General features: G+C 32.0%; 7 protein-coding genes across 8 annotated transcripts; 5 read left to right on the top strand and 2 right to left on the bottom strand.

Moving 5' to 3' along the window:
* Nucleotides 1-3,287: 3,287 nt before the first annotated feature.
* LOC139500278 (uncharacterized) lies at nt 3,288-4,473 on the top strand. The gene is made up of 2 exons (XM_071289020.1): nt 3,288-3,311; nt 4,132-4,473. Exons 1-2 carry the CDS (start codon nt 3,288-3,290, stop codon nt 4,471-4,473), a joined length of 366 nt encoding a protein of 121 aa, XP_071145121.1.
* A 4,076-nt stretch (nt 4,474-8,549) lies between these two features.
* Nucleotides 8,550-20,239, bottom strand: LOC139500711 (solute carrier family 25 member 35-like). Of its 2 annotated transcripts, none has more exons than XM_071289536.1 (4): nt 20,170-20,228; nt 14,286-14,727; nt 12,718-12,936; nt 8,550-9,194 (listed from the first exon to the last, which is right to left on the bottom strand). In XM_071289536.1, the coding sequence occupies exons 2-4, from the start codon at nt 14,676-14,678 to the stop codon at nt 8,841-8,843; spliced, it is 966 nt and encodes a 321-aa protein (XP_071145637.1). In that variant the 5' UTR covers nt 14,679-14,727; nt 20,170-20,228; the 3' UTR covers nt 8,550-8,840. The 2 variants fall into 2 exon arrangements, with proteins under 2 accessions (XP_071145637.1, XP_071145636.1); XM_071289535.1 differs by having other exon boundaries at nt 8,551-9,194; nt 20,136-20,239.
* A 7,501-nt stretch (nt 20,240-27,740) lies between these two features.
* LOC139501336 (neuronal acetylcholine receptor subunit alpha-6-like) lies at nt 27,741-29,169 on the top strand. Its single transcript, XM_071290381.1, has one exon. The coding sequence runs from the start codon at nt 27,858-27,860 to the stop codon at nt 29,118-29,120; it is 1,263 nt and encodes a 420-aa protein (XP_071146482.1). The 5' UTR covers nt 27,741-27,857; the 3' UTR covers nt 29,121-29,169.
* Nucleotides 29,170-32,369: 3,200 nt separating this feature from the next.
* Nucleotides 32,370-33,980, top strand: LOC139501011 (neuronal acetylcholine receptor subunit alpha-5-like). The gene has a single exon (XM_071289956.1). It carries the CDS (start codon nt 32,400-32,402, stop codon nt 33,630-33,632), a length of 1,233 nt encoding a protein of 410 aa, XP_071146057.1. The 5' UTR covers nt 32,370-32,399; the 3' UTR covers nt 33,633-33,980.
* Nucleotides 33,981-37,626: 3,646 nt separating this feature from the next.
* LOC139501361 (solute carrier family 25 member 35-like) lies at nt 37,627-40,940 on the bottom strand. The gene is made up of 3 exons (XM_071290402.1): nt 40,255-40,940; nt 38,932-39,150; nt 37,627-38,312 (listed from the first exon to the last, which is right to left on the bottom strand). Exons 1-3 carry the CDS (start codon nt 40,642-40,644, stop codon nt 37,995-37,997), a joined length of 927 nt encoding a protein of 308 aa, XP_071146503.1. The 5' UTR covers nt 40,645-40,940; the 3' UTR covers nt 37,627-37,994.
* A 2,614-nt stretch (nt 40,941-43,554) lies between these two features.
* LOC139502100 (putative leucine-rich repeat-containing protein DDB_G0290503) lies at nt 43,555-71,273 on the top strand. The gene is made up of 16 exons (XM_071291462.1): nt 43,555-43,712; nt 49,480-49,800; nt 52,312-52,443; nt 52,990-53,165; nt 55,840-56,025; nt 56,748-56,829; nt 57,356-57,433; nt 57,909-58,042; nt 58,724-58,793; nt 59,329-59,422; nt 62,689-62,775; nt 64,356-64,433; nt 67,066-67,231; nt 67,841-67,974; nt 68,693-68,801; nt 69,529-71,273. The coding sequence occupies exons 2-16, from the start codon at nt 49,487-49,489 to the stop codon at nt 69,948-69,950; spliced, it is 2,262 nt and encodes a 753-aa protein (XP_071147563.1). The 5' UTR covers nt 43,555-43,712; nt 49,480-49,486; the 3' UTR covers nt 69,951-71,273.
* An 18,479-nt stretch (nt 71,274-89,752) lies between these two features.
* Nucleotides 89,753-98,338, top strand: LOC139502238 (uncharacterized). Its single transcript, XM_071291668.1, has 3 exons — nt 89,753-90,357; nt 95,412-96,319; nt 97,272-98,338. Exons 2-3 carry the CDS (start codon nt 95,697-95,699, stop codon nt 98,230-98,232), a joined length of 1,584 nt encoding a protein of 527 aa, XP_071147769.1. The 5' UTR covers nt 89,753-90,357; nt 95,412-95,696; the 3' UTR covers nt 98,233-98,338.
* Nucleotides 98,339-110,969: the final 12,631 nt, after the last annotated feature.

Below are 110,969 nucleotides of genomic sequence, written 5' to 3'. Positions count from 1 at the left end.
GTCAGTTATATTATCTCAATTGTATATCTAGTGCTGCTGATGATTTTTGCTATTTAAAGTATCTGTCCATCTTATTCTACCTGTCTGTCCTTTTATAACAAATTATGTCCACTCTATATCTTGAGAACTGTTATAGTTTCATACTTTAAATTTGACATGTATATTAACCAACACCAGATGGTGTGTAATAATGTTTGTACAACTTCCTATGTTAAAGGTCAAGGTCAAAAACTTTGGTTGCAGTTGACAACCCCCATGTCTTATGGTAAAGATTGTGTCCACTCTATATCTTGAGAACAGTTATGATTTCAAAGTTTATACTTGACATGTATATTTATCAACACCAAAGGGTGTGTCATAATGTATGTACAACTTCCTAGGTCAAATATCAAGGTCAACAAGAATGTGTCCCAAGTAAACGGATGCCCTATCCGCACTGTCATTTTCTATGATCAGTGGACCGTTAAAATGGGGTAAAATCTCTAATTTGGCATTAAAATTAAAAACATCATTTCATAGGGTATATGTTTACTAAGTTTCAAGTTGATTGGATTTCAACTTTATCAAAAACTACCTAGACCAAAACCTTTAACCAAAACTTTATCCTGAAGCAGAACGAAAGAAAAAACGGAAGGACAGACAAACGAACAGACGAACGGAGGCACAGACCAGAAAACATAATGCCCATAAATGGGGCATAAAAACTTTGGTGTTAGTTGAGAACCCCATGTCCTATGGTAAATATACAATTTTTTTACCACATATTATTCACAGCGGGGCCCACAGAGATGGCAGATTCTAGAATATCCACAAAAATGACCTTCCAAGTGAAAACCAAAAGTCTTAATTTTTATTAAGGAGCATTCTGAAGCTAAGAACAGAGAAGATGGACATAAGGTTTGCAAGATGCCTTCTCTGGATACTTAAAATTTCAAAAATTCAGTCCATCAGCTACTTCAACTTGAGTCAAGTGGTCTTTCTCTTTCCAAAATCCATTTTCAAACCAAGTTGGGTCAAGATATTTAGTAAGGTGTGAAAGATTTCGACCAGAAACCAAATTTGAATATCTTGACAATCAGAAATAATTCATTATCTAAGCCAAAAAAATCGGTTTAAAATTTCTGGTTTGTTAAAGTGGAATTTTATCCACTTTTTCCTTTGTTAGTACTTCTGGCATATGGTCAACAGCCATAATTTAAGATAACCAACATGCAATGCAATCTTGTTCCAATTTCAGGGTATATTTGATAAACACTCCTGGATCCTGGGAGGAAACTTGAACATTCATTTTGAGAGTTGCATCATATAGATTCAATACTGTGGATTCATTATAATTCGTTGGATACCAATTTTCGGTTTATTCCCGATTGTCCCACTTTTTAAAATTTTAGAGTTCTGATTGTCCCACATGAAAAGTTCTGATTGTCCCACATTATTTTTTTTATGTGAAATGTTCTTAAATAAACAGATGACTTTGTGTTGATTTTGTTAAAATAACAAGAATTAATTATTAACTTTTATATATAGTATTATTTTTGGATTATATCCATTTTATTAAGTATAAGATATGATTTTTTTTTAAATTATGAAATTAATGCACTTTTCATTAAATAATATAACATGTCGTATCTAAAAACATATCTAAAATGTTACTTTTAATTATAAAACATATACAAATAACATCATTTATAATTTTTGTTTTGTTAAGATTCTAAATAAATATCAATATAATGCATACATTTAACATACTTTCTTCATAGATTACGTATCTGCTGTACAGAATTCTGCCAGATCATCTTTTCCGGGAATTACTATTAAAGGCTGTTTTTTCCACTTTACATAATGCATTTGGCGTAAAGTGCAATCATTACAGGGCTCGTCACAAACTACAAAGGGGAACCAGAAATCCACCAACTGATACTCAGAGCAGCAGTTCTTCCACTCGTACCAACAGCAGAAGTAAAAGACGTCTGGTTTCATGCACTAGAAGAGTTGGAAAACTCAGACTCAACTGCAAATATTACCCCTTTTACAGATTACGTCACTACACTGCAAATATTGCAGACGCCTGACGCGTCTGGACGCGTTCCAATTTTAAACACAATATGTTCAGTTATTAACATTAGTGTTCCACATTGAACGCCAGCGTTAAAGAATATAACACATTGTGTTCAGTCTTTTAACGCACATATTCAAGACAAGTGTTCTAAATTGAACACTAAAAATGTTCTTATATTGTAATGGGGAGTGAAAAAAAAATTCATCATTTCAGAGTCAAACAGACGATGAATAAGGGTGATTCGTACTATGATTTGACGATAAATGTATTTTAGCTGTATCGGCTTTGTAATTAGTAATTCATTTTAGCAAATGTCCACCCTTGTGCACTGCATTCATGTATTGTAATGTATTCCTATGTTACTTTTATAGGGTACAAACCCAACTATACTGTACTTAAGGGTAATTGTTCGTGCATACCTCGAGAATAAAGAGAACATGTTGCAGTTCAAGAGATGACTACTTATCCTGCACCATAAAAGTACTATATGTAAGTTTAAGAATTTTGAATAGGAGTGCATGTCCATTGACTTCTTACAAGTGTTGTTATTGCAGATTTATCAATAAAATGTGCACCATTCACTTGTTTACATTAATCAGAAAGCTATTTGAGCTAAATTTGATGCAATTACATCATCCGTCAATTATCCGTATACAGATCATAAGTGAAAAAATTACTAAATATCTTTCAAAATAAAGGCAAATGGTAATTAGTTTCTTGAAATGTTAGCAGTTAATTTAGTGACAGTTCTAAGTTGACGATAAAGTTTTGCCTAAAAAACATAATAGCACTTGCTGGACACTTTCTATCATTTTTTTAAAAAGATATAGAACACGAGAGCACATTTGACCACTCAATTACCACTCATTGGCAAATGCATCTTATCTTATAATGGTGACAAGTATAATGGAATTACAAAAACGAAATAAGATTTTCTAATATTCTTAAGGAATGTCGACATGATGAATAATTTGTTTACTCATACACTTCATATTTCACATTTTAGAACTTACGGTTGATGGATAACAAGGTTAAAGAATAATTATAACCCAAGGAGACGAATCCTCTAGAAATGGAAGCTCAAAATCAGTTGTAAACGACTCAAATCATGTTTAAAAGTGTCCAAGGAAGCAGTGTTACATGAACACCGACTCGACTACTAGCATCATATACACAGGGTATTTTATGTTTGATATTGACTATCTGAGTGCTATGCAGCCAGTGGATTATGGAACATTTTGGTGATAAAAGAGTCAGTGGCATCAGTATTTTGTAAAGAAATTCAGAACAGTTCTTGACTTAGGAAGTTGCAAACGATGAGTTAAACATAAGACACTTGACCTTGTTGTAACATAATAATTTTAAATATATGACGAACATTTTGTTTATGAGTAAATATTTGGACACATTTTGCAAATTACAAATGTTATATTTCTAACTTGTCTAACTTGTCATTTTAAAGTTGCTTCAATATTTCACATTTTATTGTACTTTTTTTTTAAATGTTGCCTTTTTTAATCAATTAAAGACGTTTTTAATCAATTAAAATATTTGTTTTACAAGACCACAATAATGTTTCAGAGAATATAACACTTTTTCTGGAACATGTAAAATTGTGTTCCAGTAATATACACTATGTGTTCTGGATATTAACACATATTTCTGGAACACAGTCCGAGCGTTCCAGAAGTGTTACAAGGCTTAGAACGCGTAACGGCATACAATTTTGCTCACAAGGACATGTTCCAGATTCAAACACTAGGCGTTCAAGAAGTACACGCTATCCGTTCAAGAATAACACATAGCGTTCGAAAGATGCACACATGATGTTAAAAACTGGAACACGAAAGTTAATATCTAGAACACTGTTACGTGTTCCAGATTCTAACACTTGGTGTTCAAGGAGTACACACTATCCGTTCAAAAATAACACACATAGCGTTCGAAAGATGCACACATAATGTTAAAAACTGGAACACCAATGTTAATATTGAGAACACCGTTACGCGTTCCAGAAGTGTTACAAAAGGGCGTTCAAAAAGTGTTCAGATTCTTAACACTTTTATTTACAGTGTACTTACTGGGTTGAAGCAAACAGACAGCTGTGGAATCACTACCAAACAGAAGGACCAAGAACAACAAACCACCTAGAAGGTTGGCACAGCGGCTTGAAGAAAGTGATCCAAGTGCCACACCCAAAAATATATACACTACTAAATTACCTCAAAGAAGAACAGGCATTTAACGAGATAACTCTTATCCAGTACCATGCCGGAGGAGTAAGACCTACAAAAAGAAGGAAATATACCCAACTGAACCAGCGCCTTCAACAACTGAAAGATCAACTACAGAATGATGATATTACTGTATTTCAGTTTGCAGACACTGCCTCCTATTTGTTACATTTGAACTAGATTTGTTTAATGATATTTTGTGCTATGTATGATTAAGCTTTAATGGTATTCTTATGTATTGTGTATGCTTTATTGTTGAACCTTCTACAATGTGTGTGCTTTATATTATCAATTGTGTTCCAAAATGCTTGATTGAAATCCATTATCATACATTAATGAAGAAATGAGTAGTGCTTGATGTATTATATTTTATGACTTTGCATTATTTTCTATGTTTACTGCTATTTCATATTAATATGTGCAAAATAAAATATTTGATAATCATTTTATCTTCTTTTTTTTCATATTTTACAAGTTAAATTATTAGTTACCTGTAATTACCTACTTCACACTATAAAACAGATTAATCACAATCAAAACAATTCCCGATTGTCCCACAATTAAACTTCCCAACTGTCCCACAAACATCTTCCCGATTGTCCCACAAAAATTCACTACCTTTTTACCTGTAATTTCAAAAAGTGGGACAATCGGGAAGACACCCAATTTTCGTAGGTGTTGTGGGTTTCAGGTGAAGCACAAATTCAAATGTTCAACCGAATAACATATTTTCAATAGACTGTATACAGAAAGTGACAAAACCACAAAATCAAATATCCATGAAAATGCAAGTTTTCAACAATCCACGAAAATTAATAACCACGAAAATAACTGAATCCATAGTATTAAGTAATAAAAGTACAAGCTGATTCATAATTTTATTATACAATACAAGATAAAGTAACAACTCTAAATAACATTTAACAAATAATTCATCAACAGATCTCTGTGATTAAAAAATAGAGATTATAATGAGGCTGTTTACGGTTTACCACACATGGAATTAATATTGGTACACTCAGATCATATACAAAATACAACAATCATATTTGGCATTAGATTCGGTATAATTTAAAGCATATAATTTTAATTCATAGATATGATAGAGGACTACCGTAACAAAATAAAAGATAATTTAGTTTCTCAGACTGAGAAATCCACATTCCTTTAATATTTTGACTAAAAAAATTTGCACAAAAAATATTACCATTTTCAGGCTTTACTTGAATTTTGGTTCATACCTTTATACAAGTAACTGAGTTTTCAATATCTTGGATGATAAATTGTTTTATTTCTACAGTATAAGTCACCAGATAAAGACGGAAGTTCTACCTACAGACAATCTTCAGACATTTTAATAGCATTAAAGTTTAAACACTCTCATACATTTTGAATGTATGTTTCAACACCAATATACAAAAATATTATATGTATTATTATTCATCATTTTAATAGGACAATTATAAAATTCTTGTATTAAATATTCTTTGAAAGATATTTGACCACAACAAATATAACAGTTTGATAGAAAGAAAGATTCTGTTCTAACAACAGTCCCTGAAATTATAAATACAAACAACCTTACCAAGGTACTACTTTGATTGTTTCCATAATTTTAACAAATAAAGTCATGACTGTGTACTTATTTATTTTTTGTCAGTTCTAATATTTGCGGGTTATAGGGAAATTGTTAACAGTACTTTCTTGGATATTTCTTAATTTGATTACATATTTGTCTAAAGTCTGCATACAAATCTTAAGAGAAATTGTACATTATTGAACACATAATTCAAGGTTAATCTATACCCACAAAATAAACAACAATTGGTACCTAACAAATATTAACGAATCATCAGTACATGTATATGCATTTCTGTTTAACATAATTTCATTACTTGATACAATCCATAAACATCAGATACAAATAACAAAAATTATCGCTATTTTACGAAATTTTCCTTTGATCTTACTGACTAATAGTTTCCTGTCTCAGAACAGTAGAGTGATATGAAAAATTGTCGCTAGAAACTAACTGTGCACATGCCCTATGTAATGAAATAAACAACAACATCGTCATAAGTAAAATAGCGATAAACAGATTATCATTGGTCATCTCAACTTGATTGCTTTTCTCACGTTCACCGTACCGGCCATGCGCGTAGCTACGTTTACGTCAAAACGCCCGGGCGTACACTTGAATTTTGAAAAAAAACAAATAATCGACATAGAATAAGAAAAACTGGTCAAAAGCACATCAGCCTTGTGCTTCTTTTTTCAATGGATTGTAATTTTGAATAAAAAGGGACTAAATTTACTCAAATAGATCATTTAATATATTTATTCGAATCTTTTGTAAAAGTCTGAATCTACTATGAATTCTACGTACTTTTCTTATATTTAAAGCAATTCACTATCTGCTCAGATTCAATATGCTGTTTGTATTTTTGTCGAGCCTGTGATTTATGTCCCAAAAGCGAGACAAAGCGGCGTCAATATTTTGGTTCCGAATGTGGATAAAGTCTTTTGAATGACTCTCCGTGAAATTTTACGAAAGTTGAACAGAAACTGTTTATGATCAAAAGAGTATTCAGAGCAATATAATAATGTACTTATCTTTTACTTTCCCGCATTTTAAGGACAAAATGTATTCTGCATTTAATAAGTGTTCGCAGTTTGGGCTTACACTTTGTTATTTCTCAATTACATTAACAATTGTCGAACCTTCCTCGAATTTTATGAAAATGCTGAAAAAACTTTTTCTATGACTAATGTCTACAGCTAAAATTTTGAAAGCATTTGTTTTCGTTCATTTTTCTGTTCTTTTCTGATAGACAGATAGCCGGACTCTTTTTTACGCAATTAATTGTTTTACATGCTCAATTTATAAAACCTTCATAGATTGTGAAATATTCCAGATCAAGAAAAAAATATCAAAAGAAAATTTTAGATTATTTTTAAATCCCTTTGAAGGAATGAAAAATTGATTCACTTTTTGTGGGAAGAAATCCTAGGTGTTCAAGAATTTTTTTATATTGCTCCTCTTAGAAATATTTTTTTTTTGTGCTTTTCTCGATTGTATGCTCACTCACGGCACCCTTTAAACTTATTTAAAAGTAATATTGGTTTGGACGTTTTCTCTAAAACCAATGCCCATTAGGCTAGCTACCAGTTTAACAGTTGAATACATTAAGATATTACAAAATTTAACCAAAACAAATAAACCATTTAGAATCAAAAGTATGTTGCTATCAATGATTTTTTACTGACAGGAATCATTATAGTACATTCTCGATAGCTTTCCCTTTCGAACCCACTACCAGCAGATGCTTTAACATTGAGCGGTTGGAACCCCTCATATCCCTCGCCAAGGTTCGGGCGTACACGTAAAAATGACCCAGCTACTCCACTGCCGGCTCAAGCAAGAAAATCAATCTCATTGAGATGATCAATGATAATCTATATGTAAAATTGAAGTATTTTAACATTGATTGCAGATATAACAAATATAACAGTACCGGTATACACTTATTGACTAGTTATGAGGGAAATATAAAGTTTGTTGTCCCTGAGATAGCAACTATTGTTTGAGGCAGGGCAGAGCAGAGTGTGATAGTTGTTACCAATCTTTCTATTACCCTCATAACCAGTCATTATTAAAATATTATACATGTATTATACTGAACAAAACAACTTCTAAAAATACCTAAAGTCTACTGATTCCATTTGGGAAGAACAAATAGTCAAATATACTTTCACAAGATGAATTATAAATAATTAGGCCAATTAAGATTGGAGATGAATACAACTGCCATGTTGGGGATTCAAACTCACAACCTCAGTGTTGACAGTGTAGTTGTTTGACTACTCTAAATTCAAAAATTATTGCATGCATTTATTATTGCCATTTTGTCATTTTAGACTAAAATGCAATTTTAATTTTTGCGATATGGATAAAAATACTGTTATAATTCATTTAAATAATTTCAAAATGCGAGTTTAAATAATTGCTTTTATAACTCGGTCACAATAATAAAAACATAGCAAAAACATAGCAATAATTTCTGAATTTACGGTACTTAGAATATTCAGTCACAGAGGCCACTTTATCCAATGGAAGATAAAGGTATAAATATAGTAAAAATATATGTTTTCATGGGACACCATGCCCTGCTCACACTTGCATTTCAAAGTTGAGTAGACTGCAAAATGTAGGTAAAAACTTCAATATATATCATCTATCATTATTAACATGTGGACTAAGTTTCAAGTTGATGTGACCACAAGTAAATAGTCAAGTACCTTGACCAAAAATTCTAACCTGAAACTCAATACTGGCTAGATGATTGATTGGTTGGTGATTGCTTTATGCTGCAATACCTGATAGACAATAATAGACAATTGCACAGATTAGACAACACAATACCTCCCCTCTTTTGTAGGCAGGGCATAATAAACATATAAAACCAACAATTAAGAAAATAAAGATCACCCGTGTGTAAATATCTGATTAATTATACATCTTCAAAGTGCCACCAGTTTCAGTACATCTATTCAGATGATTTAACAGAATCTGGAATATCAATTTCTATATGTTTATGATAACATTTTTCATATGTTTTTCGCAACTGGTCCCAAAACATCAAACTAAGAACAGAATGAGGAGCAATCCTTAAAAAGGATGGTCCCCAGCCTTTATAAAACCCCCATGGTCCTTCCTTTTTCATGATTTTGATGCCACAGTCTAGAAGGTTTTTATAATACAGTCCTTTTCCATTAGCGTCCACTCCTTGGTTATATAAACGAGTACACATTACATCAGGCGGAGTCATAAACACTGTCAATACGATACCACTAACTATACTAGAACAGAATGGAATGAGTATCGATGTGTCATTGAATACCTGAAAGGTAAGAAGTATGTAGGTATAGTATAGTTCACAATCATAATTGGCAAAATCATAAGTATTTAAGGCCACACCAATTTAATTCCTTGTTAGACTGACCCGCCCGCACCTATTTTTTTCAAAACAGATTTTTAAATTTTTTTATATTCCCGCTTCCTGCATCCGTAAATGTAATCATGTCCAAAAGATATAAACGTTTGTCTTTACATCAAAGTCTTTTAGACCTGTATAAATATAATGATTTTAAACCTATTAGCACCCCACCACACTGTACATATCTGTGAAACCAATTAATCCCAAGTTGGAGTGCTCCGAAATATAACAGCGGAAATACCTATACAGAACAAAACATAGGTTTCTTTCCCCCTGACCTATATTCCCTATCACAAAATGTTCGTTGTTAGAATAAAATACAAGGAACTTCTTAAAGAGTTGCCTTCAATGACAATTATATTGTATGCTGGCGAAACAAAACTACCCATAGCCGCTGTATGTTTATGCACCTGTCCTGATTGATCCAGGGACATGTCGTTCAGCAGTTGTCATTTGTTGATGTGGTGTATGGGTATTTTCCTGTTTGGATATATAAATTATATCATTGGTTTTCCTGTTCGAATTGTGTACACTAATGATTTTGGGGTCCCTAATAGCTTGCTGTTTGGTATTGATCAAAGCCCTGTGTAAAAGGTCGTACTTTGACCTGGGTTTGTTATTATCAGGTTGGGAACAATACCTCCCCCCCCTTTTTAGACAAGGAGTCATTTTACTGTTGTAGAAAAGAAAATAGAAATACCAAGGATTTGTAAAGTGCTACTATACAAAACCTTTGATAACTTAGAATTTTTTACTCAAAAAGAGGTTAAATACAACATATTTTTAACAACTTTTCTAAAAGAGGGGCCTTATTTTGAATAATATTAAACTGTTAAAGTAAATGTGTTAACATGGTTAAAGTCCAGAAATATTACAAAATTCTTTGACCATTTAATACCAGATACATATATAGTTCTTTGGGAAAATATGAGCCCTTAATTTTGTACTAAAAAGTGTTTTTTACAAAAAAATATATTATAAAGTTATATTGACCCCTCATTAAAAGGGATATTTATAACATTAAGGGGTTGTTCCCAACTTGATTATGACTTGGATGGGGAATTGTCTCATTGTCAGTCACACATACAAAGACCAGATTTAATTATTCAATTATTTCTTGGTAAACAGGGGAAAAAATACTTCATAAATTAAAGAAATGTCAAAGTACAAGTGATAAATCAAGTTTTGATATTGTCAAGTCCTACTATTTTATTTTTACAAAAAATTATTATAATCGCTCACCTTTACTTTTCAAGCTTCGCCTCAAAAATTTGCAAATTAAATATTTTTCATTAAAATTTTCAAATCGCTCACTCGCCCCAATTATTGGACAGAACAAGAAATTAAATTGGTGTGGCCTAAGCTAAGAATGAGTGGTGATTAATGTAAGGGCTATTCCAGAAAAAAATGAATGGGGGGTTGGAAGGCACATTATATTACCGTATATTTTCGAATTTAAAGCGCATCGTTTTATAAGCCGCACGGCCGTTTTTAGGGGGGAAGATTGTTTTTGTCCTTACATAAAACGCACCTGAATATTAAGCGCACACTGAAGAAAACGTATATTTATTCTACTGACCTGATAGTGTCATGAATATTTTCTCCTTTTGTAACTCACACCGTAATTTGTTTCATTTCTATTTTCAGATTGGTGAGAAAGTTGAGAGTATTTTTGAATGTATTTATTTGTGTCATATTAAAATAAAAAATCTTAATAAAATAATTATACTTTTCTCATTGTTTTAATTATGCCAGTTTCGTTTGATGTTTTTGTCAACAATGGCCATGTGTTGACAGCTTGGGTGTCCATTGAACCTTGTTGTTTTGATTAAAATTAGTATGGTATTGATTGCTTGTTTAATAATACATGGGTGATTGGTATCAGAGCAACTTTTCACACTATAATGCACTATAATTCTCAAATACAATTGTCTGGGTGGCAGGTGCTGACAAAAACTGCCTTCCAACACCCCCATACATTTTTTTCTGAAATAGCCCTAATGTATATACATGGTATGTGTTTTACAGTAAGTCATGAGAGTTGTGTCCCTTTGTATAGCGATGCATACTGTAAAAGCAGAAATTTTCGTGGGGGATTTAATTTTGTTTATTTCGTGGATAAGAACTATCCACGAAATTAAAACCCCAACGAAAATTTAACTGTAGATTTACATTATTTTATGATGAGACTAAATCCTATTGACATTATATAGTTGATGAACAAAAATGCAGACAATGAAATAAATAGGTTAATTGATTAGACACCGATATTCAAAGGTTTTCTTAAAGTCAGATGATAATTCTAATCCTTTGTTTGTACAGTAATTAATAATCATGAAGAACTGTCAATCAATAAAATTGAGAATGGAAATGGGGAATGTGTCAAAGAGACAACAACCCGACCAAATAAAAAACAACAGCAGAGGGTCACCAACAGGTCTTCAATGTAGCGAGAAATTCCCTTTATGTCCTTTAATAGTCTAATAATGCGTCTGTAATGCCCTCAAGTCGTAATACATTTATTACACAATCATTGTCCTTGGATAAAACATCAAAGGTGTGAAAAAGTCAATTAGTGTGTGCAGGTTACAACCCTTGATTACTGTTACTATGAGATGCAATTATTGATTTTTCCCATCGGCGAAAGTTCAGATCAGTTTTATTTAGTATTGACAATTATAAAGTGACATTTATATAATTTTTTTCTAAACTTAAAAACCACGAAAATTAATCCCCACGAACTTATTTTTGAATACAAAACCACGAAATTTTAACCCCACGAAAATTAATGTTTATACAGTATTTGTAAAGTGATGTATTCTGTCTCTTTGGAATAAACGTGCCATGGTAATAGATGTTTTTGTTGCTCTATAGCAATACATGTATAACTTTAGTGATATGCAGAGGCAAGTATATGTTCCCCCATGTACATAATAATAATACATATAGAACAAGAATAACCAATAACTGATCTGATTTTAAAAAAAAAGTTTTACATTTTCTTTAGAAATTTTAACATTAATATTTGCAGTTTCAGGCTTCCCTGTCAAAGGATTTTGTCACTGTGAATGCTGATGTAAAGAAAAGTTATGTGAAAGTCATGCCTTTATGTTTAAATTGACGGAATGACTATATTGCCTACTAGGTGTCTTTTGAAAATGTGTTTTTGTTCCAATTAACATAAATTAATGATTTCTATATACATGATATACATGATATATATTTGTGTATAACAATGATGTCAATTTTTCATGTTAAGATGTGTACAAACATTCAAAAGACAGCAAACTGGATATCTTTGTCAGCAGTCTGTTATATTTTGGAATGGTTAACTTAACAGTATATGGTATTAAGAATATTTTTGTGTGGTAACTTATCTTAAATCATTAGCAAACCAAAGTACCCTTCAAACTTATCTTTTACTTACCTTCAAACTAAGTATATATTCTTTGGCAGTAGAAAAAGTTGTGAGTTGAGCAGCAGATCCAATCATTACCCTGAACATGGCACCAGTTACTCCTCTCCATAAGCCTCCTATACCATGCTCCTTAAGGATACCAGAAAATCCTTCTATCATGCTTCCATGTCCGTGCTGGTATCCTACAGCAATAGAACTAGCGGATCTACTCTGAAGTTGTGTTTTAACCTGAAAAAGATGGGGAAAAGACAACATTAGAAGATTTGTTTTGTTTGAACAAAATCTTCAACCTATCAATAATAAATTAGCTAAAGCAGCTGTTAAAAATTATTGTGGATCTATTTCCTACACAATTGAAGGAGTGACAAGGGCATAAAGGAATATTATATAAATAACACATAGCTGAGAGGGTGATAGAGGAGATTGTTACCCCGAAAAAACATTGTCAACTGCGGCGAAGCCAAGGTTGACAATGCTTTTTTGAGGGGTAACAATCTCCTCTATCACCCTCTCAGCTATGTGTCATTTAATTTATTACACTGAATGTCCTATCATTATTGTCTTTTACAGATGAATTTTATTTAAAAGTAATTTCTATGACGTCACATACACAGCAACGTTATTGGTTTAGAAAAATACTAAACAGAAGTGGAACCAGATATTTTACTTTTTTTTATTTTGACAGTCAAATAATAGAAATCTGAGCAAAAAAGTAGAACCTCATCATTGCCTTTAATAAATTGATGTAAATTCAATTCTTTGTCTTTTAAATTACGATTTTTAATTGGTCTGGACGAGAGGGTGATATTCAAAAAAATTGTCACCCGCTCAGCCATGTGATAGGGTAAATTAACACCCTCGTATAAGCCTATCAAAATATGGCATTTTAACGTGAAGTATAATCAAAGGAGTAGGTCCGGTAAGGACCGATTTTGGCCTCAAATTTCAGTTTCATCTGACGAAAGATTTTGACCACTTTTTTAACACTTAAGTGTCTATTTCATATGATTCAATTAAATTATGTGATAGATTTTAACTTATTTAGTCCTTAAAAACGATCCGATACAAGCTCAAACATGATAAATCTACCAAATATGCGAAAAAATGTCACTTTTCAGATGGTTTTTGTCAAAAACGAAAGTGGCCGCATCCGTGTTCATCCTCGATCTTTATATATGTTATGTATTATCATCAAATACAACTTCCATTTCAATATTTTGGATGAACACGAATGCGGCCACTTTCGTTTTACACGGAAACCATCTAAAATTTAACTAAAATGCTGGAATTGTGAAGATTTCAGTAATTTAGCATGACTTAATGGTGCTAGTACCCAATAAATGTGCCTTTTATTGTCAAAAACAGTCCATATTTATGTAGCAGAACCATTCTACTATCCAATAAATAACTAAAAGTTAACATTTTAACAATTTTGTAAAACTGCTATATTTTGGGGCCAAAAAGGGGTCTTACTGGACCTACTCCTTTAATGTTATTTCATAATTCTTAAATTCATTTAACTTCAGCAGGCATGGCAGGGGCCAGTTATTTTGAGATATTTAATTTGTATATTTTACCATATAAAATGGACTTCCAACTATTGCCCCAACACAGCCAGCGGAAGCTCCACCTAATATACTCTTTAAAAAACTGACTTTACCATCACTTCCATTTAATAGTCCTAAATTAGTCATGATCTGGTATGATCCTAACCTCATCCCATTCATAAACAACTGGTACCACAGGGCAGGAACCAGTCCACTCTGTAGTCGAATGATTCCATCACTTTTGAATATTGTGTAAATGGCATGAAGAGAGTTGCGATAATGAACAGCATAGTGTCCTCTTGCTTTAAGTTCACCTTGCAGTTGCATACGTGTTTTTACAACTTCAAGGGGATTGGTGAAAAACCCTGCTCCGACAGCTGCAAGCCCGCCAAGCAGCATTTCTTCATGGGGCCTTCCAGGCATGTTGTATGGGCACTGGATGTTCTGTAACAATCACTTTGTCATTTTGAACCTGTAAAGTTTCAAACATACATTGTAATGTAATGGAATATATACATGATATATTACAGTTAGTCTACAAGTCACTGTGCTTAAACGGCCGTGGGTAACTTAAGTCTCTTATCAAATGGAAAAGTCCAAAGCTCAACCGAATGGATAACAACTGCCATTTTCTTATGTAGAAAATTGTACGGCAAAATTAATGCATCTTACATTCTACTGGCTTTATAGATTGTTAACTGCTTAAGTTTTAGATGATAAATCATGACATGCAGGTTATAAATCTCACCATTTCCAACTGTAGAAATTACATTATAGTAAACATATGTAAATCACCTTAGGAGAACAAGTTCGGAGGTCAATCCTTAGCAGAAAAACATAAATGAATCAATCCAAACCTCTAAAGAAGATATGTATGATTAGATACCCGATCTTATTGAATCACTGGGGTCAATGAAACTTTTAGAAGATTTTAAATCTACCTTTATTGCTATAATAAACTGACACCTGTTCAACAATATAGCCTTCCATCTACTCCTAGATATTGGGATTTTTTTTCTCACAATCAACAAAACATCACACTAGATATAGTGAAGAGACCATATTGTTTTGGCTAACAATTCAGAAATCATTTAAAGGAAAGGATATCAATTTTTTCCGCGGCTACACAGGCCAAGCACTCATCAGTGAACAATCTAAAAAGCTAGAAGAATGTTAGATACATGTTGCTATCGTCAGATCCCGTTTTATCCTGGGAATAATTTTTTTTAATTTAATGGAAAATCTGTGACACTCTGGTTTGCTTTTTTCTCTTGTTTAGTTTGAAGCATATCGTTATTGTATAAATCTGTGTAATAATTAAGGGGTTTGCTAGTGTTTATTGTCCTTTAAGTGTTGAAATTGCTAATCTTACAATTTAAAAAAAAAAGTTACCCACATCCGAAAATAAAGTTACGGACAGTCTGATTATTTTTTACTTATAAGTTACGGACATCTTATGCATATTTTTTAAAAGTTGGCCTTGCGCTAAAGTGAAGTCAAATTAACAAATTTGTAGTGATGGTAAGTGATTTTAAAACATAAAAAAACAATTCAATTTTTTTGTTACTTAGTACATTCATTTCTTGTGCATGTTATAGTTTACTGCTTATGTACATATGTACAAATAAGAACAAAAAGTATGAGTTTTGATCATTGATGAAGGTTGTACAGAATTCTGCAAGTGTACACATTTTTGTTGTATGGTCTTGATGAATAGGTTCCTAATTGCAATCATTACTACATATTACTATTTTTATACTGTAGGCCTAAATAAATGTTGAAAAAATATTGAAAACTGATTATGTCATCATAATTATTTTTTTCCTAACATTTTATCAAGTTGTATAGAGCATAAATTGTTAACATACTTGACTTTTATACTAATGATATATGATGTATGCAATGTATAGTTTTGCATTTTGTTTATGATTTTTTATGATGAGGGCCTCAGGGAAGATTAGGTATATAACTTACTGTGTAACCCTCTTAAAATAAAATATTGTTGTTGTTGTTTTTGATTTATAACAAATATGAGATTTAATATGAGGCAGGCATTACCTGTAAATGGGGACGAAGTCTGTATGAATTATTTTTTTGTAACTTAAATATTTGTTAAAAAAAAGAAACGGAAATACCATAACGTTTCCGATTTTGGTTCTGTTGTTAGGGATTTTAGTTATGACGTCATATGCAATGTAAACAAAGAAATGCTATCATCAGGTAATGTTTTTTCATATCAAGAAATAATTAAAAATGAAATTGGTATTGCGTTCCTTGCTATTTTATACTAGACTGATAAATATATATTTTACTCAAAGTTTCATACATACGAGACCGGAAAAAGGAAGTACATTATAGATTTCTGCGCAGATGCGGAAATTTAAATCATGACATCCAAAAAAATTTCCTGATTTTGAGTTTAATAGTACAATGAAAATTTCGGGAAAATTTTCCCGATTTTTTTAAATTTTTTTTTATTGATTTTTCTACTGTTATTGGGGACTTCGTCTCCATATTAAGATTTAACAATGAATCAGGAAATTATTTATACATAACTAGTATTAATGATTATGTGATTCATTGCTAAATCTTACATCACAAGTCTGGACCACAAGGAACAAAAATATCAAGAACTCTGCACCGATGCAAAGATTTGGAATTAACCCAGGGGTTGAAGTCATAAAACTTTGCTCAGTGCTCAAAGCAAAAAAATCATGCTCGAAACACAAAATCCAGTATTTTGATTGGTTGATTCTTGAGTCTGAGTACATAAATCGTGCTCAAAAGTTTTATGACCGCAAGGCAAGAGTTTTAGAGAAAACAACGATTTTAACCTATTTTTTTTATACTTATTGTCACCTAAAATGATAGTACATGCTGATGAAAGAGGGAAAATGTATGAATGCCCTTTATTGTCAAATGTCAAAAGTCTGTTTTTCACTAGCGTCAAATGAGCCTTAACTTTTTATCATTATTCGTCAAATCTCACTTTGTAACCACATCAAAAAGAGTAAAATGTGTATTGCTAACATTATACATTAACATTTAAATGTTTCACCCTCATTGGTCATGTGGGGTACCCTATTCTTATCATCACGAAATGCCTAAAAAAAAATTAATGCTTTGAACTATAATGTTTTTCAGCTTAATGTGCTTTAAAGGGTCACTAGCTGGCATGAGTAGTAAAATGAATCCATGACAAATCGCCCCACTGGCAAATCGCCCCACACCTAATCGCCCCACTTTTTCACAAACTTGCCCCACTTTTTAAAAAATCGCCCCACTCTTGTTTACCAACTCGCCCCACTTATGAAAAAGGCTAAAATCCCTTTGCAAATAGGTTGGATAACATGCCCCACTTATGAAAAGGCTTAAAATCCTGCTGACATGATAAGGTCTGTCAACTCGCCCCACTCTTGACAAAGAGATAAAATCACGATGATTTTTTAAGTGGATACTCGACCCGCTTAGGAAAAAAGATGCAATCCCATAGTAAATCTATGTCCCTGCCCCACCTCAATACCCATGAAAACCTTAGTGAGGCCAAAAAAAAAAAATAGGTGTGTTTCCTGTTGCATGCCCCAAAAAATTAGGGTCGGTAGGTAGGTATTTTTTTTTTTTTTTTTTTTTTTTTTTTTACTGGCCTGCTTCGGTTGTTTTTTGTGTATTTTTATAATCAGTTTGTTATTCTTTCAGGTTATTTTCATCAGTTCATTGTATAAAGTATACAAGATATGAATAGTCCATGTTCAAAAGTTGCAGAAGACTTGCATGGCCAGGACTTCCAGCTTATAAAATTTTCAAACTTTTCAGAACTGATATGCCATCTGTACGGGTCAGGCTATAGTCTTACACAGAAAGCCCATCAAAGTCTGTCTCAGCAAAGACCTGTTTTATAATCAGTTTCTTTCAGACAATTTAGTTCACAGAACTGATGCCAGCTTTTCTACAAATACCAAATATTAATAACATGATAGAGGGATGGGTGAAAATCTTTGAAATTTTGATTATATACTAGCTGTTTAAAAGAAAATCAATTACAAATTGAGTTTTGGGGCTATGGTTGAGCAAATATCAGATATTAAAATTAAATTTAATCCTAAATTGAACGTTTGGCTTCCCTCTTATATTAGAAAAGACTGTCAGAAGTAAATGCCAAAACATTGTAAACTTGTTATACTGTCAATTTTATTCCTATAAAATTCTGAACAAATTATAAACATCGATTGTTATTGATAACACACTTTGACTGATGGCCATAGCAGAAGCCATGCCGTTGTTTGACTTCAATCTGTATCACACAAATGCTTACTGTATTAAAATTTTATTTGAAATCAAACGTTTAAAAGATGCCATTCAAAGGCTATATTAAACAAAAACCGTTTCCGGAAAAAAACGAAAAAAATCCAGATTTTTTTTGTTTTTTTTTTTCTGGGAAAAAAAAGTTAGGGTCGGCGCCAAAAAATTAGGGTCGGTCGGGCGACCGGAAACACACCTATTTTTTTTTTTGGCCTGAGGTACTTTAAATCAAATTGCTGTTAATTGTAATCCTTTAATTGTACGATTATGATTCAATTAACAGGTTTATTTTCAATTGTTATACAAATAACTAAGCTTTACAAGTATAAAGTTATTCTCCAACAATGATACGAAAATGTATTTGCATTTATATTCTAAGAATGTAAAACATCATTTAATTTAAAAAAAAAAAAATGGTTCAATAAATTTCAGTTTTTTTTGCGTATTCTGTTCAGTGTAGACTAGTTTTCATTTAAAGTGGGACTAGTTGGTAGGCCTGGAAATTATATATTGAAGTAGATTTTACCTTTATTCAATAAGTGGGGCGAGTTGACAGGTGAAACATTAACGGGATTTAACCCTTTTCACAAGTGAGGCGATTTTTTTAAATGTGGGGCGAGTTGGTAAACCAGTTTGGGGCGATTTTTTTAAAAGTGGGGCAATTTGGTGTGGGGCGATTTGTCCTGCTTCCTAGTAAAATCATGAAAATGTGACAATTCACAAGAGTGCGCAGAGGTGGAATGCATGTTAATGTAAGACGCAGAAGAAGAAGAAGATTTAAAAGCTCAATGGATCTTACGTTGTCTGTATACAAATTATAGTCTTATAAGTTATATAAATAAGGTTCATCATAACAAACGGACAAATATGGCTGTATTGACATGCCAAAAATTACTCAGAGTACAGACTTACCTGTGAAGTTGGAAAAGTTTTAATGCCTGGCATCCACTAGATATAATAAAGTTAAAAGCATTTTGTGTTTCAGACAGATAAAATCTCTTTTGGATTTTGATGGGCATTTTTTTTCCTTCATGCAAAAGGTGTGAAAATTAACTAAGTTGTGGTACAACTATGAGATGCTCCCTTAGGTAAAAAACCGGTTTGTATTGTTTTGATTGTCCTTAATTGATATGGACAACAGGTATCTTCACAACTATAGGTGAGTTAAAGAGTTTATCTAAGTCAGTGAGTGGACAGTATCAAAGTAATTCAGGTGTTTGTTTATTTTTAAACCTTCTTCAGAAAGGAAAAAAAATGCCCATCAAAAACCAACAAAGATTTTATCTTTCTTAAACACAAAATGCATTTAACTTTTATATATCTAGTGGATGCTAGGCATTAAAACTTTCCAAACAGCACAGGTAAGTCTGCACACAGAGTAGTTTTTGAGGTAAAAATACGGCCATATTTGTCCATTTGTTATGATGAACCTTAAGCTTTTGAAAGTTGAGATGTTGATCTTGGGATGGCTTTTTCATAGGGACGTCACGACTATGGGTCAGCTCGAAAATCTTGGCGATACGACCCGGATCCTTAAAGACCTTCGTGTTTAGAAGAGAATTAATGACATATAATATTTACCACACAATGTATGAAAGCGCAATAGAATTACTACCGGCGAAATCGATGGTTGTCCATGCCGGGAATTCTACCTCTTATGCGTGTTTTAATGCAAAGCAACTTTTTATCAAAGCGTCAATGTGATTGTTGTCTATAACTGACAAAACCCATACGGTACGCGATAGGGATTATGAAAAACGGATTTTTTTATATTTTTTTTGTTGCGGTAACCAGCTCAGCTTGTTGCTAAACTGACATGTTTTCATATAATTTACCAAAATGATATAAAAAGTAAAAAATCTCTTCAAGCTACCAGTTTTGCAAAAAAAAAAAATAGGTGATTTTTACTGAAATAGACTGTGAATTTTGTCTTATTCCCAACTTGAAAGTTTGATTTTTATTAGAAGATAAAGTCTTGAAAAAATTCTTTTGAAAAATAAAACAATGATACCAGTGAGTCTATGGTATGATCAACTTAAAAAAAACGGCGAATGCTTATACTGGATCATGCTTATTGAGACGTTAGATTAATAGATATACTGACTTTTTATGTGTCTTTGCGGATCATTGGTACATGTCGTTGAAACGAAAAGAAGGCTTAATAAAACGTATGTGCGGCCATAGACCAGAAATCAACAAAATTTCAAGCTAAATTGCCTCACCTGCATTTTAATCAGCTTGATCTTTCAATTATGTCTAACGTGACGGTACCCAAATTGCACCTATTTTGACAGTTTTTTCATCTACATTTTTTTTATGATAAAGACAAAAATGTCCATTCTGTGTTTATTTTGTAGCCGTATCCTTCTTTATTATAAAGGTAAACCAATTTGATTTTTATTCCATATGGAATCATAGAAAAATTGGTCTAAACTGACCTCCAAACCATCAATGATTCTGAAACAAGGACGTATATTAGACTATTATATATGTTAGTTATACGTCCTTGTTCTGAAATGAGGAGTACCCAAATTGCATCCATGCCTAAATTCACATCGTCAAAAGTTTAATAACAGAGCTTTTGTTTAATTTCTTCAAATATTTTGAACAATTGGATATTAGTCCATGCTTACTCTTCATTATTTTTTAAATGGATACTTCACGGTAAAATATTGTATTTGCTCATTTTAAAAAGATGACGTTTTGATGACGTCGCATGGCGACGTTTCAGTACATTTTGCTTTTCAGTAAATACTTCATCTGTTGATAAATACTGTGAACGTTTTGTGCATATTTAAATAGTTTTACCTATGTTAAAAGATGTGCTTAGTATCAAATCATAAAAATACAAATTGTTTAGTCTCTATGAAATCTTGTAAGATTTTCGCTGCTACTTTTGCTAAATAGGTACAATTTGGGTACTCTGTGCAATTTGGGTACCGTTACGTTATGCAAATTCAAATCATTGAAAATATATACCATAGGACTAACATCTCTCATCTTGCAACACATCTCCGTAGACAACAGGAAGACCATCGAAGAATTGGGAACCTTCGACGCCACAAGTATGGTTGCAATGATAAAGTTTATGATAAAATTATTAGATCTAGTCCTTCCTGCAGCTCGGTGAATGTTATGCACATTTTCAACTAGTCTACTCTTCGACGTAGATGAAGTCGTCACGGATAATCGTCATTATACACCATTAAGTCTTCATGATGGTTTTCTGCCATTTAAACAACAGCAGTTGGCTGTTCTTCATAATTTGCACGAACCTTTTTTTTATGAACCCTTTAAATACTTCATTCTCACCCATTTATCCAAACAAAAACACTCGGATATTGCCAGTCACTGACTTTTCAAACCTATATATAAGCATTGGAAAAGAAGAAAAGGAGAAAATATCCGGCTTTCTAAAATTTGTTTGCCAACAAAGGTTCGAAGTCATCAAGTTGGGCAATATCCTTCATCATTAGTCAGTTCAATAGAAAATAGCTCCCTTTGTAAAAGTGTACTCTGTACATCACTTTTTTTATTGTAGTGTACCTATACCAAATCAATTGCATCTTAAATTTTCATTTACAAAAAAGCATCATTACTTGATTGACAACATATTTGTTACATTTGGAAGACGTGTTTAAAAAAAAGAATTGGCATTCCTAATGCAACAAACAGTGCTCATTTTCTTATCGACTTGTTCCTATGTTCATATGAAGCTGACTTTATACAAGAGTTTCCAAGAAAGAAAGAAGAGAAGTTGGCATTATCCTCTAACTTGACTTACCACTATATATCGATGCTGCCTTTACTAAATAATTCGAAGTGTCACGGTGACTATGTTGAACGCATCTATCCTAAAGAACGTAAGATAAAAGATACATTTAAAATTGAAAATAAGGGTGGGTTGAAAACAAAACTTAACGACAAAAAGAGTTGATTTTAGTTGCCACATTGTGAACTTTCCATTTCTATGTAACAGCATTCCAGCAGCGCCTGCAAAGAGTGTTCATGTATCTCCTAGTTCGTACGATATTCCAGGGTTTGTATGTCCTATTGTACGATTTCCTTGTTACAGGGTTGCTGCTCACACGGAAGCTTTTTTTTAAGATTTGAAATTGAAATCATCCCTTCGTAATTTTTACGGATGTTTTTACTAGTCGGTTGACCATTATGGAATAATATTCTGTTTCATAGATGCCAATGGACATGTTCCCTTTGTCGAAACAACGATTCCACCTCCCCCGAGTTGCATAAAATTCCATTATATTGACAACGATGTGTGAACAAAACAAACAGACATAATAGGTTAAAATGTCAATAATCATTATAATAGGGATACAGCAGTCAACATTGTGTTATCATCTTATTCACTGTAAAAACAAACAAATATATTAACAATCATTAACAATGGAAAAATAATACAACGACGGGATTTATCTGTATCTGTATTTCCCACTTCTGTAATATGGATGGGTACGTCACAGATTCCTTTCGAGCCACTTCATATGAAAGAAAGAAACACAAAAAGGCATACAGCTAGGCATTTGCATAAAAATGAAAGACAAGAATACATGTACAGAAATTATAAAAAAGTTACAACAGGATCTGCATACCCGTCCCGGGCACCTGAGAACCTCAGCAGTTTTTTGGTTGGGTTCGTGTTGCTTAGTCTTTAGTTTTATATGCTTTGTTTATATGATGTTGTTTGTCATTTGGTCTTTTCTTTTATTCAGTGTTATGACGTTGTCAATTATTTTCGACTTATGGGTTTGAATTTAAATTTGGTAGCTATGGTCTCTTGTGAACTTGCATTAACAGAATCACGTACACTCCCATATGTTTTGTTTGAAATTGACCAAAGAGTAAATTTTTGAATTTAAAGATACCCCAAAACCATTAATTTTACGCTTTTAAGGTGGTATGGGAGTCTAAAATAAAAATGATAGAATTTGTTCATACTTTGCCAAAACGTAGTATCTATTGATACATGTTGGAAAATATAATAAAAATGATAGGTCACCGCGCATTTTCTCAAGCTACAGGACCAGATAAAATGACACATTTTGTATGGATTATACAGGAAAAAAAACCATTTTGTGATTAGAAACTAAACAAAAAGATAGAATTGTTAAATACTTCAGGAAAAGATAGCTTTCAGACACTGCTGTGAGAATATCAAAAGAAAAGATAGGGTCACCGTACGTTTTTCTCGGCTAAAATACATAAAAGGAAAATTCCATGTAGAATCCTACAGAAAATGCACTGTTTTAGAGTTACCTCCCCTGGAAATGCTTATTTAAAACAAATTAAAAACAACCAAAAATAATTAACATTTGCAAAAATATTAATATTTATAAGTTAAATTCTTATAAATTGGTTCTTATAAATGAAAATTCACATTAAATATCTGCATTCCTGCATCAAATTTTGCTAACTTGATGGAAAATCTGGACCTTTGGTTCTCTGTTTTTTACAATCCAAGATGGAGGAAGACATCCATACCACCTTAAGCTAAAGACCTTAAAAAGAAACATTAAATATAATTTGTATAAATATTTCGGATAACAGATATCCTTAATCAGTATGATTTTGATATAAAATGAAATATATGATATATTCTGAATTTACTATAACAATCCTAAAAGTTGATACAATTTAGCCGAACCCACCAACTCTTGTACAATTTTAAATTTCAAAAATGGCGTAGGTTAGGTATTTACAACAGAGACTGCATAGGCTACTTACAAAGACAGTAATGTGCATTTACATTCTGACGTCAAACACGCTACTCTTCACTAGAGTTGATGTGAACCTTGCCATTCAGTCACAGGACTTCAAATATTTCAATCTTTTATGGGTTGATTTAAAATACATATACATGTATAAGTAAGCAATGGATGTGGTTGTAAAATTTGATAGATGCTTTTTTGTGCTTCTTTGTTAAATATTTGTTTGTTTTTGTTCTAATTGAGATTGTGACACGGAGATGACTACTTTACCCCTTTATTGACAATCTTGCATATTATGTCTGTTTTGTTCACGCATCGTTGTAAATTTAATGAAATCTGATGCGACTCTCATACAAGTAAGAGGTTCAGCGCTATAAAACCAGGTTCAATCTTCTATTTTCTACATTTGAAAATGCCTGCACCCAGTCAGAAATATTACAATTGTTTCCGTTCGTTTGATGTGTTTTATCATTTGATATTGCCTTTGATTAGGGACTTTCTGTTTTGAATTTTCCTCGGAGTTCAGTATTTTTGTGATTTTAGTTTTTTCTAAAATTTCTAACATTTGGAAAATGATAAAAAAAAAAATTAAATAGTAAGATAGAAAAGACGGTAGCAATCTCCTTTAACTATACTTTCAGCTATTTAGATGTTTTTTTCTCACTAAAAAATTCAAAATTTGGTGCCTATATGTTGAACTCATCTATCCAATCGAACTAGAGAAAAAGAATAAAACAGATATAGTTAAGTCTACCTTATATCTTCACTTACATCTATAAATTGACAATGAGGGTATAGGTTGAAACCAAATCTCAACGACAAAAGAGATGTTTCAGCTTCCCAAATGGTGAATTGTTCATTTCTGTGTAGCAGCATTTTAGCAGCGCCTGCAAACGGTGTATATCTCCCTTTTGATACGATATTCCCGGGCTTATTTCCAATCATGATTTCATTGAAAGAGGATTGCTGCTCACATAGAAACTATTAAACCAAGAGTTCCAAATGGTGAAGTTGAAATCATCCCTCCCTAAATTTTAAGGACGCCAACACGAGTTGGGTGACCGTTACGGAAAATCCGCGTTTCACGTATAGATGATATCGGATATATATATTCCGAATGTTGTAACTACAATCCCGTTCCCTTTCCATGAATGTGACCAGCTACCGAATTAGAATATTTATAATAACATGAGCAACACGACGGATACGTTCCACATGACCTGCAGGATGTGCTTACCCTACCGAATCACCTGAGTTCAACCCCAGTTTTTTGTGGGGTTCGTGTTGCTTATTCTTTAGTTTCCTATGTTGTGTCTTGTGAACTACTGTTTTCTGTTTGTCTTTTTCTTTTGTTACCATTGCGTTGTCAGTTTAATTGATCTATGAGTTTGAATGTCCCTCTATTATCTTTCGCCCCTCTTTTAAGTATATAAGGAGGACATACTCAATTAAAAAAACCTTTTCGGAAGTTAAGCTTTTAATTTTTTTACTTTCTGACACACGTAAGTTCATTTTCAAGTTGATTAATTGATGTCGACATCCTTAGATGCAAAATTTTACAAAAACACGTCGTGAAATTGTGTTTCAAACAGCTTTATAACAGCAACATGTAGTGTTGTATAAATCATTTTGATTTTATCAAAATTATTTACAATTGCTTAATTTTTTTCAGTATATGTTATAGACCATTTGATATTCAATATTCAAATTCCAGTAGAACCCTTTAGAATCAGTTTAATCGACACACTGCCAGGGCCGTAACTAGGGTTCGAATTCAGGGGAGGCAGGGGTTTGGGGGCCGCCGAATGAGGCCCCCTTGATAGGGGGTTGGGGGGCGTAGCCCCCCGCCGATTTTTTTCTCCCAGTCATTGGCTAAAAATTACCCGTTTCCCTTCGATTTCCTTACTTTAAGAAACATCAGTATTGCTCCGCAACTTTTATGCAAAAACAAGTTGAGATTGCTGTTCAGAGTGAGCCAAGGCTCTGTCTTGAATGCTGTACTTTGACCTATAATTCTTAACATAAAATACATTGTGATCGCGGATTTTTTTTTCAAAAGATATTGCTAAAACTACACGTTTTCTTTCAATTTTCTTACTTTAAGAAAGGTCAGTTTTGCTTGATCCTTGGAGCAATTTTTATGCAAACAATTATTATCTGTATTTTCAGTATTTAAAGAATTTTTTTTTAGAAACTGGTAAGTTTAAAAGACATATAATATGGATAAAGCAAGATTATAGAACGCAAGATATTTATTTTATTGAGGATCTTTCAATATTGTTGAAAGCTGAAAAGACATGTATATAATCATATGACTACAACCAGAGACTTTCTATATATATATATATACACTTTTCCTCAACTCTTGTATAGATTAAGCTACATAAATATTTTTTTGTCATGCATCCGATTTCACCTTGAGAGATGCACACGCCTGATAAAGTTAATTTGTTTAGCGAAATATTGCGTATTTCTATTTAAAATCTAACCGAACTTTTAATGTATTAATTATCGTGTTTAAGTTATATTCTTCGACATTTATATACTACTCTAGTATAAACTTAGTATAGAAACCCCCTGCTACAACGAATGGGAGTGTTTGACTTCTAAGGCATTGACCATATTGTTCTCGTACGATTGGGAGACTTAAAAAACGATCCAACAGCTGATTCAGCCGGTAACGAATTTCCGATATCTTAAAAGATTCACAATACAAAAGGAACTTCCTCTGCTTAAATAAATGAGCCCCAGCACAAATGTGAATAGTTAAGTTTTTATTCAAAATTTTCGAAAGCCGATGAAAAGTTTCATATTTGTTCTCATACGAATACTGACCCCCTGAGGGCCTCAATACTGAATAACAGACGGACGGCCACACGAAAAAAAAACAAGTACTGAAACGGTTTACTTTCGATCGAAAATCCGAAAAATGACAGACATAGGCTATCACGTATCAAGATAACAGTGTTAAAACTGTAAACTTGTGTTGTTTATAATATAAATTCAACTTATTCGTGTAAATATTGTCAATATTTTATTTTATTACTTCAAAAAAAAAAAATTGGTGTAGAAAATTCAGGGGAGGCAAACTCCCTCCCCTGAGTTGCCTCCCCTGCCTCATAGGCAGTTACGGCCCTGACTGCATATAATGAGATGACCAGAGCAGAAGAAAATTATGAAACGATTCAATATAGCTTATTGTGCAGTTCTATCTATATATCGACAAGACAATTCTTTTTTATTCAAAGAAAAACAAAAAAGTCAATGAAATAAAAAAGAAGATCGTTACAGGTGAAATTACCTCAAGTTGGGTTGAATTTAAGGTAACGTACGTCATACACGAATATCTTTTACGTTTTATACCTATAATGTTTATGTTTTTGAATCGGAACAATAAATTTCAATAGAGGTCAAGTATATTTAAATGATCGTTTGTGTATTTCATGGTTTAAAAACCTTCATAATAGGTAAGTTAAAAAGTAAATTGCAACCAAACTATTAGCAATCTATTTTAATAAATTCAAACAAATTATCTTCGGATTCTTGTTTATCGTAGTGAGTGAACCTTTCAATCATGAGGTTTTGTGAACTAGCAGTAATTTATATAACGTTTATCAGTAATATACAATTCAGCCTCACTGCCTCACATTCGTCCGTAACCTTGCTGTACGACCGATTGACTACATACAATTACAGTTATATCAGACCAGAATCAGATCTTAATACAGCAACAACAGTTGGGTTCAAGTTCTTTCTTGTGAACCTTCAAGATCTAGATGACAACAACAGCAAATTTTCTGTAACAGGGTTTTTTGAAATAAATTGGAAGGACAATAATTTAACATGGGATCCAACATATTATGATAACACAGATTCAATCCGTATTCCGTCGGGATACATGTGGAAACCTCATCTGCTTATTGGAAACCCCTATGCAGATGCTATTGTGATATCCTTACAGCAATCTACAATCCGTGTTTACTCTGACGGTTCAGCGTACTGGTACCCTGCCGATAGTTACCAGATGTCTTGTGATGCTGATGTGTCTTATTTTCCATTTGATTCTCAGACATGTGAGATCTGGCTGCTACCATGGGAGCACGATGCAAGTGAAATAAATGTGACCTTGAAACAAACCACAGTAGACTTGTCTTCTTACAATCAAAATCCAACGTGGGATTACGTTTCATCAAACGTGTATACACAAAGTAGTACAAACGGTGTCCATTTTACCATGAAATTCAAAAGAAGACCTACATTTTTTATGATTAACATTATATTTCCGATTATACTACTTGGAGTGTTGAATATGTTTGTGTTCGTGTTACCTGCTGACTCTGGAGAACGTGTCGGATTCAGTATAACACTCTTGCTGTCAATTGCCGTTTTTATGACAATCATAGCAGATTCACTGCCTAATACGTCTTCTCCAAGACTATCATCAGTGGTCGTTAAATTGAGTGTTGACCTAATAATCAGTGCATTAATGATGGTTTGCACTATCTTGGGACTAATTCTTCATCATCGAACTGATAATGTTCCTGCAACAGGATTCTGGAAGTGTTTTGTGAGGTTTCGGCAATGTTTCTTGGATTGTAGAAAGTCTAAAACGAATGCTGTACATGCCGAAAAAAACAAAATCCCCAATGGAATAGCACTTACAGATTTTGCAAATAAAACTAACGAGAATACATATGGTAAAGATGAAAAACAAGATGACGTCACATGGAAAGACATAAGAGGATTCTTAGATAAATGTTTGATTGTCTTATTCAGCAGTATTTTGATAATAGCTAATATTGGATTCTTTATGGATATCGTTGCTGGTATCAATTAGGTTCCTTGCTTTCGTTATTACTAAGTTAATAAAATATGTATTTTACTTTTGTTTGTACTAAATATGCAATGTTACACTATTGTTGTAGCTGTCTAAAATGTGTTGGTGATTTGTTAATTAGACTTTTACAAACACACCAATTCTCACGAGGGACGAGTTCATAAGAGAAATGATTTAGTTTAAATAAAACTGAACTATTAACAACTGTCATACAAGTGGGAGTTTTAGCTAGCTATAAAACCATTTTCGACCCATGCATTCTTTTCTTCGGTAAATGATTGTACCAAGTTTGGAATATAATAATTGTTTTACAGACGGATAGTCTGGAAAACAACTTTCATATTCCAGTTGGTTGATATAGTCGGAACTTGTTTTATTTTACTTCCCCATAATAGGATGTATCTTGGAGGTCAGTACTTTTGTAAGTAATTTTTAAATGTAATGCATAAATAATTCATAAAAAGGAATGATAGGAATTCAAAACTTTGTTCAAGCATCTTTGTCAATATAATGGAATTTGATGCGACTGTCGTACAAGTGAGAGGTTTAGCGCTATAAAACCAGGTTGAATCCACCATTTTCTACATTTGAAAATGCCTGTACCAAGTCAAGAATATGACAGTTGTTGTCCATTCGTTTAATGTGTTTTATCATTTGATTATGCCATTTGATTAGGAACTTTCCGTTTTGAATTTTCCTTGGAGTTCAGTATTTTTGTTATTTTACTTTTAATTTTACAGTACAGAATGGGTGTATAATATTGCTATGCATCATTTAAATTCTATGGTACATATCAGACAACAACAGCGATTCCTACGAAGAAATACTAACAACATACAAGCAATTAAAACAAAGATAGTCTGACTGTTTACAGTCATTAGGTGGTGAATATAAAACAGAAGATGTGGTATGATTGCCAACGAGACAACTGTCCACAAGAGACCAAAATGACACATACATTAACAACTATAGGTCACCGTACGGCCTTCAACAATGAGCAAAGCCCATACCGCATGGTTTACAAAAATTAAGAGGTTTTGGTATACACAAATAACTGACTGACATGCTTGTTTAAAGCCATAATATGATTTTATGTATTAATAATGTTCTCACAAACTATACCACTTTATTGTGCACACAAATCTCCCCTTTTCACTATGAACGATTATTTCTTTATCAGCTTGAGACGTAATTTTGTTACAAACTGGTCACATTTAGTTTTACATTCATATAATTTTGTTTCTTGTCCCATTATAAAATCCACTAACAATAACTATTGTTATTTTTTCTAAAGTTAGCTACCAAAGTAACACTGACTTCGTGGTTTACTCTGCAAACATCAAGCTTAGTCTTTATCATATGTACACACTCACGTATATATACTGTAAAACATCACTTCCCGCTCGTATTGTTCGATGCCGTAACGTATTTAAGAGGATACAGAGGGTGATTAAAAACAGGCAAACAACACAATTGATTCAGAATAGATTCTTGAATAATGTATAATATCAGGCTGATATTGATACAAAAAGAGGGGCGAAAGATACCAGAGGAACAGTCAAACTCATAAATCGAAAATAAACTGACAACGCCATGGCTAAAAGCGCAAAAGACAAAAGACAAACAGACAAATAATAGTACACAAAAAACAACATAGAAAACTAAAGACTGAGCAACACGAACCCCACCAAAAACTGGGGGTGATCTTAGGTGCTCCGGAAGGGTACGCAGCTGTAAGAAAGAATGGCTTTATGCAATTGATACCGCAAACATAAAAAAAGAACACAGAAAATACATTGCGCATACTAGTAGTACTATATACAATAAAATAGTTAAAGAACAAGCAACAATTTTAGGTGATTAAAAAGGTCTTTGTCGATTATTGTTCGTCTTTCGTTTGTAATGTCTTTGTCGATTATTGTTCGTCTTTCGTTTGTAATGCCTTTGTCGATTATTGTTCGTCTTTCGTTTGTAATGCCTTTGTCGATTATTGTTCGTCTTTCGTTTGTAATGTCTTTGTCGATTATTGTTCGTCTTTCGTTTGTAATGTCTTTGTCGATTATTGTTCGTCTTTCGTTTGTAATGTCTTTGTCGATTATTGTTCGTCTTTCGTTTGTAATGTCTTTGTCGATTATTGTTCGTCTTTCGTTTGAAGAGCCTTTGTCGATTATTGTTCGTCTTTCGTTTGTAATGCCTTTGTCGATTATTGTTCGTCTTTCGTTTGTAATGTCTTTGTCGATTATTGTTCGTCTTTCGTTTGAAATGCCTTTGTCGATTATTGTTCGTCTTTCGTTTGAAATGCCTTTGTCGATTATTGTTCGTCTTTCGTTTGAAATGCCTTTGTCGATTATTGGTCGTCTTTCGTTTGTAATGTCTTTGTCCTGTTTTTGTTGTTTGACTGTTCTTATTACCTCTTGGTATCATCCTACCATAACGTGTTGATGTTTGACAGCATCTCGAGAAAAAAAACATTTTAATCACACGATCGTGTGGCTTGTTCTTTAAGGATCGTATTGTATGTACCTTGTACAATATCTTCTCTGTATTTTGGACGATAGTATACACTGTATAGAATATATGCTGGTCCAATTACCAGGCTCAACAACTTATATTTCAATAGCTGTTTTGTAATCTAAAACCATCTTTCAAGGAAATCATGATAGGAAATGAAAGCTCTGAAATATCGTATTAATTCCGCCCTTCGATTAAATATTTTTTACGGTGTTGGTTACTGTACAAAAGCGTTTCAGACATACTGATTCATCTCATCATTTTAATTCACTTAAATTTATGATATACTTTGAATTTAATTTTTTTAGCCCCCTCCCCCCCCCCTAAAAAAATTAAAATTGGTAGGTTTGGTCATCCGATCATTGAGTGATAATAATAAACCGAGTTCAGTTATATGTGCATTGATACTAGTTTTTAACATTTAATTTTTACATAAGCATTTATATCTTTAAAAATAAAGAATACCGGTAACAATGTCAACTCTAACAAGCCTGTTTTTAATAATTTTATATATAATATAAAAACAAAATACACTTGAAGGGCAAATTTTTTTTTTGTTTGGTTTTAAATTATGATATATGAGTGCATTTAATTGAATAATTTATTTGGGAATAGTCAATATTAGTACGGTTCAAAACAGTTGAATAAGAAATAGAATACATTTATAACAAAGAACTCAAATCAGGTGGTATTTAAAATTTTTATTTAAAATATTTAAATGTTCAGTGTAAAAGTAAACGTTTTCATATCTATTTTCCACAATAAAAAATGAAGTATTATACACTGATTTTCTCATTGGTAATTTTTGGAACGATTAATCCTGTATATACGGCTTCGTTTGCAAATGTGTCTTCACTGTACGATGATCTTGTAAGCAGAAGTTACAAATATATTCGTCCAGAAACAGACCTTAATACGGCAACATCTGTTGGATTCAAATTCTATCTCACAAACCTTCAAGATTTAGATGAAAATACAGGACTATTTTCTGTCGCAGGATTTTTTAATATCAACTGGAGAGATAATAATCTTGTTTGGGATCGGAATTCGTACGGGGGTGGTGATATACATATGCATATGCCCACAAAACACATATGGACCCCACATATTATTTTAGGAAATCCGTACAAAGAAGGAGTTGTTATTACTTTGGAAGGTTCAACGGTATCACTTTATGAAAATGGCGATGCTACCTGGAGTCCAGCAGACAGTTTTCAGATGGCATGTGACGCCGACGTGTCTTATTTTCCCTTTGATTCTCAGACATGTCAAATGATGGTGCTACCGTGGCAATATGACGCAAATGAAATTCGTATACTTATACAATCTTACACAGTTGACACAACCTTCTACAGTGAGAACCCACAATGGGATTATGTTTCCTCTACGTTATATAATGGAAGCAGTGTCAATGCCTTGTATATTTCGATGACTTTCAAAAGAAAACCAACATTTTTCATGATCAATGTAATATTTCCAATCATTCTACTTGGAATTTTGAACATTTTTGTGTTTGCTCTGCCGGCCGATTCAGGGGAGCGTGTTGGTTTTAGTATAACTCTTTTATTGTCTATTGCCGTTTTTATGACGATCGTTTCTGATTCGTTACCATCGACATCATCACCACGATTATCGTCAGTAGGAATAAAACTCGTCGCCGATTTGACCATAAGTTCGCTGATTGTTGTTTGCACGATTTTAGGTCTTGTCATTCACCATAGAGATGACGCAAAGCCAGTCACATCGATGTGGCGACGTCTTGTTAACACATCAAAGAAATGTCGGCCCTGTAAAAAGCGTCAAAACAATGGGATTCAAGTCGGACATGCCGAAGGCGTCAAGGAAACAGAAAAACTCGGTATTCCTAATGATGATAAGGATGACGTTTCTTGGAAAGATGTCAGTAGATTTTTGGACAAATGTTTTATTGTAATATTCAGTGTCGTTTTATTCCTTGCTAACCTCAGTTTCTTTATGGACATCGTTGCTGGGGTAAACTGATCAAATCTACAGTACAATTGTGATATGAAGCTAATATCAATTATAGAGTAAGCGAACGTCATAAATAAATTATGAAGAGACATAAAATGAATATGTTAAAAGGAGAAGGAAAGGAATAGTTTGGTCTCATTCAAGCCTTAATATTTGTCAAAGATTAGTTATTGTGATAAACCACCAAAAAAAAACACCTTATATCTAAAAAAAAATGAAAAAAAACAATCTTTCTCTTTTGAAATATCAAAAAGTTTTATTTATTTATAATGCTTAATTAACACAAGGAATAAGTTCAAATGTTGATTTAATCTTTTGAAATGTTCACTAATAAAATACCGTTATAATTTCTTGTAACCTTCTTGACTTTCATCTTGAAAACATCTTATATATACGTTCAGGCATTTCACATCCAATCTTTTATGGTAATATTCTTTTCAAAGCACAAAAATGTCAGTATTAACCTCAAAAACTTACAAAACCTTTAAACAGACTTATAGTAACGATACTGTTGTCAGGTCATTTAAGATTGCATATTTTGGCTTTAATATTGATTCACTTATAGGGTCTTTGCATCGGAACAAAACACATTTATTTATTAAAATACAGTTGTTGACATGACACGAGTTATGTTCTTCTCATATATTTTATGATAGTATGATACTAAACCCCTAACGGGAGGGATTGTGCCTGATATTCATATGATGAAGACATAATCTTTCAATCAGTTGAATTGAGGTCTGGAGCTGGCATGTCAGTTAACTGCTAGTTGTCTGTTGTTATTTATGTATTATTGTCATTTTGTTTTTTTTCTTTTGTTACATCTTCTGACATCAGACTCGGACTTCTCTTGAACTGAATTTTAATGTGCGTATTGTTATGCGTTTACTTTTTTGCATTAGCTAGAGGTATAGGGGGAGGGTTGAGATCTCATAAACATGTTTTACCTCGCCGCAATTTTGCGCCTGTCCCAAGTTAGGAGCCTCTGGCTTTTGTTAGTCTTTGTTATATGATTTTTAATTTTAGTTCCTTGTGTATAATTCGGAGTTTAGTATGACGTCCATTATCACTGAACTAGTATACATATTTTCAAGGGGCCAGGTGAAGAACCCCTCCGGGTGCGAGAGTTTCTCGCTACATTGAAGACCCATTAGTGGCCTTCGGCTGTTGTCTGTACTATTGTCGGGTTGTTGTCACTTTGACACATTCCCCATTTCCTTTCCCAATTTTATGATAAGAGATAATTTATCATGTTTAGAGAAACTGTACACAACAAAAAGAATCAGCAGCTTGAGATTCACAAATAACTTAAAGTCATAAGATCGAAATCGTAATTCGAGTCCTTATAGGAGTAATTACCCTTACATGCTGATTTCCGTTGTACTCATTTCGTTGGTTTTATCTCATTCCTCGAATCATTTGATAGATAGACTGACATTTTGAACAGAAACACTGGATCTTCAAATAAGTCGAACAATTAAAATCCCTGGAGATAAATATTAAAGTTTGTTTTTTCACTTTTTTTCTGATATCTTTGGGAAAAAATGTCAGGAAAAATAATCAGATTTTTGCCCACACAGGTTCTATTCAACTTGCATATTCCTAATCGCTGGCATAAATTTTAGGCAAATTTAAGCAGCAATAAGCGATCATTCAGAGCAATACAAGTACAGAGACCAAAGGCAAATCAGATTGTTTGAAAAAACTAGGAAAAAGAGAATGATACATCTGTTCTTAGAAAATTGCATCAATGTCAATTGATGATTGAATATGTTTGAAATGAAACGAATAGTACAAATTCTTGTTCATGCGTACATGTATTTATGGCGTGTTAAACGTTGCAACTTTCACAAAAAAATAATTAAAAATGTATGTTTTGATTTTTTTTAAATACATATACGACAATTAACATAATCAAACATATTTTCAACCTTCTTGTAATTGAAAACCTCTTTTTTTTTTATCAGCCATAAGATTTAATGTAACTTTATAAGATAATTCAATTGTATAGCTCGATATAAGCAATACATGAAATTTTTTTCAGGTTTAATTTTTTGGTCAGGTGTTTTAACATATTGTAACATTAAAAGGTCTGTCTTATGGTCGTTGTCAAAATATTTACTCTGTTTATTAGCAACATATCACGATGGACAAACAAAATGTCGTCAAATACTTTTTAAATAAAGAATGGCACTTATTTATTTGGAAAGCATGAATAGAAACAAATTTGTACTGATTAACAAAATGGTTTAACTTTTGAAAAAATTAAGAAAGGGTTTCAAAATATTGTTTTTGTTTCTTACTTTGGATCCTTGAAAGATCTAACATCTGTTATACAAATAAGTGTGCATTAACACTTTTTATTGAATTGTGATTACCCTTGGTTGTTCATTTGTCACAGGGATAGGAATTTAAAGAATACCTTAGACCAGTGAATTAAATTTAATCTCGGAAGTTGCTATTGTTCGGTCTCGGTCCGTACCTCATTCGGGGCGCCGAATGGGACTCTTGTGGTTTTGTACTCAAAATTCAATTTTGTACGGACAAAAGTGTCTTTTGTTCAACAAAAATAAGTTCAGTTTAACAAAATTTGTATCATACTACAAATTTAAAATTTTGTCATACAAAATTATCTATCAGCGGACAAAAGTCACTTTTGTCATGACAAAATTCATTTTTGTTACACAGACTTGAATTTTGTTACCTAATTTGAAAATTGGGCGACAAAAGTCAATTTTGTATTCAAATTAGTTTAGTTTGGTTTCTGTGAACTAATTTGCATACAAAATCGACTTTTGTTACACAAAATTGACAAAAATGAATTTTGTCTCAACAAAATTGACAAAATTGACTTTTGTCTCAACAAAATTGACAAAATTGAATTTTGTCTCAACAAAATTGACAAAATTGACTTTTGTCTCAACAAAATTGACAAAATTGACTTTTGTCTCAACAAAATTGACAAAATTGACTTTTGTGAGACAAAATTGACTTTTGTCTCAACAAAATTAACAAAATTGCCTTTTGTCTCAACAAAATTGACAAAATTGACTTTTGTCTCAACAAAATTGACAAAATTGAATTTTGTCTCAACAAAATTGTTTTTGTCTCACGAAAGTCAATTTTGTCTCATAAAAGTCAATTTTGTCGTCACAAAAATGAATTTTGTCGTCACAAAAATGAATTTTGTCGTCACAAAATTGACTTTTGTCTCAACAAAATTGACAAAATTGACTTTTGTCTCAACAAAATTAACAAAATTGACTTTTGTCTCAACAAAATTAACAAAATTGACTTTTGTCTCAACAAAATTGATTTTTGTCTCAACAAAATTAACAAAATTGACTTTTGTCTCAACAAAATTGACAAAATTGAATTTTGTCTCACAAAAGTCAATTTTGTCTCACAAAAGTCAATTTTGCCTCACAAAATTGAATCTTACCTCACACAATTGACTTTTGTGATTTAATTTCCATATCAGGTAACACAAGTCAATTTTGTATGCAAATATGTTTATATTTGCATACCTTTTAGACAAAATTGACTTTTGTCATGACAAATATGAATTTTGTCTACAAAAATGAATTTTGTCATGACAAAAATGAATTTTGTCTACACAAATGAATTTTGTCATCACAAAATTGAAGTTCTCACAAAACAAGTCTGTAGCACATAGTTTTGTAAGACAAAAATTTAAAATGATTTTGTTATGACAGAATTGAATTTTGTACAAAACCACAAGAGTCCCATTCGGCGCCCCGTACCTCGGACATGTAAGAAATGAAAATTAATGATTAAACAAAATGCATAATATTAAGGACCGATGTCCGTGTGATGTAGGCAAAATAAAGACGAACACAAGTAATGAAAAAAAACATTATATAATTCGAGGGGAAGCTAAAAAACCGAGGAACAATCTATAATCGAAGATGCACAGAATTGTTTATATTTTTATGATAAGATCATTTAAGTATTGCTCTACAGTTCGACATAAAGATAGTTATTCTTAAAATCATTTCATTATTGTCCCCAGGAGTGTCACATAGAAAGGTCGAAAATAACAAATAGGTAAAAGGTTACATATATAAGTTACACATGTAGCAATTTTAGTGCATTAAATGCGTAAGTTTATCCGTTAATGACGTACACGTGCTTTATATCTAACAAATGCCACTTGGAAGTAGCATTTTAATGAAACAGACAGTTCAAACATTATCTAACACTTACAAGAGACTATCCAACACGATTGCATAACTGATGATTCGTTCCAGTTCTGTAAGCATTAAACATTCAGAAACATGTCATAACAGTGTTCTTTTTCATAATCGTTTAATTAAAAGTGACTTACAAATGGTTGACTCTTACAGTTTTCTATGATCTTGATTTATTCCATTTGTAATATGTGTCTCGAAAACAATCCCAAAATACTAAGCACAAAACCGTGTGTGGCCATATTCGTATCAATGATGGTTCCCAACCTTTATAAAGTCCTGCTATTCCTTCACTTCTATATGTTTTTCTAAAACAATCAGAAATGCCTTTATAATACATTCCTTTTCCAGCTTCAGTTGTTCTTTGGTTGTACAGTCTAATGCAAACGACATCAAATGGGGTCATGAAAAATGCCAAACTAATTCCGCCAACCATACTTGCTAATATTGATATCATTATACTGTCCTCATCAAATATCTGAAAAGAGTAAAGCTCGAGATTCGAATGGTGGCAAATTGTAAATAAGTTACTGCAACATCGTTATTTGAGCTATTATTTGGCAGAAATTTAAAACAAATGTTCATTAGATTTTACTTTAACCAAGTTGAAATGATCATAACTTTCTTGCAGGGTCTTCATCAATATGTTTCCTTATCTTTACATTGACCACTTAACTGACACTGACCCCTGAGCTTGAGGTAAAATATCATACCACTGAGACAACACGACGGGTACCACATGTTTAGCAGAATCTGCTTACCCTTCCGGAGTACCTGAGATAAGTTTTTGGTGAGGTTCGTGTGGCTTATTATTTTTAGTTTCCATGTTGTGTCTTGTGTACTAATGTTTGTCTGTTTGTCTTTTTCCTTTTTAGCAATGGCGTTGTCAGTTTATTTTTAATGTATGAGTTCGAATGGTATCTTTCACCCCTCTTTTAAGAAGTTTTAAGTATGTTTCTTTTTGTTATGCCCATGTATTTAAAGTCCACGTATATTGCTCTGATGTTTCATGTTTTATCCTAGCTATACTGTTGAATCTACACATCATCATATTTTTAAAAATCTATTTATTTATAAATATTCGACTTATTTCTTGCCTGTTTAGAAATTAAATATTTTTTTGTTGAAGTGAAAGCTCCGAGTTGTGCCGCTGAGCCGATGAATCCTCGCAATGTTCCAGCATGTGCTCCTCTCCAGAGCCCCTTCACGCCATCTTGTCGCACAATTTCTTTGACTGCATGATACATTGTTTTATGAGTATGTTGAAAGCCTACTGCTATCTTTGAATCGGTTTTACACTGGATATGAGTTTTGATCTGTGAATGGATAAAATATTGAGATAAAAATATACAACGACCCATATGGGTAGTAAATTAAGAAAAACAAGAATGGGTCCATAGTACACGGATGCCCCACTCGCATTATCATTTTCTATGTTCAGTAGACCGTGAAATTGGGGTCAAAACTCTAATTTGGCAATTAAATTAGAAAGATCATATCATAGGGAACATGTGTACTAAGTTTGAAGTTGATTGGACTTCAACTTCATCAAAAACTACCTTGACCAAAAACTTTAACCTGAACGAACGGACGGACAGACGGAAGGACGGACGGAAGGAAGGACGGACGGACGGACGGACGGACGGACGGACGGACGGACGGAAGGAAGGACGGACGGACGCACAGACCAGAAAACATAATGCCCCTCTACTATCGTAGGTGGGGCATAAAAACAAAATACCAGGCTTATGATTTGGTACGCCAGACACCAGCATTTAAATTGACTCTCAAACATTTGTTTTTATTCTGAGACTCTCTCTTAATTTTGATTAATCATCTGCGGTAGAATTTTGACATTTTTTTGAGAAAACCGCTTATGCTAGAAAAATTCATTGGTATAAACCTGATAATCAAAAGCTAATATTTGTTCTTAATCTTGGGTGAAATTCATGAGCTCCTTTAACCCCATGAGAAATAAAAAAATAACCTATATATATAAGAATCTTAATTTTGCACATGCAGTTATTGAGTAAAATAAAATCGACGTTACAACAGGAAAGATGTATCTTACCTTGCAAGAAGACCTATTTGTGAAATTCTTATATCAAAGTGAAAAAGGACAAAGTTATTATCGTTGTCGGAATGTAAATCATATAAGCTCATGTAATTCATGCATTAAAAAAAAATGAATATTCAAGAGAAAAGCGATGTCGAAATAAAACAACTGTCAAAGCATGTCTCATGATGTGGATCCTTAAATATACGAAAGGCAGCAATCCATGACAAACATAATAGAAAAGATATAAGTTGCAAAACTTTCAATGACAATTGATAACAGTTTGCAACATCTAAACTGTACCACTTTTATAAAATGCAATACGTACGTACATGAAATTCCAAAGAAACAAATATTTACCTACCATGAAAAATGGGCTGCCGACGGCATTACTAACTGCCCCTGAGAGTCCCGCTGCCAGCAGAGTTCTAAGAAACCCACAGAAAGTGCAGTCAACACTGTCTGTTAGTCCCATGTCAACCATAATTTGAAAAGAACCAAGTCTGGTTCCATTCATAGATATCTGGTACCCCAATGCTGGGGCAAGACCACTCTGTATTCCTCGTAATCCATCGTATTTAGCCACTGTATATAACGCATGGAAAGTATTCCGATAGAAGATTGTATATTGACCTCTAGCTTTAAGTTCGCCTTGTAACTGCATTCGTGTTTTCACTACTTCTAAAGGGTTTGTGAAACAAGCTGCACACACTGCTGCCAGTGCACCAAGACTAAATTCAGTTACGTGGTTCATTTCTCATATCCAGCTTTCAATTTATGTCTAGCTAGGTAACTGCTAGCTACTAATACCAGATAAGATTTTGAATATATATATATCACGCAGTGATATATAACTGTTAAACGTTTTTATAGTCACAAATACTACATGAACATTGAGGACATGCATATAATAAAGTTGAGTCCTCTCTAGTGTTGTATTAGACAATCATGTGATGGCGTCTATACAACTGTTGAAGGGATGATTTCAACTTTTCTTATAGGAACACTTGGTTTAACGCGGCTTCCTGATGAGCAACGACCTATATCAACCTATATAAAAGAAATTATGATAGGAAACGCAAGCATTAGTATAGCTTATCACACCATATCTTATATTTTAGATCTTTGAGTTTGAAAGTCCCGCTGTTATCTTTCGATCCTCTCATCCTCTCTTTTCAAATGGGAGCTATTTACTGCATATATGCAGAAATAATGCACAGAAAACATGAAAGTTGACAATAGGAAAATTGAAATCTTATATGTGTTGTACAATTTAGTTCTAAGATAGTTACTAGTAGTCTAGAGGTAAGTCTTGATGTTAAGCAGACTTTATATTTTTTTTTATTAAACGTACGTCAAATTGGATATATGCAATGACGATACTCTTCAAACACTAACCAAATTAGAAAATATCTATATATATAGTGGAACGTAAATTTAAAGGTTGCTGATAGCTGATTTTCGTCTGTCTCGTGAAAATCCTGTGTGTATTTTATAATATAAAATAATTAAAACAAGTCGGTAAGAAGAGGGGCACAATTGGTTCCCATAGGAGAATCGATTGTCTGTTAGAAAAAACACGTCTTTCAAACGTAAATAGTTATCAAAGGTACCAGGATTATAATTTAGTACGCCAGACGCGCGTTTCGTCTACATAAGACTCATCAGTGACGCTCATATCAAAATATTCATAAAGCCAAACAAGTACAAAGTTGAAGAGCATTGAGGATCCAAAAATTAAAAAAGTTGTGCCAAATACGGCTAAGGTAATCTATGCCTGGGATAAGAAAATCCTTAGTTTTTCGATTATTCAAAGTTTTGTAACAGGAAATTTATTAGAATGACCACATTATTGATATTCATGTCAACACCGAAGTGTTGACTACTGGGCTGGTGATACCCTCGGGGACGAAACGTCCACCAGCAGTGGCATCGACCCAGTGGTGTAAATAGTTATCAAAGGTACCAGGATTATAATTTAGTATGGTTACTTTTCCCGTAAAAAATACTGTTTTAAATCAAGAATCAAGCAGTAGTTGTTTTGCAGTTTGTTCTCCTCATACTATTTGAATTTTGATGTCACGATGTAAAAAAATAATTTGTACTTATATTTAGGTAAATGCAGAAGACAAAGCAAAAGGTTTCTAATTTGACAAAATATATAAGGAATCTGCTTTTAGATATAAAAAAAAGCACAAAAAAAAAAGCGAAACATTGTCCATTGCGTTAATTCGTTATCAACGCTTTATCTCATCAATTTTATTTTGTTGTATAACATTTTGTTTTATCATTCATACCTTTTACCATAAACAGTTTAAAAGTGTGTCTTCAAGTAAAATTGATATACATAGAATAAATACGATAATTTGAAGACAATATAGAAGAAGAAGATGTGGTATGATTGCCAATGAGACAACTCTCCACAAGGGACCAAAATGACACAGAAATTAAGACAAGTTCACTGTGTAAAAAAGTTGAAAATTAAAAATGAATGAAAAAATGCAGAAATATAATAGACTCATAATAGATCATGAATTAAAACCGAACAATTCTAATCAATATTGACATACTTGGTATATTTTTGTTGTTTGTTAGTTTCGCCATGATCCAAATCTTGACCTGACAGCTGTACATATCTCCGAGTCGTTATCTATTCGTACATTATATATGTATAAGCATGTTTACATCTAGGTAAATTAAACTGACCAGTAGCGGTATTTCATGTAAATACGTACATTTTTTTTTGTCTAAGATTTTTACTGAAGCCATATGGAAGGGGAGTTTCCCGAAACGCCGCTTTCCTGTTTTATTTTTGATGCATTAGTAAATGTTGGATACTATTCATTAAAATGCATTCCATTGTGGTTAATTGGTGATGATTTTTTAAATAACATATTTTTTTTAAAATAAAATGATTTTTCAAATAAAAAAATATGTCAGTTGTAAATAAAAATGATGATGCAATTAGTAATTCCAAGGATTTGTATAGATATACAAATCCTTGGTAATTCGAATATCTATATATATACCGCCGTGCGTTGTAGCCCAGAAGGTAAAAGAAAGAGAGGAAGACCCAAAATGACACGGAGAAGAACTGTAGAGGCAGAGGCTAGTAAATACCAACAGACATGGGGCACACTACAGAAAACTGCCAACGACAGACAAAAGTGGAAAATCTTCGTTACTGCCCTACACGCCAATGGCGTATAAGGGCAATAAGTAAAGTAAGTAGTGCGTTGTAGCGATGTTAGAATAGATTACCGATTCTGCTTAGTGTTATGAAAGCCATGTCCATAATTTCAATATGAAGTTTTAGACAGTTTGCCCTGTCCCATGATGTTTTCATTTAATAGTTACCGGTATAGTATAATCTTAAATTATGTCCTATAAATAGGACTCTAATATATAGGCCGCCGGTTACTGAACAATAAAAATATTTAGAAAAAAGAAGGGACTGACAGGCTTTTTAATTTACTGGAAAGGTTAAAGTTTCCTTTTGCGGTTTGGTCACTTCTGATGTATGTAAATATAATTATCTATAATTCCATTCTCATCTTATACTAATATCTGACATACCCTTTTTTTTTTTAGAAATAATTGATATAATTGATTTTTCCGGAATATTTCATTCTAATTCCGAAATCGACTTCATTTTACAGTGGCCAAGTTCCCCGGATGTAAATGTTTTCATTGGTTTCAAAATGGAGTCATAACAAGAAAATGCATGAAATGTAGATGCTAAAACCACATTTACTATTGAAATATGCAAATAACTTGTTGATACATTATAAAACAAGTTCCAGTTCACCAAGTTACACAAGAGTAGGTGAACCAAACAATAAACTCTAAATTGTTGCCACTTTAAAATGCTAATCTGCATAAAATTAACACAAATTTTAGTTTGTACAGACCCTGCCTCATGAAATGATGAATCCCTATCTCGAAAGTATCATAGTTCAATACTGATGGCAGACATCTCCTTCTTCTTAGATATAGTAGTTAAACTCAATAATGAGAACTCAATCATAGGCGGATCCAGGGGGGGGGGGGGGGGGGGCCCTTTCGTGGGAAAAATTTGGTTGATTATATAGGGAATCATGGAAGCATGACTGGAGCGGCCCCCCCCCCTTAGGAAAAGTTCTGGATCCGCCACTGTCAATACTTGTGCGTTTTCAGATTCAGTTATTATATGACTAAAACTTTATCACCGACAGCCTAAGAATGAAAAATTCTAGTCAAATTGGCACCTGGTTAAATCAGCGCATGATATAGTCAATTCGAATTCGGCACCCATGTTAGATTTGTTTAATATATACTTTTAACAGTATTTTATGCAAAAACAGTAAAAAAAAAAAGGAATGGGCTGTCCAGAATTTTTCAGTAATTATGCAAGAGGAGTAAAATAAGGAAGGGGTTGTCCAGAAATCTTCACATTTTTTGGGGTTGATGTATATATTTTTTTCTCTCAACTAAATGTGTATTTTTTTTTTTATATATATAAGGTAATGGATATTTTTTATGCATTTTTAACCAGTTGAGCATTTTGCAGGATTGTTGGTTTAATATTTTATGCTGTTTAAACTTTCCTGGAAAACACTAATTATTTTGCATGATAAAGTAAAGTAAAGTAAAGTAATCTTTATTTAAAGTCGGGGTTTCATATATACATAATAACAAAGAACATGAGTTCTTAAGAGCTCTTTAACCGACTGATATTAATAAACAAAACATACATGTAATAACATTAGATACACATACAACACAAACATACAGACATCACACATATATATTAATACATAGATAGCACATGCAGAATAAAAGCTAAGCAAGATATATTAAAACAAATGTCTAATATCAGCACATATATAGTAGCACATAGTATTTATATAAGAGTAGCACATGCAAACTTAAACACTTTAAGCACAAACAAAAGACTGCATGCAGCTATAGCAAAGGTAATGCATAAGCAAAAGAAATAAATGGCTAAATAAAAAATAAAAATAACTGCAAAAAGATAAAACCATAAAAAAAAGCAAACAAACAGCAGGCTTCGAGATCAAGTTATGGGGCAGCAAGTAAGTACATTATTTACAAGAACTGCATGTACATTTTTCTGAAAAACACCAGGTGGAGATAAAATTTTTGAACTGGCCAAAAGTTGATAAGCTCCTTGCCTCATTTGGCAAGGAGTTCCAGAGTTTTGCTGCCTCATAACTAAAGCTTTTCTTACCATACCTTGTTGTTTTTGGCCGTGGTATATCTGCTATGCCTTTGTACCTGAAGTGATAGTTTGAATTAGTGTAAGGGACTCATAGTTATCCGTTTTATTGCTTCTAATTGTCTCATTGTTAATTAAACAATTAACACCTTGGGGATCGAAGGGCTTTGTTGTTTCTTGTGAAGTTTTTGAAGAATAAAACATCAATAACTCGATCTACCTGTAATACTGTTGAGTTAAAACAACAAACATATTAACTATGTACATGTACTTGATTAAAGTTATTAATTAATTGGAAAGAAAACTTATCACAACTCAGTCCTATAATGTTGGAAAAACTTTAAATAATTAACTTTTGTATTAGCATGAATAGTACTAGTTTTAGCTGGCATGTCAGTTAACTGCTAGTAGTCTGTTGTTATTTATGTATTATTGTAATTTTGTTTATTCTCTTTGGTTACATCTTCTGACATCAGACTCGGACTTCTCTTGAACTGAATTTTAATGTGCATGCGGTATTGTTATGCTTTTACTTTTCTACATTCGCTAGAGGTATAGGGGGAGGGTTGAGATCTCACAAACATGTTTAACCCCGCCGCATTTTTGCGCCTGTCCCAAGTCAGGAGCCTCTGGCCTTTGTTAGTCTTGTATTATTTTAATTTTAGTTTCTTGTGTACAATTTGGAAATTCGTATGGCGTTCATTATCACTGAACTAGTATATATTTGTTTAGGGGCCAGTTGAAGGACGCCTCCTGGTGCGGGAATTTCTCGCTACATTGAAGACCTGTTGGTGACCTTCTGCTGTTTTTTTTTTTCTATGGTCGGGTTGTTGTCTCTTTGGCACATTCCCCATTTCCATTCTCAATTTTATTATATATATAGACATTATTTTACAGTCTCCCATAATTCTAAATAGAATGGTACATGTATTTTATATTTGAATATTGTCTGTCTTATATTGTGTATATGTTACAGTGAATTTGTATAATCAGTGATTATGTAGAATCCCTGAAATTTTCAGGGATTATGTAGAATCACTGGCTAGTTTAGGGATTATATATAATCACTAAAAGTTTCAGGGATTATGTATAATCACTAAAAAAAACGTCAGGGATTCTACATAATAACTGAAATGAAGAAATAGTTTTATTTATAAACATTTATAAAACATCATTATAAAGTAACATACATTGTAAAATGTTAAGCACAATATATCAAAATGATAACCCCAATTTTTTTAAATGTTAGGCACACTATATTAAAATGTGAAACACAATGTGTTAAAATAATATGCTTGACATCTTTTTAGCTCACCTGTCCCGAAGGGACAAGTGAGCTTATGCCATCACTTGGCGTCCGTCGTCGTCTGTCGTCCGTCGTCTGTCGTCGTAAACTATTTCAAGAATCTTCTCCTCTGAAACTACTGGGCCAAATACTTTCAAACTTTAACTGAATGTTCCTTAGGGTAACTAATTTATAAATTGTATCCGAAGTTTTGATCTATTAAAAAACATGGTCGCCATTGCTAAAAATAGAACATAGGGGTCAAATGCAGTTTTTGGCTTATAACTCAAAAACCAAAGCATTTAGAGCAAATCTGACAGGGGTAATATTGTTTATCAGGTCAAGATCTATCTGCCCTGAAATTTTCAGATGAATCAGACAACCCGTTGTTGGGTTGCTGCCCCTGAATTGGTAATTTTAAGGAAATTTTGCTGTTTTTGGTTATTATCTTGAATATTATTATAGATAGAGATAAACTGTAAACAGGAATAATGTTCAGCAAAGTAAGATTTACAAATAAGTCAACTTGACGGAAATGGTCAGTTGACCCCTTTAGGAGTTATTGCCCTTTATAGTCAATTTTTAACCATTTTTCGTAAATCTTAGTAATCTTTTACAAAAATCTTCTCCTCTGAAACTACTGGGCCAAATACTTCCAAACTTTAATTGAATGTTCCTTAGGGTATCTAGTTTGTAAATTGTATCCGAAGTTATGATCTATCAACAAACATGGTCGCCATTGCTAAAAATAGAACATAGGGGTCAAATGCAGTTTTTGGCTTATAACTCAAAAACCAAAGCATTTAGAGCAAATCTGACATGGGTAAAATTGTTTATCAGTTCAAGATCTATCTGCCCTGAAATTTTCAGATGAATCAGACAACCTGTTGTTGGGTTGCTGCCCCTGAATTGATAATTTTAAGGAAATTTTGCTGTTTTTGTTTATTATCTTGAATATAATTATAGATAGAAATAAACTGTAAACAGCAATAATGTTCAGCAAAGTAAGATCTTCAATTAAGTCAATTTGACCAAAATTGTCAATTGACCCCTTAAGGAGTTATTAAAACTTTTTTCACAATTTGTTCATCATGTTGACTTACTTTAAAAAATCTTCTCCTTTGAAACTGCTGTATCAATTTCAGCCAAACTTAGGCTAAATGAGTTTCAGAGTATCTAGTATAAATTTTATATTTTATTTCCTTGTATGTCAAGAAACATAGCTCCTATGGCTAACATAGAACATAGGAGAAAATGATTATTTTTTTTGGCTTTTGAAGAAAATAGGACGATCCAAAAAAACATTTAAATAAATTGAAAAGCCAAAATAATCATTGATGAGAGATTTAACCAAAAGAATTAAGGTGAGCGATTCAGGCTCTTGAGAGCCTCTTGTTTTACCACAATATCGACATTTAAAAAACCTTTTCCTGCACATATGGAATCATATTTTAACAATACGCCTAAGAGAAATAAAATGTTCAGTAAAAACATCTGAAGGAACCCCCCCCCCCCTCCCTTACCAAAAAAAAAAGAAGGATTTTGCAACCTTAAACTGGTTCGAGCAAGAATGATACCATGTTTTGTGGCCAGGCAATATCCTTTTTCAGACTTTTTTTGAACAATTGCTATTAGGTTTTTTGGATTTCCCGTTCTTTTTTTACCCTACATGGAATTACTATAAGAATATTACACCAAATGCAAGCTTCCTCTAAAACTTTGTTCTATTTGTCAATCTGCCTCTTTTTCTATACACTAAGAAAAGTCTAAGATGCCTAAGTTCTATTAACAGTTTGTATTTCTTGTTCATTTGAGAAAAAAACCCAACACAAAACAGATGTTCCATAATCTTCTTCACCATTTGCCTTACATGTATCACAAATAACATGCTTTGTGGATTTACAAATAGAGCATGGATATCCTTTTGACGCTGGCTTTTAATAAACAAACAATACATGTTAAACTATCGCTATAAAGGGAATGTTGATATTATTAATTTTGAAGTCTTCAACTTTATCTCGAAACCCTGTGTTGGTTATATCTTTTAGATCATCCTCTGTGTATAAAGGCAAAATTATTTCATCTGGCAAGGAATATGAAAGAAAAAAATATAATTTGTCTATATTAATTTTTTTTATCAAACAACATGAACAAACAACAAAGGATTATTAAATTGTTCATAATCCCTGAAATCATATTAGGGAATTTGTAAAATAATTATTAAAATGTTCAGTGATTATGTAAAATAGGTGCCGATTTGACTAGATGCCGATTTAACCAGGTGCCGATTTGACTTGTACCTAGAATGACCACCAACCCCTTGTATCATGAAAACTTAAGTACAGTAATATTACTCAATGAAATGATAAAATAACCAATTAACTCATCAACTATGTAAAGTCTTATCATTGTTATGTCTTAACTATCAAGTCAACCCAATTTTTACAACTTCAAACTTTTACTAACTCTCTGGTACTTTGGAAAGGTAGCATAGATGATAGGGGACTATATCATAATCATGATAATATAAGATACATTGATGAATTATGTAGTGATAAAGCATCACACATCAGCAGATTTGTACTAGACTTTTATCCATCCTTACCAAATTAATAATTAACCATCAGGTGAGTAATTAATGTTCTCACACTGAAACTTTACAGACTAAAGATTTGAAATAGAAACACATTTTTCATAACAGGGACCTAGTTGTAGGTATAGAAAAGACTTTTAGCCATATTAACAACACAGGGATTGAAGAAAAAAAGCACAAAGAACAACAAAAAACCCTTAAACCAAAACTAGGAGTGATATCAGGTGCTTGGGAGTGGTAAGCAGATCCTCCTCCACATTTGGCGCTATGGCCCTTAAGGAGGCTCATACAAGAACAATATAAAGAATATTTATTTTTGATTACGGTATACAAATTGAAAAAATAATAGATATGTTGATTTCAAAGTATGATTAAAAAATATATTTTAATAATAAATCATTAGTCTAAGAGGATAATAACCTTCCGGGTTTATCATAAAACAAACATAATATAAAAAAATAATAAGACATATGATATGTATTATATTTAACAGAAACGGAATGAAAACAGATGTGAATATGTCAGAGAAAGAAACCAACAACCAGGAGATGTTTGAACACTATAACCCACAGTATCCTCTTCCCGAAGAGATCAACAAAATGGAGAGAGACGAGACAGTGTGTAAATACTGTGGTGTCAGTTACCTCATACATAATGAGATTAAAAAGTTAGAGGAGAAACTGAAAGCTACAGAAAAGGAACTGGAACATTTGAGGGGATGTGAAGTCAGGGAAATTCAACTAAAAGAACAAGTTACTCAATTAAAGTCAGAGATTGCAGATCTACAAAATATTATTAGTGATAAAAGTTTAATGTAAGTTTTAATAATTTTTTCATTTTTTTCTGCAATTGATATTGCTGGTAATTTGATGGACATGCCTTTTGAGATTATATTTTGTTTGATTTTAATTGACAAATTAAATTTCAACTTGATATTGATGTAAATGTAGATAAACATGTTTTAAATTAGAGAAAGATATCACCATTAAGAAATTGAAAAACCTTTTTGAGTCCTTGCAGACACTTTTTTAGAAGGCTCAGAAAAAAACCAAGTTACATACTTTTTGAAAAGATTGAAACTGTTATTCCAATTGTTTTCTAAGGCCATGAAGGCACTGAATTTTATTTTTTCATTTTTGTATTTGTTTAAATTTAATTTTATATTCTTTTTTCAACTGTAGCAAACATTTTTTACACATGCCAAAAAAAATAATCTGCTACAGTTCATGTTGATATAGAAATTAACAACAGCCTAAACCAGTGATTTTGCTAGCGCTCGTCACTTTCGTATTTTACGAAAGGGTTTTCTCATTGACGAAAATATTTCAAATCAATTTCGTCACTTTAATTTTGAAAGTGTAAAAAAAAATTCGCAATAAAAACTATAAATCTTCATGTTTTTGACAAGTTTATGACCTCCAGGTAATTAACATTTTTAACAGGTGTTACAAGTTGTGATTACAACTAATCCGCTTATCGCCATCGGATGGGTCACTAATCCGTTAATTATTATTAAACCCCATAATTGAATGACCATCATAATTATTTCCCCTGGAAAATCAGTCAGTCGGCAAGTCATTTCAACAACCAGGAGTTTAGTTTCGTCAATTAATCAAAAATGTAACAACCCGGTCAGTTCGCATTTGAATTTCAATATTTTTCTAACGATCTGAAGTTCATTTGTCGTAGATTCGTCATTCGAAGGCATTTTCGTCATATTTGATTTAAATTTTCATCAAAAAACTTTCAACAATTTCCATTTAAAATAAAGAACTTTAATGTGTTTATTCAAAACTTTCACGAGTTAAACAGGTGCTTCCTGTATTGTGTTCTACGCATGCGTGAAAGTATTCCTTTGACTATTTATAGACTTTAAAAAAACGTAAAATACGAAATCATTTAATTAAGGTAGCACAATACAAAGATTTTTTTACTTCCAATCACTAACCTTTGAAATGCTGTAACTTTCTTATGAATGCATAGAAAATAATAAAAGAGGTATATATAGATAGATAAAAGATTAATCATTTAAATGAATGCAATATTTTTATTATACAATCATTATGTAATCAATTATTATGTAATTAGTGACAAAATCTGGGTAAGTTCACTTGAATGAATTTAGCTCTATCATCTCTTTAACTATACAGAAAATTTTAACAAAATCTTAATCAACACATCATGGGCTTTAAAAGGGTGTCTCAGATCGTCTCTATTGTATTCCATTCTCTCATAAATCTCTAATTTGTGTAAACATCCTAACCACATAAAAGAAGATAATGTTTAATTAGGTGTAAAATTTGTTCTATACATTCTATCTGAAATCTGAGACACCCTTTTGTAGATAATGGCCATAGGAACAACATAAAACAAAATCAACCCTCTAGGGATACCTATGCAGAAGCTAATTTTATTTGAAAGTGGAAATTTGGTGAAAAATATTTTAGACACAGTTAACATTATAATTGGTTACATCAGAGACATATAATACATTGTATTATATGTCTCTGGTTACATTATTGTTGCATAATACTAACATTGCGTTTATTTGAAAGAGTAATCTGTTAGCTATCCAAAACTACCACTTTTATAAATTTTCAAGCATTATTAAGAAAGTTACAGCATTTTAAAACTTGGGAGTTGGAGTTATAAAATCTTTGTATTGTGCTACCTTAAACGAGAGAGACAAACATCTCTTACTAAAGGAATTTAAATAAAAAAATGATAATTTCCTGATGAATCCGGACTCGTTTTGAATTTATTATCCACGTGCCACTTCCGGTTTTCGTTTCATTTTAAAACCAAAAGAAGTAAATGTGATCTATTGTTGATTTGTTTACAACCTACTTTCAGTCATTTTTATAGTTCCAAAAAGGATTTTACACATTTCCAACTTGAAAGAAATGATTTCCAAATATCGATTTAGACCTTTTATATGGATAATGATTATGCAGTGAAATAATCTTTGCAAGTTAATTTCTGCTGTGATTCCTTGTTTTAAAAAAATAGAATCCAACTTTTGTTGATCAGGAATGACCCCTGGAATAAACTGAAGAGAAATTGTGAACTAAATTTCTGGATTCCATGTCAGAATCTTTCATAATAATGGCCAATACAGTCAAATCATACAATAACTGCCAATCATGCTGGTGCCTCAATCCCTAAAAATCTGACAAAGTCAAAAGATGAAGCTAGTAATATACATCATTGGTCCCTTGCTTTTACACAAAATAAGGTTGATTTTAATAGCGCGCAAAAGTGACTAAAGCCCTCAAAATCCTAGCTTAAACCCTGGCCTAAACATCTACTTTGTACTTTTTTGTAGGGTAACAACATTACAAGAGAGTTTAGAGAATGAATCAAATATGACAATTAAGTTACAGAATCATAACCATGAATTAGTGAAGAATCTAGAGAACACAACAAAAGTCAAAGATGATTTACAACAGAAACTCAAGTAAGACTTTGAAACAAGTTCAAACAACAAATACATAGAACAACAACTTAGGCTAGCATAAAAACAGAAACAACAAATGCAAAGAATGCTAGGAGAAGAGTTTACTATATGTGTATTAGCTGAAAGTCAAAAAGGAAAATACAAGTCCTGATTCTGACTAGGTACAAGTTCTAACCAAAGTGTCCAATAAAAGATTTGATGATTGATTGATTGATTGCAACACTACTTTCAGTATAATTGGCTATATTTTGGCGATCAGTTTTCAGTGATTAAGGAAGCCAGATTTCCAGGAGAGACTTAAACTTTTTTAATCTTTAATTGTTTGCACTTACAGTCTTTCTTTTGTAAAAAAAACCCCACCTAGTTTATTTCTATTTATCAGGGAATAAAATTTATTGGTATAAGTTTTTTTAAAACATACTCTTTCATATAATATGATACTGTCACAATGACTGTACATCTTAAGTGTTAAATGAAATTTACATGTTTATGAATGATCAGATTATTGTAGTTTAATGTTTAATATTCATGATGTGTGTATTTCAGATCAAGAAATGTAATATTTGACAAGCAGCTGCCACTGATAAGAAAGAAGATACAAGAACAGAAGACAGAAGTGACAAATGTCCATCAGTTTGTAGAAGAAAGAAATAAAAAGATAAAAGAAGAAATGATGTTAATGTTTTCTGATTTGAAACAAATTTGTCAACAAAGGGATAATGGTACATTGATATTTTATTATTATTATTATCTATAAGCTCATGAATCAATATAATCTGACGTACATTTATTTTTACCACTTTGTAAATGCACTGCTGGTGACTGTTTCCTCCAAGATGGTATTGACATGGAATTTCATTGAACTTTTTGAACTTTCAGTGTTTTCCATTCGGCATTTAAGCCGGGTGTGCCAACCACCTTCTTTTTAAAGCCGACCACCTTTCGATTTTAGGAGGTGGTCGGCTTTTTTTTCAAATTTCGGATTTTTTTCGGTTCCGTACCGTTAAAATTTGAAAACTAATCGCGCCTCGCTGATTTGTTTTCATTGACAAAGATGGCGTCCAATCGTCAAATTTCAATATTTTCATTTATCAATCGGGGTACAAGAAAGGCAGATGACGATGATGATAAAGAAAATACTAGACCAAATAAGTTAAATAAAATTGATAGTAATGTTGAAGTTGTGGAAATTGAATAAAAATCAACCAAACAACGGAAAAGACACGCAAGTGAAGACAAATATGAGCAAGACTTCAAATGGCTTATAGTCACAGAGGAAGGATACTACTGTTCTATGTGCCAAAAATACGGCACAAAAGCAAGAAACAGGACATAAAATGAAAGAAGAGAGAAAAGAGATAAATTGTTGAAAAAAATCAAATCAAAGAATATGACTACGTCTATTTATGTTTGTTCAACTCCATTAAATGTGAATATTATACTAATCTTTATTTTTGTGACCCCCACGTGCACCCACAGTAAATTAAAAAAAAAAACGGGTGGACATTTAAAAAAAACCACCCGGTTGCAAGTGATTTTTTTTTTAAAACACCCACCTTCCCTTAGTGAAAAAAGGAAAACACTGACTTTCAATGCTCTTTAACCTTTTTACTGATTTGGCCTTGTTCTGTTTTTATTTAAGCTGAAACTTGCTGTAGACAAAACCAGGGTCTGTGGGTCTAAATTATAAGTCTAGTATCTTTGGATATTTTTTTATATGCTGCAGGGATCTCCATGGCCTGTTTAACGATGGAGCCCCGCCATCGTTCAAATGTCTTGCGCCATCGTCAAATGACTCGCGCCATCGTTAAATTGTCTTGCGCCATCGTTAAATTGTCTTCCGCCATCGTTCAAAACTTCATCGTTTTTTGTAGCCCGACGCCATTTTTTTATCATTTATAATCAAATGCATGTAATTGCATAACCCTAAGGCTTTATATGTTATAATCCAATACAGTTATAACGCCTGAGGGATATCCGGATTAAGATCGCTAATTACTTGTACCTGAGCTTGTACAGGTAGATCAACAAACCAGACAGGAGAATACTATCTGAGGATAGACGATCCATTTGTCGAAGTAATCAACTTAGTTTCAGCAAATGATTATGATCATTTAGATTAAATAAATAAATTAATAAATTAATCCAGTTACAAAGAAAACAGTTTAACAAGTCGAACACGTGCTTTATTTTGACTTACGCAATCAGCATCCCCCTTTTTTTAAGAAGTACAAAATAAGACGCAAAACAGTAAATATTATTTCATCGCAAATAACTCGAGTACTGCTGTAACGATAATTTAGAATTACTTTAAAAGTTTAAAAGTAAAAACTTAAATATTTCCTGTAAAGAAATATCGTATCTAAATTCCGAATTCATTTCGTATATTACAATCAAATTGATACATCCGCGTATCCGGTTTCTATTCAGACTCGAAAGATGCATGTTGCACATCATCAATTTGCAAGATAAAGTCATTAAAAACCTTTTCATTTGTCAACGTTTGCTTTACAAATCTCTTTAACCTTTTACATAACCCGTACGAATTGTTTTGTTGTTGCTGCAAATCAGCCATACCGGTAATGGGCTCTGAATTTGACAGTGTCCACAGATGATTTTTAACCCCCATAACAATTACCAAAAATAAAAGAAATCTGCATGAGGACCTTCATGACAGCTTTTGGTCATTCTCGACTAAGGGGGGACCATGAAGACTTGGCATTTGAATGGTTAAAAACGGCAATAAATGAAAATGTTGATACTTCTAATTCTATAATGAAAATTCAAATAAATATTTAAATAAGCAATGAAATAGCATGTACACCATTCCTTGTATGGAGGGATAAAATACTTCCGATCGCGCTACACTGTACAGCGTAGACATGGTTTGTAATGGTGAAAGTTCCTCCATGGTTCAATTTTCATCCATGGAGATCCCTGTGCTGTTGGAGGCTCTATTGGTCAAAAATGCTATGGATATAAATTCACTCTAAATTGTCTAGCTTTTTACATTTTTATAATGTTAAATCTGATGATGATCAAAGTCGCAGTTGTATTTATTTCGTGCAGTCAGCGACAGAATTAGGCCTTAATCGTTTTAAAAATCTAGATTTTCCATGTCAGTTGTCTTTTTTGTTTACCTGTTCAACTTGTAAATCACAAGTTGTCTCCCTTATACCACTAAGATGTCAATTGGGTGGCATGTTTAAGAGATTTTCAAAATTATTTGGGGACTGAAATCTTTATTTCGCCTGCAAGGTTATTGCCTGAATGTTGATTCATAAATATAATACCAGTACCAGTTATTCTCTTATTCCTTTTCTGAATTTTCTTTACCCAAACAGAACATTCAATGGGAGACAACTCAATCTAATTGTACATTTTTTTCCTATTTAGAAAAGATAAAACTACAGGAAAAGATTAGTTCATTGGAAACTGAAAAGGGTGAGGCCCTGTTGACAAGTGTAGCAATGAAGGAAAAGGTTAAAGGTCAAGAACAAGATTTACAGCAACTTTCAATCTTAGTGGATGAAAACAACAAACTACAGCAACAGTTATCAAATATAGAAACAAAGACTAGAGGTAATACAATGAGATACACACCTTTACAGAATTTATCAGTATCTCCCATATGTAAAAGATATTTCCTACTTGTAGGGGGCCTCGGTTGCCGAGTGGTCAAAGTAGTTACTACTGTAATCACTAGCTTGTCAACACGAAGGTTGTGAGTTTGAACCCTGCTCGTGCCGGTGCACTCGACTCTAATCTTAATTGACTATGATTTTCAGTTTTCCTATAGAAGGTCAGTGGTTTTCTCTGGGCACTCCAGCTTCCTCCACCAATAAAAACTGGCTGCCACGAAATAGCCTAATTTAGTGCTAAAAGTGGCGTTTAAACACCAAAATTCAAAATCAAATCTCCTACTTGCAAGGGGTTTGGTATCTTAATACACAAAAACACTCTTCATCAATTCTGGATTTTGATTGGGAGAGAGGACTAATCAGCAGTTAGTTCAATTGTATATAGATAGGTAAATTGATGTGAAAAAAATGCAGGTGGATCCCATAAACCCAAAATTTGGTAAACAAATTGAACAAAATTAATTCTTAACTATATAATGTATTCAAGCTATTTTCTAGTCAGTCTCTGTGTCTTCATAGCATGTAAAAACTATTCTATATTCTGTCAGCCAATCAAATTCTTGCAACTTATAACATGCCAATTCAGGCAGTTCAACCATTTGGTTTTTATACACATTATTTAGTATTTAAGGGTTAATATATAAAAATGTTTTTGTTCAACAGATTTACAACATAAATTAGACGAAGCAGTATCTAAATGTAGAAGTTTAACAATGGAATCTCAACAGTTCAAAGATCAATTAAGGTAAATATTCACCTCATAAAAACAGACAGGAAAAGATACAAATCAGAACTCTCAGACATGTGGATTTTGCTTTTTTACATATAATAAAGAAGATTTGGTATGATTGCTTATGAGACAACTCTCCACCAGAGACCAAGTGACACAGAAATTAATAGCTATATGTCACTGTACAGCCTTCAACATTGAGCAAAGTCAATACAGCATGTTTTAACAGACAAATCTTGTAACTATGGTATACATTGAATAATCCTACCAGCAGCTTTCTTTTTATGTATTTATTGACAACATTTTATTATTAGAATTTTTATGAAAACTTATGACAAGTTCAAAAATTGAGAAGGTTGAGATAAAAATGCTGAAAATTTCTTTACTTTAGATTTGAAGTATCAAAATCAAACTGGGATTCATTGCATTATCTTTTTTTGACAAAATCACTGTATTTAAAAGAAAGACATCTCGTTTAAAGAATAAATTCACTGAACAGTTTTTTACTTGATTGCAATTTTTATTATCATTTTCTTTTCAGGAATAAAAATCAGGACATGGAGGATCAGACAGCCCAGATCAGACGAAAGGAACAAAACTCTGAAATGACTATACAAAAGTAAGTATTCTCGCTGTGTTGAAGACCCATTGGTGGCCTACGGCTGTTATCTGCTCTTTAGTCGGGTTGTTGTCTCTTTGACATATTCCTCATTTTCATTCTCAATTTTATTACCATATATTAATGATAGCTGATAGAGTAAAATTCTTAGATAAATTTTAAAGGAAAAATGTATAGTATAATGGTGATATTATTTATATATTTAATATTGATTCCCAAAATTATTTATATATTTAATAATGATTCCCAAAATTTCTGCAGCATTAAATCTGTCTTAAAATTGTAAGAAAAAGTTTACAAAATCGAATTAAAAAGCAATTAACATTTTACAATGAAATGAAATGAAATATACTGTTTTTCAAATACATGATGAAATTGCTGTTATATTTTTTTTTCAATTTATTTGAATTCAATAATCACATACACAGTTTAAAATTGTAGCCATGTACATGTAGCTAACACTTTTAAATTACAGATTACAAAGTGAATTAGGAAAGAAACAAGCAGAACTTGCCACAAATTTGAAAGATTATAAAAACTTAGAAAACCGACTTCATGAACAACAGAGAAAAGAAGAAGAGATTCACAGAAAGGCTACTTTTACTGTCAGTAAGTATGGGTACAAATATGACTACATATCAATTAAATGGATTATGATAATTTATAAAGTCAGCAGCCCAACACCACAAGTTCACTAATATCATGAATATAGACATAAATTGTCTTGAGTCTTATTGTAAAGGAATTTTATAACAGCTGAAATTTGATATCAACAATAATTTCAGAATACAAGTATACATATTTTGCAATATCATTTCTTATAAAAAAAAATCTATCATTTGGTCTCTGGTGGAGAGTTTTCTGATTTGCTATCATACCAAATCTTCTTATTTTTATGTTAATTTTCATCCAAATCTTTAACAGATTCTCATTGGTAAATCCAGTGTCATGACTTTGGGATGTCCAAATTGCTTATTTTGATTTATTGTGATCTGATCTGACAATAAAACCATAATACTCTTTAGTGGTTTAACTCGATAACTTTGACACAATGTGATCCTATCTACTGTTGTTAAGCTTTATATTTCGTTTGATAGGTTGTTTTTTGTGATAAGCAGCTGACAATTTACAATTAATAATAAATTTAAATATTTAAGTCCAAGTGATTTTACTCTTTCGATTATTTTTTTTTAATCCTTGTGTGTATAAATATTTGTTTTTTTACCTTTTTGTCTCTTATCATCACAACTGTATTCAAATATGTAATCATGTATGTTATGCTATTTTTAGCGGAAAGTAGGGAACTTAAAGATGTATTGAACCAAGCAAAGGCAGAGATAGAACAATTAAAATCTGAAAGGTAAAATATTTAGCATAGGTTTAGAGATTCATGGATGAGGAGAACTTCCATCTTCAGGGGAAAAAAAGAAATACAGTTTATTTTATATTCATAGTGGAATAAAAGAAATTGCCTTATGCCCCTCTGAAATCCATCAAACCGTCATTTTGAGATGGCCCCTACTCTATATTTGATGTAAATCAATGAAAATTCAGAAATGAATGCAGGATTTATACATGTATTAAAAAAGCAAAATTCTATTTCTGTTCTTGATTCTTTTAATTGCTAAAAGTACATAAAAAAGTAAAACAACACTTCAAAATCAAGCAATGTGCTTGCTAAGCTTTACAACTTTTTAAGTCTCCATACATTTCCCCCTTCCCCCCCCCCCCGCTATATGTTGTTTGGATATTTGTACTCAGGATAGTTAAGCTTCGGCAAAACAAGATTGATCATATCAAAAATTGTTATTAATGAAATAACTTTCAAGAGTAACCAACCTGTGTTTTCATTATACCATGGTTAGAAGTTAAATACATTGTTTCTATCTGTACAGAGAAGTAATGATAACTTCCCATCAGAACAGAATAGAACAACTGAGACAAAGCTTCCAAAATAAACTATTTGAGGCAGATAAATGGCCAGAAAAGGTATGTTGTATATTTTGAATTCATTTATGTAATGGAAGTGTTTAATCGTGCTCCACTGATCCAGGGATGGGGTAATCGTAATCTGTAATCGTAATCGATTGTAATTGACTACATTTTCCCCAGGAATCGACAGTAATCTGTAATTGAAGACATTTTCGATTACATGTAATTGTAATTTACTCGATTACAGCAAAAATCATGATGTAATCATCGATTACTTTTGATTACATTTCAATTACTTTAGAGAAATAGTTTGATGAATTATAACCTATTTCAAATGAAAACATGTGTATGTAGTACTGATATGACTTAAGAGTTTATCAGCTACCTTTATATTTCTATCTATTGTCTCAAGCTACAATATAATCACCCAGATCCCCTACTATAATTTACTTTATATCTAGCTTTTGAAACAAATGGATTTATGTGCTTGTCAATAAGTCAACTCCTTTTATATTAAAAAAAGAAGATAGATTGGAAATAAGAAAATGGATTTAAAATAATAAATGTGTTTTAAGTTAAGTTCTGTACTTCCTTATAGTAGTAAGCTTATTTGTATAAAATTTCCTAAAAGCATAGTTTTCAATAAGATTTAAGATTAGAATAGATAAACAGTTAATTTCTTATAATGTTATGATATACATGTATGTGAAAAGTAAGAAGGTACACAAATTCTTTTGACAATGAACCAATGCCTATGCATTGAAACTCTTTTCAGAAAAAGATACATGTATCCCTCTTTGATACTATAAATATATACTGTTTATAATTTTATTAGAGAATGAAAAAAATCTTAATAAACTTTCTTGTCTTTACTAATCAGATGATCAAAGTCTTCTAATCACTATATAAGACACATACTTTGTTTTTATTTCAATTACTGTTTGTCTAATTATGAAGGAGATTTATATTATTTTGCCCCAGGCTATAAATTGTACTCCATTGGCAGTTTTATAACCTATAATTAGGGTGGTTATCCAACAAAAGAATTAAATCATGCCTGTCATTATAATTATAAATTTTAATCTTTAAAATTAGCTGAACTAATTAATAATTCTATTTATTTTATATTTTCTTTAGAGAAAACTTCCAACATTGTAAATAACTATGCTAAAATATACCTGCTTTTAATGAACAAAAACAAAAAAACTTATGTAATTCAGTAAGAAAGCAAAAGTATTGAAAAAAACTTAAACATATATATACTTGATTGATGGAATGTGTTGTCATCTCTAAATGTTGAAAGTCAAAATTTCAAGATTTTTTTAATATTTCTGATCCTCAGTAAGAGATTCCATCTAGATAATAACTGTCAACTTATAATTTGGAAACAATGCTTCAAATGCTGTGTTTTGGTAAAGTTCTAAATTTCCACTATACAATCGTTGAGCAACATAATTGTGCTTAACTTACTATACTTTTTTAAAATTTTAAAGCATGTAATTGACAGTAATCGAAAAGTAAAGTAATTACTTTTGATAAAGTAATCAATTGCAATCGATTACATACAAAAATCTGAGTAATTCATTATTAATCGATTGCACAAAATACCTTCATGTAATCGATTATTAATCGATTACATTTGTCAGTAATCGTGCCCATCCCTGAATTGATCACTCATTATATTCAAAACAGAAAGGAGCATCTATTTAGAAAGATATATAACAATAATACCAATCAAAATAACTGTTGACACAAGACCTAAATCTAAGCTTGTGCATCCTTAAATAGACTTGAGATGGATTTCACATTTTGTTTTTGATTCTTCAAAATGTTTTAGTCATGTTTGCTTCTTATCAATATATATGCAACTCTATCAGAATACACTATGTTTATGTTCTCCTAAAACCAAGTCTAACTTTTATTTTAATCTTTGGAAAATGAGACGGTTTTCTTTTCAGGGACTTTTAACATCATGATAATGTGATGCTATAATGCTTGAATGTGATGCTTTCTTAAAAGATTTTCTAATAGATTATGTTATGGATATGATGCTATTATTTTTATAAACAAGATAATATAACAAATTCTGTGTCTACCATGATGCTATACACTAGTAAACATATATGAAACTTGTGGAAAATCACAGAATAAGAATTCCATCTGCAAACTTTTTCAAATACCTTAATTTCCATAATTTTTATTTAGTTATGCATTTAATTTATTAAGCATATGTTAAAATTTAAAAAAGTTAGATTCAAATAAGTTAAGAAATTACTATTTATTTTTATGCCCCACCTACGATAGTAGAGGGGCATTATGTTTTCTGGTCTGTGCGTCCGTTCGTCCGTCTGTTCGTTCGTTCGTTCGTCTGTTCGTTCGTCCGTCTGTCCCGCTTCAGGTTAAAGTTTTTGGTCAAGGTAGTTTTTATGAAGTTGAAGTCCAATCAACTTGAAACTTAGTACACATGTTCCTTATGATATGATCTTTCTAATTTAAATGCCAAATTAGAGTTTTGACCCCAATTTTACGGTTCACTGATAGAAAATGATAGTGCAAATTTCAGGTTAAAGTTTTTGGCTTCAGGTTAAAGTTTTTGGTCAAGGTAGTTTTTGATGAAGTTGAAGTCCAATCAACTTGAAACTTAGTATACATGTGCCCTATGATATGATCTTTCTAATTTAAATGCCAAATTAGAGTTTTGACCCCAATTTTACGGTTCACTGAACATAGAAAATGATAGTGCAAATTTCAGGTTAAAGTTTTTGGCTTCAGGTTAAAGTTTTTGGTCAAGGTAGTTTTTGATGAAGTTGAAGTCCAATCAACTTGAAACTTAGTATACATGTGCCCTATGATATGATCTTTCTAATTTAAATGCCAAATTAGAGTTTTGACCCCAATTGTACGGTTCACTGAACATAGAAAATGATAGTGCAAATTTCAGGTTAAAGTTTTTGGTCAAGGTAGTTTTTGATGAAGTTGAAGTCCAATCAACTTGAAACTTAGTATACATGTGCCCTATGATATGATCTTTCTAATTTAAATGCCAAATTAGAGTTTTGACCCCAATTTAAGGTTTACTGAACATAGAAAATGATAGTGCAAATTTCAGGTTAAAGTTTTTGGTCAAGGTAGTTTTTGATAAAGTAGAAGTCCAATCAACTTGAAACTTAGTATACATGTTCCCTTTGATAAGATCATTCTAATTTTAATGCCAAATTAGAGAATTTATTCCAATTTCACAGTCCTTTAAACATAGAAAATGATAGTGTGAGTGGGGCATCCGTGTACTGTGGACACATTCTTGTTTTCATTTTACATTTCAGTTAGAGGAAGCTTTGCGGAAAGAGAGAGAGAAACACCAGACAGCTTTGAAAAGTTTGGAAGACAGACTAGTAGAAAACTTTGTCATGGTAAGAACTGTTTATATAACTGATCTTCAAACATGATATTGAAGAAGTGGAATGCAGTTTTAAATGCCCAATCTTTTTAGAGTCTTCAAAAAATATTATCCAGATTTCTGAAGGAAAAATAGGTTATTGATTTGGGGATATATGGCAAGTGGGAGTCAGTCAAACAGTGTCCATGTTTTTACTCAGGAACTGTTCAACCAAAGCTTTAAAAATTTTAATATGATGTTACTGATGACAACATGGAGGTCTAGTTTAATATTGACGATATTTACTTCACCATTCAGGAGTTATGGTTCATGAAAGATTTAAAAATTATGTTTCAGTGTTTTTACTCATGGACGGTTCAACCAAAGTTTTTCAATTTAATATGTTGTTACTGATGACAAAATGGAGGTCAATTTCAATTTCAATGATTGTCCCTTTTATTGCTGAGGAGTTATGGTCTTTGTAAAATTGAAAAATTGTCAGGAAACAAATAAATGATAAACAAGAATGTGTCCCTAGTACACGGATGCCCCATCTGCACTATCATTTTCTATGTTCAGTGGTCCGTGAAAATGGGGTAATAACTTTAATTTGGCATAACAATTAGAGAGATCATATCATAAGGTACATGTTTACTAAGTTTCAAGTTGATTGGATTTCAACTTCATCAAAAACTACCTCGACCAAAAACTTTAACCTAAAACTTTAACCTGAAGATGGACAGACAGACGAACGAACAGAAGGATGAACAGATCAGAAAAACATTATGCCCATAAATATAGCATAAAAATCTGGTTTGCTATTACTCTGACAGCCTCTTGTTGATGTTGTATGTATTTGAAGTGTCTTAATTTAACTTTAAAAGTTTTGAAGTATGTATGTTGAATAAATCGAGCAAACAATTTTGTTTTTGTTTTGGAGCAAACCACTTCCTTGATGTTGTGTAAGTGTGCTTGCATATTTAAGTAGAGAAGGCTATAGGTTTGAAACCTGGCTTTTTCAATTCAAAGGCTTTAAACTTAATAATTGCTTCTCTGCCATAAGATTATTTTTTATGCCCCACCTACGATACCACCTACGATAGTAGAGGGTCATTATGTTTTTTGGTCTGTGCGTCCGTCCGCTCGTTCGTCTGTTTGTTCGTCCGTCTGTCCTGCTTCAGGTTAAATAAAGGCAACAGTAGTATACCGCTGTTCAAAACTCATAAATCCATGGACAAAAAACAAAATAGGGGTAACAAACTAAAACCGAGGGAAACGCATTAAATATAAGAGGAGAACAACGACATGACACTAAAATGTAACACACATAAACAAAATAAAGTTTTTGGTCAAGGTAGTTTTTGATGTAACTGAAGTCTAATGAACTTGAAACTTAGTACACATGTTGCCTATGGTATGATCTTTCTAATTTTAATGCCAAATTAGATTTTTTACCCAATTTCATGGTCCATTGAACATGGAAAATGATAGTAAGAGTTGGGCATCCGTGTACTTTGGACACATTCTTGTTTTTTTTTGTTTTTTTTTTTATCAAAAATGAATTTAAATGTAATCATTTTAGTTGAAAAAAATAAATTTCTATCTTTAATACAGGAAATGCAGATAGAGAAACAGAAATATCAAGAATTATTAGAAAAATATCAAGGTTCTACTAAAAACCAGGAATCAATGGTAAGAATTTCTTTATGTATACTAAATGATTAACTATTCAATTGTTGAAAAGTAGCAATAAAGATTTCAACAGTTTAGATACATGTAAGTAAACAGATTTGTATGTCATAAGGTGTAATAATTTGCATATGAACTGTTTGTCTACATGTTTATAATTTTTTTTATTGATCAATTTATGCTGCATGTAAGTTTTTCACAATTTTTATGCATAGTTATATCAAGTTTATAAAAAAGAATTGCAGTAATACAATTTGGCCCATATTTCTGAGTTTTTACTTTTTTATTATACAACATAGGATGGTTTGCAGTTGACTGATTTAGACCATTTTTACTGTTTTATCATTTTATATCATTATAAAATTGAGAAAGGAAATGGGGAATGTGTCAAAGAGACAACAACCCGACCATAGAGCAGACAACAGGCGAAGGCCATCAATGGGTCTTCAATGTAGCAAGAACTCCCGCAGCTGTAGGCGTCCTTCAGCTGGCCCCTTAAATAATATGTATACTAGTACAGTGATAATGGACGTCAAACTAACTCCGAATTATACACAAGAAACTAAAATTAAAAATCATACAAGATTAAACATGGTTAAACATGTTTATGAGATCTCAATCCTCCCCCTATACCTCTAGCCAATGTAGAAAAGTAAACGCCAGGCCTCGACAATAACGCTTGTCCGATTGTCCGGTACATGTACCAGAGGTAAAAAAGGTCGGACAAGTAAAAGCTATACCAAGCTTGTCCGATGGGACAAGTAGAATCATTCTGCAGAAAATAAATGTTAATCCAACTTTGATGAACAAAGTATAATTATTAACAAAAAAACAAGAAAAGAAGATTTGTTTGACATCTTTCCTTTTTAAACTGAAACTAATTGAAACTTTTTATTTCTCAAGACCCCTCAGACTTGCAATCGATAATTTAAAACTTGTTCTTTGTCAAGTACTTTTAACAGGTAAAAAGCACACTTTTCTCGGAAACCAGTCTTACCGATCCCATTCAACCATGCGCTTTTTAGATAAGTAACTTTAAAAGACAGTTCGTCACCAGCTCGGAAATGATTCGGCTCCAAGTTTAATAAACAGTTGGGCACCGTAGGAGACATATTTCATAGACATAATTAATAGACAGCTTGGCAAGGCAGTAGACATTTCTGGACCAAAACAAATCAGAACCTCTTTTCCTACCTTATTTTGTTGCTTTATAATAATTATTACCAATGTCCATACCATATTTTTTAAAATAAGAATGAGGAAATTATTTACCATAAAAATCATCAAATCATGTTTGATCTTTATGTAGAAAAAACAATACTTGCAATGCAGTGACCTATAGTTGTTAATTTCTGTGTCATTTGGTCTTTTGTCTCATTGACATTCATACCTCATATTCTTTTTATTGATTGCATTTGAATAAACTTTTTTCAACTTTTAAAAAAATAGGATAAAAATCCAATGAGTGTACATTTAGAGGCCAATCAGATGGTGCCTCATGTGCAAAGTATGATGAGACTTTAGCATTGATAAAAACTAGAACCTAAGTCCTGTGACACAACTAAATTCAGTTGTTCATGGCTCATATCTTTTAAAAGTATTTCAAAGGATATAAATAAAATTCTGTTTAATTTGTTTTTAATTCATTTTGTTCCTTGAATGAACTTGAAATGCAAAAAGGTTATTATTAAGATTTTTTTTTGAACAAGTTACAATTTCATTTGGACAAGTAAGTTTTGGTATGTACTTGTCCTACTGGACAAGTTGAAAAAAAGTTATTGTAGAGGCCTGAACGCATTACAATACGCACATTAAAATTCAGTTCAAGAGAAGTCCGAGTCTGATGTCAGAAGATGTTACAAAAGATCTAGAGAATAAATAAAATGACAATAATACATAAATAACAACAGACTACTAGCAGTTAACTGACATGCCAGCTCCAGACCTCAATTAAACTGATTGAAAGATTAAGTCTTCATCATATGAATATCAGGCACAATCCCCCCCGTTAGGGGTTTAGTATCATACTTTCATAAAATATATGAGAAGAACATAACCTGTGTCATGCCAACAACTGTTTTTTTATTTTTAAATAAATGTGTTTAGTTCCGATGCAAAGACCCTATAGGCTATAAGTGAATCAATATTAAAACCAAAATATGCAATCTTTAATGACCTGACAACAGTATCGTTACTATATTCTTCTTCATAAGTCTGTTTAAAGGTTTTGTAAGCTTTTGAGGTGAATACTGACATTTTTGTGCTTTGTAAAGAATATTACCATAAAAGATTGGATGTGAAATACCTGAACGTATAAGATGTCTGCATGTTGAGTTATATTTAAGAATTATTTCCTTATATCGATGACAAAATTCAGTAAATGTTTTGACTAGTTTGTGATATCGAAAACCCTGGTGTAATAATTTTTCAGTAATACTCAAATTTCTCTCGCTAAAATCTAATACGTTGTTACATATCATTATACCTTTATGAACATCTTTCAATGATTCTTTTCACCATGGGATTTGTTTTCTTGTAAAAATAGAGCAGAATTAACCAGTTGGTATATTTCTTTTTCACTTGATATATATTCACAAATGTCTGCATGCTTTCACTATTCACATTTTATTTTAAGTTAAAATCACAGCTAAATGATGTGGAAAATAGGTACAAAGCTGAAATCAGGGATCTGCAGAAACTCTTAGCTGATAATAAAACTAGAGCTAAGGAGACAGAAGAATCTTTGAGAAGAGAAATTGAAAGTTTAAAATCAATTATTAGAGATTTAGAGGATAGATTAGGTAAAACTATATTCTTAAGTACTTATTATTGCTGCATTTTCAGGGGTGCATCCAGCCATTTTTATAAGGGGGGTTCATAACCCAGGTGGTGGTTCTTCCAACTATACATGTATGTCCCCATTGAAATGCATTGAATGTAAAAAAAAAGGGGGAGGTTTCTAACACCTGATCCCGCCTTCCTAATCTGCCAATGATTTTATTTTGACAATAAAGCTTAACTGAAATAATCCTTTATATGAGGTTATTATAATTAAGGTCAGCCTTCCATTATGAAAAATCCATAAAGGATGCACCAAGTCTAGTTATAAATTGTCATGACTGCTGAACGACAATTCATTGTCAAGGTATGATGAATTTTTTGCTACATTTTTAGCATCGAAATATGTATTTGAAAAAAAAGTATAAGTATTGATGACAATAACATATTGTAATTATAAAAATTTCGATATTATGTATTTTATATATTTTTTCATTACTTATTGATGCTCAACACAGATATTAACAAATACACCATAGAAACAGTTATGGAAGAAGAAAAAATTATGTGTCTAATTTTTGCTTTTTTTTCAAATACATATTGATTAAAATATTATTTAATTTAAATTACAGCTCGGTTAGATCATGGGAGCGATGAAAAGATGGCTGACCTGAAAATACAGCTCAAAGAAACTCATGAGGAGTTAGAGGAGGCTAGAGAGGAACTTACTCAAAAGTCTGATTTATTAAAAACAACAAAAAATGAGGTATGTGGAAAATATCAGATTGTTGATTGTACAGATAGCTACATGTATGAATAAAATGTGAAATTTGTTTACCACGAATACAGTTCTAACCTAAAACTTTTTTGTTTTTTATGTCAAAGATACAAGTGTGCTTTGGTATCATGATAATATTTCTTTCTCTTTTAGTACATGGTCAGTAATTGTTGAGAAAAATACATGCACTGTGGATTAAGAAATATTAAAATGTAGAAATGCATGAATATATTAGAGTATTGATATAAAAGAAATATTATTCAAATATACTAGTTAAACTTTATAATTACATTTGGTGGAATTGCATGTCCGGTTTTTGTCGAGCCTACGACTTTAGTAAAAAAAGCGAGACATAGCGATCCTACATTTTGTCGGCGTCGTCCACAAATATTCACTCTGTGGTTAAAGTTTTTGAAATTTTAATAACTTTCTTGAACTATCCTGGATTTTTGCCAAACTTGGACAGAAACTTGTTTATGTTCATAAGCTAGTATCCAGAAGTATATTTTGTAAAAATAAAATTCCATTTTTTCTGTATTTTACTTATAAATAGACTTAGTTTTTCTGCCAGGAAACATTACATTCACTCTGTGGTTAAAGTTTTTAAAATTTTAATAACTTTCTTAAACTACCCTGGATTTTTACCATGAAAATAATATGAATAGCTTTGACAAAATCAATTGCAAATAGAGTTTTGTTTTTACAGGTGAAGTTTTTACAAGAAACTGTACAAAGGGAAGTGGAGGAAAGGTTTGAGTTGACAGAAGCACTGAGTACTGCAAGGACAGAACTTCTGAAACTAAAGAAACCAGCAGGTAGCTCTTTAAAATTTGACACTTGCAGGGTCCAGCAAATAATAAACATTTTCCCTGTTTTATTGAACCAAGTTATCAGACTGAAGTTAAATTAATATTAAATATTCATGTTTAGAGATTTGAAGTAAATGTTAATTATGCATATCTTGAAAAAATATATAAATCTTTTTGTTTTAAAAATGTAATCATTGACATATTCCAGGGAAAGATTGATTAAAATTTAAATTGTCATTGCTAAGGAAGAAGTTTACTCATAGAAATTTTCCTTCTTGACTGCCAATGAGACAACTCTCCACAAGAGACCAAATGACACAGAAATTAACAATTATAGGTCACTATACAGCCTTCAACAATGAACAAATCCCATATCGCATAGTCACTATAAAAGGCTCTGAAATGTAATTCAAAAGAGAAAACCAACAGCCTAATTTATGTAAAGCTGCATAGAGATATAAGTATTTGAAATCAAAATAAGAGTTTTTATTATTACAATACTTATATTACATAATCTCATGTTTTGCAATAGTAAAAAAAGCTAAAATAATTTCTGAATTTACAGTATATAGCTGTTTTGTAAGATTAGTATTATAGCTATTTGAAGAGACAACATCCAGTATTCACTGGATTAGCTTTGGGAGATAATTATCTTACACAACTTGGACAGATAAGCATATTTTTTGTTCCTTCAGAGTGTTTTATATTGAAAATTATGCATTGTGTTGTATAGGTGGGTACAGTGGAGGCAGTAATCCAAGACAGTCTACTGCGGATAGTAACATGTCGCTGAAATCTGTTAGTACAGTGAACAACAATACAGCAACTACAGAAAATATGAACAGTGCTAGAAACACTTCTGTCAGTGATCTGAACAGTGCAAGGAGAACTTCTAATGATGATCTTAATAAACAAAATAATAAAAATTTAAATAGACAAGGGACTTACACATCATCATCAAAAAGTTTAAACCCACTGAAAACACCGCCAGTACAATCAAGAGAGATATCAACAATGAGCTCAGCAACGGTCAGCAGTTCTCATAGTTCGGTTTCATATGTCGGTGATGCTGCTAAGCCTCAAGGAAAAATGAAAGGTGGATCTATAGCAGACACTAGAAAAAGGATAGCAAACATTTTAGGCAGAAAATCATGATACTGTAATGTGATTACTAGTGGTATTTTAATTGAAATCCTGATAATGCTTTTACTCAGAACTTTTAAGCTGTTGGTACAAATATGAGAATGAAGTATAATTTATTTATTATAATATTGCCCAGTTATGCTAGTCAAATTTGTAAGTTAGTCCACACCAAATTAATTTATCATTCTTTGGATTTTTTTCTTAATTTGAAAGGTTAGATGTTGAATATATATCAGATCTCCATGTTACACGCCAATTTGCTTGAAAGCCTCAATTGTTGCTATGTTTCTTTGGAAACTATTTGCTACTAAAATAAAGGAGGATATTATCTTAACATACTTTGATATTTCTATTTTTGATTTTCCCTTGTTAAAGCTTTAATATTTGCTTATTTGAACATTTCCCTTTCTTATATCATTTAGTTTACTAAAATTTGTTTTAGGAATAAACATAAAAAATAAAACCAGTTTCCAGCTGTTTTTGTCTTTCACAAATCCAAAGAATGATAGATTAATTTAGTGTAAGCATATATATTTTTTATACTCATATGTGATATTTTAAAAGATGATTTATTTGCATTTACTTTTTATAATTAATATATTTATTGATGTTGTTAGGATTCCTGCTTTTATCCTTACCTGCCATGAATGTCCTACAATTATATGTGTTAAAAAGATACCGATATTGATGTATATGTGTCTAATAAACTTGATACAAAGGGAAATAACAATCAGATTTCTGAATAAAATTGAGAATAGAAATTGGGAATGTGTCAAAGAGACAACAATCTGACCAAAGGGCAGAAAACAGGTCAAGGCCACCAATAGGTCTGCAACACAGCGAAAAAAATCCTCACCAGGAGGTGGGCAGCTGTCAGACATTTCTTAATTGTTGGCTCTTTCAATAATCTTTTTAAAATGCTTCATTTGAGGTGCAGCTGATGCTGTACAATAAATTTTTATATATTTTTCTTACCTGTAATAGTTATAGATATATATATTGTACATTGAACTTATTTTTAAGTTTCAAGGATGACTCAAGTACAATATATGAACTTTAGCCAAAAGTGAAGTAATTTTTTCAACTTTGAAAAAGATATGCGTTAGTTATTTGTTTTGAAAATTATATCTTGATATTCAGGTGAATATACAAAGGTTTAGGCAGTTATATGAAATGTTTGCAAAACAGCATTTTCTTGCTTTTACTGTCAATTTTATTGCCTTTGATTGAATGCCTTTTATAACATTTCATTTTATTAGTGCAACTAGAAGATTATTGCAACAAAGATTTTGTTAAGTGATCATTTAATTGAGAGTAATAAATGTTGAACAATGATATATTTATTTTTTATTGATGCCATTATTAATACATAACACTAGTCACGTTATTCCAAAAACATATAAAAATCTATGATGAATATGATGATAATGATTTTATATCCACCAATAAAAGGAATTTTTCAAAACTATATTTTGGATAGCACAATATATTATAAAGATATAATCATGTATTTGTAGATAAATTATAATATACTTCATACAGCAAGTGGAGAATTATACTTCATTTACATAAAAAAGCCTGTAAATTATGCCGCAAGGATGATTAAGAATAAATTAAATATTTAAAAAAAAAAAAGACGCAAAAAATCCTAAGGTATGAGTAAAAAATCAAAGTGGGATCTGTTTCACTTATAAAATGTGTGCAATATCATCATTCTGTAATTAATCCATAATTAAGGTTACAATCAACAGTGAAAGGGATGGGTATATTTTATAATTTTCAACACGTGGGATACATTTTTTCAATGCAAATTTAACCCTCATTTCAACATAAAATAGTGTTTTGAAATATTTTATTTTGAAAAAAAGATACCAAATGCAATATAATAATTCCTAACTTTCTGTCATGACATAAATGGCAATGTTTAGAAAATTTAAGAAAAGTAGGTGTATTTTTGTAAAATTTAAATACACGGACTTAATTAAACAATATGCCTCACAATCTAATATCTCCATCTTAGGACATTAGAATAAAAGAAAACCCCATGATATTTTAAGTAAATTGATATGAAAATACCCTTTACCAACTACAACTATGATTTCATCTCTGGATTTGTTTAGTGAGTATATAAGTATACAAGTATATATATATTAAATCACAGTTGAAGGCAATACTGTGACCTAAAGCTGTAAATTTCTTTGTCATTCAATCTCTTGTTGAGAGTTGTCTAATTGGCAATCATACCACATCTTTTCATTTTTATATGATTGAATATTTAAGGAATGACTATATTTTTTCTGTCTATTCCAAGTAACATAAACAATGTGATGCACACTTTAAAATATCCCGTGTAATAATTTAATTCTAAATTCAGTTTTAAACCGGAGTAAACCATGAAAAAACATTGATGACGTCATGGTCACATGACAACATTATGTCTATGAGATGATAAACAAAATAACGTCAGCCAATCAGAAGATGTGTTACATCCAAAATTAAATTATAAGAAAATACATGTACAATTAAAAATTTTGGAGATAAATCATTGATAACAGAGTTTCAAAGTCTCTTAATCTATTGTCCCATGTTTTTTGCAATAATGATTTTCTCTTCTCACATTTAAAACATGATGAATCGTGAAATTAAGGTCTAAAGCATTGAACATGTGTCAGGGGGAGCTGCATAAAATAAAGAATCTACATTAAAGGTATGAATCAACCAGGTGTTTTACCTTCTGAAAAATGAAGCTTTGTAGAAATAAACCTTGGAAAATGGTGTTATAAGTTCGACATGATAACATGAAGTTGTCTATCTTAAAGTTTGATACAGTTGCTATCACAACTTGGTTGAAACATAACAAATAAAGATGTCACAAATAATTGTCACTAGCCTTTTAACACTTGAGATTGAATCCTGCAAGTGGCAAGTGAGCTCTACTTAAATCCTACTTGAAAAAAGATTGTCAGTTTTCCTTCCAAAGGTTGGTTGTTTTCTCCTTGCACTCAGACATCCTCCACCAATGCAATCTGACTGTCACAACAGAACTCAACACTGATAGTATCGTTAAACACCAACCAACCAATCAATCTGTCTTTTCCCCCCATCCTGTGAAATATGATTCGCGAAAGGGAGACATAGTGATCTTACATAATCGGACTTAAGAGGGATTCAAGTCATGATTTAATTTGACTGACACTTTAGAATTAAAATGAAATTTAAACTTTTTCATATTTTACTTCTTTACATTTCTGTCTGAAAAATGGTTCTTACTAGATTAAGCAAAGGAGTAGGTCCGGTAAGGACCGATTTTGGCCTCAAATTTCAGGTTCATCTGACGAACGATTTTGACCACTTTTTAAATACTTAAGTGTCTATTTTATTTGAATTAATTAGTTTATGGGAAAGATTTTATCTTATTTAGTCTTTAAAAACAATCCGATTCAAGCTCAAATATGAAAAATCTACCAAATATGCCGAAAACTGTCACTTTTCAGATGGTTTTTGGAAAAAATGGAAGTGGCCGCATCCGTGTTCATCCTCAACCTTTATATATGTTATGTATTATCATCAAATACAACTTACATTTCAATATTAAGGATGGACACGAATGAGGCCACTTTGGTTTTACACGAAAACCGTCTAAAATTTAACTAAAATGCTAGAATGGTGAAGATTTCAGTAACTTAGCATGACTTAATGGTGCTAGTACCGGATATATATGCATTGTATTATCAAAAACAGCCCATACTTATGTAGCAGAAGCATTCTACTGTCCATTAAATAACTAAAAGTTAACATTTTAACAATTTTGTAAAACTTGTTATATTTTGGGGCCAAAAAGGGGCCTTACTGAACCTACTCCTTTGTGTTTTGTATTTATTTAAACTGACGAGAGATACTAAAGGGAAATTCAAACTTATAAGTTTAAGACTAATAGTTTTCATTTAAATTGAAACGATATTGATACGTTCATGTGCAATTAATATGAAATAACCATACAGTCACAGACTTAGGTTTTGGTGTATAAACTAGTCCGTTACATAGTTATATTGAAAAACGTCACAAATGGACGTTTTAGACTTACAACACTCTGACGTTATTATTATTTAATGTTTTGTGGTATTTTTTTCACCTAAAAAATGCACACCACTTTTAAATAAAATGATGTATACCGTAAAATCAAAGTTGGTGACCTTTTATTGCTTTACACTATTGATTTAAAGTTTTGACATTTTATTATCGACACTTGTATTAAAGTATTTGTATCAAAATGACAAAACATGAGTGATTTATCTCTGATGTTATATCATTTTCGTTAACATTTTATCTGTACTTTTCCTCTAATAAAGTCGTCGTTTATGGTTATATTATAATACGTAGAGTATGTCTGCTAACCCGTATGTATTTAATTAAAGAATGACATGCTCCACCGTATACGTAAAAAGAAAAATCGCTACAGAAGGTAACTTTCCACCAATCCTCCCCGTTTGCTGTTGTTATTAAATTTAATAAGCCCCCCAATCAACTTAAAGACCTGGAAAACTGCTTCTTACATACAAATTGTCTTCTACATCGACATATGTCATGTATATAAGACATTGAAAATGTAGTTTGTATAGACCATCGCACATCGGCGTTACTATCAACAAGATAGCGTCACAATACCACCATCAGCGTGATAAAAAACGCACTTCAGTGTCAAACCATCGCTCCTCAGCGTGATTATCGCGGTTAGGAGTACCATCGATGTTCAGAGTCCTACATATATATTAAAAATATGATGATGAACTGATTCCCTACAGAATTACTACTGGTCGTCTGACACTTGATATGACTGCTGATAATTGCTACATTAATTCGATTGAATACTTAAATATGACAGGAGTTGAAAGAATATGCATGTCTTTTTTAAGGCCACGGAAAATATAAAAAGAATTGAAGTTTTGTCCTTACTTTGTTTCAGCAAAGGGGGATATTTTAAAACAAGGACATTTGATATTGGTACTAATCCAGAAACAACAAAAGACACCAAAGGTGTCTAATCTGAAATAAAAAAAAAAAATTATTTTGTAATTTTGTGGACTAAAAAACTCTCCAAAGAAACCACACTTGAAATTTTATAAGCCAGACGTGCAGGTGTATACAAAAGACTCACTAGTGACCCTCGAATCAAAAGAGTTAAAGGCCAAATAAAGTACGAAGTAAAAGACAGGGGCGGATGCAGGAATTTTCGAAAGGGGGGGTGCTAACCCAGGGCAAAAAGGGGGGGGGGGAGGGTGCAGGGGGTGCAAAACATATGTCCCGATACAAATGCATTGATCGGCAAAAATAAAGGGGGGTGCGCACCCCCGGAACCCCCCCCCCCCCCTGGATCCGCCACTGAAAGAGTTTTTTTTTAAAAAGACTATAAAACATGGCAAATACAGCTAAGGTAATCTATTCATGAGAAAGAAAATAGTAAAGCGATTAAGTTTTAATGCAGTTAATTTATAATTATGAAAAAAATAATCCATGTCAGCCCAGTAGTGCTGACTACTGGGCTGTTGATACCCTTGTGGAGAAATCGGCTATTATTTTAGAAAAAAGTAAAATCACAAACATACCGAACTCAGAGGAAAATCAAATCGGAAAGTCCATAATAACATGGCAAAATCAAATGACAAAACACACAAAAAACGAACAAGAACTGTTGAGGTTTCTTTTTGGACATTTTGCTCTTAATATTTCTATGTATGTATACATCACTGGCTTTCACAAAATATTAATTTTAGCACTTCTGATGAAGGTATACGTAACTTAATCAAGTTCTTCAGAATCTACTACTTATGTTGAAAAGATACCGTAAATGGATAGACCGTGTAAATAGTCGTTATGTAACCAACGCTATGCCTTAATTTAGTATAGTGAAGTTTTAGTGTCTGGAAAATAAACCCACGACCTTATTTTAATGGTGGTTTATGCAAGAAAGATACATCCGAAAGTGTTTCAAATATACCAATAGGAACATATCAAAATTGCCAAATGAAAAAATCAACAACCAAAGACTAAAAGATCGACCTAAATGTAAAAAGCAAAAATATCGAAATACAATTATAAAAAGTCAATAAAAAACTGACATAATCAACGTAAGACTTTATCAACCATCAAATGAACGGAAAACATCTGTCGTATTCCTGATTTCGTGCACGAATTTTCCAAGCAAAATGGTTAGGGAACCTAGATTTATAGGTAGCGTAATAGTATTACAAACCTCCAACTTGTATAATCTTGTATGCCAGTTGTTTATCGTTCCGTTAAACTGACAAAATTAGATAAGCTGCCAACACTAAAATACTTAATATGACGCTAATTTGGATTCTGCAGTCCAAACATACACCACAGACATGCAACACAACTGACTCAAATATTCAAATAAGCGTACTTATAACTCTAACATAGACGCCAACAAAAACGGTATTGTAGTTTATAGTAAAGGAGTATAGGTCCGGCAAGGACCGATTTTGGCCTCAAATTTCAGCTTCATTTGACGAAAGATCCTCAACCTTTATATATGTTATGTGTTATCATCAAATACAACTTACATTTCAATATTAAGGATGAACACGAATGCGGCCAATTTCGGTTTACTCAAAACCGTCTTAAATTTAGCGAGAGTACTAGAATTGTGAAGATTTCAGTAAATTAGCATGATTCTATGGTGCTAGTCCCCGATATATGTGCATTGTATTGTCAAAAACAGCCCATATTTATGTAGCAGAAGTATTCTCCTGTCCAATAAATAACCAAAAGTTTACATTTTAACAATTTTGTAAAACTGCTATATTTTTGGGCCAAAAAGGGGTCTTACTGGACCTACTCCTTTGACAAAGACGCCAACAAACAAGATTTTGAAGTTAATAGTACATTCAATAAAATGTTTACACTTTATAGGTGATGTACACATTAATTGAAACATAAATACAAGTTGAAAACAACACTGTAAAAAACCTGTTGCTCCAAATCGCACGTCTGGACCCACCTTCATTGTAACGTCAAAAAAATAAAAAAGATACCTGGATGCATGAATAGCGTGTCACGTCATTAATCATACATGCAAACACGTATTATAGGTGAGACAACGAGCAATACTCATACTGTATAGTAATCTATACAAGGCCCTAGTATGACAAAAACGTGAGACGATCCAAAAGAAGAAACCAACGGCATGATTTAAGCTAAAATCAATAAAGGGAAACAAAATAAGAACAACAGCATTCATCCACTGAAGTACTGGCTCCAAAGTGCGATATTAGAGTACCGACTGTTACCAAGTGTTTACTTATAAATGCATCAGTGAAACTGGCAATTGCAAATATCTGTATATGTTGATTTCAAACTCGAATTCCCTTGGGAGGTTTTTGAACAGTTGGCAATATGTAATTTTGTTTGTATAAATGGGTAACCATCTTCTGATAAAAGACTCATATTCTACGTATGACTGTCAGAAGTCGGTTGTTACTGTTCATGATATCTGGTTTGTTTGTACAGTTCATTCTATTGTTGTTCTGTAACATCTCTGTGTTAGGCTTAGGAAAATGAGTTGACATCCTCTTACATGTTTATCCGAGGCACATACCATGTGTTTCTGTTCAAAGTCAAAAGTCTGTATTGAGTTGTTGTTATTTGTTACTGTTTATCAAACGTGTATTTCTTTCATTGATTTGTAAAGTTTATTATTGTATTGTTCCTTTGCAAATCTGTCCTAGGTTCAAGCGGAGAGTTTGACATGTTTAATCCGTTACGTTCTGTGTGTTCTTGTCCCATGACAGAAGGCTGTAATTCGGTGGTTGTCGGTTGTTGCTCTAGATCATTTCTATTTTTCTTTTTTTTCCCTTCATTTAGTTTTGTCCGGACCTTTCAAAGCTTGCTATGCAATATCGGTTTTGCTTATTGTGGAGGTCCGTATGGTGATTTATAGTTGCTAGCGTCTACACCATTTGGTCACTAGACAATGGTTGTTTCATTGACAATCATACCACTTCTAATCATATATACACCGTACCATTTTGTAGGAAGGTTGTTAATCATATCCTAAATTAACACTTCGAAACTATTTTGGGTTTATATACATAGCCCTTAAGATTTAGACAATTTGCAGAATTTTAGAAGACTTATTTAACATATCTTCTAACACCTCCAACAATACTATAAGGTTTGAAATATAACATAATAGTAAATGTTTGAAATACTCCCTAAGCTGTTGGGATTTTGTAACTTCATGTTTCAATAACAGTCATGTTAATTTTGTTATGGATTTTGCTTTGATTTATGTATCAAATAACTTTTGAATATGTCCTTCTATTGTATCACCTTTGAAAACAAAATACATAATATTACATCTTTAAAGATAATTATTAATACTCACACTTATACTGAAAATAAAGATTTTTGAAAATATAATGTATTTGAGTGGTTATATTTCAAATGAATTCTAGAAGAAGCCCTTCTCGAGATTGAAAAAAATAGAATTGATCAACCTTGTAGGTGCAATATATTATCATTCTATGACATAATTCAGAGATTATAACCGACTTGTCCGCATTTTTCAGCAACAAGGGACAACATTGCTCCTAGAAAACATTAATGTTAAAAGAGGGACACTTAAATAAGTCTAACTGATTTCTCATAGTCAACACTCAGCTATTGTTGCATTACTATATATATCTATCCTCCATCTAACTCGAATCATGAAGAACAAATTGCCAAAACTAGTATCCTGTATACTGTTATTTGTATTTTTATTAAGGTTATTTTTGTCAATTGTGTTGTAAGGCTGTTATGTATGTTTATACAGTTGTGGCTGCTGGATTCCAATTATTGTTACATTTACCTATTACATCTTTTTCGATGAAAACCAAATTTTGTCACTAAAACGGAATAATAAAAAAATTATAATACAAGTGGTATGTTGGATGCTAGCTATACAACCATGCTTAACCCAACATTTTCTTCGGGAAATATTTGTACCAAGTCAAGCAGTTGTTTTTACTTGTTCCGTTGATCCGTTTGAAACGTGGGAGTCAACTTTAGAGCCAGCTAGAGTATTGATTTCTTCTACCTTAATTTAACCTATGTTGAATTTCAACTTCTTATACACTCAGTCTGCACTTTACATCATTTAACATATTGTAAGTAAGTGAGTTATTGCAGAGGGTTTATATACATAAAAAAAACCCCAGCATGCGTACTTTTATTTTCTTATTTAGTATTTTATATGTAGAAGAACATCACAAGATTATGTTCTGTGTACAGAAAAAAGAGAAAATGTTATTCAATTTAGAAATAAGGAACAGAAAAAAATGGGAAATTGAATGAAGACAACACAATACTATTTACAGAATTGTAACACTTTGTATTAAAAAATAAAAAAACAAACAATGCAGGAAACGATGACCAAGGCACCCTACATGCCCTAATCATCCTGCTACTAAAGCCCTCTTTGACTCTGCTAAAAAGACATAAACATATAAATTCTAAAGTCAGTAGTATGTAGACTATTTTAGAGTGGTATCTCAATGCTAGGAAAAATATATTGAGTTATCTTTCTCTATTCGGGTATGCTCCTTCTTTGGAGGATTATACACAGTACGTAGAAGAAGTAAATACGATCAACAATGGCGGCCGGTTTTGATATATTCGTGTCATAGATGAGGGCAGGCAAAGAAACATCACGTCTGATTTGATATTTTGTTTACGGAAAACAAGTAAAACGATGAACATTTTTAACAAAGAAACAGAAGCTCTAGTGAGCTTTTAAAATCGACAAAATAACAAGTTGATAATGGTTTTCGACTTGCTGTCAATTACCTTTCCTTCATTTAACTACGGTAAACTTGTCGTATGTATATGTCTTCAAATGAAAAGAAATTATTAAAACTAGTATCTCAGTTGTTTGTAAAACAATTGAAAGGTCTTTCCTGTAAAAGTGATGTTTTCGTTATGTACTTTGTACGACCTTTCGTTTTATATACGACAAGCATACCTTCTCAAACTTTTCATTTTTAACACTTAATGACCTCATCCGGCTACATTTTTGTGATCGGAAGTATGATATATGTAACATAGAGTAGATGAGATTTCATTTGATATGCGACAACGCCATGTTCTAGAAAGTATGATTTTTGCACTTAATAACCCTATCCAACTAATTTTTGGAGGTCGGGAATTTTATATTTCAAATGTACACATCATGACCTTTCATTTGATATACAACAACCCTATCTTAAAAGAAAACTTATTTTTTGCACTCAATAACCCCATCCAGCCCATTTTTGGGAGACTTCAATTTGAAATTTAAAATGCACGCTTTATGTTGTTTCATTTGATAGGCGACAACCTTACCATATGAGAAATTTGAATGTTTGTCCCCCTGGGATGAAAAGGGGGTTTAAAATTTTCATTTTTAAGTAGAGTTTATTCAGACCTTCAATTTGATATATCAGATGACCCCATTTGACAAAGTGCAAATAATGATGCAATATCAACTATATAAATAGAAGTTATGAAACTTACAAAGTGAAGGCAAAACTTGAAAATTTCAAATTGAATTTTTGGCGTTATTTCCCATGGAATGTTATTGGTATTTGGTCAAACATACAACTATATTAACTTCTTCAATTTCTAAAACATTTTAAGTAGTAAGCTCTTGTTGATTCAGAACTACATGCCTCCGCTCGCAAAACTTCAAACTGCATTATCTCTAAAACGACAATAGATATCTCAAATCTGTTAAATGATAAATGATTTACAGTTGAAGGACAACATTATAGAAAAAGAATTGGGACAATTTCAAAGTTCACCAAGGTCACAATTAATCATCAAATATATGATGCAATACTAAACTTCAGAACCGGAAGTCGTAGAGACATGGGACTAGCACCATTCAAGTCAGGACCACTTAACCTTTCAACTATCACAAGGTCAAGGTCCTTGTATAATGTGAAGGTCAAGGTGCAATTTCATCATGACCTGACATTGACCTCAAATTGAAGGTCTTGAATTACTGATGATCTTTGCACTTTATAGTAGGTTGATATCTGTTACATTTAAAAAGATATAAACACAATACTATACTTTTAAGAATCATCCCGTTGTAACTTTTGAACAGATGGTCGGACATTTTTGGGCTTATTGTTTAAAATGTAGAGCTCGTCGAGAAGAACATTTTATACGCTGTATGTAAGCAGCAAAGTTTTATCGTTTTCCTAATATGTAAGCTTGAAATTGCAGCATATTTTTTTTTTGCACTCTGTGACCTTTGACCTTGGGTGCATATTAAAGGTCATATGAATTTAAGATTATTGGTGAAGGTTACAAGTCTCTATGACTTCTGGTTCTCGAATATAAATGTTTGAAAAAATATATTTAATTTGTAATGAGAAATAACTCCTTATAAGGATTAATAACAAATTAATTGTTTATGCTTATAAACATTGCCATCTGTTCTAATACATGCTGTTATTTTCAATTAAATTCTATCTCTAATACTTTTTGAAAAAAATGCAAATAAAAGAAATTGCTTCAAGGGAATATAACTCTCAAAGTAGATGATGAAATCCTATGCAGCCTCATATGGTAATACATCATGATGAGATCTACCTATTGACCAAATAAAGTCATGATATCTTTTAACACATTTTGGGGGGACCATGTTGAAAAAAATCAATAAAAGGGAGATAACTTCTTAAGGGGAAGGTGAAATCCTACAAAAGTTCATGTGGTAAAAGTTCATGTTAAGGTCTATCGATGGTTTAGTTTTGGTATTGATAACTTCAATAGAAGAGGTAGGAGGGCGAGCCAAACAAATGCTGGAAGAAAAAAAAGAAAAAAAAACATTAGAAAAACAATAAGGTCTTTCCTCGCTTACTTTAAATAAATCAAATTTAAACGGTTATAACTGTCCTTTCCTATAGCTAGATTTAGATGTTTCAGTTTCAAACGGGAAACTCCACACTAAAATTTACGATATTGTTTCCTTTTTTGGACGTTGATGTTCCTTTGGCACCATCTTACAGTGTTTATATTTCACAACTCGTTCGATATGCCCGTGTCTGTTGTGACGTTTTTCATTTTAACGAACGTAATCTATGTATTACTGGTAAATTATTAAGCCAGAGATTTCGTTACCACAAATTACTTAAAACTTTTACTAAATTCTTTCATAGATATAAAGATTTGGTTTTGAAGTTTGGTTGTACCTGTAAAACACATCCTCATTTTTACAGAAATGTTGTTTACCGTGCCCGAAATTTTAGAAAAGATCCTGGTAAACTTATCGATCCTTCATATAATCTTATCCTAAAAGGTTACCAATTCAACACTGTAGTTAGATCAGTGAAAATTGTTTTATTGGTATTAATGTTTATTTTATTATCAGTAAATTAAAAGCAAACTAAATATTATTGTTATATACATATACACATTCGTAAATCTACAATCTGTCGATACCTGTATCTTGGCATTGCACAAGGTCGTGTTTTTCTCTGACTGTTTATAGTGTCTTAACACTAAAGCCGTTGGATGGGTACTGATTGATAATTTAGTCTTAGATGCATGTTTATTTTTATTAGTTGTTAGTGGCTTTGAACTAGCTTTCAGTAACTGTGAGTACTCGCAGATCTGTACTTAGTGTTTTTGTTGTTGTTGGGATGTACAAGTTCCCGGCCACGTCCACTGATTTGTAGTATTTGTATTTTTACCCATCTGATGAGTTGTGCCTTTTTCAAATGATTTTTATAGTGCGTTCTTATGTTGTACTATTACACCATCATGACCACAGTCCCAGGTAAAGAGGAGGGTTGGGATGCCGCTAACATGTTTAACCCCGCCACATTCTTTATGTATGTTTCTGTCCCAAGTCAGGAGCCTGCAACTCAGTGGTTGTCGTTTGTTTATGTTTTACATATTTACCGATAGTAGAGGGACATTATGTTTTCTGGTCTGTACGTCCGTTCGTCCGTTCGTTCGTCCGTCTGTTCGTCCGTTCGTCCCACTTCAGATTAAAGTTTTTGGTCAAGGTAGTTTTTGATGAAGTTGAAGTCCAATCAACTGAAAACTTAGTACACATGTGCCCTATAATATGATCTTTCTAACTTTTAAGCCAAATTAGAGTTTTGACCCCAATTTAATGGTCCATGGAACATAGAAAATGGTAGTGCAAGTTTTAGGTTAAAGTTTTTGGTCAAGGTAGTTTTTGATGAAGTTGAATTCCAATCAACTTGAAACTTATAACACATGTTCCCTATGATATGATCTTTCTAATTTTAATGCCAAATTAGAGTTTTGACCCCAATTTTATTGTCCACTAAACATAGAAAATGATAGTGCGAGTGGGGCATCCGTGTACTATACACACATTTTTGTTTGTACATAAATTAGGCCGTTAGTTTTCTCGTTTGAATTGTTTTACATAGTTATTTCGGGGCCTTTTATAGCAGACTATGCAGTATGGGCTTTGCGCATTGTTGAAGGTCGTACGGTGACATATAGTTGTTAAGTTCTGTGTCATTTTGGTCTCTTGTGGAGAGTTGTTTCATTGGCAATCATACCACATCTTCTTTTTTATATTAGTTACCCAGATCTACTCATTTTATTTGAAAAATGATTTTGATGACAACATACAAACATGCTACACCAATGTCCCGTGCGTTGTCTGCGATTGACTAGTTGTCCCATTTGCAATAACACCGGATGTTATTATGTTTATAAACAATTTTGTGCTATGGTTAATTTTTGAATTCTTGTGTTTCGTTTTTGTTAATGTTTATTTTGTGTTTTTTGCTACGTATATTTTTTATAGTGATTAAGATTATAACACAATGTTGACTGCTGTTCCCCCTACTTTTGACATTTTTACCTATTATGTCTGTTTGTTTTGTTCACACATCGTTGTCAATATAATGGAATTTGATGCGACTGTCATACAAGTGACGGATTAGCTAGCTATAAAACCAGGTATAAGCCATCATATTCTACATGAGAAAATGCCTATACAGGAATATGAGAGTTGTTATCCATTCGTTTGATGTGTTTTAGCTTTTGATTTTGCCATTTGAATGCGACCTTTTTGTTTTAAATTTCCATCGAAGATCGGTATTTTTGTTATTTTACAAAATAAATGTAATTTTAACATTTACTAAAATCCCCAAAATTAAGACCCAGTGTAGAAAATGTTATGTATGTCTTATTTAAAGGTAGGGTTTAAAAAGGTCAAATTACTAAAATATATAACTGATTATCCAAGCGTTACTAAAACACACCTTTAAATCATAGTATTGAAAACTTATTTTGTTTATTTTACTTTATAAGATTGTTTTGGTTTTGTACACTTTTAAGCCGTGTAATTAAAGTATTAACCATGTTTAGCATTGTTCTCCAAAACGATTCAAAACTTTCCTTATAACATGGTTGGCTACTATTTACACACTCTATATAACAAGTCTAAGTTTTGATCACAGACAAATACCAAACCAAACTGACACCTTTTGTAAAAGGCTGTAAAATGATTCAACCTTAAAATAAATTAATCAGGTGCGACAAATATATGACGCTTTTAGTATAACTACTACAACAAAATCCCTTATTACATGGAAGTTGTTGTTAACTAAGGAAAGTTACCTTTGTCATGTTACGGATGATACAACTTCCACGTAACATCCTATTTTTTTTATATTAAAAATGTCGTTTTTTGTCCACAGCGGATATGTACTCCAGTTTAATATATCAACATATTCAAGATCTGCAAACCAGAAAAGTAGAAGCACAAGTTTTGAAATTTGACTGTATTAGCAGGAAAATACAGAATTAAGTTGATCGGCAAATGAGTTGATTAAACATGTAAAACATAATGAGAACATAATGGAGGCATCCGAATTGCTTGTGGTATTCATAAACGATCTAAATGATTTTTTGAGACGACAATTAATTTTACCTGTTTCAGTCTATGGAAAAAGTGTATCGATAAAAACTTTTCTTATATCACATATTGTCTTATATCAATTGTTAATATGCAGATATTCTATGCGGAAAATGTTGTTTTCGGCAACAAAAAATTAAGAAAATACTAACTTTAAAACTTATTGTTCAAATATAAACAACGATTGAGTCTAAATATACATTGAGAAGTTAGTTAGAAGCTTAAGTTTATGTCCGTTTAAAATTTGAAGTGCTGTGTTTTTCTTATATACATAAATAAACAAATGCTATTAGTTCTTATATCAATGCGATACTTTTAAAATATCATAGCGGTGTTTTTGATATATCAATATTAGTACTTATTAGTATTAAAATAAGACTGCTGTACCCATATTTTGACAATTTTACCTATTATGTCGGTTTTGTTCACGCATCGTTGTAAATATGACAGAATTTGATGAGACTGTCATACACGTGAGAGATTAAACGCTATAAAACCAGGTTCAATTCACAATTTTCAAAATTTAAAATGCCAGTACCGAGGCAGAAATATTACAGTTGTTATCCATTCGTTTGGTGTGTTTTATCATTTGATTTTACCATTTGATGAGGGACTTTCTGTTTTGAAGTTTCCTCGGAGTTCAGTATTTTTGTGATTTTACTTCTTAGTAGTATTGTATGTAAATAAGCAGTTTTAAGACCATTGCTTAAATTCAAATTGGTTTTGGTAACATCTTACAAACTTTTCAATTGGTTTTAGAAGCAAAACTAATCAAATAAGGGTTTAATAAACAATGTCGTAATCAAATAGCTAAGTATCAAAATGATTGTTCACATACATAACATATATGATATATCCGATATGCTCGCAACGCACGCATGGAAGACTTTCTTTATTGATAACAATGAAACTAACTTGTGACAAAGATGAATCATGCTGTCCTCGTTCAGATTGATTCGAAAAAATCTGACCTGTACTTTTGAATCTTCTTTTTTATACAAATTAGATCGTTGTTTTTCCTGTTTGAATGGTTTAACACTAGTAATGTTTTTGTTCCTATATAGCGTGGTGTTCGCTGTGAGCCAAGGCTCCGTGTTTAAGGCCCTACTTTGATCTATAATGGTTTACTTTAAACAAATTATTACTTTGATGGAATGTTGTCTCATTCGAACTCATGCACCGTCTTCTTATATCTATAAATCTTTAAAATTTCTCCTTATAAATAACTGCTTTCCAGTCCTCCAACTGAACGATCAAAATTTATAAATATAGAAAAGATATATACACATTTCTAACGTCAAAAGACATTTACATCTTATTTATTTGTGTTCTAAAATTTTTTTTTAGTACTCATTGAAGGAACGAATTTATAACCAGCGATACGGATTGTTATTTTGCACTTAGAAGTGTTCGCGTATTTATACGATCGGTTACTAGTCAAAAACGAAAGTCAAATATCTGTGGCAACAATACATCGATATGCCCTCACGGTCATCGCGATGTAAAAGAGCGTCCACGTGGCGAGCTGATTATGTTCATAGAGATATCGATTTACCAACGGGAAAAGTCTTTGATATCCAATAAGAACTGTTTTCCTTCTCAATATTTTTTTCTATGTTTACAATAAATACATTTTTTTGTTGTATCTGAAGTTTTCGAATTTATGGGTCTGAGGCTACTCGGTTGGTATCTTCAAAGTTCGGGACATCAGCATTTGTACATTTTAATTTGTTTGGATTATTTCTTTTACCATTTGAATATTCATTGTAATTTGGAGCTGTATTGGATTGGATTGTTTGAATGAATGTTTCTTTTAAGTAATGATATTTTTTGTCTATTTCGATATTACAAAGGTGGATAGGCTGTAGCAGTATGACCAATATATTAGAATCTAATAGGTTGGTAGACTATTTGCAACCGCATTTAAATTCCGCCATTGCATCATCACTTCAAATAGAATTTGTCGGTTAAACCATGTGATTGACAACAATAGACTGAACAGGTGTTAACACTTTCAACTATCAATAGGGTCAAGCAACATGTTCGAAATGATAGGTTCATGTAAGCGTTAATTTTGTTACAGTTACGAAATTTTAGTGATATTGATTCTTAAACATTAAACCGGTCATGATCTAAGTTTGTGAATTATGTTTGCAGTTTTCTTGACATGCATTGTGACGTGTCATCGTATTCATTTTATATTAGAAAACTATAGCAGTTATATTAGAAAAGTATCGCATTCATAAATTTTTGATATTAAAAAATCATCGCTATCATATAAGACAAATTTGGCATAGCAAACAATTGAATTCATCTCAATTGCATTCCACTGAACTTGCTACATGATATTTATAGAATGTGTACGTCTACAAATGATAAATCGTTCATTTATGTTTCATTTATTCAACAATTCAATTTTCTCGTTTAAATACACCTTGCTTGTTATTTCATAAAATTATTCATGGAAATTATACACCAGACGTATGTCGTGTTAAATGTCACCCTGTTTTAAGAAAAGAGTCATTACTTTATACCGAGAAATCGGCCTTTCTTCGTACAAATGCCAACATTCGTCTGATATTTTCCACAATGCAACTCGTTGATATGATACACTATCGCTCGTTGATATAAGAAAAGTTTTTATCGAATCGCTTCTTCCATAAAATTGAGAAAGGAAATAAGGGAATGTGTCAACGCGACAACAACCCGACCATAGAGCAGACAACAGCCGAAGTCCACGAATGGGTCTTCAATGTAGCGAGAATTCCCGCACCCGTAGGTGTCCTTCAGCTGGCCCCTAAAAATATGTATACTAGTACAGTGATAATGGACGTCATACAAAACTCCGAATAATACACAAGAAACTAAAATTAAAAAAATACAAGACTAACAAAGGCCAGAGGCTCCTGACTTGGGACAGGCGCAAAATTGCGGCGGGGTTAAACATGTTTATGAGATCTCATCCCTCCCCCTATTTCTCTAGCCAATGTAGAAAAGTAAACGCATAGACTATAAAATTGAGAATGGAAATGGGGAATGTACCAAAGAGACAACAACCCGACCATAGAAAAAAACAACAGCAGAAGGTCACCAACAGGTCTTCAATGTAGCGAGAAATTCCCGCACCCGGAGGCGTCCTTCAACTGGTCCCTAAACAAATATATACTAGTTCAGTGATAATGAACGCCATACTAATTTTTCTTTTTTTTGTTTTTAGTTGCAAAAAAAAAAGAGGGACGAAAGATACCAAAGGGACAGTCAAACTCATAAATCTAAAACAAACTGACAACGCCATGGCTAAAAATGAAAATGACAAACAGAAAAACAATAGCACACACGACACAACATAGAAAACTAAAGAATAAACAACACGAACCCCACCAAAAACTAGGGGTGATCTCAGGTGCTCCGGAAGGGTAAGCAGATCCTGCTCCACATGTGGCACCCGTCGTGTTGCTTATGTGATTACAAATCCGGTAAATAGTCTAATTCGGTAGGTCACATTCATGAAAGGGAAGGGGATTGTAGTTACGACGTAAGGAACATATCCGATATCATTTGTGAAACGGTTATTCCATAACGGTCAACCAACTCGTGATGGCGTCCGTAAAATTTACGAAGGGATGATTTCAACTTCACCATTTGGAACTCTTGGTTTAATAGCTTCCTTGTGAGCAGTAACCCTCTATCAAGAAAATCATGATAGGAAATGCAAGCACGGGAATATCGTATCAATTGGGAGATATATACCCCGTATGCAGGTGTTGCTGGAATGTTGCTACTTAGAAATGGAAAGTTCACAATTGGAAAGCTGAAATCATCTCTTTTGTCGTAAAGTTTTGTTTTCAACCGACCCTTATTGTTAATTTCTAGATGTAAGTCAAGATATGAAGCCGACTTAACTGTATCTGTAGTATCCTTTATCTCCAATTCGATGGGATAGATGCGTGCCACATAGTCACCAAATTTTGAATTGTTTAGTGAAAGAACGTCATCTATATAGCGGAAAGTAGAGTTAAAGGATATTGCTAACTTCTTATCTTTCTTCCGAAGAAGTTCCTGCATGAAGTCAGCCTCATAATAATAAAGAAACAAGTCGGCAAGTAGAGGGGCACAGTTTGTTCACATTGGGATGCCGACAGTCTGTTGAAAAACACGTCCTCCGAACGTTACAAATATGTTGTCAATCAAGAAATCAAGCATCTTGATAATATCGGTTTCAGAGAACTTTTTGTTTGAATCAGAGTGATTCTTTACAAAGTATGATTTATCCCTTCCTAAGACAAGATACTTGTATTTTCTTTTTTTGTAAATAGATGCAACATTCTTTCTTTTGTTGTAAACTGTAGGATCAAATAACATGGATAAGAATTGAAACGATATAATAACAAATTTGTATCTTTAAAACATTTGTGAAGTAGATCCATTGAGCCTTTTTTATACGTATTTCAAAATATATATTACATTAGTTCTAAAGGTATACTAATAGAGCATTTGCATTATTCACGTATCAGGATACGTGCACGGATCGACGTATACGTATCGAACAGATTTGTTTACAATAATGACTTAACCCCGATCTCAATTAAAATTAAATGCATTATAAAATATTTTCATCGGGATCAACTTGACTTAATTTATACTTTCCTCTTAAACGTGTTATACGATACGCCGATACGGATACGCCAGCAAATACTTGATTAATGCAAATGCTCTATTTAAAAAACCAAATAACGTGTATGTATAGTATGGATCGGCGCATTTAAACAATACTGTTATTAATACGTCTTGTATCATTTTACAATTTTTTCTAACTTTATGAGGGAATTTTTTAAATCCACAAGTGTCAAATTTGCAAATAATACATGTAATAGGAAGCGTTCAATGTTCAGTACTTTATTTGAACCATTATTTGTAGGCTTTATCATGTTTTGGACTGATATGGATCTTTATTCAGTGCGGGTTTTGCATTTGATCGATAATATCAATACGTGTTGTAGGTATTTAGTTCATCTGATTAATTAATCTGAATGGTATCAATGTACAATGTTTAAACAACTGACGGAAGTTTAAAAAAATATATCTAAACTGCAGAACACCGAAATAGGTAGTATATTATTATGATCGTAATATAATTTATAACTGTGATGGCAAAGGAAAATGTAAGAGAATATGATTCCGACGCCTTTACCTCGCTGTGGATGTTACGAAATGTTTGTAAAAATTACGACATTTTGAGATTCAAAGAGATACCAGAACTTAAATATGTATTAAACAAGCCGTATGTTCACATTTATTCAAGTACAGCTATTTCGTCGGAGGAAGCTTTGTCAGTTACAGCCATGAGGGTAGAAAAGTACCCCGGTCAGAGAAAATAAATCCAACGAAAACAGTAGAGAGACCATTTGTTATTCTTATTATACTGAATCCCTTAGAAAAAATGGACTGTGCTACCTTAGTGAACATGTAAGTGTTTTCTTCTTTTTGATTTTGATGTATGTAGTTTATTTTGGGAAGTACAAGCTTATGTATACCATTGTGAATGCAAACCACCAAGACACGTAGAGAAAGTACCACTGATTCAATGTTGTATCTTGTATCTCATTTTGACACCCACTTTGAATTATATATTTAAATAGTTTTATTTTTGGACATTATATATTTTATCCACACATTTTACCGTTCCCTTAAAGAGTGAGATTTTGATTATGGTTTTAAGGCGTTTTGTCCAATTGAATGACTTTTACCAAACTTAGGTTTTGCATGCATATAGGAATTCCCAATGTTAAAATGTAGAGTAACAAAGGGATACATGTTGTAAAATTATTTAGTTAGGACAATTTGTAATCTAGATAGACGTTGTAGTATGCCATAAAAAATATGAGACTTTGAGTCGAATTGGTAAACTTGAATTTGACAGCTTATTCCCCTTTTAACTTTATGGGAATTCATCCTCTATACTGTTATTTTCATTCTTTTCCTTTTTGCTATGATTTTTTTTATTTATTCCCGCTTCGACTTCTTACTTTTGATTGCATTCCAAGGTACCTTGTTCTGTTACGTTGACTGCAGAAAGGTATATTTTTGTCAGGAGGACTTACTTTTATTACCATTCCTTGGGACCTTGTTCTGTTATACGTTAACTGAAGGAAGGTATATTTTTGTCAGGGAGACTTACTTTTATTAGCATTCCTTGGTACCTTGTTCTGTTATGTTGACTGAATGAAGGTATGTTTTTGTCACGAAGACTTACTTTTATTGGCATTCCTTGGTACCTTGTTCTGTTACGTTGACTGAAGGAAGGTATATTTTTGTCAGGAGGACTTACTTTTATTAGCATTCCTTGGTACCTTGTTCTGTTACATTGTCTGAAGGAAAGTATCCTTTTGTAAGGAGGAACTCTGTGGCAAAGTGGTATAAAACAACACGTTTAATAATTTCTTGCGGCCCAAACGCTTTCTAGAGTTACCTTCATCAGGAGTGAATGTAGCTTATCTGCTGTATAATGTGTATCACTAGCCGGTTGTGAGTTCGATCCACACAAGTATCAGAAGCCCTCGATTCTAATCGTAATTGACTTGGATTGATAGTCGATCAACCAAAGGCTTGTGGTTTTCTATTGTCAGCTTCCTACACCAAAAAATACTTGCTACTTCGAAAATAGTCTATATTGGTGAAAATGCCACCACAAACATCAACCAATAAATCAATCTATCAATCTGTTTTCGAAGGAAAGATTCTTGTACTAATGCATTAATTGCTTTTATGGACTTTATATCTCGGACACTATGTGTGGACACGTCGATTCATATTCACTCTAGCCTTTTACTCCACACTTAAAAAAATATCTTGTATTTCTGTCTATTTATATCGTCTAGTTAAACTTGATTATTTCTCTGTCAGTTGTCAGAATTGACTTTTTTCCTCAAGTGTAAAATGTCGTTGAGATAGTTTGATAGTTGGGTCTAATTTAGTCAAACGAAACGAGTATTTGGGAAGACTATTAAAAAAAACAAAAAACAAGTTATATTCTACACAAGTATTGTGATGGCTGCATTGTAACACTGAAGAGAGATGAACAACAACTATATAATCAATAATCAATGATTTTCGTTTTCATGTCGATGAAGAAATTAATTAATTTGTTTGTTAAAACAGCTTTTCAGTAAGCTTTAAGTAAATTATCGAGAATATCATACTATTCAGGTCATAAGTATCAAAACTAAATCGTTGTTGTTTAGTTTGTAAATTCGGCTTCGATCAAACACATTTAATGATCATCAAGAGTTCATAATATAGCAACAATTGACGATATATATAAAGGTTATTGAAATATATTCCTTTATATTCGCTTTACCATGGTCCCATTAAATACACCATTATACATCAACGTAATTAAAAAAAATATTTTACTTCAACGTAACCATCATACGTCAGCTTCGCACCTCAAAGTCCAACATATATTAAAAAGAAAATATATTACTATGCAAGTTAAGTTTCTTATATACTGTCATATTTGGATGCATTAGTAATTATAGATTAGTAAACTATATATAAGAAAAATGTATAGACAATATTTTTTCTAAAATAAATTCTATAGGTTTCTGCGTGCGCACAGGAAAACGCTCATTCCCATTAACTTGAGTCATTTAAAGGGACATGATCTACGATTTCGACAAAACGTTCAAATACGATTTCTTTTGTTTCAAGTATAACAAAAAGCGGAATTTTGAAATAAAACTTCGTTATCAGCAGTGAGGTCGGCCCAAATATTTCGAAATAAGATTAATAATATCGCTGATGTACTAATGACGTGCAAATCAATAACTTGTACATCATTGTATAAATGTTTTTTTCATATTCAACCTTTTTATTATGACTTAAAGACATATTGTGCATTAAAACTTACCTTAAATCATAATAAATAGGTTGGATATGAAAAAGTCAGCTAAAAAGAAAAAAAAATATAGAAAAATAATCTAACTAACATCATGAAATTAAACGGTAAGACGAAATGGAGGTTTTCTAAACTTGATGTTGATTTCCAGTTTTATTTAATATCTTGGTATACGTATATAATCAGAATCTTCCATAGATTTTATATCCAGTTTAATTTCTTTTAGGTGAATCCATGTCAACAATGTGCATTTATTTGTTATAAAATTTTGCAAAACGGGAGGAGGAAAATATGTCACATATTTCCACAAAATGTGACCAAAAGTAGAATTTCAATCACTTGAAGTCATACCTTTTCTGAAACTGTTCACAATAAATCTAATAAAAATCATACGTCTTTTGTCTAATTTTTTTTGTAAAATTGCGTCAAAAACTTCATGTGTTTGTAAACATTACCATTACATTAATTTATGGACCGATGACCGGTCTAGCTATGCAAATACGGAGAGCCAAAACAGAAATTAGCCCATAAAACATGTAAAGAATAATCTTAATGTTCTTACAAACCATCTTTGAAGGTCAAATTAGTACTCAGCTGTCTAACAATATTTTATTACACAATAACTTTCATATTTGGAAAAATCCACCGGGCCAAAATGTGAAACCAAGCTCCTAACTGTGTATTGGAAATACCTAATCCACAATGCAACTTAGCATTCTTTATGCTCAGCTATCTAAAACGAATAAAATGGCCTTTTATTTTGAAAAATTGGTTGAGTTTTGAATATTTAATGAAGGTTAGCAATTGACACTGAAACGCGACTAAAACTGATATAAAGAAAGGTGCCAAGTCAAAGTGTAAAATCTTGTTTCTACCTCAATTTTTGGCAAAATCTTAATAATTATACCCCATTTGTCAGTTTTTAAATGTTGAAAATCTTAATAAGATCTCTGATGATGCAAAATTGTACAAAATTTAGAAATTTCAAGCATGAAAATGTAAATCTTTATGTTTATTGCATACCACCTGTACCAAAGACTTAATTAAAAAACTTAGTAATAGGGAATCAATTTCTTACAACTGAATGTACTTTACATTTAATATATGTCAAAATGTAACATGAAATCTTGATAAAAATAATAATTTGATAATTTCACAAGAAAAATTGACATGTATTGTTATTCTTAAACACTAAATCACACATCAGACATTGATTTAGAATCTAAATATGAATAGATTGGTGGCATGAAAAGTCTAAAATTATACAATTGTGAGCTTGGTAAATATGCCATAAGGTAGCAATAAACTGTTTGGAAAAAATATTAAAATTATCCCTCATAAATTTTACCATCTCCTTTTCATTGCTTTCTTGCAATATTAAGCTTACAGTTTGTGTCATATATGTGCATATGTATGTAAAAAGAATCTTCCATAGATTTTATATCCAGTTTAATTTCTTTTATGTGAATCTTTGGCAACAATCCGCATTTATGTGTTATAAAATATTGCAAAAAGGGGGGAAAGCATGTCACATATGTTCTCAAAATTTGCCAAATATAGATTTTCAATCACTTGAAGTCATACCTTTTCTAAAACTGTTTACATATATCTTTCAACAAATCGATGAAAATCATATGACTTGCGTCTCATTCTTTTTGTAAAATTGCATCAAAAACTTCGAGTAGAAAAAAAGTGTTAGCAAACATTACCATAATTTCTGGACCGATGACTGATCTAGCTATGTGAATACGGAGAGTCAAACAGAAAAAAGCCCATAAAACATGTAAAAAATAATCTTGATGTTCTTACAAACCACCTTTGATGAAGGCTTAATTAGTTCTCACCTGTCTAAAAATGAATTTTATTACACAATAAATTTCATATTTGAAAAATCCACCGGGGCCAAAATGTGAAACCAAACTCCTAACTGTGTATTGGGAATGCCCAATCCACAAAATCAATACAACTTAGCATTCTTTATACGGAAAAGACTAACTATCACAATTTATGTTAATAAAAACCAGTGTCTATGCTGGGACTCGAACCCAAGACCTTAAGCAGATCATCCCACGACCCAAATGACCAGGACGACTCGATACAATCTCAGTGTTAATTTAACATACTTAAGCATTGTGTCCGGGGTTCATAAAAGGTATATACTATATAAAGTATATTATAAAATTAATGTAGCGTTCTAACTAGATTTTATGAAGTGTAAATGTTTTTTTAACTAATATAGATCAGTTGGGATGTATTGTAGTTATCCCATTCGGAACTGGTGTGTCAGTGTAAGAATTAACTCTGTCCTCCGGCCATCCGGATGACTTTACACCGAAACACCGCGTCCTCATGGGATAAATATTACTATGTGTAGTAAATTTGTATCTTGAATTAATATACCATATTTTTTTCTGTTGTATTGAATACATTACAAAACATCACATGTAAAAATGAAATAAACCAGCGAACTCTTGTTAACGCAGTGTTGACACAGAATAGAAAGAAGATAAACGTATTCATTAATTTGTGTTCTGATGTTTTAATTTGGATACCATTATCATTTTTGTATTTAACCAAGAAATTTATAATTTTTTGTCTTAAACCAACTTTTTCTATTTTTCAGGACTGCAGGTTGGTGAAACAGAAGAGACATATTCTTCAAAACATTGATTACGTAGTTTATGTTGTAAAAGGTAACTTTAAACATGGCAATGCATTGCAACATCTTAGCTGCGAGTTGCACCAGAAAATTCATGGTGATAAAACTCGAAATAGAATATTTCCGAAGTTATATCGGTTTCCAAATGATCAAATAGAAATTCGAACTCGTGTAGGTCTTTGCGTTCATGCTAGTATTATAACCCATTTACAAGTAGTCAGTGATAAAGTATCAGATATACAGCATCAAATGAGCCTGGAACGAGGAGTCTGGAGTAAACATCGTGCCAAACTCATTAGCTTTGTAAAAAAAATGCTAACCGGAGAAAATCTCAATGTTTGTACAAGTCCATTGAAAGAATCTAATCATAAGATATTCAAAGATTTATCACAAAATATGTTGGTAGAAATATCACAAAGAAGACTTTTAGTAAGTACGTTGGTGTCATCTGATGTAGCAGCAATTGATAGAGTTTTTCAAATACTGAAGGAAAATCTCGACAAAGTATTGCTAGATAAGATACCGGTTTTAAAAGAATGTCATGTTAAAAGAAATTCCACGGCGGCTACAGGCAAACAAAATGCTCGAACAACAAAACATCCGTATCACAGAGAGAAAACCTTGTTATCCAAGTCAGCATGTGCTTCGACCTCATCCATGACGTCAAATGAGCACAGGTGTACAGACAAATGCAAAATGGAACTGAATAAAACTGAAAAGAATAAAGCAGCAAAAGGAATATTCAAAGGAATCTTCCATTATGTTACCGAATGCGAAGATAATTTGTCGTCTTTTTCTAGAAGCCTGTCTGATGAGTTGACAAGAAGAGGAGATAGCATAATGCTGCACGAGTGGAAAACTGTTTCATTACGGTAATACATACTATTTAGAAGTGTTTTCTGTAATTGTCTTTCGTCGCGTAACATGTAATAAAACAATATGTTCAGAACAATATTTTTTAAACTTAAACCAGTCTTCCTGTATTTCTTTGAGATGAATATGTTTACCAAAAAAAGTTTCATTCCTTTTTATTCAAATTTTTCAAGTAATACAATATCCAAAACTCAAAAAATTATACTTCGATAGCAACTAAGTTTCTGAAAGTTATCTACGAACAGACGGAATTGAGGGTTTATAATAAAACCCTTAAACGCAATATTGATGACTCTGCGATCACAGTTAAAGTTTCGAGAGGTCGGAGGTTAGATATTTTAAAAAGGGCAAAATTAAAACCTGAAAATAAGCATGTGCAGCTTTTCAATTAATCATGCGATATTCACGAGGAGTCCTGATAGGAGTCAGAATATTTTGTTAGGGTTTGCATGGTATGGTTTTACGAATTCCTGCGAACAGTGATGTTGTAATCTAGCACGTTTAAAGTTTAGCTCAGTGTTTAAAGCTAAAATCAAGAAAAAAAGAATATTTGGAAAATTGAAATCGCATTCGCAAATTTTAGGAGCAATTGAAGCGCCTTTGTATGATATATTTTTTTATGCTCCGCCGATGATAGTAGAGGGGCATTATCCTTTCCGGTCTGTGCGTCCGTCCATCCTGTAACAGGTTCAAGATTTGGTTTAAGGTAACACTAACTTAAAACATAGAATAAATGCATCTATATATGAAAACTAGTGTTTTAATCAAGATTTCACGGGTCAATAAACATGGAAATGTAATAGATAGTGCAAGCAGGACATGGTGTAATAATCAAATATATTATTGTTTTTAAACATGATAATATGCTTATCTGAAATAATTGCAAAAGGCAAATTAAATTAATCTTATGTTTTATTTATACAAATGAATCTATATATATCTATATTACAGTAATGCAAAAGTCAAAGGTTTTGGGTGTATGGATGATACAATCTGCCTTTACCTACAACATGACAACGACAACGATAAAACTGAAGTCTTAAACTATATTAAGGAATTTTTTGATGATACCACTTTAAAATACAAAATCAATGTTGAATTTAGAAGTACAAAGATTACCTTGTTTACATCTTTACAACAGGGAAGCAAAATCAATCCTGATATGTCGAATGAAGGACAAAACAAATACGGAACAGTCGGATTGTTCCTAGAAGATGAGAAAGGTACTTACTTTTTTACAACATGTGCTCATGTCATTGGAAAAAACGAAGAGGCATATTCTAATGTGGACAACGCTACGCTTGGTCGAAACGTTTTTACTCGGTATCCACATTCGCGAACACCTGGATCAAAATCAGAAGAACCATCACTTGATTTTTCTTTGGTGCAAGTGTCCCCCGATAAAACTCTGACGTGTACTTTTGGGCTGAAAACACAAGTCGGAAATTTTGTCAACATGCAAATTTTTAGAGATGATCTGTTCAGTGTACGCCATCGAAATATTTACAAATGGGGAGCATCCGAACCAAACATGCAAATAGGTAGGTGTACCGGATGTAAGTATGATGGACCCTACGTCTATTTAAAGGTCGACAATAAAGACTTTGCAAAACCTGGAGACAGTGGATCAATAATTTGCATTGGAGACGTAAACTACCCAGAACAAAGTTTGGCAGCATTTGTTCTTGTGGGGGCTGACGACGAATCTTATTTGGTGTATAAAGTTTCTGACGCATTGGAATTGATATCAGCTGTCAGAAAGGAGATCAAACCTTGCATAAGTCATTGTACTATGAATATTCCTATATCATCATGTCCGCCAAGGCAGTTAGAATCACCCCAAAAACGGAAACGGGAAGATCGGGTACTTCAGCCAAGACCTAAAAGACTTTTATCCAGTAAACGTAATTAAAAGATTTGATTTGTGCATGTCGTACCTATAATTCAATATTTGGATAACCATGTTTTAAAAGAATTTGTTATATGTCACAATAAAACTGAATTATTAATACTTTTTGACCTCAAATCATCTATTTTCAAGGTTCATTGGAATCGCCAAAATAAAAGATTCAGCCAGGCATACTTATATACAAATTTGAACTATATTTTTTTATTCATTTTATTTTCAATAATGATACACAATGAACAGTGCATCATGAACCTATTTGGCTGGCTGAAAATTACTTGTATATATGAATGTAATTGTTTGTTATAATTCAGGTTGCACTTTTAATATTAAAATATTCTATTTTATTCTACTTGTTACAACAGTGAACCGTAATCGTATGTCTACAGAAATTTGAAATGAATTACTTGAGAGGTAAATCTGTTGAGAGTTGTATTTTGAAAATAGTAGAACGTGTTAACTACATGTTTTGAATTGAAAGATATATTTGTAACAGCCTGGTTCTTAACTTATCGAGCTGTATTCCTTATAGGTATTGATTCTGAATAGTCATTTTGGCAATATACAAACCAGAAATGTTTTCGAATTAACCTCTAGAATTCTAAAGATTTTAAGTCTTATTCAAAATACTAGATTGGTGTCATCATACTTTTTGTGTTGATGTTCTTATTAATTACGGATTTCAATTCATATTTGATTCTTTGGTATTTTCAATATTTGATCTCAATTAACAGTATTATTGCACAAATGATGCATTTAAGACTTTGATATGCCATCTTTTATGTCATTTTTTTTATTGACGTTATATAATTTTAGAACAAATAATAATTCCAAATACCTAGGTTAAAGTTAGCTACCTTTATCTCAATTTTTAGATAACGCCTATGTATTTCTAGCACATAGTTCCTTCATTTTGAAATCAAATGGTTATGTAAGCTTAGTGGAATGTATCTCTATCGTAATGTAACGTTCAAATGTTATAAGAGTATATTTTGCAGTTGAGCGGTTTTGTTATTGCCATTATCTTTTTTTTTTATTATTAAAGGGCATTAGGCCCGAGAACACAGTTATTTCGTAGTGCATTTCTTTTAGACAATAAATTCAAATTAAAAAAAATCGCACCTGCTCTTTCTTAAAAAGATTTTTACAGTGTAGTGTACTACCAGTGAGACAAATAATATCAAAATTATAGAAGCTTCTACAAGCTCTAACTCAAAATATTGACGATTCTGTGATAAGGGGGTGTAAAATTCAATTTGACAGCTTCAGACGTGATAAAATTTGAATACAAAATATGCTGCACTTTTTTTCTATTATAATCTACTTTTCAATTTATTCAGAGTTCACAAATGGTTAATCAAATTTGATTTAAGCATAGAAACACAAATATCAGGAACAAAAAAGCTGTCAGATAGAAAGTCAGCATGCCTCCTAGGCATAAAATGTAAACTGCTTTAAAATGCTTATTATAGCCGTAGAATGCCAAAATGGCACATTTTAAAGGGAAACTTCGCAAAAAAATCAAAAATTTATATTATGTTCATTCGGTATAAAAATGCTCAAATTCATAGATATTAAAGTTTTATTCCGCTAGATAAGCGATCACCATCGATTTTAAATTTAGAGTATCAATTCTCAGCGGTCAGCCATTTTGTGTTCTTTCTCGATTAATAAAAACGATATGTCTATAAACCACAAAGAAACAAAACTACAGTAACCGATGTAGTCGTAATTGCGTGTCGATATCTTGTCAATCGTACGGTTGTTTTATCCGACTAACTAACTTGATACGGAAAATATTCTTATTTTTTTTAAATTACCATGGTCTGTTGTTTTTAAACTGTTGATATTGGAATTAGGTGAAAAGTCAAAGTTGAAATCATAAATAAGTGTTCCGTGAAAATTGTTTTCGAAAATCTAATTTGTTCATAATTCTTTAAAGTTATAAACTTTTTCAAATATATTTTGATCTTCCCTCATCTGATCACCAGCATGGCTAAAGGTATTACTTCCAAAGGTATTGTGAGGGGTGAGAGGTGACACGTCCAGGTATTCAAGCGATTTCCTGTCGGGCTTGCAAGTTCATGCATCGTTTCACTTCTGCAGGTATTGATCAGTGTACACGGCTGATAACTTATAACTTATAACTTTCCATTTTGAACTATCAGATGTATAATATACAACTCTGTCTTACTTGTCATTACTAAACTCATACGCTTGTTTATAAATAACATTTCTGGTGTAAAGAATATTATTCATAAAAATATAAATAATATCCAAAAAATAAGATCTGATGAAATTAAAATCTTTTTAAATATTTTTTCCAAGGGTGAATTTGGGAAAATGTAATAAATACTCATTGTCAATAGTGAAGGACAGATTGGAACAGACCAGAAATATTGATTTAAAAAAATATACGCACTTGCCGACGATTCGTTTATACGACTGGATAGAAAGTTACGGAACTATAGCGCAATTTAAAATATATACATGTATACATTGAACATAAGAAAAAAACATATATTTTGAATAAATAGGGGTAAAAGTGTTGTAAAAGACTAGTCCACGTATGCCAACAGTATGTAATCATCGAATGTCGATAGACTATTGTATACCAGAAGAAGAACTTAGAAGAGGACCAATTTGATTTAAATACAGGTCGATGTATAACTTTTGCTTTGGTTCATTGAAGCTGTGGACCTAGTAAAATCACAGATTTATATTTCAATAAGATTGTTCTCGAACAAAGGAAGGAATTCGTCATCACAATTGTTATATATGCCACTGGACGAACACTAATTATCCCCAGGGGATGTGAATATTTTGCTGGGAAACTTTTGAGTATCAAAGTTTCAAATTAATTTCGGGATTTATTTTCTTTCTTGGTATTCAATAACAGAAAAAAGAATAAATTACTTGTTCGCTAAATAGGGGTATTGTTGTCAGATAAAAGACTTTTAGTTATATTTAAAAAATAGGGAAATATGACATTAAATTGGTTAGATGTCTTTTTTTTTAAACATCGTTAAAACACTGAGCTAGATGTGTGTCTAAGGTGAACGCCACAAGAACCCTGTAATACTAGTACGAGAGTATAGCATGTAAACATTCCTTCTCAATAATATGGTTGTATTGGAAATCTTTTCATACAGATTGACAACTCATTGTCCGATATGCATGTAATATTTGCCACATGACGCCCATAGTTCTTTCTACCATCATCATCTTATTCTTTGATATTGCTGTAAACATCGATGGTTCACACCCAAACAAAATGGGAGTAATGGACCTTCAGAGCTTCTCCGTGTCATACATCTGAGACGAAATTTCTGTATTGAAATGAATCTACATCTCACAAACAGGATTTTCAAATAACGATTTTGAGTAATCACCTTACAAACCAATATAAACGTATGGCAAGATATAACCATGAAGGGATTTAGTTTTTGTCAGACGCAAGAACTCATCACTATATCATAAACATATACGTATATATATGCATATAGTTTCAAATATCAAGAACAAGCGGTCGATGTCGATAGTCCGTTTTCTAACTGTTCAGAGTTAGACATGTCACTTGTTCATTCTTGGAAGCCTTCATATTCCCCGTCTAACGATGGGAACTCTTTCTGATTGTGTTGACTATAAATGCTTGTATGGTAATTCTGTCGTTTATCTGTACAAGCGGTTGCATTTCCTATCCTTTCCCAACAAACAAACGAACGAACCGCTACTAGTCTGCTTTCTCTGGAGCTCATCCTCAATGGCTCTTATACGTCAGGAAACTTACATGTATACTAATAATGATTGTTTCAAGAACAAAGATGTATGGACGAACTATTCTAAATTCGTCAATATCAGTTATGCATGACTAAAATATAACTTTTATTACAACTACTGTATTACTTATTTGGATTAATGACGGCTATTATGTTCAACGTTGCACAAATATTATCATAGAATTTAAAAAAAAAACAACCTAAAAAATCCTCAAAAGAAATAATGCCTTAGCTTAGATAATTGGTATTCTTTTCACAAAAAGTTCGTGTAAATGATTGTCAAATGAAATGTTAAAAAGAAACTAAAAAAAATCATGCATGTTGTATTTTTTTGTCAATTAAAAACTTTAAAATTGCAATAGTTTTATTAGCATTTAAACACAGCCAGATTTGAATACAAGTTAAGAAATTCCGGTAAAGTCAATGATATCAAACAGATGTACAATGGTATATCAAATTGGGTAATATTGCATTTAGTTTTTATTAAAGATTAAAACTACTATTGTTTGCTTCATATTTGAATCTTTACGCCAATTGCCGCTAAGAAAGTAATCAAAAATTGTTTCCTTTTATTTTTATACACTTTCGGAATTACGAATCTGAATTTTATTTTCAATTAATTTACACAATTTAATTATTGTATCTTTATTCTCATCGTGTATTAAATCTTAGTGTATTAACATCGTGACAGCATACTCTTTCTAATCCTTTCTGTTTATCCTTTCCAAATAACAACATTTATACCTGTGTACGCTTGAACTCACACCTGCGGCTAAATAGCTACAAGGTAAACGAATTGACCTCAAGCCGAGAAATATACAGTGACCTTTACAAAATAATATACACACTCTGCTCACACATTAGTTGCATTGAAATGATTATCAAAACAATAACGGTAAATAGAACTGAAATATTTTCAGTTCAATATCAGTAAACATTTTCAATAAATATTTTATGAAAAAAATCTCAACAATAATTAATTAAATTTATTCAAAAACATTTACTAGAGATAATTTTATAGGATTTTAATTCAATCAATACAAAACGGTATATGCATATTCATTTTCGTTCATTCTTATATTGTGGTTAATAACTACGACCATTCGTCAGCTGTGCGCTTTTAATTACGTATATTGTCGATAAGCTATAAGAGTTAAACAGATTTTATTTTTCCCCAGAATTCAATAAATCGGGCTAATACGTCACGACCCACTCGAGAATTCAACCAAAAAAGTTACAAATACTTGCTTTTCTCCGTTATTATAAGGAATATAAATTTAAAACTTTGCAAATGTGTTTTTTATGTTAAGATGAACATAATTAGATGATAAGTAAAAAATCGCGGAATTTCCCTTTAACAGAATTTCTGTAAACCAAAAATGCAAATCCTTTACTTTGATTGAGTTTGACAAATTAACCAGCAAATCATTCAGGAAAGTTGCCAAAGTACAGAATCTAGATTTCAGGCATCCATCTCTTAGGCCCGAGAACATAGTTATTTCGTAGTGCATTTCTTTAAGACAATAAATTCAAATTAAAAAAACTCCCACCTGCTCTTTCTTAAAAAGATTTTTACAGTGTAGTGTACTACCAGTGAGACAAATAATATCAAAATTATAGAAACTTCTACCAGCTCTAACTCAAAATATTGAAAATTCTGTGTTAAGGGGGTGTAAAATTCAGTTTGACAGCTTCAGACGTGATAAAATTTGAGCTTTTTACACTGGACAAAATCACTATTTAACATAAAGATTCAGCACCCAAATGTTTTAGCATGCAATAACATCCTCCTACTTAATATTTCAGGCATTTAATATCAAGAAATGAATTGGAAAAGTGTATCAAATAAAACATGCAAGTTATACACTGTTTACACTAGGGAGTATATTAGTAACAACGAAAACCAAAGGACGATAAATGTGTCCTTGGACCATTAGCCACGATATATATAAAATTTAAGAGTCTATCCTAAATTGAGGTAATTTAGATAGCCTTCCAAATTCTTTTCGATTCCTAACATCACGGGATAGACATTAACTGTCAAAATCCAGATATGGTGTAAAATATTAAGCGCCTCATGTTATCGTTTACCATCTTTGCAAATTTATTGTTCAACTTGGTATTAACTCAATATAGAGATCCATTTTGTTTCAACTTGTGATCGAATTAATTATTTGGCAATCGCCAATGACAGTCAGCAAGGTTTAAAAACATCAGTTGTTCGACCTATTATTTAAATGCGTTTTCTTAAAATATATTTTTGTACTCTTTTGGTCTTTTGGAAAATGTTGTTTCTGCTGCAAAATAAGCTATGAAATATCGTCGATGAGCTAATCACTTTCAACAAGAGTAACTGTTTAATTGACTATTTCGATCCACAAAAACTAATTCTTATACAGGTAAAAACATTTATGTACATATATTTTTAACCTATTTGATAAAATCAGTCTCGGAGGTCACCTCGATAATTTATTAAATGGCTCCTAAAATGAAATACACAACAAATGCTTACACATATTATCGAGCCAATGTATTGTGAATTGTTTGTTTTAGACTTTTTTATAATTTGGATATACGTTTTAGGTTGTTATAAATCAAACATGAGTGAAATTAGTGAACATAACATTTAATAGCTAATGCCCCATTAATATTTCTAATTGTTTTTTTAAGATATTGTTATATTTTATTGATATTTGTTTTGAAATATATATGATCAATCGTCTGCAACATCGTTATTGATTTGTACTTTGAATCGTTTTGTTCAATAAATTCAAATAATGACGAAACATGCGTATGTCGTATTTAGTTATATACTAGCACACATTTTGACTTACAAAAATATGTATTCATAGAGTATTATTTTTATTATGTGGGTTCTTTTAACTTTTAATGTTTTAACCTTCAGGGACATTTTTTTTATTAGGTATATTATCTTTATTAATAAATAGTTTTCGTTGTTTGATTTTTAAATATTTTATTCCTGGTCTTTAGAGTTGTAGAGTGGGTATAGTTTTTCGTACCTTTTCTTTTTGGCAAATTTGTTGTCTTTTTTGTATTAGTGTATAAAGTCATTTTGTGTCACATTGTATTTATTCTGTAATTGAAATTACGGTAAATCATAGATTTTACATTGTACTGAAATAGTTCATCATATTTTGACTGTTTAAATGCATTTGCAATACGGTTTCATTGGTAGATAACATTCTATCTGTAACAAAAGAAAAAGGTAGAATAAGTCAAAATTCCAAGAGAGAAATGTCTAATTTGTATTGTTTTCTTGGACCTTTTCCTTGCTGACTCAGAAAGTTATCATGTTTACGAAGTTTTATCCATGAACTTTAATAAAAGTTCAGTGTTCTGATCTATGAAATACTATCATTTCTTTTTCCCTATCATAAAATTGTGTACTCTTTGATTCTTGATTCGCACTGCAGGTGAGGCATGCATAGCAAAACGCGTTCATGTTAGAATTTAAGCGATATAGATTTTTTTCTTTTATATTGTATATCTCGATTTACGAGTTTTGATTATCACAAAGATTACAGACTCGAAAGAATACTGAATAAAACATCTCACAAAGATCGTCATGAAACATGTGGAAGCGAAAGAAGGTTTCCTGTTGTTATCTAATATTCCTCATTTTCCCTGAAGACTATAAGGGGTGATTGTGTACATATTCGTTCCGGTATTATAACTAATCAAAGTTTCTAAAACTGATGGCAAAAAACATCTGCTCGTGATCCTTTATGAGCTAGCACTTTAACATCCTGACCATAAATCGACTCGATGGATGTCTTTTATACTGCAAAACAAAGTGAATAAGACGCGTATTTTCCCTTATTTCCGTGTTTTGGTGTCATTGTTGGAACAAATGCGCCTAATTCGGAGAGTATGAGTGTAGATGTTTGTTTTGAAAAGTGACATATTTCTTTAGGCTTGACATATCTATCTATCAACAGAATATTTGTAGTTCTGTTGGAAGTTTGGATAAGTGCTCTCAATTAAATAAGGTGACACAAATGCAGGATTTATTATCAAGATTTTACAAAACGCTGCAATAATACTAACATGAAAGCGTAAAATTAAATGTTTGCGAAACGTTATGCAGTTATAATATATAACACAATTTTCAGAATAACAGTGTCCTTTAGGTGAATGATACAGAGAGACAAAAGTTGGTAATATGGTACTTCATGTATAAGTTTAATGATTTGGATTAAATGCATCTCATTTAATATACTTGTTGTCAGTGCAATTAAATAAAATATAAGTATACAAGGAAAGGTGTGGAAAATGTGATTCATTAAAAAAGAGCACCACAGTGTAAAGAACATATTTATCTTTATATGGTTTATGTGGTTTATGTTTAGTACATGTAGTATTAAATTTATGAGACTGTAGTATGAGTTTATATTCAGCTTATTATTTTGAATAATCATATGGGATCTTTCGCCTCTCCCTTTCTTGACAAGAATTTTAACACGAAATGGCTCAAATTATGATACATTTCACAGATGATATCGGATATCAACTTCAATCCCTTTCCCTTTTCATTAATGTGACCCACTGAATTAAACTATTTACCGGGTTTGTAATGACATGAGCAATACGACATGTGGAGCAGGATCTGCTTACCTTTCCGGAGCACATGAGATCACCCCCAGTTTTTGGTGGGGTTTATGTTGCTTAGTCTTTGGTCTTCCATGTTGTGTCTTGTGTACTATTACTTGTCTGTTTGTCTTTTTTCATTTTTAGCCATAGCGTTGTTATTTTATTTTTTATCAATGAGCTAAACTGTCCATCTGACATCTTTCGCCCCTCTTTTATATTAATACAACATGAGTAGGGCATATTATCAAATATCTTCGTATTTAAAACAAAGTATAAAGATGATGAGTTATGGTTGCCAATGAGCCAACTATCCAACAAAGTTCAAATAAAGTGGATGTGATTGTCCGATCAATTTCTACTATACTGCATACAAAGTAGGTGATATTACTTCCCCTTATCACTTTAATAATATACGTTGCATCGAAAAAAAAAAAATTTCAAGAAAAAAACAAGATTATTTTCTAAAACATCTCGATTTGACGCGTTTGATTCTGTCCATTTTTGTTGACTTTCTTTTTCCGAATTTGACTTGGAGGTCGGTATTGTTACTTTACTTGCCTGGTAAACACTTCACACACATATCCGTGCAAGATTGATTGAAATTTATTGATCAGAAATTAAATTAAATTTTCTTAGTTTCTAAACCCTGTGTTATATCTTCTTGTTTTGGTTTTGAACTTTGGCAATATCGCTATGTTGTCTCTGGTGTACATTTCCAATTCTACTTTAAATCAAGTCGCCAAAAAGCAGAGCTTTGGTTTAGTTCGAAGAAAATATTCAATATTCTATTGATTATACAATGTTATACATTGATATAATTTGAAGAAGACTCTTTGGAAAATAATAATACATGTTGTAAATATACAAAGACAAAAACAAGGAAAAGCATATGACTTGACCTAGTACAGGCACACAATATAGTGGTGTTAATCTTATTTTACACAGGCAATTACTAAAATTAGGAAATTAAATATAGCCTATAATAAAACAAAACGAAAAAACAAACGCAGATCAACATGTGCTCGTTACCATCAGAACAAAACCAGGGTAGCCACACGTATCGATTGAATACTTCCCTTAAGAAATTAAATTGAAATCTACAGTATTTGTGAGAGGTCAATAAGTTTTTTTAATAACTGTAAAAGATCATCATTCCGAGTTAATTACATATTTCAGTTTTGTTTATTTTATTTACGGCATACCGATTCCTGGACGAATACGAACTATAGTGTAATACCAATGTGTTTTTCATACCTTTATCTCTTTTCTATTTCTCTTTTGCATTCAATACTTTAGGCATTGAGGGTAATTTTTTTTGCACTCTATAAACGATATCGCAGTATAAACGCTACTCAAACTACAATGGTTTCTTCATTTTGAACGTTGATATATGCATTACGGTATTGTTCATGTTGTATTAATTATTTTATGTAATAACAAAAATGCATCTTTTGTCCTCTTACTATTTATGTAATATAAACAAGCGGTAACGTAAATTTGTTTATCCCAACACAAATTTTTATCACCATAGTCAGGAGTTAGCATGTAATTTACTTTGGCTCATGTTTGTTTTTTGATAAAGGCAACAGTAGTATACCGCTGTTTAAAAGTCATATATAATCGATTGAGAGAAAACAAATCCGGGTTTCAAATTAAAATCGAGCGAAACACATCAACAATAAGAGGAAAACAAGGAAACAAAAGAACACAGAAGTGTAACAAAAACAAACGACAATGCAGCGTACATAGAAACTAAAACATCCACAAATATATATCGAGGTAGTTGACCAAAGATAAAAATGTCAAGTATATACTAGTATCGATGCTTAATTTACAAAGCTTTGACGTCGTCAAATCAATTTCTCAAAGTTCTTCAGGAAAGATACACGCAGATTTAAGAAAACAAAAATGAAAAAGGATAACATGAATCATACTACATCTGGGAAATACAACAGGATCCCATGACCCATCCAAAACTCAATTTAAAAAAAACCCAGAAAAAAACAAAGTAAAACAAAACTAACTGCAACGTACAAAACATCAGTTCGAATCGAGTCGACTGTTTTGTTTTTTAACTTACTTTGAAATTATTGTTATATCAAAATTCTTAGTCAAAATGTCCCTAAATGGTCTTATCTATCATTGACGAGTCTTTTACCACTACATCCATGTCACCATTGTTGGATGATTCGTTCCATGTTCTGCTGATATAAAGACTGACAAGCGCTGACAGTACATAGTATTGATATCACCCTTTGTTGAAATGTTAATTGCTATACAACATGTACAATGTTAAATTGATCGAAGCGCAATATGTTTTACAACAAATAAAGATGATATTATTCAGATTTAAATTGAGTTGATGTTTTCAGTACCCTAATTGTTGGTATATGATCTCACCGCCATTGATAATTCATACGATGACAAAACACTCATCTGACGGACTTAATAATACTAGCCTGATATCTTTGAAGAGCTTTGTTTGAATCATATTTTGATAACGCTAATAATTCCATACATTCATTTTCATTAAATATTTCCAATTCGTAGTAACTCAAAAGATCAATCATATAACACCCTTAATGTCTTAAGATTTAATTATACATTATGTATCTATATTTAATTACTCAACAAACATGTCATCAGCAGCCACCAATGATTAAGAAAAAAAGATTATCGACTATCCATAATTCATTGAAAATAATTGATAACGAAGAAATATATGACTTCCTAATGTATAAAATACACTTGAAACCGTTTTTTAATGGCACAATTGGATACATTTACCAATTAAAGCTTTGAATATCATGTTATTTATATATAATTATAGAAATAGAGATAGAAATTCTTTGTTTGACCAATTAAAGATTCTAGTGGGTTTTAATTTTCATACAACGATTTGTTTTATGACATTGTAATAATGAAATAGAACATAAAAAAACAATGAATAGTTAGTGCATGTGCATGAAAAAGCGGACGTTAATAGGAGAGACAAACCATTGATATTATTTCCCTTTGAACAGTGTCTTATAAATTTTCCAGATTTTCAAGAAAAAGAAGCCCCAACTAATTAAATATAATGGTAATTTTCTCAAATGTACACGCACCAACTGATTAATTACAAAATATTTATGTATATAACATAGCACTCCCTAATAGAAAAGTTCAAAAACTGTTGGAAATTCATTGTTTCATGAAAAAGGCTGGTATAATTTTTGGAGAACTTTGATAAAAAAATAAATCAATGAACATAAATCGTGAGTACATCATCCAAGTATTTGATGAACCTCTAAAACAAAGAAATAAAAACCTTTGAAATCCCTAACGGTTAATTAAAAACGACACGTTTTACATAGCAAATGCAAAATAATAATACTAGTAATAAACAATAAACACCGGCATTCAATAGACTTAACGGATTTCATCACAGTTTTTGTTTTTAAAAACCCAATATGCAACATTATTGACGTTTTCAGTGTAATATACACCAAAATTAAACAATGTAAATAGCACGACATATTTTAGAACAGATAGATGTCAGATCCTAATATCCTACATATGTTCATAAATTATGTCATTTATGTATTATTTTGAAAATAGTAGCAATATGTACACCATGAAAATATATCTCATATTGACTGTAAAATTACTGGTTTTTATTGCAGGTAAAGTCATAAAAGATTTTTGTTAATTGTTATGTACATACTGTACTTGCTTTCATTTTTCTTGTTCTATTTTCTTTGAATCACCGAAATGTTGAAAAAAGTCATATTTTAAAATATGCCGTAAATAAGAGGAAAGCAATCAATGAAGTTAAGTTTGATCAATTGATCAAATTTTTATTAGTCTATTATAAACAGGGGATGCTATTCTTACGTAACGCTTGTCCACTAATAGTTTTGACTTTAATAATGGTTGTCAAATGGTCACACATAGCATATCATAAACGCTTGCTTCTAAAGAAGTTGTTTGTAATTGTATAACGCTTCCAATTCTAAAGAGCATTACATGTTTCAGACTGCAACACATCATTTTAGTATATCTACTATGCCACATGAGTAATTTTGGCTGATGGGGCATATTATATCTGTCATTTTGTTTAATAAATTTCAGTCTAGCAGTGAAGTAGCATGTAAAACAAACTTGGTGTTTGGGAATCTGAAAGATTGGCATGTCAATGGCTAATTTCTATTGAATTAGGCATTTCTTATGTATTTGTGTTTTGGTATACGCATTCGGATTTTTAAGCTTGATGATATTGTATTTAAAAAAAAAATATCATTTACTGATGTGATTCGTTTATAAAAAGATACACGGCGTACGTATATTATGAAAATAAAAATAACTCATACT

This window comes from Mytilus edulis, chromosome 13 (assembly GCF_963676685.1).
Source record: "Mytilus edulis chromosome 13, xbMytEdul2.2, whole genome shotgun sequence".
NCBI classification, from domain to species: Eukaryota; Metazoa; Mollusca; class Bivalvia; order Mytilida; family Mytilidae; genus Mytilus; species Mytilus edulis.
The sequence above is the reverse complement of the archived record's forward strand: the minus strand, read 5'-3'. Positions and strand labels throughout refer to the sequence as shown.

Coding starts and splice junctions, on each gene's coding strand:
- LOC139500278 (XM_071289020.1), top strand. CDS start 3,288: ATGGAACATTTTGGTGATAAAAGA. Junction 3,312..4,131: donor AACATTTTGGTGATAAAAGA/GTCAGTGGCATC, acceptor TTTTATTTACAG/TGTACTTACTGGGTTGAAGC.
- LOC139501361 (XM_071290402.1), bottom strand. CDS start 40,644: ATGAACCACGTAACTGAATTTAGTCTTGGTGCACTGGCAGCAGTGTGT. Junction 39,151..40,254: donor TCGGCAGCCCATTTTTCATG/GTAGGTAAATAT, acceptor ATCCATTCACAG/ATCAAAACTCATATCCAGTG. Junction 38,313..38,931: donor AATATTTAATTTCTAAACAG/GCAAGAAATAAG, acceptor TACTCTTTTCAG/ATATTTGATGAGGACAGTAT.
- LOC139500711 (XM_071289535.1), bottom strand. CDS start 14,678: ATGCCTGGAAGGCCCCATGAAGAAATGCTGCTTGGCGGGCTTGCAGCT. Junction 12,937..14,285: donor TTGGAAGTCCATTTTATATG/GTAAAATATACA, acceptor CATCTTTTTCAG/GTTAAAACACAACTTCAGAG. Junction 9,195..12,717: donor AATATATACTTAGTTTGAAG/GTAAGTAAAAGA, acceptor CTTACCTTTCAG/GTATTCAATGACACATCGAT.
- LOC139502238 (XM_071291668.1), top strand. CDS start 95,697: ATGAGCCTGGAACGAGGAGTCTGGAGTAAACATCGTGCCAAACTCATT. Junction 96,320..97,271: donor TGGAAAACTGTTTCATTACG/GTAATACATACT, acceptor TCTATATTACAG/TAATGCAAAAGTCAAAGGTT.
- LOC139501336 (XM_071290381.1), top strand. CDS start 27,858: ATGAGGTTTTGTGAACTAGCAGTAATTTATATAACGTTTATCAGTAAT.
- LOC139501011 (XM_071289956.1), top strand. CDS start 32,400: ATGAAGTATTATACACTGATTTTCTCATTGGTAATTTTTGGAACGATT.
- LOC139502100 (XM_071291462.1), top strand. CDS start 49,487: ATGAAAACAGATGTGAATATGTCAGAGAAAGAAACCAACAACCAGGAG. Junction 53,166..55,839: donor TTGTCAACAAAGGGATAATG/GTACATTGATAT, acceptor TTTCCTATTTAG/AAAAGATAAAACTACAGGAA. Junction 57,434..57,908: donor TCTGAAATGACTATACAAAA/GTAAGTATTCTC, acceptor TTTAAATTACAG/ATTACAAAGTGAATTAGGAA.